Source organism: Siphateles boraxobius, unplaced genomic scaffold, assembly GCF_051911475.1.
Source record: "Siphateles boraxobius isolate OS27281-9 unplaced genomic scaffold, OSU_SipBor_1 164, whole genome shotgun sequence".
In the NCBI taxonomy this organism is placed as follows: domain Eukaryota; kingdom Metazoa; phylum Chordata; class Actinopteri; order Cypriniformes; family Leuciscidae; genus Siphateles; species Siphateles boraxobius.
Window position 1 is genome coordinate 881,233 of NW_027508771.1, and position 144,179 is coordinate 1,025,411.

Genomic DNA, 144,179 nt, shown 5'->3' on the forward strand with positions numbered 1-144,179 from the left:
GACTTTTTAACATCAGAAAGAGTCTATGAGGACATCACGTAAGTGTTAGAACTTCTGGGGATCCACTGAGCAGAAAAAAAGTTCAAAAGGTTCCATATGGACTACTGTATGGCGGACTTGACGACTTTTTAATAATAGAAAGAGTCAATGAGGACATCATGTAGCTTTTAGACCTTCTGGGGACCCTCTGAGCAGAAAAAAAGATCAAAAGCTCCCATATGTACTACTGTCTGGCGGACTTGACTTGACTTTTTAACATCAGAAAGACTCTATGAGGACATCATGTATCTTTTAGACCTTCTGGGGACCCTCTGAAGAGAAAAAAAAAGTTCAAAGGGTCTCATATGGACTACTGTCTGGCGGACTTGGCTTGACTTTTTAACATCAGAAAGAGTCTATGAGGACATTCTGTAGCTTTTAGACCTTCTGTGGACCTTCTGAGCATAAAAAAAGTTCAAAAGGTCCCATATGGACTACTGTCTGGCGGACTTGACTTGACTCTTTAACATCAGAAAGAGTCTATGAGGACATCATGTAGCTTTTAGACCTTCTTTGGACCCTTTGAGCAGAAAAAAAGTTCAAAAGGTCCCATAAGGAAAACTGTCTGGCAGACTTGACTATTTAACATTAGAAAGTGTTTATCAGGACATCACGTAGATTTTAGACCTTCTGTGGACCCTCTGAGCAGAAAAAAACGTTCAAAATGTCCCAGATTGACTACTGTCTGGCAGACTTGACTTGACTTTTTAACATCAGAGATAGTCTTTGAGGACATCATGTAGCTATTAGACCTTGTGGAGACCCTCTGAGCAGAAAAAAGTTCAAAAGATCCCAGTTGGACTACTGTCTGGCTGACTTGACTTGACTTTTAAACATCAGAAAGAGTCTTTAATGATATCATGTAGCTTTTAGACCTTCTGGGGACCATCTGAGGAGAAAAAAAGTTCAAAAGGTCCTATATGGACTACTGTCTGGCTGACTTGACTTGACTTTTTAACATCAGAAAGAGTCTTTAATGATATCATGTAGCTTTTAGACCTTCTGGGGACCCTCTGAGGAAAAAAAAAGTTCAAAAGGTCCCATATGGACTACTGTCTGGCTGACTTGACTTGACTTTTTAACATCAGAAAGAGTATGACGACATCATGTATCTTTTAGACCTTCTGGGGACCCACTGAGGAGAAAAAAAGTTCAAAAGTTCCCATATGGACTAATGTATGGAGGACTTGACGACTTTTTAACATCAGAAAGAGTTTTAAAGGATGTCACATAGCTAGCTATAAGACCTTCTGGGGACCATCTTAGGAGAAAAAAAGTTCAAAAGGTCCCATATGGAATAGTGTCTGGCGGACTTGACTGGAATTTTAAATATCAGAAAGAGTCTATGAGGATATCTGTAGCTTTTAGACCTTCTGGGGACCCTCTGAGGAGAAAAAAAATTCAAAAGGTCCCATATGGACTACTGTGTGGAGCACTTGACTTGACTTTTTAACATCAGAAAGAGTCTATGAGGACTTCATGTAGCTTTTCATGTAGCAGTCTGGCGGACTTGACTTTTTAACATCAGAATGTTTCTATAATGACATCATCATGTAGCTTGTAGACCTTGTGGGGACCCTCTGACCTGATTTTTTAACATGACAAAAAAGACTCTGTAAGGACATCATGTAGCTTTTAGACCTTCGTGGACCCTCTGAGGAGAAAAAAAGTTCAAAAGGTCTCATTAAGATAACTGTCTGGAGGACTTGACTTGACTTTTTAACATCAGAAAGTGTCTATAAGGATATCACATAGCTTTTAGACCTTCTGTGGACCCTCTGAGCAGTAAAAAGTTCAAAAGGTCCCATATGGACTACTGTATGGCGGACTCATTGCACAAAGGAATAAGTTAGTCCTTTTATCTAATGGAATGAAACAACAAAAATTTTATTAAAACAACATTGCCCATCTCTTTAATGCAATACAAAATGAGTTAGTTCTTGAATGCATTGCAATTCAACAATGCCCTTTGACTTTTTAACATCAGAAAAGCATGTAAGGACATCATGTAGCTTTTAGACCTTCTTGGGTACCCTCTGACCAGAATAAAGTGTCTATAAGGACATCATGTAGCTTTTAGATCTTCTGTGGACCCTCTGACCAGAAAAAAAGTTCAAAAGGTCCCATATGGACTACTGTATGGCAGACTTGACGACTTTTTAACATCAGAAAGAGTCTATGAGGACATCATGTAGCTTTTAGACCTTCTGGGGACTCTCTGGGGAGAAAAAAATTCAAAAGGTCACATAAGGACTACTGTCTGGCGGACTTTACTTGATTTTTTAACATCAGAAAGTGCCTATAAGGATATCACATAGCTTTTAGACCTTCTGTGGACCCTCTGAGCAGAAAAAAGTTCAAACGGGTCCCATATGGACTACTGTATGGCGGACTTGACAACTTTTTAATAATAGAAAGAGTCAATGAGGACATCATGTAGCTTTAGACCTTCTGAGGACCCTCTGAGCAGAAAAAAAGTTCAAAAGCTACCATATGGACCACTATATGGCGGACTTGAAGACTTTTTAACATCAGAAAGAGTCTATGAGGACATCACGTAGCTGTTAGACCGTCTGGGGATCCACTGAGCAGAAAAAAAGTTCAAAAGGTTCCATATGGACTATTGTATGGCGGACTTGATGACTTTTTAATAATAGAAAGAGTCAATGAGGACATCATGTAGCTTTTAGACCTTCTGGGGACCCTCTGAGCAGAAAAAAAGATCAAAAGGTCCCATATGTACTGATGTCTGGCGGACTTGACTTGACTTTTTAACATCAGAAAGAGTCTAAAAGGACATCACGTAGCTTTTAGACCTTCTGGGGACCCTCCGAGCAGAAAAAAGTTCAAAAGGTCCAATATGGACTAGTGTCTGGCGGACTTGACTTGTAATTTAAACATCAGAAAGAGTCTATGAGGACATCTGTAGCTTTTAGACCTTCTGGGGACCCTCTGAGGAGAAAAAAAGTTGAAAAGGTTCCATATGGACTACTGTCTGCTGGACTTGACTTGACTTTTTAACATCAGAAAGAGTCTGTAAGGACATCATGTAGCTTTTAGACCTTCTGGGGACCCTCTGAGGAGAAAAAAAGTTCAGTAGGTCCCATAAGGAAAACTGTCTAGCAGACTTGACTTGACTTTTTAACATCAGAAAGAGTCTATGAGGACATCATGTAGCTTTTAGACCTTCTGGGGACTCTCTGAGGAGAAAAAAATTCAAAAGGTCACATAAGGACTACTGTCTACTTTACTTGATTTTTTAACATCAGAAAGTGCCTATAAGGATATCACATAGCTTTTAGACCTTCTGTGGACCCTCTGAGCAGAAAAAAGTTCAAACGGGTCCCATATGGACTACTGTATGGCGGACTTGACAACTTTTTAATAATAGAAAGAGTCAATGAGGACATCATGTAGCTTTAGACCTTCTGAGGACCCTCTGAGCAGAAAAAAAGTTCAAAAACTACCATATGGACCACTATATGGCGGACTTGACGACTTTTTAACATCAGAAAGAGTCTATGAGGACATCACGTAGCTGTTAGACCTTCTGGGGATCCACTGAGCAGAAAAAAAGTTCAAAAGGTTCCATATGGACTATTGTATGGCGGACTTGACGACTTTTTAATAATAGAAAGAGTCAATGAGGACATCATGTAGCTTTTAGACCTTCTGGGGACCCTCTGAGCAGAAAAAAAGATCAAAAGGTCCCATATGTACTGATGTCTGGCGGACTTGACTTGACTTTTTAACATCAGAAAGAGTCTATAAGGACATCACGTAGCTTTTAGACCTTCTGGGGACCCTCCGAGCAGAAAAAAGTTCAAAAGGTCCAATATGGACTAGTGTCTGGTGGACTTGACTTGTAATTTAAACATCAGAAAGAGTCTATGAGGACATCTGTAGCTTTTAGACCTTCTGGGGACCCTCTGAGGAGAAAAAAAGTTGAAAAGGTTCCATATGGACTACTGTCTGCTGGACTTGACTTGACTTTTTAACATCAGAAAGAGTCTGTAAGGACATCATGTAGCTTTTAGACCTTCTGGGGACCCTCTGAGTAGAAAAAAAGATCAAAAGGCTCCATATGGACTACTGTCTGGCCGACTTGACTTGACTTGATTTGCTTTTTAACATCAGAAAGAGTCTGTAAGGACATCATGTAGCATTTAGACTTTCTTAGGGACCCTTTGACCAGAAAAAAAGTTCAAAAGGTACCATATGGACTACTGTCTGGCAGACTTGACTTGACTTTTTAACATCAGAACGAGTCTATGAGGACATCATGTAGCTTTTAGACCTTCTAGGGACCCTGTGAGCAAAAAAAAAGGATCCAAAGCTCCCATATGGACAACTGTCTGGCGATCTTGACTTGACTTTTTAACATCAAAAAGAGTCTATAAGGACATCATGTATCTTTTAGACCTTCTGGGGACCCACTTGTGAGAAAAAAAGTTCAAAAGGTCCCATATGGACTAATGTATGGAGGACTTGACGACTTTTTAACATCAGAAAGTGTCTATAAGGATATCACATAGCTTTTAGACCTTTTGTGGACCCTCTGAGCAGTAAAAAGTTCAAAAGGTCCCATATGGACTACCGTATGGCGGACTTGACTTGACTCTTTAACATCAGAGAGAGTCTTTAAGGACATCATGCAGCCATTAGACCTTCTAGGGACCCTCTGAGCAGAAACATTTTTTGTGGTGGACTTGATTTGACTTTTTAACATAAGAGTCTTTGAGTACATCTTTTAACTTTTAGACCTTCTGGGGAGCCTCTGACGAGAAAAAAAGTTAAAAAGGTCCCATAAGGACTTCTTTTCTGGCGGACTTGACTTGACTTTTTAACATTAGAAAGAGTCAATGAGGACATCATGTAGCTTTTCATGTTAATGTCTGGCGGACTTGACTTTTTAACATGAGAAAGACTCTGTAAGGACATCATGTAGCTTTTAAACCTTCTGGGGACACTCTGTCCAGAAAGAAAGTTCAAAAGGTCCCATATGGACTACTTTCTTGCGGACTTGACTTGACTTTTCAACATAAGAAAGAGTCAATAAGGACATCATGCAACTTTTAGACCTTCTACGGACCCTGTGAGCTAAAAAAAAGGATCAAAAGCTCCCATATGGACAACTGTCTGGCGGTCTTGACTTGACTTTTTAACATCAGAAAGAGTCTATGAGGACATCATGTATCTTTTAGACCTTCTGGGGACCCACTGAGGAGAAAAAAAGTTCAAAAGGTCCCATATGGACTACCGTATGGCGGACTTGACTTGACTTTTTAACATCAGAAAGAGTCTATGAGGACATCATGTATCCTTTAGACCTTCTGGGGACCCTCTGAAGAGAAAAAAAAGTTCAAAAGGTCCCATATGGACTACTCTCTGGCGGACTTGGCTTGACTTTTTAACATCAGAAAGAGTCTATGAGGACATCCTGTAGCTTTTAGACCTTCTGTGGACCTTCTGAGCAGAAAAAAAGTTCAAAAGGTCCCATATGGACTACTGTCTGGCGGACTTGACTTGACTTTTTAACATCAGAAAGAGTCTGTAAGGACATCATGTAGCTTTTAGACCTTCTGGGGACCCTCTGAGGAGAAAAAAAGTTCAGTAGGTCCCATAAGGAAAACTGTCTAGCAGACTTGACTTTACTTTTTAACATCAGAAAGAGTCTATGAGGACATCATGTAGCTTTTAGACCTTCTGGGGACCCTCTGGGGAGAAAAAAAGTTCAGTAGGTCCCATAAGGAAAACTGTCTAACAGACTTCACTTGATTTTTTAACATCAGAAAGTGCCTTTAAGGATATCACATAGCTTTTAGACCTTCTGTGGACCCTCTGAGCAGAAAAAAGTTCAAACGGGTCCCATATGGACTACTGTATGGCGGACTTGACAACTTTTTAATAATAGAAAGAGTCAATGAGGACATCATGTAGCTTTAGACCTTCTGAGGACCCTCCGAGCAGAAAAAAAGTTCAAAAGCTACCATATGGACCACTATATGGCGGACTTGACGACTTTTTAACATCAGAAAGAGTCTATGAGGACATCACGTAGCTGTTAGACCTTCTGGGGATCCTCTGAGCAGAAAAAAAGTTCAAAAGGTTCCATATGGACTATTGTATGGCGGACTTGACGACTTTTTAATAATAGAAAGAGTCAATGAGGACATCATGTAGCTTTTAGACCTTCTGGGGAGCCTCTGAGGAGAAAAAAAGTTAAAAAGGTCCCATAAGGACTTCTTTTCTGGTGGACTTTACTTGACTTTTTAACATTAGAAAGAGTCAATGAGGACATCATGTAGCTTTTCATCTTAATGTCTGGCGGACTTGACTTTTTAACATGAGAAAGACTCTGTAAGGACATCATGTAGCTTTTAAACCTTCTGGGGACACTCTGTCCAGAAAGAAAGTTCAAAAGGTCCCATATTGACTACTTTCTTGCGGACTTGACTTGACTTTTCAACATAAGAAAGAGTCAATAAGGACATCATGCAATTTTTAGACCTTCTAGGGACCCTGTGAGCAAAAAAAAAGGATCAAATGCTCCCATATGGACAACTGTCTGGCGGTCTTGACTTGACTTTTTAACATCAGAAAGAGTCTATGAGGACATCATGAATCTTTTAGACCTTCTGGGGACCCACTGAGGAGAAAAAAAGTTCAAAAGGTCCCATATGGACTACCGTATGGCGGACTTGACTTGACTTTTTAACATCAGAAAGAGTCTATGAGGACATCATGTATCCTTTAGACCTTCTGGGGACCCTCTGAAGAGAAAAAAAAGTTCAAAAGGTCCCAAATGGACTACTCTCTGGCGGACTTGGCTTGACTTTTTAACATCAGAAAGAGTCTATGAGGACATCCTGTAGCTTTTAGACCTTCTGTGGACCTTCTGAGCAGAAAAAAAGTTCAAAAGGTCCCATATGGACTACCGTATGGCGGACTTGACTTGACTTTTTAATATCATAAAGAGTCTATGAGGACATCATGTAGCTTTTAGACCTTCTGGGGACTCTCTGAGGAGAAAAAAATTCAAAAGGTCACATAAGGACTACTGTCTGGCGGACTTTACTTGATTTTTTAACATCAGAAAGTGCCTATAAGGATATCACATAGCTTTTAGACCTTCTGTGGACCCTCTGAGCAGAAAAAAGTTCAAAAGGTCCCATATTGTTACGGCGTCCAGTCTCCCTGAGTCCATTTCTCAACCACGAGCGCCCTCTCCTGAGTTCTAGTGTGTTGCATACTCTCTTATTAGTATGCATCATCTGCGCTGTGACTACCTTCACCTGTTCTGCATTAATCATTGCTCAGCCTTTATCTGCCTCTTTGACTCAGTGTTCTTTGCGAAGTATTGCCTCTCTATGTGTGCATGTCCGAGCCGTTTCTGTGTATCAAGATTACCCGTATTTCTGATCCTCGCTATACTAACCTACTCTGATTGCCTGCAGCCATCCTCTCGACCCTCTGCCTGATCCGGACACTGATTCAAGCCGCCTGCCAAGACCTTTATGCCTGTTCCAGTTTGCTGCATGCACGCCGCCTGCCTCCGACTTCCAGCCTGATTTCACCCTGCTGCCTGCGCAACCTCATCAGTGGCTACCTGAGTTTATTTCTGACTGTGTCTTTGAGTTATCCTCCAAGAATTCCTGAGTTTATTTCTGTCTGCCTTTGAGTTATTAAAGTAGTTGCAAATGGATCTGCCTCAGCCTTCTGACTCGTTACAGAATACTTCGCCACACGAGGATCCAGCAACTATGACCGCATTAGCCGCAGCGTTCAACTCACAATCCTCGCAACTGGCTTCCCATCACCATCAGCTTACACGTCTTACAGCTGTGACGGAGGAACTGGTAAAGGCTGTACAAGCTCTACGTACCTCTTCCTCGGGCGCTTCTTCTGATTCTCCCCTCCTTTCCTCCGGTCCTACTGCCAACTCCATCAGAAGGACTGGAGCCGGTATCTGATGTGGGCAGAATATGCACAAAACTCCATTCAGAAACACTCCACTGGCTTGACTCCGTTCCAGTGTGTTCTCGGATTTCAACCACCCCTGTTTCCCTGGTCTGGTGAGCCCACGAACGTTCCCGCAGTTAATGACTGGCTAAATCGGAGCGAGGAGACCTGGAATCTGGCTCATACACACCTTCAGCGGGCTGTCAACCGTGGTAAGAGGCAGGCTGATCGTCACCGCCGTCCCAACCCAGAGTATCAGCCAGGTCAATGGGTATGGTTATCCACGCGTAATTTGCGTCTAAACCTTCCTTGCAAGAAGCTCAGTCCAAGATTTATGGGGCCTTACAAGATCTTGCGTCAGATAACTCCAGTATCCTTCCGTTTAGCTCTGCCCAGGCATCTGCGAATATCTCCCACTTTCCATGTCTCACTACTCAAACCCGCCACACCTCCCCCTGAGGAAAGGAGGGGAGAATCCGCTGAACAGTCCTCCCAAGCCATCATTGTGGAGGGTGAGGAAGCCTACCGTGTTCATCAGCTACTGGATTCCAGACGTCGGGGGGGATTTCTGCAGTATTTGGTTGACTGGGAGGGCTCCAGTCCAGAGGAACGGTCTTGGGTCAACTCTGGTGACATTCTGGATCCCTCACTCACTCAAGAGTTTCACCGTACTCATCCTGACAAACCTGCACCTCGTGCTCGTGGCAGACCCCGCCGTCGTCAGCATCCTCGCGCCAGGAGTCGCTCGCAGGGAGGGGGCTCTGTTACGGCGTCCAGTCTCCCTGAGTCCATTTCTCAACCACGAGTGCCCTCTCCTGAGTTCTAGTGTGTTGCATACTCTCTTATTAGTATGCATCATCTGCGCTGTGACTACCTTCACCTGTTCTGCATTAATCATTGCTCAGCCTTTATCTGCCTCTTTGACTCAGTGTTCTTTGCGAAGTATTGCCTCTCTATGTGTGCATGTCCGAGCCGTTTCTGTGTATCAAGATCACCCGTATTTCTGATCCTCGCTATACTAACCTACTCTGATTGCCTGCAGCCATCCTCTCGACCCTCTGCCTGATCCGGACACTGATTCAAGCCGCCTGCCAAGACCTTTATGCCTGTTCCAGTTTGCTGCATGCACGCCGCCTGCCTCCGACTTCCAGCCTGATTTCACCCTGCTGCCTGCGCAACCTCATCAGTGGCTACCTGAGTTTATTTCTGACTGTGTCTTTGAGTTATCCTCCAAGAATTCCTGAGTTTATTTCTGTCTGCCTTTGAGTTATTAAAGTAGTTGCAAATGGATCTGCCTCAGCCTTCTGACTCGTTACACATATGGACTACTGTATGGCGGACTTGACAACTTTTTAATAATAGAAAGAGTCAAAGAGGACATCATGTAGCTTTAGAACTTCTGAGGGCCCTTTGAGCAGAAAAAAAGTTCAAAAGCTACCATATGGACCACTATATGGCGGACTTGACGACTTTTTAACATCGGAAAGAGTCTATGAGGACATCACGTAGCTGTTAGACCTTCTGGGGACCCTCTGAGCAGAAAAAAGTTCAAAAGATCCCATATGGACTACTGTCTGGCGGACTTGACTTGACTTTTTAACATCAGAAAGTGTCTATAAAGACATCGTGTAGCTTTTAGACCTTCTGGGGACCCTCTGAGGAGAAATAAAGTTCAAAAGGTCCCATATGGACTACTGTCTGGCGGACTTGACTTGACTTAACATCAGAGAGACTCTTTGAGGACATCATGTAGCTTTTAGACCTTCTGGGGACCCTCTGAGCAGAAAAAAGTTAAAAAGATCCTATAAGGACTACTGTCTGGCGGACTTGACGACTTTTTAACATCAGAAAGAGTCAATGAGGACATCATGTAGCTTTTCATGTAGCTGCCTGGCGGACTTGACTTTTTAACATCAGAATGTTTCTATAAGGACATCATCATGTAGCTTTTAGACCGTGTGGGGACCCTCTGACCTGATTTTTTAACATGACAAAAAAGACTCTGTAAGGACATCATGTAGCTTTTAGACCGTCTGTGGACCCTCTGATCAGAAAAAAAATTCAAAAGGTCCCATATGGAATACTGTCTGGCGGACTTGACGACTTTTTAACATCAAAAATAATCTATGAGGACATCCTGTAGGTTTTAGACCTTCTGTGGACCCTTTGAGCAGAAAAAAAGTTCAAAAGGTCCCATAAGAAAAACTGTCTGGCAGACTTGACTATTTAACACCAGAAAGAGTCTATGAGGACATCCTGTAGCTTTTAGACCTTCGTGGACCTTCTGAGCAGAAAAAAAGTTCAAAAGGTCCCATAAGGAAAACTGTGTGGCAGACTTGACTATTTAACATCAGAAAGTGTTTATCAGGACATCACGTAGCTTTTAGGCCTTCTTGGGGACCCTCTGACCAGAAAAAAAGTTCTAAAAGTCCCATATGGACTACTGTCTGGTGGACTTGACTTGACTTTTTAAGATCAGAAAGAGTCAATTAGGACATCATGTATATTTTCATGTAGCTGCCTGGCAGACTTGACTTTTTAACATCAGAAAGGGTCAATGAGGACATCATGTAGCTTTTCATGTAGCTGCCTGGCAGACTTGACTTTTTAACATCAGAATGTTTCTATAAGGACATCATCATGTAGCTTTTAGACCTTCTGGGGACCCTCTGACCAGAAAAAAGTTCTAAAGGTCCCATATGGACTACTGTCTGGCGGACTTGACTTTACTTTTTAACATCAGAAAGAGTCTATGAGGACATCCTGTAGGTTTTAGACCTTCTGTGGACCTTCTGAGCAGAAAAAAAGTTCAAAAGAAAAGAGTCAATTAGGACATCACATATCTTTTAGACCTTCTGGGGACCCTCTGAAGAGAAAAAAAGTTCAAAAGGTCCCATATGGAGTACTGTCTGGCAGACTTGACTTGACTTTTTGACATCAGAAAGAGTCTATGAGGACATCCTGTAGCTTTTAGAACTTCTGTGGACCTTCTGAGCAGAAAAAAAGTTCAAAAGAAAAGAGTCAATTAGGACATCATGTAGCTTTTAGACCTTCTGGGTACCCTTTGAGCATATGTCCGTATGGCGGACTTGACTTGACTTTTTAACATCAGAAAGAGTCTATGAGGACATCACGTATCTTTTAGAACTTTTGTGGACCTTCTGAGCAGAAAAAAAGTTCAAAAGGTCCCATAAGGAAAACTGTCTGGCAGACTTGACTTTTTAACATCAGAAAGTGTCTATCAGGACATCACGTAGCTTTTAGACTTTCTTGGGGACCCTCTGAGCAGAAAAAAAGTTCAAAAGATCCCATAAGGAAAACTGTCTGGTGGACTTGACTTGACTTTTTCACATCAGAAAGTGTCTATAAGGATATCACATAGCTTTTAGACCTTCTGTGGACCCTCTGAACAGAAAAAAAGTTCAAAAGGTCCCATATGGACTAGTGTCTGGCGGACTTGACGACTTTTTAACATCAGAAAGAGTTTTTAAGGACATCAAGTAGCTGTTAGACCTTCTTGGGACCATCTGAGGAGAAAACAAGTTCAAAAGGTTCCATATGGACTAGTGTCTGGCGGACTTGACTTGACTTTTTAACATCAGAAAGAGTCTATGAGGACATCACGTATCTTTTAGACCTTCTTGGGACCCTCTGAAGAGAAAAAAAGTTCAAAAGCTCCCATATGGAGTACTGTCTGGCAGACTTGACTTGAATTTTTGACATCAGAAAGAGTCTATGAGGACATCCTGTAGCTTTTAGAACTTCTGTGGACCTTCTGAGCAGAAACAAAGTTCAAAAGAAAAGAGTCAATTAGGACATAATGTAGCTTTTAGACCTTCTGGGGACCCTTTGAGCATATGTCCGTATGGCGGACTTGACTTGACTTTTTAACATCAGAAAGAGTCTATGAGGACATCACGTATCTTTTGGAACTTTTGTGGACCTTCTGAGCAGAAAAAAAGTTCAAAAGGTCCCATAAGGAAAACTGTCTGGTGGACTTGACTTGACTTTTTCACATCAGAAAGTGTCTATAAGGATATCACATAGCTTTTAGACCTTCTCTGAACAGAAAAAGAGTTCAAAAGGTCCCATATGGACTAGTGTCTGGCGGACTTGACTTGACTTTTTAACATCAGAAAGAGTCTATGAGAACATCATGTAGCTTTTAGACCTTCTGGGGACCCTCTGAGCAGAAAAAAAGATCAAAAGCTTCCATGTGGACTACTGTCTGGCTGACTTGACTTGACTTTTTGACATCAGAAAGAGTCTATGAGGACATCACGTATCTTTTAGACCTTCTTGGGACCCTCTGAAGAGAAAAAAGTTCAAAAGCTCCCATATGGACTACTGTCTGGCGGACTTGACTTGACTTTTTAACATCAGAAAGAGTCTATAAGGACATCATGTAGCTTTTAGACCTTCTTGGGATCCTCTGAGCAGAAAAAAAGATCAAAAGCTCCCATATGGATTACTGTCTTGCGGACTTGACTTGACTTTTTAACATCAGAAAGAGTCTATAAGGACATCATGTAGCTTTTAGACCTTCTGGGGACCCTCTGAGCAGAAAAAAAGATCAAAAGCTCCCATATGGAATACTGTCTGGCAGACTTGACTTGACTTTTTGACATCAAAAAGAGTCTATGAGGACATCCTGTAGCTTTTAGAACTTCTGTGGACCTTCTGAGCAGAAAAAAAGTTCAAAAGAAAAGAGTCAATTAGGACATCATGTAGCTTTTAGACCTTCTGGGCACCCTTTGAGCATATGTCCGTATGGCGGACTTGACTTGACTTTTTAACATCAGAAAGAGTCTATGAGGACATCACGTATCTTTTAGAACTTTTGTGGACCTTCTGAGTAGAAAAAAAGTTCAAAAGGTCCCATAAGGAAAACTGTCTGGCAGACTTGACTTTTTAACATCAGAAAGAGTCTATAAGGACATCACGTAGCTTTTAGACCTTCTGGGGACCCTCCGAGCAGAAAAAAGTTCAAAAGGTCCAATATGGACTAGTGTCTGGTGGACTTGACTTGTAATTTAAACATCAGAAAGAGTCTATGAGGACATCTGTAGCTTTTAGACCTTCTGGGGACCCTCTGAGGAGAAAAAAAGTTGAAAAGGTTCCATATGGACTACTGTCTGCTGGACTTGACTTGACTTTTTAACATCAGAAAGAGTCTGTAAGGACATCATGTAGCTTTTAGACCTTCTGGGGACCCTCTGAGTAGAAAAAAAGATCAAAAGGCTCCATATGGACTACTGTCTGGCCGACTTGACTTGACTTGATTTGCTTTTTAACATCAGAAAGAGTCTGTAAGGACATCATGTAGCATTTAGACTTTCTTAGGGACCCTTTGACCAGAAAAAAAGTTCAAAAGGTACCATATGGACTACTGTCTGGCAGACTTGACTTGACTTTTTAACATCAGAACGAGTCTATGAGGACATCATGTAGCTTTTAGACCTTCTAGGGACCCTGTGAGCAAAAAAAAAGGATCCAAAGCTCCCATATGGACAACTGTCTGGCGATCTTGACTTGACTTTTTAACATCAAAAAGAGTCTATAAGGACATCATGTATCTTTTAGACCTTCTGGGGACCCACTTGTGAGAAAAAAAGTTCAAAAGGTCCCATATGGACTAATGTATGGAGGACTTGACGACTTTTTAACATCAGAAAGTGTCTATAAGGATATCACATAGCTTTTAGACCTTTTGTGGACCCTCTGAGCAGTAAAAAGTTCAAAAGGTCCCATATGGACTACCGTATGGCGGACTTGACTTGACTCTTTAACATCAGAGAGAGTCTTTAAGGACATCATGCAGCCATTAGACCTTCTAGGGACCCTCTGAGCAGAAACATTTTTTGTGGTGGACTTGATTTGACTTTTTAACATAAGAGTCTTTGAGTACATCTTTTAACTTTTAGACCTTCTGGGGAGCCTCTGACGAGAAAAAAAGTTAAAAAGGTCCCATAAGGACTTCTTTTCTGGCGGACTTGACTTGACTTTTTAACATTAGAAAGAGTCAATGAGGACATCATGTAGCTTTTCATGTTAATGTCTGGCGGACTTGACTTTTTAACATGAGAAAGACTCTGTAAGGACATCATGTAGCTTTTAAACCTTCTGGGGACACTCTGTCCAGAAAGAAAGTTCAAAAGGTCCCATATGGACTACTTTCTTGCGGACTTGACTTGACTTTTCAACATAAGAAAGAGTCAATAAGGACATCATGCAACTTTTAGACCTTCTACGGACCCTGTGAGCTAAAAAAAAGGATCAAAAGCTCCCATATGGACAACTGTCTGGCGGTCTTGACTTGACTTTTTAACATCAGAAAGAGTCTATGAGGACATCATGTATCTTTTAGACCTTCTGGGGACCCACTGAGGAGAAAAAAAGTTCAAAAGGTCCCATATGGACTACCGTATGGCGGACTTGACTTGACTTTTTAACATCAGAAAGAGTCTATGAGGACATCATGTATCCTTTAGACCTTCTGGGGACCCTCTGAAGAGAAAAAAAAGTTCAAAAGGTCCCATATGGACTACTCTCTGGCGGACTTGGCTTGACTTTTTAACATCAGAAAGAGTCTATGAGGACATCCTGTAGCTTTTAGACCTTCTGTGGACCTTCTGAGCAGAAAAAAAGTTCAAAAGGTCCCATATGGACTACTGTCTGGCGGACTTGACTTGACTTTTTAACATCAGAAAGAGTCTGTAAGGACATCATGTAGCTTTTAGACCTTCTGGGGACCCTCTGAGGAGAAAAAAAGTTCAGTAGGTCCCATAAGGAAAACTGTCTAGCAGACTTGACTTTACTTTTTAACATCAGAAAGAGTCTATGAGGACATCATGTAGCTTTTAGACCTTCTGGGGACCCTCTGGGGAGAAAAAAAGTTCAGTAGGTCCCATAAGGAAAACTGTCTAACAGACTTCACTTGATTTTTTAACATCAGAAAGTGCCTTTAAGGATATCACATAGCTTTTAGACCTTCTGTGGACCCTCTGAGCAGAAAAAAGTTCAAACGGGTCCCATATGGACTACTGTATGGCGGACTTGACAACTTTTTAATAATAGAAAGAGTCAATGAGGACATCATGTAGCTTTAGACCTTCTGAGGACCCTCCGAGCAGAAAAAAAGTTCAAAAGCTACCATATGGACCACTATATGGCGGACTTGACGACTTTTTAACATCAGAAAGAGTCTATGAGGACATCACGTAGCTGTTAGACCTTCTGGGGATCCTCTGAGCAGAAAAAAAGTTCAAAAGGTTCCATATGGACTATTGTATGGCGGACTTGACGACTTTTTAATAATAGAAAGAGTCAATGAGGACATCATGTAGCTTTTAGACCTTCTGGGGAGCCTCTGAGGAGAAAAAAAGTTAAAAAGGTCCCATAAGGACTTCTTTTCTGGTGGACTTTACTTGACTTTTTAACATTAGAAAGAGTCAATGAGGACATCATGTAGCTTTTCATCTTAATGTCTGGCGGACTTGACTTTTTAACATGAGAAAGACTCTGTAAGGACATCATGTAGCTTTTAAACCTTCTGGGGACACTCTGTCCAGAAAGAAAGTTCAAAAGGTCCCATATTGACTACTTTCTTGCGGACTTGACTTGACTTTTCAACATAAGAAAGAGTCAATAAGGACATCATGCAATTTTTAGACCTTCTAGGGACCCTGTGAGCAAAAAAAAAGGATCAAATGCTCCCATATGGACAACTGTCTGGCGGTCTTGACTTGACTTTTTAACATCAGAAAGAGTCTATGAGGACATCATGAATCTTTTAGACCTTCTGGGGACCCACTGAGGAGAAAAAAAGTTCAAAAGGTCCCATATGGACTACCGTATGGCGGACTTGACTTGACTTTTTAACATCAGAAAGAGTCTATGAGGACATCATGTATCCTTTAGACCTTCTGGGGACCCTCTGAAGAGAAAAAAAAGTTCAAAAGGTCCCAAATGGACTACTCTCTGGCGGACTTGGCTTGACTTTTTAACATCAGAAAGAGTCTATGAGGACATCCTGTAGCTTTTAGACCTTCTGTGGACCTTCTGAGCAGAAAAAAAGTTCAAAAGGTCCCATATGGACTACCGTATGGCGGACTTGACTTGACTTTTTAATATCATAAAGAGTCTATGAGGACATCATGTAGCTTTTAGACCTTCTGGGGACTCTCTGAGGAGAAAAAAATTCAAAAGGTCACATAAGGACTACTGTCTGGCGGACTTTACTTGATTTTTTAACATCAGAAAGTGCCTATAAGGATATCACATAGCTTTTAGACCTTCTGTGGACCCTCTGAGCAGAAAAAAGTTCAAAAGGTCCCATATTGTTACGGCGTCCAGTCTCCCTGAGTCCATTTCTCAACCACGAGCGCCCTCTCCTGAGTTCTAGTGTGTTGCATACTCTCTTATTAGTATGCATCATCTGCGCTGTGACTACCTTCACCTGTTCTGCATTAATCATTGCTCAGCCTTTATCTGCCTCTTTGACTCAGTGTTCTTTGCGAAGTATTGCCTCTCTATGTGTGCATGTCCGAGCCGTTTCTGTGTATCAAGATTACCCGTATTTCTGATCCTCGCTATACTAACCTACTCTGATTGCCTGCAGCCATCCTCTCGACCCTCTGCCTGATCCGGACACTGATTCAAGCCGCCTGCCAAGACCTTTATGCCTGTTCCAGTTTGCTGCATGCACGCCGCCTGCCTCCGACTTCCAGCCTGATTTCACCCTGCTGCCTGCGCAACCTCATCAGTGGCTACCTGAGTTTATTTCTGACTGTGTCTTTGAGTTATCCTCCAAGAATTCCTGAGTTTATTTCTGTCTGCCTTTGAGTTATTAAAGTAGTTGCAAATGGATCTGCCTCAGCCTTCTGAGTCGTTACACATATGGACTACTGTATGGCGGACTTGACAACTTTTTAATAATAGAAAGAGTCAAAGAGGACATCATGTAGCTTTAGAACTTCTGAGGGCCCTCTGAGCAGAAAAAAAGTTCAAAAGCTACCATATGGACCACTATATGGCGGACTTGACGACTTTTTAACATCGGAAAGAGTCTATGAGGACATCACGTAGCTGTTAGACCTTCTGGGGACCCTCTGAGCAGAAAAAAGTTCAAAAGATCCCATATGGACTACTGTCTGGCGGACTTGACTTGACTTTTTAACATCAGAAAGTGTCTATAAAGACATCGTGTAGCTTTTAGACCTTCTGGGGACCCTCTGAGGAGAAATAAAGTTCAAAAGGTCCCATATGGACTACTGTCTGGCGGACTTGACTTGACTTAACATCAGAGAGACTCTTTGAGGACATCATGTAGCTTTTAGACCTTCTGGGGACCCTCTGAGCAGAAAAAAGTTAAAAAGATCCTATAAGGACTACTGTCTGGCGGACTTGACGACTTTTTAACATCAGAAAGAGTCAATGAGGACATCATGTAGCTTTTCATGTAGCTGCCTGGCGGACTTGACTTTTTAACATCAGAATGTTTCTATAAGGACATCATCATGTAGCTTTTAGACCGTGTGGGGACCCTCTGACCTGATTTTTTAACATGACAAAAAAGACTCTGTAAGGACATCATGTAGCTTTTAGACCGTCTGTGGACCCTCTGATCAGAAAAAAAATTCAAAAGGTCCCATATGGAATACTGTCTGGCGGACTTGACGACTTTTTAACATCAAAAATAATCTATGAGGACATCCTGTAGGTTTTAGACCTTCTGTGGACCCTTTGAGCAGAAAAAAAGTTCAAAAGGTCCCATAAGAAAAACTGTCTGGCAGACTTGACTATTTAACACCAGAAAGAGTCTATGAGGACATCCTGTAGCTTTTAGACCTTCGTGGACCTTCTGAGCAGAAAAAAAGTTCAAAAGGTCCCATAAGGAAAACTGTGTGGCAGACTTGACTATTTAACATCAGAAAGTGTTTATCAGGACATCACGTAGCTTTTAGGCCTTCTTGGGGACCCTCTGACCAGAAAAAAAGTTCTAAAAGTCCCATATGGACTACTGTCTGGTGGACTTGACTTGACTTTTTAAGATCAGAAAGAGTCAATTAGGACATCATGTATATTTTCATGTAGCTGCCTGGCAGACTTGACTTTTTAACATCAGAAAGGGTCAATGAGGACATCATGTAGCTTTTCATGTAGCTGCCTGGCAGACTTGACTTTTTAACATCAGAATGTTTCTATAAGGACATCATCATGTAGCTTTTAGACCTTCTGGGGACCCTCTGACCAGAAAAAAGTTCTAAAGGTCCCATATGGACTACTGTCTGGCGGACTTGACTTTACTTTTTAACATCAGAAAGAGTCTATGAGGACATCCTGTAGGTTTTAGACCTTCTGTGGACCTTCTGAGCAGAAAAAAAGTTCAAAAGAAAAGAGTCAATTAGGACATCACATATCTTTTAGACCTTCTGGGGACCCTCTGAAGAGAAAAAAAGTTCAAAAGGTCCCATATGGAGTACTGTCTGGCAGACTTGACTTGACTTTTTGACATCAGAAAGAGTCTATGAGGACATCCTGTAGCTTTTAGAACTTCTGTGGACCTTCTGAGCAGAAAAAAAGTTCAAAAGAAAAGAGTCAATTAGGACATCATGTAGCTTTTAGACCTTCTGGGTACCCTTTGAGCATATGTCCGTATGGCGGACTTGACTTGACTTTTTAACATCAGAAAGAGTCTATGAGGACATCACGTATCTTTTAGAACTTTTGTGGACCTTCTGAGCAGAAAAAAAGTTCAAAAGGTCCCATAAGGAAAACTGTCTGGCAGACTTGACTTTTTAACATCAGAAAGTGTCTATCAGGACATCACGTAGCTTTTAGACTTTCTTGGGGACCCTCTGAGCAGAAAAAAAGTTCAAAAGATCCCATAAGGAAAACTGTCTGGTGGACTTGACTTGACTTTTTCACATCAGAAAGTGTCTATAAGGATATCACATAGCTTTTAGACCTTCTGTGGACCCTCTGAACAGAAAAAAAGTTCAAAAGGTCCCATATGGACTAGTGTCTGGCGGACTTGACGACTTTTTAACATCAGAAAGAGTTTTTAAGGACATCAAGTAGCTGTTAGACCTTCTTGGGACCATCTGAGGAGAAAACAAGTTCAAAAGGTTCCATATGGACTAGTGTCTGGCGGACTTGACTTGACTTTTTAACATCAGAAAGAGTCTATGAGGACATCACGTATCTTTTAGACCTTCTTGGGACCCTCTGAAGAGAAAAAAAGTTCAAAAGCTCCCATATGGAGTACTGTCTGGCAGACTTGACTTGAATTTTTGACATCAGAAAGAGTCTATGAGGACATCCTGTAGCTTTTAGAACTTCTGTGGACCTTCTGAGCAGAAACAAAGTTCAAAAGAAAAGAGTCAATTAGGACATAATGTAGCTTTTAGACCTTCTGGGGACCCTTTGAGCATATGTCCGTATGGCGGACTTGACTTGACTTTTTAACATCAGAAAGAGTCTATGAGGACATCACGTATCTTTTGGAACTTTTGTGGACCTTCTGAGCAGAAAAAAAGTTCAAAAGGTCCCATAAGGAAAACTGTCTGGTGGACTTGACTTGACTTTTTCACATCAGAAAGTGTCTATAAGGATATCACATAGCTTTTAGACCTTCTCTGAACAGAAAAAGAGTTCAAAAGGTCCCATATGGACTAGTGTCTGGCGGACTTGACTTGACTTTTTAACATCAGAAAGAGTCTATGAGAACATCATGTAGCTTTTAGACCTTCTGGGGACCCTCTGAGCAGAAAAAAAGATCAAAAGCTTCCATGTGGACTACTGTCTGGCTGACTTGACTTGACTTTTTGACATCAGAAAGAGTCTATGAGGACATCACGTATCTTTTAGACCTTCTTGGGACCCTCTGAAGAGAAAAAAGTTCAAAAGCTCCCATATGGACTACTGTCTGGCGGACTTGACTTGACTTTTTAACATCAGAAAGAGTCTATAAGGACATCATGTAGCTTTTAGACCTTCTTGGGATCCTCTGAGCAGAAAAAAAGATCAAAAGCTCCCATATGGATTACTGTCTTGCGGACTTGACTTGACTTTTTAACATCAGAAAGAGTCTATAAGGACATCATGTAGCTTTTAGACCTTCTGGGGACCCTCTGAGCAGAAAAAAAGATCAAAAGCTCCCATATGGAATACTGTCTGGCAGACTTGACTTGACTTTTTGACATCAAAAAGAGTCTATGAGGACATCCTGTAGCTTTTAGAACTTCTGTGGACCTTCTGAGCAGAAAAAAAGTTCAAAAGAAAAGAGTCAATTAGGACATCATGTAGCTTTTAGACCTTCTGGGCACCCTTTGAGCATATGTCCGTATGGCGGACTTGACTTGACTTTTTAACATCAGAAAGAGTCTATGAGGACATCACGTATCTTTTAGAACTTTTGTGGACCTTCTGAGTAGAAAAAAAGTTCAAAAGGTCCCATAAGGAAAACTGTCTGGCAGACTTGACTTTTTAACATCAGAAAGTGTCTATCAGGACATCACGTAGCTTTTAGACTTTCTTGGGGACCCTCTGAGCAGAAAAAAAAGTTCAAAAGATCCCATAAGGAAAACTGTCTGGTGGACTTGACTTGAGTTTTTCACATCAGAAAGTGTCTATAAGGATATCACATAGCTTTTAGACCTTCTGTGGACCCTCTGAACAGAAAAAAAGTTCAAAAGGTCCCATATGGACTAGTGTCTGGCGGACTTGACTTGACTTTTTAACATCAGAAAGAGTCTATGAGGACATCACGTATCTTTTAGACCTTCTTGGGACCCTCTGAAGAGAAAAAAGTTCAAAAGCTCCCATATGGACTACTGTCTGGCGGACTTGACGACTTTGTAACATCAGAAAGAGTCTATAAGGACATCATGTAGCTTTTAGACCTTCTGGGGATCCTCTGAGAAGAAAAAAAGATCAAAAGCTCCCATATGGATTACTGTCTTGCGGACTTGACTTGACTTTTTAACATCAGAAAGAGTCTATAAGGACATCATGTAGCTTTTAGACCTTCTGGGGACCCTCTGAGCAGAAACAAAGATCAAAAGCTCCCATATGGACTACTGTCTGGCGGACTTGACTTGACTTTTTAACATCCGAAAGAGTCTATGAGGACATCCTGTAGCTTTTAGACCTTCTATGGACCTTCTGAGCAGAAAAAAAGTTTAAAAGGTCCCATAAGGAAAACTGTCTGGCAGACTTGACTATTTAACATAAGAAAGTGTCTATCAGGACATCTGTCAGCTTTTAGACTTTCTTGGGGACCCTCTGACCAGAAAAAAAGTTCTAAATGTCCCATATGGGCTGCTGTCTGGTGGACTTGACTTGACTTTTTAACATCAGAAAGAGTCTATGAGGACATCACGTATCTTTTAGACCTTCTTGGGACCCTCTGAAGAGAAAAAAAGTTCAAAAGCTCCCATATGGACTACTGTCTGGCGGACTTGACTTGACTTTTTAACATCAGAAAGAGTCTATAAGGACATCATGTAGCTTTTAGACCTTCTGGGGACCCTTTGAGCAGAAAAAAAGTTCAAAAGGTCCCAAATGGACTAGCGTCTTGGGGACTTGACTTTTCAACATCAGAGAGAGTCTATGAGGACATCATGTGGCTACTATAAGTATGGGGGACCCTCTGAGCAGAAAAAAGTTCAAAAGATCCCATATGGACTACTGTCTGGAGGACTTGACTTGACTTTTTAACATCAGAGAGTCTTTGAGGACATCATGTAGCTTTTAGACCTTCTGGGGACCCTCTGAGCAGAAATAATGTTCAAAAGGTCCCATACGGACTACTGTATGGCGGACTTGACTTGACTTTTTAACATCAGAAAGAGTCAATGAGGACATCATGTAGCTTTTCATATAGCTGTCAGGCGGAGTTGACCTATTAACATCAGAATTTTTCTATAATGACATCATTATGTAGCTTTTAGACCTTGTGGGGACCCTCTGACCTGATTTTTTAACATGAGAAATAATATGTAAGGACATCATTTAGCTTTTAGACCTTCTGGGGACCCTCTGAGCAGAAAAAAAGTTCAAAAAGTCATCATCATGTTACACACATGTATAAATAGTTTTGAAAATGTAATAGAAATAAAGTTTATATTTATGATTGCAAGCATGTGTAGCCTAGCTTAGCCTAGCACTGACTTTTTAACATGAAAAAGAGTCTGTGAGGACATCACGTATCTTTTAGACCTTCTGGGGACCCTCTGAAGAGAAAAAAAGATCAACAGCTCCCATATGGACTACTGTCTGGCGGACTTGACTTGTCTTAAGTTTTTAACACCAGAAAGAGTCTTTAAGGACATATTGTAGCTTTTAGACCTTCTGGGGACCCTCTGAGCAGAAAAAAAGTTCAAAAGGTCCCAAATGAACTAGCGTCTTGCGGACTTGACTTGACTTTTTAACATCAGAAAGTGTCTATGAGGACATCATGTAGCTTTTAGACCTTCTGTGGACCCTCTGAGCAGAAAAAAAGTTCAAAAGGTCCCATATGGACTACTTTATAGTGGACGATTTGACTTTTTAACATCAGAAAGAGTCTATAGGGACATCATGTAGCTTTTAGACCTTCTGTGGACCCTCTGAGCAGAAAAAAAGTTCAAAAGGTCCCATATGGACTACTCTATATATGACGATTTGACTTTTTAACATCAGAAAGAGTCTTTGAGGACATAATGTAGCTTTTAGACCTTCTGGGGACCCTATGAAAAGAAAAAAGTAAAAAATGTCCCATATGGACTATTGTCTGTCAGACGACTTGACTTTTTAACATCATAAAGAGTCTTTGAGGACATAATGTGGCTTTTAGACCTTATGGGGACCATCTGAGGAGAAAAAAGGTCCTATATGGGAGTCCATATGGGAGCGGCGGGTCTGGCGGACTTGACTTTTTAACATCAGAAAGAGTCTAGAAGGACATCACGTACCTTTTAGACCTTCTGGGGACCCTCTGAGCAGAAAAAAAGTTCAAAAGATCCCATATGGACAGCCCATATAAGTCTGGCGGACTCCACTTGACTTTTTAACATCAGAAAGAGTCTGTAAGTACATCACGTAGCTTTTAGAATTTCTTGGGGAACCTCTGAGGAGAAAAAACTTTCAAAAGTTCCCATATGGACTACCGTCTGGCGGACTTGACTTGACTTTTTAACATCAAAAAGAGTCAATAAGGACATCACGTAGCTTTTAGACCTTCTGGGGACCCTCTGAGGAGAAAAAAAAGATCAAAAGTTCCCATATGGACTACTGTCTGGCGGACTTGACTTTTTAACACCTTTTCAACTTTTTAACACCAGGGACTTCTGTGGACTCTCTGAGCAGAAAAAAAGTTCAAAAGGTCCCGTATGGACTACTGTCTGGCGGACTTGACTTGACTTTTAAACATCAGAAAGAGTCAATGAGGACATCATGTAGCTTTTCACATAGCTGTCTGGCGGAGTTGACCTTTTAACATCAGAATGTTTCTATAAGGACATCATCATGTCGCTTTTAGACCTTCTGGGGACCCTCTGAGCAGAAAAAAAAGTTCAAAAGTTCATCATCATGTTACACATGTATAAATAGTTTTTAAAATGTAATAGAAATAAAGTTTATATTTATGAATGTAAGCATGTGTAGCCTACTCATTTCACATGAAAAGAAAGAGACAGAAAGGGGAGAAGCTTGAATCATATTACAGTGAACGTACGTATCAATACTGACTAAATTAGCAGGGCAATAGCAATAATTAAAATCATGTCGGTTTAAGTGTAGGACATAGTCTACCTTAAAAAAATGTTTTTAGTTTTATTATAAAAAATACGAAATGAGTTTTAGTTCTTGAATCTTGAATCAATGCAATGCAACAAGGTGCATACTACTTTTAAATGTTATTCATACCATGCAAAACGATTGTGCAGTGCATTGAGCACGCTGTTGCAATGTAATGAAACGCATTAGTTCTTGAATGCATTGCAATGCAACGGAGTGCATATTACTTTTAAATGTTATTTTCCATGCAAAACGCTTGTGCAATGTAATTAAACGCATTAGTTTTTGAATGCATCTGAATGCGTTTGAATGCATATTACTCTTAAATGTTATTCGTCCATGCAAAACAATTGTGCAATGCAACAGCACGCTGTTGCAACCAGTATTGTGCAAGTTACTCCCAAACTGTAATACATTACATATTACTTATTACTGTTATTTAAAAGTAATTCATTACCTTACAATATTACTGTCTCAGAATTGTAATGCGTTACATTACTCCTGTATTACTTTTGAGTTACTTTCACCAAAATAACTATACAGAAGTAGAACTTAACATTCTAAAATGACTAAGGCTGTAACGATATGCGATATGAAACCGAAATCGCGACACTCAGATCCACGAACCTGCAGAATGGCGACACACCCCTTCCAACTCCAAGAGTTATCTTTCCCGTCCAGATCCAATGCTACCACATCTTTAAATTACTATTAGTATTATTTGGTTAACATAACATTATAAAATACGTAGACCTACACCACAAAACTAGTTGATGATAAATTATTTAAAATTTGGGAATTCCAGCTTTATGGACATGACATTTGCAGTCAAAACTTGAAATATAAATTCTCAGAAAATGCATTAATACCAAAATATTGAAACGTCTGTTTATCCATAGGCTCCTCCCTGAAAGGAGTCCAGACATTAGAAAAATATCAGTCTACACATGCGTTTTATATTTAATATTAGGGAAATAGACAGTCATGCGTGACAAAAAAAAACTTTAACTTTTAGGAGGCAACGATTTTTTTGTTTTTGTTTTTTTGTTGTAATTCTGTGAATTAAACTGCGCAAATCGGATGAAGAAGGGTTGGCTCTCCACAGAACATAAAATATTTATTTTATTTTGTTTTTCGTGTTCTCATTTATGAGGAAAAAACAATATTACAGACGTGACAGTTCTCCGTTATGGACGCGACCGCTCTGAAGCGGCACTAAAAGACTGCTTTAAAACTTTCACAGAGACCTTACACACACAAAGCCTTTCTTTAAAGTGAATTTCGTTTTGTATTAATTGTATCTTAATTTTAATCAATGTTTCATCAACCAATTGCCTGGATTTAAGCGCGTGAACTGGAGCGCTTCTCATAAATGAACCGAAACTCAGCGTATAAGGTAGCCTATTCACGGACTTGAAAAATATATCTATATTGATATGTCTACTTGTAAACAGAACAATTAAAAACGAAAGACTGCTCTCTGCTTATGAAATTAAATTTGCATTTCTCTCTAGTGCATTCACTAGCCTACTGCGAAGATCGCGAGTCAGAATCGTCAACTTCATCTTGATCTTATTAACAAACAATCAACATGTCTCCTTGCTATATTTGACATATTCATAATCATTGCTTTTGCCGGTTCTTTGTGACAGCTTTTAGGTGCTTTATCGGCAGCGCCGCCGCCCTTACATGAACGCGTCAGCACCGCATCAAAAACATGATTGCGTGATGAAAACATGAAAAATACCACATAAACATAGCCTAACTGTTTAGAAAGAAAACACAGAACGAATAGCCTAATTCTCATACGTCCATCTCGCGAATGTATAGTCTTCTTCATGCCATCTTCACCATTAGCTGCTTTTCCACTGGCCAGCGCGAGCACAGAGGCCGAAATCATACCTCACGGCACTCCTGTAAAAAATAAATCGCTATAAAAAATATATCAGACACCACACGCGGCTATTGACTGACCACGAACAGTTAATTTAGCCTATTTGCATTTTTCATTTGTTAATGTCTCCAGGTCTTCCTATTTTTTTTGTTTTGTTTTTTGTTTGTTTTACAATTAAAACTAAAAGTCTGTTGTAACGCAAGCCTAACTGAACATGTACCGAGTAAAATATTACTGAAAACTGAAAATAATTAAAATCATGTCGGTTTAAGAGTAGGACATAGTGTACCTTAAAAAATGTTTTTAGTTTTATTATAAAAAAAATGAAATGAGTTTTAGTTCTTAAATCTTGGATGCATTGCAATGCAACAAGGTGCATACTACTTTTAAATGTTATTCTTCCATGCAAAACGCTTGTGCAATGCAACAGTGCGCTTGTTGCAATGGAACGAAACGCATTAGTTCTTGAATGCATTGCAATGCAACAAAGTGCATATTTCTTTTAAATGTTATACTTCCATACAAAACGTTTGTGCAATGCAACAGCGCGCTGTTGTAATGGAATGAAACGCAATAGTTCTTGAATGAATTGCAATGCAACATAGTGCATATTACTTTTAAATGTTATTCTTCCATGCAAAACGCTTGTGCAATGCAACAGCGCGCTGTTGCAACGGAATGAAACGCATTAGTTCTTGAATGCATTGCAATGCAAGAAAGTGCATGTTACTTTTAAATGTTATTCTTCCATGCAAAACGCTTGTGCAATGCAACAGCACGCTGTTGCAACGGAATGAAACATGCAATACTACAGTTCCTGAATGCATTGCAATACTACAAAGTGCATATGTGACCATGGATGACAAAACCAGTCTTATGGGTCATTTTTTGGAAATTGAGATTTATACATCACATGAAAGCTGAATAAATAAGCTTTCCATTGATGTATGGTTTGTTAGGATAGGACAATATTTGGCCGAGATACAACTTTTTGAAAATCTGGAATCTGAGGATGCAGAAAAATCGAAACATTGAGAAAATTGCATTTAAAGCTGTTCATTTATGTTCGCGATTGTGCTGCATTCACTCACAAAAATAAATATTTTATAAATTTACGGATGGAAATTTACAAAATATCTTCATGGAACATGATCTTTACTTAATATCCTAATGATTTTTGGCATAAAAGAAAAAATTATAATTTTGACACATATAATGTATTGTTGGCTATTCCCACAAATATTCCCGTGCTACTTAAGACTGGTTTTGTGATCCAGGGTCACATATTACTTTATAAATGTTATTCTTCCATGCAAAACGCGTGTGCAGTGCAACAGCACGCTGTTGCAATGGAATGAATCTCATTAGTTATTGAATGCATTGCAATGCAACAAAGTGCATATTACTTTATAAATGTTATTCTTCGATGCAAAACGCTTCTGCAATGCTACAGCGCGCTGTTGCACCGGAATGAAACGCATTAGTAAGTGAATGCATTGCAATGCTATTATTACTTTTTTTTAAATTATTATTATAAGTGCATGTTACTTTATAAATGTTATTCTTCCATGCAAAACGCTTGTGCAATGCAACAGCGCGCTGTTGCAACGGAATTAAACGCATTAGTTTTTGAATGCATTGCAATGCAACAAAGTGCATATTACTTTTAAATGTTATTCTTCCATGCAAAACGCTTGTGCAATGCAACAGCGCGCTGTTGCACCGGAATGAAACGCATTAGTTCGTGAATGCATTGCAATGCTATTATTACTTTTTAAAAAATTATTATTATAAGTGCATGTTACTTTATAAATGTTATTCTTCCATGCAAAACGCTTGTGCAATGCAACAGCGCGGTGTGCAATGGAAAGAAACGCATTAGTTCTTGAATGCATTGCAATGCAACAAAGTGCATATTACTTTTAAATGTTATTCTTCCATGCAAGACGCTTCTGCAATGCAACAGCGCGCTGTGCAATGGAACGAAACGCATTAGTTCTTGAATGCATTGCAATGCAACAAAGTGCATATTACTTTTAAATGTTATTCTTCCATGCAAAACGCTTCTGCAATGCTACAGCGTGCTGTTGCAACGGAATGAAAAGCATTAGTTCTTGAATTCATTGCAATACAACAAAGTGCATATTACTTTTAAATGTTATTCTTCAAAGTTATTTAACAAAGTGCAATGCAACAACGTGCTGTGCAATGGAATGAAACGCATTAGTTATTGAATTCATTGCAATGCAACAAAGTGCAAATTACTTTTAAATGTTAGGCTATTCTTCAAAGTTATTTAACAAAGTGCAATGCAACAGCGTGCTGTACAATGGAATGAAACGCATTAGTTCTTGAATGCATTGCAATGCACAAAGTGCAAATTACTTTTAAATGCTATTCTTCAAAGTTATTTAACAAAGTGCAATGCAACAGCTTGCTGTGCAATGGAATGAAACGCATAAGTTCTTGAATGCATTGCTATGCAACAAAGTGCAAATTACTTTTAAATGTTATTCTTCCATGCAAAACGCTAGTGCAATTCAACAGCGCGCTGTTGCACCGGAATGAAACGCATTAGTTCTTGAATGCATTGCAATGCTATTATTACTTTTTAAAAATTATGATTATAAGTGCATATTACTTTATAAATGTTATTCTTCCATGTAAAACGCTTGTGCAATGCAACAGCGCTCTGTTTGCAACGGAATGAACGCATTAGTTCTTGAATGCATTGCAATGCAACAAAGTGCATATTACTTTATAAATGTTATTATTCCATGCAAAACGCTTGTGCAACGCAACAGCGCGCTGTTGCAACGGAATGAAACGCATTAGATCTTGAATGCATTGCAAAGCAAAAAAGTGCAATTTATAATGTTATTCTTCCATGCAAAACGGTTGTGCAATGAAACAGCGCGCTGTTGCAACGGAATGAAACGCATTAGTTCTTGAATGCATTGCAATGCAAAAAAGCGCATATTACTTTAAAAATGTTATTCTTCCATGCAAAATGGTTGTGCAATGCAACAGCGCTTTATTGCGACGGAGTGAAACGCATTAGTTCTTGAATGCATTGCAATGCAACAATGTGCATATTATTTTTAAATGTTATTCTTCCATGCAAAACGCTTGTGCAATGCAACTGCATTGCACATCTCTTTGTTGAACAATGGAAATAGTTAGTTACTGCATGCATTGGAAAGCGACAGCTTTGTGATGTTTTCTCGTGAGTACACAAATTAATGAGCTGTATGCAATGCGAAAAACAATACGCTGTGAGTTGTCTTTTCAATAGCTGATGCAATGATTTTCCTTCATACACAAATGATTAAGGTTAGTTTGTTCATTGCACGAAGGAACAAGTTAGTTCTTGAATGATTTGCAATGCAAAAAAGTTCATATCGCTTGTGTTGTTCTATCGTTTCATCATATGTGCAAAGCAAAAGCAGTTTTTAAGCGTTAGTTTTTTTCATTGCACAAAGGAATAAGTTAGTCCTTTTATGCAATTAAATGAAACAACAAAAATGTTATTAAAACAACAGATTGCATTGCCCATCTCTTTAATGAAATACAAAATAAGTTAGTTCTTAAATGCATTGCAATTCAACAATGCTTTTTGACTTATTGACATCACAAAGTCTTTGAGGACATCATGTAGCTTTTAGACCTTCTGGAAACCCTCTGACCAGATAACAAGTTCAAAAGGTACCAAATGGACTACTGTCTGGCGGACTTGACTTGACTTGATTTGCATATTAACATCAGTAAGAGTCTGTAAGGACATCATGTAGCTTTTAGAATTTCTTGAGCACCCTCTGACCAGAAAAAAAGTTCAAAAGGTCCCATATGTACTACTGTCTGGTGACTTTACTTTTTAACATCAGAGAGAGTCTTTAAGGACATCATATAGCAATTAGACCTTCTAGGGACCCTCTGAGCAGAAAAATTAAAATCAAAAGGTCCAATATGGACTACTGTCTGGAAGACTTGACTTGACTTTTTAAGATAAAAAAGAGTCTGTAAGGACATAATGTAGCTTTTAGACATTCTTGGGGACCTTCTGACCAGAAAAAAGTTCAAAAGGTCCAATGTGGACTACTGTCTGGCGGACTTGACTTGACTTTTTAACATCAGAGAGAGTCTTTAAGGATATCATGTAGCTTTGAGACCTTCTCTGGACCCTTTGAGCAGAAAAAAAGTTCAAAAGGTCCCATAAGGAAAACTGTCTGGCAGACTTGACTATTTAACATCAGAAAGTGTCTATCAGGACATTGTGTAGCTTTTAGACCTTCTGTGGACCCTCTGAGCAGAAAAAAACGTTCAAAAGCTCCCATATGGACTACTGTCTGGCGGACTTGACTTAACTTTTTAACATCAGAGAGAGTCTTTGAGGACATCATGTAGCTTTAAGATCTTCTGGGGACCCTTTGAGGAGAAAAAAAGTTCAAAAGGTCCCATTACGACTACTGTCTGGCGGACTTGACTTGACTTTTTAACATCAGAAAGAGTCTATGAGGACATCATATAGCTTTTAGACCTTCTGGGGACCCTCTGAGGAAAAAAAAGTTCAAAAGGTCCCATAAGGAAAACTGTCTGTTGGACTTGACTTGACTTTTTAACATCAGAAAGTGTCTATAAGGATATCACATAGTTTTTAGACCTTCGTTGGACCCTCTGAGCAGAAAAAAAGTTCAAAAGGTCCCATATGGACTACTGTATGGCAGACTTGACTTGACCTTTTAACATCACAAAGAGATTTTAAGGACATCACGTAGCTATTAGACCTTCTGGGGACCATCTGAGGAAAAAAAAAGTTCAAAAGGTCCCATATGGACTAGTGTCTGGAGGACTTGACTTAATTTTTTTACATCAAAAAGAGTCTATGAGGACATCATGTAGCTCTTAGACCTTCTGGGGAGCCTCTGAGGAGAAAAAAATTCAAAAGGTCCCATAAGGACTACTGTCTGGCGGACTTGACTTGACTTTTTAACATAAAAAAGAGTCAATGAGGACATCATGTAGCTTTTCATGTAGCTGTCTGGTGAACTTGACTTTTTAACATAAGAATGTTTCTATAAGGACATCATCATGTAGCTTTTAGACCTTGTGGGGACCCTCTGACCTGATTTTTTAACATGACAAAAAAGATTCTTTAAGGACATCATGTAAGCTTTTAGACCTTCTGGGGACCCTCTGACCAGAAAAAAAGTTCAAAAGGTCCCATATGGACTACTGTATGGCGGACTTGACAATTTTTTAACATCAGAAAGAGTCTATGAGGACATCATGAATCTTTTAGACCTTCTAGGGACCCTCTGAAGAGAAAAAAAGTTCAAAAGGTCCCATATGGACAACTGTCTGGCGGACTTGACTTGACTTTTTAACATCAGAGAGAGTCTTTGAGGACATCATGTAGCCTTTAGACCTTCTGGGGACCTTCTGAGCAGAAAAAAAGTTCAAAAGGTCCCATAAGGAAAAGTGTCTGGTGGACTTGGCTTGAATTTTCAACATCAGAAAGTGTCTTTAAGGACATCACATAGCTTTTCGACCTTCTGTGGACCCTATGAGCATAAAAAAAGTTCAAAAGCTCCCATATTGACTACTGTCTGGCGGACTTGACTTGACTTTTTAACATCAGAAAGAGTCTTTAAGGACATCACATAGCTTTTAGACTTTCTGGGGACCCTCTGAGCAGAGAGGGTTCAAAAGGTCCCATAATGAAAACTGTATTGCGGACTTGACTTGACTTTTTAACATCAGAAAGAGTCAATAAGGACATCACGTAGCTTTTAGACCTTCTGGGGACCCTCTGACCAGAAAAAAAGTTCAAAAGCTCCCATAAGTACTACAGTCTGGCGGACTTGACTTTTTTTAACATCAGAAAGAGTCAATAAGGACATCATGTAGATTTTAGACCTTCTGGGGACCCTCTGAGCAGAAAGAAAAGTTAAAAAGCTCCCATATGGACTACTGTCTGGCTGACTTGACTTGACTTTTTAACATCAGAAAGATTCAATAAGGACAACATGTAGACCTTCTGGGGACCCTCTGAGCAGAAAAAAAGTTCAAAAGGTCCCATATGGACTACTGTCTGGCGGACTTGACTTGACTTTTTAACATCAGAGAGAGTCTTTGAGGATATCTTGTAGCTTTTAGACCCTCTGAGGAGAAAAAAAGTTCAAAAGGTCCCATAAGGAAAACTGTCTGGTGGACTTGACTTCACTTTTTAACATCAGAAAGAGTCAACGCGGACATCACATAGCTTTAAGACCTTCTTGGGACCCTCTGAGCAGAAAAAAAGTTCAAAAGGTCCCATAAGGAAAACTGTCTGGTGGACTTGACTTGAATTTTCAACATCAGAAAGTGTCTTTAAGGACATCACATAGCTTTTCGACCTTCTGTGGACCCTCTGAGCAGAAAAAAAGTTCAAATGCTCCCATATTGACTAATTTCTGGCGGACTTGACTTGACTTTTTAACATCAGAAAGAGTCTTTAAGGACATCACATAGCTTTTAGACTTTCTGGGGACCCTCTGAGCAGAGAAAAAGTTCAAAAGCTCCCATATGGATACTGTCTGGCGGACTTGACTTGACTTTTTAACATCAGAAAGAGTCTTTAAGGACATCACATAGCTTTTAGACTTTCTGGGGACCCTCTGAGGAGAAACAAAGTTCAAAATGTACCATATGGACTACTGTCTGGCGGACTTGACTTGACTTTTTAAAAATCAGAAACAGTCTATGAGGACATCATGTAGGTTTTAGACCTTCTGGGGACGCTCTGAGCAAAAAATAAGATCAAAAGCTCCCATATGGACTACTGTCTGGCGGACTTGACTTGACTTTTTAACATCAGAAAGAGTCTTTAGGGACATCATGTAGCTTTTAGACCTTCTGGGGACCCTCTGAGGAGAAAAAAGTTCAAAAGGTCCCATATGGACTACTGTCTGATGGACTTGAATTGACTTTTGAAAAATCAGAGACAGTCTATGAGGACATCATGTAGCTTTTAGACCTGCTGGGGACCCTCTGAGCAGAAAAAAATATCAAAAGCTTCCATATGGACTACTGTCTGGCGGACTTGACTTGACTTTTTAACATCAGAAAGAGTCTATGAGGACATTGTGCAGCTTTTAGACCTTCTGGGGACCTTCTGATGAGAAAAAAAGTTCAAAAGGTCCCATATGGACTACTCTATGGTGGACTTGACTTGACTTTTTAACATCGGAAAGAGTCAATATGGACATCACGTAGCTTTTAGACCTTTTGGGGACCCTCTGAGGAGAAAAAAAGTTCAAAATGTCCCATATGGACTACTGTCTGGCAGACTTGACTTGACCTTTAAAAAATCAGAAACAGTCTATGAGGACATCATGTATTTTTTAGACCTTCTGGGGACCCTCCGAGCAGAAAAAAAAGATCAGAAGCTCCCATATGGACTACTGTATGGCGGTCTTGACTTGGCTTTTTAACATCAGAAAGATTAAATTCGGACATAACGTAGCTTTTAGACCTTCTGGGGACCCTCTGAGCAGAGAAAAAGTTCAAAAGCTCCCATATGTCCCATATGTCTGGCGGACTTGACTTGACTTTTTAAAAATCAGAAACAGTCTATAAGGACATCATGCAGCTTTTAGACCTTCTGTGGACCCTCTGAGCAGAAAAAAAGTTCAAAAGGTCCCATAATGAAAACTGTATTGCGGACTTGACTTGACTTTTTAATATCAGAAAGAGTCAATAAGGACATCACGTAGCTTTTAGACCTTCTGGGGACCCTCTGAGCAGAAAGAAAAGTTAAAAAGCTCCCAGATGGACTACTGTCTGGCTGACTTGACTTGACTTTTTAACATCAGAAAGATTCAATAAGGACAACATGTAGACCTTCTGGGGACCCTCTGAGCAGAAAAAAAGTTCAAAAGGTCCCATATGGACTAATGTCTGGCGGACTTGACTTGACTTTTTAACATCAGAAAGTGTCTTTAAGGATATTATGTAGCTTTTAGACATTCTGGGGACCCTCTGAGCAGAAAAAAGATCAAAAGCTCCCATATGGACTACTGTCTGGCGGACTTGACTTGACTTTTTAAAATCAGACAGAGTCTATGAGGACATCATGTAGCTTTTAGACCTTCTGGGGACCCTCTGAGCAGAAAAATAAAAACCAAAAGGTCCCATATGGACTACTGTCTGGAAGACTTGACTTGACTTTTTAAGATAAGAAAGAGTCTGTAACAACATAATGTAGCTTTTAGACATTCTTGGGGACCCTCTGACCAGAAAATAGTTCAAAAGGTCCAATATGGACTACTGTCTGGCGGACTTGACCTGACTTTTTAACATCAGAGAGAGTCTTTAAGGATATCATGTAGCTTTGAGACCTTCTCTGGACCCTTTGAGCAGAAAAAAAGTTCAAAAGGTCCCATAAGGAAAACTGTCTGGCAGACTTGACTATTCAACATCAGAAAGTTTCTATCAGGACATCGTGTAGCTTTTAGACCTTCTGTGGACCCTCTGAGCACAAAAAACGTTCAAAAGCTCCCATATGGACTACTGTCTGGCGGACTTGACGACTTTTTAACATCAGAGAGAGTCTAAGAGGACATCATGTAGCTTTAAGATCTTCTGGGGACCCTTTGAGGAGAAAAAAAGTTCAAAAGGTCCCATTAGGACTACTGTCTGGCGGACTTGACTTGACTTTTTAACATCAGAAAGAGTCTATGAGGACATCATATAGATTTTAGACCTTCTGGGGACCCTCTGAGGAAAAAAAAAGTTCAAAAGGTCCCATAAGGAAAACTGTCTGGCGGACTTGACTTGACTTTTTAACATCAGAGAGAGTCTTTGAGGATATCTTGTAGCTTTTAGACCCTCTGAGGAGAAAAAAAGTTCAAAAGGTCCCATAAGGAAAACTGTCTGGTGGACTTGACTTCACTTTTTAACATCAGAAAGAGTCAACGCGGACATCACATAGCTTTAAGACCTTCTTGGGACCCTCTGAGCAGAAAAAAAGTTCAAAAGGTCCCATAAGGAAAACTGTCTGGTGGACTTGACTTGAATTTTCAACATCAGAAAGTGTCTTTAAGGACATCACATAGCTTTTCGACCTTCTGTGGACCCTCTGAGCAGAAAAAAAGTTCAAATGCTCCCATATTGACTAATTTCTGGCGGACTTGACTTGACTTTTTAACATCAGAAAGAGTCTTTAAGGACATCACATAGCTTTTAGACTTTCTGGGGACCCTCTGAGCAGAGAAAAAGTTCAAAAGCTCCCATATGGATACTGTCTGGCGGACTTGACTTGACTTTTTAACATCAGAAAGAGTCTTTAAGGACATCACATAGCTTTTAGACTTTCTGGGGACCCTCTGAGGAGAAACAAAGTTCAAAATGTACCATATGGACTACTGTCTGGCGGACTTGACTTGACTTTTTAAAAATCAGAAACAGTCTATGAGGACATCATGTAGGTTTTAGACCTTCTGGGGACGCTCTGAGCAAAAAATAAGATCAAAAGCTCCCATATGGACTACTGTCTGGCGGACTTGACTTGACTTTTTAACATCAGAAAGAGTCTTTAGGGACATCATGTAGCTTTTAGACCTTCTGGGGACCCTCTGAGGAGAAAAAAGTTCAAAAGGTCCCATATGGACTACTGTCTGATGGACTTGAATTGACTTTTGAAAAATCAGAGACAGTCTATGAGGACATCATGTAGCTTTTAGACCTGCTGGGGACCCTCTGAGCAGAAAAAAATATCAAAAGCTTCCATATGGACTACTGTCTGGCGGACTTGACTTGACTTTTTAACATCAGAAAGAGTCTATGAGGACATTGTGCAGCTTTTAGACCTTCTGGGGACCTTCTGATGAGAAAAAAAGTTCAAAAGGTCCCATATGGACTACTCTATGGTGGACTTGACTTGACTTTTTAACATCGGAAAGAGTCAATATGGACATCACGTAGCTTTTAGACCTTTTGGGGACCCTCTGAGGAGAAAAAAAGTTCAAAATGTCCCATATGGACTACTGTCTGGCAGACTTGACTTGACCTTTAAAAAATCAGAAACAGTCTATGAGGACATCATGTATTTTTTAGACCTTCTGGGGACCCTCCGAGCAGAAAAAAAAGATCAGAAGCTCCCATATGGACTACTGTATGGCGGTCTTGACTTGGCTTTTTAACATCAGAAAGATTAAATTCGGACATAACGTAGCTTTTAGACCTTCTGGGGACCCTCTGAGCAGAGAAAAAGTTCAAAAGCTCCCATATGTCCCATATGTCTGGCGGACTTGACTTGACTTTTTAAAAATCAGAAACAGTCTATAAGGACATCATGCAGCTTTTAGACCTTCTGTGGACCCTCTGAGCAGAAAAAAAGTTCAAAAGGTCCCATAATGAAAACTGTATTGCGGACTTGACTTGACTTTTTAATATCAGAAAGAGTCAATAAGGACATCACGTAGCTTTTAGACCTTCTGGGGACCCTCTGAGCAGAAAGAAAAGTTAAAAAGCTCCCAGATGGACTACTGTCTGGCTGACTTGACTTGACTTTTTAACATCAGAAAGATTCAATAAGGACAACATGTAGACCTTCTGGGGACCCTCTGAGCAGAAAAAAAGTTCAAAAGGTCCCATATGGACTAATGTCTGGCGGACTTGACTTGACTTTTTAACATCAGAAAGTGTCTTTAAGGATATTATGTAGCTTTTAGACATTCTGGGGACCCTCTGAGCAGAAAAAAGATCAAAAGCTCCCATATGGACTACTGTCTGGCGGACTTGACTTGACTTTTTAAAATCAGACAGAGTCTATGAGGACATCATGTAGCTTTTAGACCTTCTGGGGACCCTCTGAGCAGAAAAATAAAAACCAAAAGGTCCCATATGGACTACTGTCTGGAAGACTTGACTTGACTTTTTAAGATAAGAAAGAGTCTGTAACAACATAATGTAGCTTTTAGACATTCTTGGGGACCCTCTGACCAGAAAATAGTTCAAAAGGTCCAATATGGACTACTGTCTGGCGGACTTGACCTGACTTTTTAACATCAGAGAGAGTCTTTAAGGATATCATGTAGCTTTGAGACCTTCTCTGGACCCTTTGAGCAGAAAAAAAGTTCAAAAGGTCCCATAAGGAAAACTGTCTGGCAGACTTGACTATTCAACATCAGAAAGTTTCTATCAGGACATCGTGTAGCTTTTAGACCTTCTGTGGACCCTCTGAGCACAAAAAACGTTCAAAAGCTCCCATATGGACTACTGTCTGGCGGACTTGACGACTTTTTAACATCAGAGAGAGTCTAAGAGGACATCATGTAGCTTTAAGATCTTCTGGGGACCCTTTGAGGAGAAAAAAAGTTCAAAAGGTCCCATTAGGACTACTGTCTGGCGGACTTGACTTGACTTTTTAACATCAGAAAGAGTCTATGAGGACATCATATAGATTTTAGACCTTCTGGGGACCCTCTGAGGAAAAAAAAAGTTCAAAAGGTCCCATAAGGAAAACTGTCTGTTGGACTTGACTTGACTTTTTAACATCAGAAAGTGTCTATAAGGATATCACATAGTTTTTAGACCTTCGTTGGACCCTCTGAGCAGAAAAAAAGTTCAAAAGGTCCCATATGGACTACTGTATGGCAGACTTGACTTGACTTTTTAACATCAGAAAGAGATTTTAAGGACATCACGTAGCTATTAGACCTTCTGGGGACCATCTGAGGGAAAAAAAGTTCAAAAGGTCCCATATGGACTAGTGTCTGGAGGACTTGACTTGATTTTTTTACATCAAAAAGAGTCTATGAGGACATCATGTAGCTTTTAGACCTTCTGGGGAGCCTCTGAGGAGAAAAAAAGTTCAAAAGGTCCCATAAGGACTACTGTCTGGCGGACTTGACTTGACTTTTTAACATAAAAAAAAGAGTCAATGAGGACATCATGTAACTTTTCATGTAGCTGTCTGGTGAACTTGACTTTTTAACATCAGAATGTTTCTATAAGGACATCATCATGTAGCTTTTAGACCTTGTGGGGACCCTCTGACCTGATTTTTTAACATGACAAAAAAGATTCTTTAAGGACATCATGTAGCTTTTAGACCTTTTGGGGACCCTCTGACCAGAAAAAAAGTTCAAAAGGTCCCATATGGACCACTGTATGGCGGACTTGACAATTTTTTAACATCAGAAAGAGTCTATGAGGACATCATGAATCTTTTAGACCTTCTAGGGACCCTCTGAAGAGAAAAAAGTTCAAAAGGTCCCATATGGACTACTGTCTGGCGGACTTGACTTGACTTTTTAAGATCAGAGAGAGTCTTTGAGGACATCATGTAGCCTTTAGACCTTCTGGGGACCCTCTGAGCAGAAAAAAAGTTCAAAAGGTCCCATAAGGAAAACTGTCTGGTGGACTTGACTTGAATTTTCAACATCAGAAAGTGTCTTTAAGGACATCACATAGCTTTTCGACCTTCTGTGGACCCTCTGAGCAGAAAAAAAGTTCAAAAGCTCCCATATTGACTACTGTCTGGCGGACTTGACTTGACTTTTTAACATCAGAAAGAGTCTTTAAGGACATCACATAGCTTTTAGACTTTCTGGGGACCCTCTGAGCAGAGAAAAAGTTCAAAAGCTCCCATATAGATACTGTCTGGCGGACTTGACTTGACTTGACTTTTTAACATCAGAAAGAGTCTTTAAGGACATCACATAGCTTTTAGACTTTCTGGGGACCCTCTGAGGAGAAACAAAGTTCAAAATGTCCCATATGGACTACTGTCTGGCGGACTTAACTTGACTTTTTAAAAATCAGAAACAGTCTATGAGGACATCATGTAGGTTTTAGACCTTCTGGGGACCCTCTGAGCAGAAAATAAGATCAAAAGCTCCCATATGGACTACTGTCTGGCGGACATGACTTGACTTTTTAACATCAGAAAGAGTCTTTAGGGACATCATGTAGCTTTTAGACCTTCTGGGGACCCTCTGAGGAGAAAAAAGTTCAAAAGGTCCCATATGGACTACTGTCTGATGGACTTGAATTGACTTCTGAAAAATCAGAGACAGTCTATGAGGACATCATGTAGCTTTTAGACCTGCTGGGGACCCTCTGAGCAGAAAAAAGATCAAAAGCTTCCATATGGACTACTGTCTGGCGGACTTGACTTGACTTTTTAACATCAGAAAGAGTCTATGAGGACATCGTGTAGCTTTTAGACCTTCTGGGGACCCTCTGATGAGAAAAAAAGTTCAAAAGGTCCCATATGGACTACTCTATGGTGGACTTGACTTGACCTTTTAACATCGGAAAGAGTCAATATTGACATCACGTAGCTTTTAGACCTTTTGGGGACCCTCTGAGGAGAAAAAAAGTTCAAAATGTCCCATATGGACTATTGTCTGGCAGACTTGACTGGACTTTTTAAAAATCAGAAACAGTCTATGAGGACATCATGTATTTTTTAGACCTTCTGGGGACCCTCCGAGCAGAAAAAAAGATCAAAAGCTCCCATATGGACTACTGTATGGCGGTCTTGACTTGACTTTTTAACATCAGAAAGATTCAATTCGGACATCACGTAGCTTTTAGACCTTCTGGGGACCCTCTGAGCAGAGAAAAAGTTCAAAAGCTCCCATATGGACTACTGTCTGGCGGACTTGACTTGACTTTTTAACATCAGAAAGAGGGACCCTCTGAGGAGAAAAAAAGTTCAAAATGTCCCATATGTCCCATATGTCTGGCGGACTTGACTTGACTTTTTAAAAATCAGAAACAGTCTATAAGTACATCATGCAGCTTTTAGACCTTCTGTGGACCCTCTGAGCAGAAAAAAAGTTCAAAAGGTCCCATAATGAAAACTGTATTGCGGACTTGACTTGACTTTTTAACATCAGAAAGAGTCAATAAGGACATCACGTAGCTATTAGACCTTCTGGGGACCCTCTGACCAGAAAAAAGTTCAAAAGGACTACTGTCTGGCGGACTTGACTTGACTTTTTAACATCAGAAAGAGTCAATAAGGACATCATGTAGATTTTAGACCTTCTGGGGACCCTCTGAGCAGAAAGAAAAGTTAAAAAGCTCCCATATGGACTACTGTCTGGCTGACTTGACTTGACTTTTTAACATCAGAAAGATTCAATAAGGACAACATGTAGACCTTCTGGGGACCCTCTGAGCAGAAAAAAAAGTTCAAAAGGTCCCATATGGACTACTGTCTGGCGGACTTGACTTGACTTTTTAACATCAGAAAGTGTCTTTAAGGATATTATGTAGCTTTTAGACCTTCTGGGGACCCTCTGAGCAGAAAAAAGATCAAAAGCTCCCATATGGACTACTGTCTGGCGGACTTGACTTGACTTTTTAAAATCAGACAGAGTCTATGAGGACATCATGTAGCTTTTAAACCTTCTGGGGACCCTCTGAGGAGAAAAAAAAGATCAAAAGCTCCCATATGGACTACTGTCTGGCGGACTTGACTTGACTTTTTAACATCAGAAAGTGTCTATAAGGACATCATGTAACTTTTAGACCTGTGGACTCTCTGAGCAGAAAAAAAGTTCAAAACGTCACATATGGTCAGGTATTCTTCACTGCTCAACGCTTGATCGTAAGTGCAATGCATTGCAATAGCAGATTGCATTGCACATCTCTTTAATGCACTACGGAGTGAGTTAGTTCTTGAATGCATTGCAATGCAACAAAGGGCATAATGCTTATATGTCATTATTCAATGCACAACGCTTGTTTGTAAGTGCAATGCAATGCAACAGCAGATTGCATTGCACATCTCTTTAATGCACTACGGAATGAGTTAGTTCTTGAATGCATTGCAATGCAACAAAGTAAATAATGCTTTTATGTCATTCTTCAATGCACAATGCTTGATTATAAGTGCAATGCAATGCAACAGCAGATTGTATTGCACATCTCTTTAATGCACTACGGAATGAGTTAATTCTTGAATGCATTGCAATGCAACAAAGTAAATAATGCTTACATGTCATTCCTCAATGCACAACTTTTGATCGTTAGTGAAATGCAATGCAAAAGCAGATTGCATTGCACATCTCTTTAATGCACTACGGAGTGTGTTAGTTCTTGAATGCATTGCAATGCAACAATTCTTCTTAATGCTTATTCTTCAATGCACAACGCTTGATCGTATGTGCAATGAAATGCAACAGCAGATTGCATTGCACATCTCTTTAATGCACTATGGAATGAGTTAGTTCTTGAATGTATTGCAATGCAACAAAGTGCTTAATGCTCATACTGCAAAAGCACTGCAACAGCAAAAAGGTTATCTCTTTAACGTTCTTGAATGCATTGTGATGCAAAAAAGGGCATAATAATTTTATTTTAATCTTCAATGCACAACACTTGATCGTATGTGCAATGCATTGCAATAGCAGATTGCATTGCACATCTTTTTAATGCACTTCGGAATGAGTTAGTTGTTGAATGCATTGCAATGCAACAAAGTGCATATTGCTCGATGTTCTTCAATGCAATGCACAACGCTTGATCGTATACACAAATCATTGCAACAGCAGATTGCATTGCACTTATCTTAATTCACTAAGGAATGAGTTCATTATTGAATGGATTGCAAATGGGGCCCTGGGCACCAGGGGCGGAGTGGCAATCGGGAGGGTCGGGAGTTTCCCCGGTGGGCCGGTAGTGTTTCGAGGCCGCGAGGGCCGGTCTGATAAAATGTATTCATTGCAAGTTCGCCATGCGCACTTGTGGCCCAAGCGAGGGGAAGAAAACAAATATTTTAGATAACGGAGCGTATATTTGCACAAAGTGCCTGTGTTTTTAGCAAAAAGACGCACTTCACGGAATAGTGGCGCAGGTCGTAGCGCGTAAAATGCTAGAAAGAAGCTTTTGATGCGCTCGACCCGAGTTCGAATCCGCTTTTTGCCGAACTCTCTCTTCTCCCTTTTCCCAACACATATGAGATGTAAAATATATAACCTTACCTAACATAAAGGTCTCTAGCGTTATATTTTGCCAACGAACTAAAATTGAAACCATGATATGGCTTTGTGCCTTTATAAAACAGCACAAGACTTTAAGAATAGGCATCCTGTTTGTGCTGCGTTATTTAAAGAAAAGTGCACTCTATGCTCACGCGATCAGCATGGTTATCTGGTGTTTTCTCCTAAATAAAAGCTCAAGGGTTTATTTCTTGCAAGTGAAGAAATTAAGTATTTTAATTTTCCTGTATTATAGTGTAATGTAGACTAAAATATACTTTTGAAATATTCATTTTCATTTATATAGTAGATTTATAGGCTATATGGATTTTACTCATAGGATAATTATATAAATCATTATTACATTATTATAATAATTGTTTGGCATCCTAAAACACCATTGATAATGTAATGTAGACTGAGACTCTCATAACTAAAAAGATGCTTGAGCCCTCTTTATTTTTTAGCCCTTTTAAAGAACGACCATTTATGAACTTTACTCTAGCATAGTACAACAAGGTTCCTTTTAAGTCAGTAAAATGGTAAATGCCATATTAAAATGGGGGGGTGGGGGTGGGGGGGGGGGGGGGGGGGGGGGTACAAGACATTGTGCCCAGGGGCCTCTGAACTCTTAATCCGGCCCTGCCCCTTAGATGTCGTTGGCCCCTGGGCAAGTGCCCAGTTACCCTAATGGTTAATCCGGCCCTGATTGCAATGCAACAAAGTGCATATTGCTTATTTATCCTTCAATGCAAAACGCTCGATCGTATGTGTAATGCAATGCAACAGCAGATTGGATTGCAATCTCTTCAATGCATTTCGGAATAAGTTAGTTATTGAATGTTCAAAAATGAGAACTCCAGTAATATAAATTCAGAGGGTCACATATGGACACCTGATTTAGCTGTTATATCATCAGAGGAAGTATATGAGTATTTATAAAGTTGACTTTAGAGGACCATTTGGCCAGAAACATTTTCAATTCATCATTTATGGACCTATGCATTGCTGATTTAATATCTGGAGTCCATGAGTATGTGTGGAAATATCAAGATCGAGGACTTCTCCAGTAATATGTTCAGTAGCTGAAATATGGACTTCTGTATGGCAGATTTAACATCAGAAGGAGTCTATAAATTTATAATAGCGAAAAAAAATTTGAGGACTCAAAATGCAACAACACATGTTATCTCTTTAATGTAAATGCAAATTAGTTAGTTATGGTTATGCAATGCAAAGCAATAAGTGCATAGCTTATATTTCAAAGCACGTTAGATCGTTTGTGAAATGCAATGCAAACACATATGTTATCTCTTTAATGCACATGAGAATTAGTTAGCTCTTCCTTTTAGTAATGCAACAAGCGCATAGCTTGTATGATATTCTTCAATGGACATCGTTAGATCGTCTGTTTAATGCAATACAACAGCACTTGTTATCATGTTATCTCTTTAATGCACAAAGGAATTAGATATGGTATGCTGTGCAAAAAGTGCATAGCTTATATGTTCTTTTTCAATGCACAAAGCTAGATCGTTGTGCAATGCAGTGCATTGAACTGACGCGCTACAGCGATCTATCACATTTAAAAGCGCCAAACCGCACATCAGACAGCTGAGAATTTGTTCCATATCAAAAGTAACCTTCTCTGTCTAGTCTATCTAAACAACTATCTAAACTTTTTTAGACCTAAAAGAGTTTTTGTAGGCCCATATATGTCACCCTTAAATGTCAGAGAAAAGAACAGAATCAGATATAGGCTAAATTTTTTTAAAAGAAAATTGAACTTTGCATATTATACTGTAAAAACAAAACATAATTATAGTTGATTTTGTAGTGCATCTTAACTAGAGATGAATTGGCATGGAAATTTCATTTCATGATTATGTGACCAAAATGATCACGGTTATCACAGAATCCTGTTCAAAAAGTACTAATACTACACGATAAAATCAATTTACCAAGTTTTATGTCGAAAACCAGCAAATAACAAATATAATTAGCATTAATATGCACTTTTTGTTTACATAAACATTAAAATAAAAACACTAAAAATGATGGCCAGATTTTAAAGGAGTACTGGTGTTACAAGCAGCTGAAGCAGAGGCAAAAGCAGGATCCATGTGCAGCAGTGTTTTATTTAAATGAACTAGAAACTAAACAGACTTGGTAACCAGACTCAGGAACAGGACAGCGTGCATACAGCATTACAACAATACAAGAACTTACAAAAGACTGGACTGAAACACAGGGCTTAAATACAGGGGCAAACGATCTAAACAGGATAACAAGGGGGCGTGGTTAACGGGAAACACCCGGGAAGACTTAAACAATCAACCAATGACACAACAGACAGGGGAACACAAGGCAAGATCACATGACTAGAACAGGGGATCACATGACAGACAAGAACCAGGAACAAGAAACAAAACCCAAACCGTGACATAGCCCCCCCTCTATGGGCGGCTCCCGACGCCTATCAAAACAAAAAAACACAAGTTCAGGAGGGTGGTGAGTGGAGGCGGTCTTGGGGGAGGGACGGAGGGTCAAGTCTGTGCAGGGGGCAAGGCAGTTCAGGCGGCCAGGGTGGACCAGGCAGTGAAGACCCCTCGGGTGGCCACGGCGGTGAAGACCCCTCGGGCGGCCACGGCGGTGAAGACCCTTCGGGCGGCCAGGGCGGTGAAGACCCCTCGGGCAGCCACGGCGGTGAAGACCCTTCGGGCGGCCACGGCGGAGAAGACCCTTCGGGCGGCCACGGCGGAGAAGACCCTTCGGGCGGCCATGGCGGTGCGGCCTTCATAGTCCCATCCAGGGTCCTACTGCCCCCCCCCCAAAATTTTCCTAGGGGCAGCCATGGGGTCATCAGGCGCAGGATCAGCGGGCTCTGGCGCAGGATCAGCGGGCTCTGGCGCAGGATCAGCGGGCTCTGGCGCAGGATCGGACGGGACCAGGCCATCATGGGACTCGGAATTGGGCTCATGGGCCATCATTGATGTGTGTGTAGCCCACACACACAGAATCGCCGCAGACATCACAATCAGCGCTGTATCTTGAGTGGACTCACGTGCGGTGTGCTCAGGCTCTGGCGGGCAGGCGACGGGCTCTGGCTGGACGTGGCTGGCGTGAAGCTCCGGCTGGACGTGGCTGGCGTGAAACTCCGGCTGGACGTGGCTGGCGTGAAGCTCCGGCTGGACGTGGCTGGCGTGAAGCTCCGGCTGGACGTGGCTGGCGTGAAGCTCCGGCTGGACGTGGCTGGCGTGAAGCTCCGGCTGGACGGTCTCTGGCTGGACGGTCTCTGGCTGGACGGTCTCTGGCTGGACGGTCTCTGGCTGGACGGTCTCTGGCTGGACGGTCTCTGGCTGGACGGTCTCTGGCTGGACGGTCTCTGGAAGACTGGCCCCTTGAACGACGGTCTTCTTGGCCCTCAACACTGACATCAGCGGTGGCTGTGCCACGGTGGACATCAGTCCTGGACGCCCATAGACTGATGCCATGGCTAGCTCAATGGCTGAAGTGATGAGAAGAACAGGCTGAGGGGGTACTACGGGCTCACGGAGCTCCTTTTCCTCCACGCCCACAGTAAACGGAGAACCGCTCAGCAAAAGGGCCAGGTCGATATATTCTTCCAACGAGCCGTGTGGATCATGGGCAGGCATCAAAGACCGGAGTGGTTCTGATAATCCTCCACGGAAAAAGATCATCAGGCATTCGGTGCTCATTTGCACGAGATGTGCCAGTTCGACAAAATCTGCCACGTAGTCCTCAATGGATCGATCACCCTGACAGAGACGCAAGATTTGGATATCTGGGCACAGGGTTGGCATGGCTGCTGCTGGATCTCGGTGTGGTGAGTTCTTCTGTTACAAGCAGCTGAAGCAGAGGCAAAAGCAGGATCCACGTGTAGCAGTGTTTTATTTAAATGAACTAGAAACTAAACAGACTTCGTAACCAGACTCAGGAACAGGACAGCGTGCATACAGCATTACAACAATACAAGAACTCACAAAAGACTGGACTGAAACACAGGGCTTAAATACAGGGGCAAACGATCTAAACAGGATAACAAGGGGGCGTGGTTAACGGGAAACACCCGGGAAGACTTAAACAATCAACCAATGACACAACAGACAGGGGAACACAAGGCAAGATCACATGACTAGAACAGGGGATCACATGACAGACAAGAACCAGGAACAAGAAACAAAACCCAAACCGTGACAACTGGACATGTTATCTACTAGTATGTAGCCTACAAGTTCAAATAAACTTTTGACAAAAAAGATTTATAAAAAGAAACCTTGCATATTTCAGCCTTTTAATCATTTTTATAAAAAGAATGAGTCAAAAAAGATAAATTACTGACGTTTACAATGCACATTAGCTTATCTTTTATTATTAATAGTAAAATTCGGTCCGATTTTCCCGTGGCGTCTGTCGTTGCTATGCAACCATGCACTGCGCTCTCCACAATGACAAAGAAGTTTTAGTAGCTAATGGATTTTTTCATCTCACTGCGCCTGGAAAAAATGAGCGCTTAGCTTCAATTATGAGCTTCCTACATCTGAAAAACGAACTTGAGCGCGCAAAAGACGCGATATGTGAACTATGGAACGCAAAGAGGGCCAAAAACACGCGAATTTTTACGCGTATTTCACGCGTATTTCACGTGTATTTTACACGTAAAATACGCGTGAAATATGTTAAAAATCAGTATGAACGGGTTGGTGTCATTGGCTGCTGAAGACTTGGGTCTAACCATTTCTGTGAGCTTAGAGGGGTGTACCTTTGATAGACTAGGCTACCACCAGTTTACATTCAATAGATCAGCTTATTCAGGTTTTTTGTATAACCTAGGCTATATGAATAATATATTTAAATAGCAGATTTATGACAATTTAGATAAATTTAAAATTAACTTGTTTTTCTTCACTCATGCCTTTTTGTAAATAAACACATTAGTGGACATTCTAGCTTTAACATCAAAGCATTAAGGTGTGTGGGGAAATCAGTTACAGTGGAGGTAACAAATGCAGGTTTATGATCACTGCAGGTTTAAGATACAGACCACTGAAATCAATATCTATCTTTGGAAAACAACGTGAGCTTTTGTTGTGCTTACATTTACAGCTATAGCAAGCAGGGGTCGCATTTTCAAACCTTTTTGTTCTGAAATTGGGCACTCAGACAAACTGTAATTAGGTATACAGGTGATTTTATCAATTTAAAGGAATTTAATGACTTAAAGTATTTAAATATGTTATTTAAGGCTTTCAGGATTAGAATGGGAGCTTGTGCTCAGGTCAGGACAGGTATAAGAACTTGATTTGGCTTTCCTGACAGCAGAAGTATTTTACTGCTACCACAATTAAATATCCTCCTATTTCTTTTTTTCTTCTTTTACTTCGTTTTCTTGGGTAGCCCAAAGAAAATATATAGATTGCATTTTTATGAACAAATATTTTTACCAAGATTGCCCCCTTTTGCATATTAGTACATTTACATATTATTATTATTATTATAACAGGGACAATGGACAGTAAAGAACTGTCCCAGAATTAGCTACAGAGCTCAATTTCATCTGCAGTCCCTGGCATTTGACAGATGCTTTTATCCAAAGTGCCTTACATTGCATTTCAATGTACACATTTACATTCTTATCAGTTCTTGCTTTCCCTGGGAATCGAACCCATGACCTTAGTTTTGCAAGCGCCAACATTCCACTGTTTGAGCTACAGGAAAAGTAGGAATTTATCTGTAAAACCAATCAACCCAACTCAAGATTTCTAATATTAAAAGTTAACATTTGATTGTGGAAAAGTTTACAGATGTGGTTCTTGATCAATGCAATTGTAATGAATATCTGTTAAAACAACAAAACCTTGCTTCACAGGGACCAAATTACAGAAACGTCCTATCTTAAAGGTATTGTTCACTCAATTTAAAATTCTGTCTTCATTAACTCACCCTCATGTTGTTTCAAACATGCATGAGCCTCTTTCAATGTTTGGTTACTAATATTTGAAGATTATTGGTAACCAAACATTGCTGGTCCCCATTGACTTCCATAATATTGTTTTCCATAGTATGGAAGTTCCACACAAGAAAGAAACTTTGGAACAACATAAGGGTGAGTAAATGGGTGAACTATCCCTTTAAGCCCCAAGTTATAATCTGACAAGTTCAGTGTTTTAAATTGGTTCCAAAATGAAATCACAGTGGTTACTTAAGACAAGATATTACTCTGACTGAAGTTGTTTCTGCAATACAGCCTCAGGAAACCATTCCTCATGTATGCAGCCATATATCAAGGTGGACCTTACACAGCAGGGGCACACTCACAGTGTCATTACATGGACATTTATCAACTTTATCATAGAAGGCTTTAATAAAATAAAGCTAACAGACATAGGCGTCGATTTCGGGGATGCGGTGATTTCATACCACCAGATTTCGTCATGAGTCATTTTGTACCCACCACTTTTAACTTCCGTCCATATTAATTTGACTTTTGGTTCGATTTTTTGGACCGTTTTCAGTGGTTATAAGGAGCAATATGAGAGAGAAATTTGGCAATCATTGTCTGACCCAGCAAAAAAAAAAAACTATAATATATTTTTTATTGATTTTTCTGTTCGCATTTATGAGGGAAAAAAACAACGTGTCAGTTCTCGTTTACTGACGTGAGCGTTCTGAAAGCGGCACTAAAAGACTTCTTTAAAACTTTAACAGAGACCTCAAACAGAACAGATGCCTTTACATTTATTTTCGTTTTGTATTAATTATATCTTAATTTTAATCAATGTTTCATGAACCAATTGTCTGGACTTATTTAATAAATAAGAAGTAAATATAGCAGAATCACGACATGGAGGCGCCGGCGAGTGAATTGGAGTTCGTCTCATAAATTAACCGAAACTCGGCGTATAATGCACATTCACATTCACAGCGTATTTAGACACATTTAGATGCATTTATAATCATTACTTTTACCGGTTCTTTGTGGTAAGCTTTATGCGTGCGGTCGTGCGCTTGAGCACAAATTATGAGCTTTTGGCAATTTTTTTTATAATTATTGACAAAATTAGAATATAGTAAAAGGGTTTTTTTTTGTGTGAAAGTTTTGGGTGGGCCTGTTGAAAAGTGGGGCCGTGCCTGAGCTACAGGACATCGTCTTTGAAAACATAACCTGCGCGAAATAGAGAAAAAAAATTAATATGTCATTGTACCCAGCACTTCTGAAAATGCACTTCCGAATGCGTCTCTGTCCCCAGCACATTTCAAACCAAACTGACGCCCATGATAACAAAGATAGATTGACAGGTGACACTGCAATGACTACCCTTTTAAATTGCTAATTTAACCCTTTACACCCTTTTTTTTTTTTTTTTTTTTTTTACATCAGCAGGGTTCACTTGGAACGCTCCGAATGCAATGGGCAAACACGGTCCTCAAGGGTCAATGCCCTCTGCCCTGCAGAGTTCAGCTTCATTTCATTTTTTCTAAATGTAATACATTTTCAGTGAAATCAATTCTGATTTAAAATAGTAATGCATATGTTAACAAACTGACCCACTGTACCTTATATCATGCAGATGATTTGTATGAATTTATGATCACAAGCTTGGATGTGTTCTGTCAGTGCTTGAGGAAGGTAAAGTAAGTGGGGAACTGAAAAAAAAAACGAGTTGGCTTTATAGCACAGTCTCATTTCAGTAAACTGCTGGTTAAGTATGAAATATGCCACATGGTGTCCGGTAAGAGACTTGGTGAAAATATGTTGGAAATTTGAGAGTAACCTAAACAGGTTTAGGTTTTTTGTCACCACAACAACTCTGTTATTAACAAGGATTGAATGGTTGTACTTAGTTGTGGGTGTATTAGTTTGTGGTTTTCTATAGAAAGAGAAAATGCAGAGTAAATATTCTAACATTAAATATTAGAGACAACACGGCACTGACAACATACATTATTCTTAATCTCATTAAACGACAAATTAAACCCCATGTAGCCTACTATTTAAATCGATTGCTGGACGTCGTAATGTTATTGTAGCCTACATAAATCTGATTTAGCATTTTATGAGCAACCCCCACCCCACCTGTTCCACCCACTTTTTAAAACAAAGTTACGTCACTGATTTTTATGTTTATATGTTTACTTAAATGTTACATGGTGTTTTACCAAAGTGTCTAATGATTTTTACAGATAAATTGCTTTAATACCAATTACCAAGGTGACCTGTAAAATACTTCTGTTGTCAGGAAAGCCAAATCAAGTTCTTATACCTGTCCTGACCTGAGCACAAGCTCTAATCCTGAAAGCCTTAAATAACATATTTAAATACTTTAAGTCATTAAATTCCTTTAAATTGATAATATCACCTGTATATCACCAAACAAAAAGGTTTGAAAAAGCGCCCCCTGCTTGCTATAGCTGTAAATGTAAGCACAACAAAAGCTCACGTTGTTTTCCAAAGACAGATATTGATTACAGTGGTCTGTATCTTAAACCTGCAGTGATCATAAACCTGCATTGGTTACCTCCACTGTAACTGATTTCCCCACACACCTTAATGCTTTGATGTTAAAGCTAGAATGTCCACTAATGTGTTTATTTACAAAAAGGCATGAGTGGAGAAAAACAAGTTAATTTTATTTTTATCTAAATTGTCATAAAACTGCTATTTAAATATATTATTCATATAGCCTAGGTTATACAAAAAACCTGAATAAGCTGATCTATAGAATGTAAACTGGTGGTAGCCTAGTCTATGAAAGGTACACCCCTCTAAGCTCACAGAAATGGTTAGACCCAAGTCTTCAGCAGCCAATGACACCGACCCGTTCATACTGATTTTTAACGTATTTCACGCTTATTTTACGTGTAAAATACACGTGAAATACATGCGAAATACATGAAATACACGTGACATAATCAACGCGTATTTCACGTGTAAAATACACGTGAAATACGCGTGAAATACGCGTGACATAATCAACGCATATTTCACGTGTAAAATACACGTGAAATACACGTGAAATACGCGTGACATAATCAACGCGAATTTTTACGTGTATTTTACGCGTATTTTACACGTGAAATACGCGTGAAATACGCTTAAAAATTCGCGTAAAAATTCGCGTGTTTTTGGACCTCTTGGCTTTCCATATGCATTGAAATGCAACGTGCTTAGTTTATATGTTATTTTTCAATGCACTACGTTAGATCGTTTGCGCAATGCAATGCAACAACACTCGTTAATCACATTGGGAATTAGTTAGTTCTGGAATCAATGCAAGCAACAAAGTGCATAGTTTATATGTTAGTTTTCAATGCACAATGTTAGATCGTTTCTGCAATGCAATGCAACAACACATTTATATCTTTAATGCACATGAGAATTAGTTAGTTCTTATATGCATTGCTATGCAACAAGCGCATAGCTTGTATGATATTCTTCAATGCATATTGTTAGATCGTCTGTGCAATGCAATGCAACAGCAATGTTATCTATTTAATGCACAAAGGAATTAGATAGCTTGGTTATGCATTGAAATGCAACATATGCTTAGTTTATGTTTTTTTTTTCAATACACAATGTTAGGTAATTTGTGCAGTGCAATGCAACAACACGGTTTTCTCTTTAAAGCACATGGAAATTAGTTAGTTCTGGTATGCAATGCAATGCAAAGTGCATAGTTTATATGTTAGCATAGCATATAATTTAATTTTTCAATGCACAACGTTAGATCATTTGTGCAATGCAGTGCAACAGCACTCATGTTATCTCTTTAACGGACATGGGAATGAGTTAGTTCTCATATGCAATGCAATGCAATGCAACAAGTGCATAGCTTATATGTTTTTTTTAAAGGCACAACATTAGATCGTTTGTGCAATGCAGTGCAACAGCATTATGTTATCTCTTCTTACACACAACGGAATGAGTCATGTCTGGTATGCATTGAAATGCAATAAGTGCTTATTCAGGTCCAACATACCTTCCTGGACATTTCTAGATATTCTGAAGACCTTGCATAGCTGGTTCAAGTGTGTTTAACTAGCCTAGCTAAACTTTGCAGGACATTTGCCCTGACATTAGCTTGTTACATTAATTGAATGTGATTTATCAACAGCTAGTACATCTTAAAATATAAAGCTCATGACAAATAAAAGTTCCAGATTGTCAAACATTAAATGCAAAAACCAGTGTGAATAACTATCTTAAAATAAACCAGAGTGTGGCAAACTTTGAAGAAGGGTTCAAGTTTTAATTAGTTGTACAGCTTGAAGTGTAAAGCTTGTTCTCATACACAGATATGGCCTATTTATGAATGAAATTCATGCATTTATTTGTCATTTAAACTGATGAAATAAGGGAAAGAGAGTAGAAAATACTTATTATCCTGTCGCCCCCTCTAGTGGACAGCGTTAAGTATTTTTTGGGACAGTAAATCTGACCAGGGCTGCGTTTCCGAAAAGCATCGTAAGCCTAGAAGATCGTAAAAACGATCGTACGAATGATCTTAATATTACGGTCTGTTTCCCAAAAGCATCGTAACTTAAATAGCACTTGAAAATCATCGTAGATCTACGAGTGCTCTGGAGTAATCGTAAATCCCCAAGTGCATCGTACGAAGGCAGAGTTATGAGGTCACCTGCAGGACAACCGGCACATTACCCATTTAACTTAAGTGCAATTTGATTATAATATAAGGTTTTGATTGTACTTTATTTCCTGGGAGGGTTGTTTGGAGGACTGGGAGATGGTAGATGCTGGGAGATGGCAGATGAAACTGATGGTTCCTCTGAGCATGAAGGACCTAAGCAGGTTCAGGTTGAGTTACCCCTACTCCTCCATGGATGTCAATACCACCACAAATGCCATCTGAAGCACTTGTGCCAAGTATTGACAAGGCCTTTTCTTCCTCTGCTGTGAGAAGGGGGAATCATTGGTCCCACCACCTGTTTTATTAAATTTTGTCCTTGTGGGTTTTTTTCAACCATGGTGAAACAATAAGATGATTTTATTTTTGTTTAATTTATATACTTTTAATTGAACAGCATGGTTTTTCAACTTGAGTCAGTGTCAAATATTTGTGAATGACTAAATGTAAATTTTATAATCATTTCATTTAAATGAACATAATGCTTTTTCAACTTCTGTGTGAGATAAACTTCCAAGGTCCTCAGCAATGCAGAGGGAGGGGAATTCCTGCTTTAACACACACACACACACACACACACACACACACACACACACACACACACACACACACACACACACACACACACACACACACACACACACACACACACACACACACACACACACACACACACACACATAGACGCTCGCTCGCTATCTTTCTGAGACAGTGCAAGGTCATTCATACATTGGATTGTTTGCAATATTTTTGTGGCTCCATTTTATTCAAACTTTTTGTGTGAGATTTTATTGTATATTCTTTTAAAGAACAGATAAACTTTCACCATTTTATTTAAACTGAAATGCTTGGTTCAGTGAATAGTTCTACATTTTATTCAAACTTTTTGTGTGAGATTTTATTTTATATTCTTTTAAAGAACAGATAAACTTTCACCATTTTATTTAAACTGAAATGCTTGGTTCAGTGTATAGTTCTACATTTATTTTAAACTTTTTGTGTGAGGTTATTTTACAGTATATTCTTTTACAGAACAGATAAACTTCCACCATTTTTTCTTATCACTTTCACGGCTGACCCATTTATACATGCTGCTGCTCAGGAATGCAGGGGACGGTAACAAAACACCAACTTCAAACGATCAAATTAACTGTCACCATCAAAGCCAATACATCTCAAACTAACTGTCACCATCAAAGTCAATACATCTCAAACTAACTGTCACATCACTTTGTAACTGTAACATCAAAGCTTATGTTAACATCAAAGGCCAATACCTCCCCTTTTCTTGATCAAACGAACTTCAAACGATCAAACTAACTGTCACCCTTGTCGGCAGTATCCAGCTCTGTGTTTACAGGATGCTGGAGACACCCGCCCAAGGCTTCTGAAAAATTAAAGAGGAAAATACCCCTAGAGTCTGCGAGAGCAGGGGCGGAAGATGACTCAATGGTGGACAACATGGTTAACGACTTTGGAATGGAAATGGATATGAGTATGGAGAGTACTTCACAAAAGACTAGTTCAGGTTCTGCAGTTAGCAAAGCCATTGAACTCCAAGCTTGTGTCTGTGGCTGGAGCAAGGCGACAACTGTCAGGGGTTTGAAGATTCATCGAGGGAAAATGAAATGCTTGAGGGAGAAGGGAAAAGGGCCTCGCATTGATCAGTACTTCTTACGAAGTCAGTCAAGTCAGTCGAATGAAATCCAGCGACAGGAAGCAAACCACAGTTCGCAGGGTATCAGCACCCCTGTCATAGAGGAGAGGAGGGTTTGCACAGTTAGTGATAAACACATTGATTCTTGTGAACCCGGTCAGACTAACCAGCATAAGAGAGAAAGAACCTCAATGGGCATAGGCCTGGAGTTAGATGGCCAAGAGCTTGTGAGAAAACTGCATGGGACACGGTAAACACAGATCTATGCTTTGCATTGGAAAGATTAACTGGTACAGTTGAAAAGAAGCTGGATAAATTTGGGGACATCATTTACGCATATGGAAGTGAGAGGTTTGTGTGGAAAAAAGGAAGGAAAAAGTACAAACTACTCCTGGATTGTATAGACGGCAGCAGAAAATTGAAGGGTTAGTTAGAGAAAGGAGACAGCTGAGGAAGCAATGGAAAAGAGCGGAACAAAGTCAGAAGGAGGGACTCAAAAACAAAGGGCCATAAAAGATAAGCTTGCAACATTACGCAGAGCTGAGCGCCTACGGAAACCCAACAAAAAGAAGGAGCATGCGAGGGCTAATTTCTATAAAGATCCATTCAAATTCGTAAAGATGTTATTCACCAGTGAGAAGAATGGCACTTTAAAAGCATCTAGGGTTGAGCTAGAGAGATATTTGGAGGAAACGCATACAGATGCAAAAAGGCATGAGCCTATGTCAATTCCGTCAGACATCCCACCTGTCAATCCACCAGAATACCAAATGGAGGTCTGTGCACCTAAGTGGAAAGAGATAGAACGGGTTGTGAAAAAGGCAAGGGCTTCATCATCTGCAGGGCCTAATGGAGTTCCGTACAGAGTGTACAAGAGTGCTTCAGGAGTTCTAAGAATTCTGTGGAAATTGATAAAAGTGGCTTGGGAAAAGCAGGTTGTACCTAGAGCATGGTGCCGAGCGGGGGGAGTCTTTATACCCAAAGAAAAAGATGCTACAAGCATCAGTCAGTTTCGCATTATTTCACTATTAAACCTCAAAGGCAAAATTTTCTTCAGCATTATTACTCAGAGACTGTCAACCTACCTATGAAAGAATGGCTTCATTGACACTTCAGTTCAAAAAGCGGGCATTCCAGGAATCTCAGGATGCTTAGAACATATCAGTGTTATCTGGCAACAAATTCAATCAGCTAAAAAGGAGAGGAAGGAGCTCCACGTGACATTCCTGGATTTGGCTAATGCATAAGGTTCAGTGCCACATGAGCTTCTTTGGGCATCATTTGATTTTTTCAGGGTACCGATGTCGATAACAAATTTAGTGAAAGCCTATTTTGGAGATTTGCAATTTAGTTTCTCAACTCCAGAATTCAGCACTACATGGCAATGCTTAGAGGTTGAAATAATGGCAGGATGCACCATTTCTCCACTGGCTTTTGCCATGGCAATGGAAGTAATCATTAGGGCATCAAAATGGGTAGTAGGAGGAGAGCGCTTGGCTTCTTGGATGCGACTACCACCAATCAGAGCATACATGGATGACATGACCACCATGACAACAACGATAGCCTGCACTAATCGGTTATTGGGGAAGTTAACAGATAATATTGAATAGGCACGAATGCAATTTAAGCCCTCTAAATCAAGGAGCATCTCAATAGTTAAAGGCAAGGTAGTAGATAAAATATTCTTCATTAATGGTGAGGCAATACCAACAGTTTCTCAGAAGCCAGTGAAGAGTCTAGGGAGATGGTACGATGGGGATCTAAAGGACACAGTTCGAGTGGGAGAAGTTAGACGACAAGCAGTGGAAGGGTTGAAGAGCATAAACAGCTGTGCTCTACCAGGCAAACTAAAACTCTGGTGCTTTCAGTTTGGTCTACTGCCAAGGTTGCTGTGGCCACTGACTGTGTACGAGGTTTCTTTGACAACAGTGGATAAGCTGGAAGCGTTAATAAGTTCATACATCAGGAAATGGTTGGGAGTTCCACGCTGCCTCAGCGGAGTGGGACTTTATAGTAAAGGAGTATTGCAGCTGCCAGTCTCTGCTTTAACCGAGGAGTTTAAGTGTAATAAGGTCAGACTGGAAATGACTTTAGCAGAGTCACGCGACAAATGTGTAAGGGAGGCAGCACCTGTGGTAAAAACTGGTAGAAAGTGGTCAGAAAAGAAATCTGTAGTAGAGGCAAAGGCTGACCATCAAATTGGGGATATCGTGGGACAGGTACAGCATGGAAGAGGGGGTTTTGGGCTCAGTTTAGCTCTTCCTAAATGGCACAAGGCAGGCCCAGCTCAAAGGAGGAAGCTGGTAGTCAACGAGGTGCGAAAGCAGGAGGAGAGGATGAGATGTATAAAGGCCATTTCCCAGGCCAAGCAGGGAGAGTGGATGAGATGGGAGAGTGTGGAACAACGCAAAATGGGCTGGCAAGACGTTTGGTCAATGGAAGAGAGTAGGATCAGTTTCCTTATTAGGTCAACATATGATGTTCTCCCATCACCGCAGAACCTAAACCTCTGGGTAGGAGAGTATCCCTCTTGTCCTTTGTGTTCATCACCTGCCACATTAAGGCACATTTTGACAGGATGTAAGGTGGCTCTTAGCCAAGCTTGGTTTACTTGGCGCCATGACCAAGTATTGCGATGTTTGGCTTTAGCTTTGGAAGGCAAGCGTATTATGACCAATAAGTTGCCGCCTGTTCTAGCAAAACATTACACGAAGAAGACAATATTCCTCCTCCCAGGCGAGCAACCACCAAGAAAAGGTGCTAACACCAATTCTCGCCCAGGACAACTGGAAGATGCTAGGGACTGGATTGGAAGATGCTGGCTGATCTTGATCAACGGCTTATTTTTCCACCTGAGATTGCCACCACTAACCTACGACCAGATATTGTTTTGTGGTCTGGATCAGCACGCATTGTTCAACTGATAGAGTTAACAGTGCCATGGGAGGATGCTGTAGATGAGGCATATGAGAGGAAGAAATTGCGGTATGCTCATCTGGCCACTGAAGCAGAACAGCGAGAATGGAGAGTCCAGGTTTATCCAGTGGAAGTGGGTTGTCGAGGTTTTGTGGCACACTCTACAACCCGGTTCCTCAGAGACGTCGGATACAGTGGTCAGGAGTTGCATCGCACAGTAAAGAACTTATCTGAAGCAGCAGAAAGGAGCAGCAACTGGCTGTGGTTGAGACGGAAAGATTCTAGCTGGCTGTGTACAGGCCGCCATGCTACGGTTTCGTAGAATTCTTGAAGAGTCTGTTGGTTTATTTGTATAGGTTGTATAGTATTTACAGTCATTACGTTCCTGTGTATATTGCGTGAATGACGGGTGGTTGAGCAGATATTGTGTTTTGCGGTAGGTGGTATGCCATACGGAACCGTTGCCACTGAAACTGCACATTAACGCACCAGTGGGGCTCGACAGCCTTAGTCAAACGGGTTGGCGCGTATGGTTGGGTTGCGGAGAGATTGTGAGATTGTGGTTAGGTCTCAGCAGCAAGAGGGAAGTAGAGGTCAGTAAGCTGGGCTGAGTTGAGTGGGGGACGGAGGGGGGTGACTCTGGGACGCCAGAGTCACTGTCGAGCCCTCTTGAGGTGTCGTGGGCTAGTCGACGAAACACTGAGGACGGAAGGTGCCCACTTGAAGACCCTAGAGATGTTCCCTACTCCGCTCAATCCAGAGGGTTGTTATGGGGGGACCGCACTGTTGTTGCAGCCGTTGTGTGTGCTGACGCGCAAATACACAGCTATTAACACCAGACAGAAGGAGATTCACGTCACCAGATGGAAAGAAGCGTAAATGGATGGAGAAGCATAGGTTACTGTAAAGCTACGTCTTAGTTGGTGCTTATCTTGGCGAAAGCCGAGTACAAATCAGCATGAAGTTTTAACATCTACTCTCGTGTAATGGAAATCACACATCCATCGTTTTGACAGAAAGTTTAACCGGAAGGGGCGGAACTAGGTCAAAGGTAACAGGAAGGGGCGGGACAGGAAGGGGAGGAACCGGAAGTGGCAGGGAAGATCAAAGGATAGCCACGCCCACCTGTCAATCAATCTTTTTGACAGTTAGTGTCTCATATTAACTACTCAGCTGCTTTACTCCAGTTTCTCTCAATGAACTTGGACTGTGTGTGAGACCTTTTGGATGTGTAAAGAACACAGGACATTAGTTAATATTGATCCCGATCGATCCTGTCAGCTGTGAGGAGATTTTAATAATCAGTGAAGTTACGCTGCTGTTCCTCGTGCGCAAATGCGCACAGTGTCATAGTAATGCGCCCCTAAAATAACAAAAACATTGTAAGCCTAACAAGACCATATATCAGGTGTGATGAATCTTTAAACAAGCATGATCAATGCATGATCTGTAAAATGGCTCAAAGTTGCCAAGTGTAAAATACACTCCAATCATTTGTGTCTTTTTAGCTGACCCAAGGGGATTCACAATCTCAAAGGCATCCTCGCACAAGATAAATTGGATTGTAATCTCAGGCTGCTTAAACAAGTCATTGCATTTGAATACAGAGCAAACACAGATGTCAGAGAACACAGAAGAGTGTATGCTGATGTTTGGCACACTGCTCCCACACCACTGGGTTTATTAACATTGTTTTTTAAGTGTTCTTCAATGGAATATACTGTGCATAACGTTGGTTTCAGTTCTCATCACGACCAAGACACATACTTTGTGGATGCACGTACGAATTTTTTTTTCTGATAATACTGTCTTTGGTATTTTGTGGAAAGTAATGAATTAAAAGCTGAATGTAAATCTTGGTGTGGCGAGTGGGACTTTTTTCCCTCTTCTTCTGCCTCACCCTTGGGGGCGTGGAACACCTTTTAACCTGTTCAACGTCTTAAATTTTGATGAAAACACCGACTACGCCACCCAGGGAGTTTCACGCAGGGAAATAGAATTAGACTAGTTCAATAATTAACCCTCCAAATTTACAGGAAGCACACAAGTTCGGTTCATGCACGAAGCCAGAGACGTAGTTCCAGTAAAACAACAATCATTTTATTTATATTAAAATAAACATAAAATATAGAGTAACATTCACACTAAAATGAAGAAAATAAAGAAAAAAAAGAAAAAAAAGGGAGTGCGGAGGCCTTACCAGTGGAGGAAACCGGGTCAAAAGGTGTGGGATCTCAGTGGTTAAGGACTCCCTAATCACAGGTACACACAAAAATAACCCAAACTCAAAATACACCAAAAAAAAAAAGGGAAAACAGCACACGGGAGGAGACACCACCACCGAGGACACCGACGCCCCACTTCCGGCACTCAGCACTAAAAGAAGAACATTCAGTTAATGAAGACAGGAAATCGAACAATAACCCATAAAATCAATGAAAACAAACAAAAAGGGAATCTTCTTTATACACACTTAAACCAAAGAAATATAAACAAATCAAAAATCACTTAATCATAATCAAAAAAAAAAAAGAATCACACACACTAATAAACACAAGACGGGCCAGAAAAAGGCAAAGTTATAGTCTGTCACAGTCACTGAAATACAGACTGGTCAAACGCCCAATTGCGCGACTAATCCCGCACTGTAAAGCATCAAGGCGTCCAGAACCCGGAGCTCATATAGCTTTCCCCCAATAACAGTCTGTCGTTGAACAGAAATCAGTTGAGACAAACAACAATCCGTAGAGACAAAACAGCAGCGTGGCGGGAAGGGAGAGACTCGCGCAGAAACCGGCAGTAGCCCCTCAATGCAGTACATGAGATCCACGGTGAGGAGTCGGATCAAGATCCAAGGGGTGGAGATGGGTAGGATTAGGGTTGGGTTTAGGGATTAGGGGTGTGTTTAGGGATCAGGGGGCGAAGTTGGCTAGGTTTAGATGTATGTAAGGTGGGAGGAGTTGGATCTGGATCCGACTTCTCCCCGTGGATTTCATGTTCCGCAGTGAGAACCATCTCGAAACCGGTGCAAGCGCTTCACAGTCCTGACGTACATAAATCACATTCAATAACGGTGCCTAATTAAATATACACACAATGCCGACTGGCATACATACATACCCGTCAGGGAGCTTCACATCTATATACTAATCGTGTCGTTAGTACAGCTACACGAAGCCTACAATAAAACGGCCCATTACTTTACACTCAGTCACGAAGATGTTTAAAGAGGAAACAGATTCAACCTACCAGCAGCACAACGCAACCCGGTTCCGTTACAGGAAAGATCGGGTTTGTGACAGGAGAAACACTGCAAAAGACATCGCACAGACGCACACTGTAATGCCCATTGCAACACTAACGAGGCTTCTAGGAAATTAAAAAGTTAGCTACGCTATATTATCTGTCCGATAACCGCGACTTCACCACGAACGCGAGAGGGCCCACAGCGGAAGTGCCTCTGATGACAAAAACGTAAAGTGTCACGAGGGCCCACCCTCTGCCCATATAGCATGCAGTTTCGTCCTGATTGGTCCAGAAAGTGTGAATAACACCGCTGCAATCAATCAACCGGCTACATTGGCCTTGCAAAATCTGCACCACAGATTCAATATCACATTGTGAAAAGGCCGTTTTTGACTTGGGTATTTCCCTGAACATCTTCTGTGTACTGGTGACAGATATAATTTAAACCATTGAATTCCTCCACAATCATCTGAATGGTTGACGATGGCACCAGATATTTGGCTTGTAGCTGCATATAAAACAGGCAAAGATTTTTCATGTACAATGACTTTGCGTTACATTTCGTCAGTGAGTCTGTGAATTCACTTTCATCAACCTCATCCTCAGTAACATCAAAAACTGCTGAAGAAGGTTGCTCAGATAAAGTATCCATAATCCGTAATTGTGCAAATGTAGAAGTCCTGTGCTTTCGTGAAACATGGGCAGTGAAACTTGATCTTTAACTGAAATTTTTTCAGAAGGACAACACACTCCCTTGGCTAAATGTGCTAAATGACCTGAGATGAGAAAGGACATTGTTCATGTCTGTAAATTGTTGTTGGCAGTCTGTATTGTTGCAAACAAACGTGTCCGTCGAATCATCAAAATGAGCATGTGGTCTTTTGTGATGGCGATAAACATGAGCTTTGGAGCATTGTTTTTTTGAGAATTTACATTTGCATTCGCCAGGCATAGGCATATCTTGTCAGTCAGTCCTCGATTTCCCTGCTGTGCTGAATTATGAATAATATGAAGTAACAGCGCATGGTTCGTGGTCAAAATGAACACAGATTGACATGAAAATGTAGAAATCTCACTATCTCACTGAAATTGCAGAGCTCTTTAATTCAATTAGAGAACTCATCAGAGGAGTGAGGATACATTTGAGGTTACATACTCGTTACATTTGCAGATTCAAGGTTGATGATGACAGGTGCATGTGAATTGAATGAGACGAGGGATGACAGAAGTTTTGCAGTTTATGATATGTCCAGATAACTTGGATGTCCAGGGTGTAGGTGGTCCAGTTGCTACTTAAGTTTAATTTTGAATTCAAGATACTGTATGGTTGTGTGTGCTTTATTAAAATTATTCATGGTGGTGTAATGAAATATTTGCTTGTGGTTACTTTTTATGTTTTGTAGGTCAGCCTGCTGGAAGAAGGGTGAGGCCGACATGGCATGTGAGTATTTTTCTGCTTCCAGGACCTGACATCTCCAGACTACCGTGCTCCACTATAATCACAAAATGGATTAGGTAACTTTAATTATTACTACTCGCTTGTTGTATGTTTTTTTTAGCAATATAGTATATGTCTGGAGCAGTCAGTTTACGTATTTATGTATAATATTTGAGCTGTAGCTTTTAAATTACTTTTAATAATGTGACTTTTAAATTACAAATTTAATGTTGCCTGAGACTTATTCCTAAACTGCCAGTATTTATAAATTCAAGAGGGTTGGCTAGTGGTTTGGTTTAGCCTCAGGAAGTGCAGTCTTTTTCATGAATGTTCTTTTTTTCAATAGGGAGGCCGCTTCATGAAACGCAGCAAAATCAGTTCTCCAAAGTTAATCTAAATGCAGTCTATCTGAATTTAATCAATACATTTGCCAGAGTTACCCACAAGTAAGCCTAAAGTTGGTAGGCTTTGAGTTGGCCAGGGCAGACAGATGCAAGAAACTCCAAAAAATTCTAGTTGCCTCTGTCAGGGAGCTGAAGGTAGCCATTGGTAAAAGTAGACTGTATATCATACCTTTGGCTGAGGTATATCAGGTATTTCAAGCAAGTTGTGTTGGTACTGTAGTCTCTAACATAGGATTTGTTCCTATGAACGGTTCAATATTGACAATGTTTCTTAAGGAATTGGGATCTGATGACATTGCATCCTTTTTTTTTTTTATGATTTATTTATGCATTTTAAGATACATTACAAAACAGTGGGAGACAAAAAAGGCACTAAAATATGTAACAGTAAACAGATACGACGTTGCATCTTCTGAACAAATTGAAGAAACAAGACAACACGCATGCATCACTGAGGTAACTAAAATAAATGTATTTATAATTAATAAGCAGTTGACAAGGTAATTTTGGATAACATGAGTTACTTTAAAAATGAAGTACCGGTATTCCTTTCTAAACTAAATTTATTTTTATTTTTAGACCATTGAGGAATGTAGGGCTATGTGCGAGAAACAGGATCGTGAATTTAACGCATCATTATTGGCAGACAGAGAAAAGGTATGTTTTTACATAGTACATTTAAATAAATTAATTTAAAAGAACGCATTATAAACTAAATTTCCTACATTAGGAGATGAGACAGCAAAATTTAAAGTCTTAAACTTTAATTCTTAAAGCTGTCAAATATAATAATTGATTTGTTGAAGGTAATTGACGAAAGACGACAGAGGATGGTATTGTTCCCAGAGCCTTCTGATGGTGTGCCTCTTCGGTTAAAATTCCCAAATGGACTTATGAAAACCAGGCAATCTATGATGTCAGAATCAATTAAGGTAATGTGTCATAGTATGATGTTTTGTTTATGGTACTTAAACATCCCTGCAAACTTGTCATCTTTAGGCAAAATTCACCAATCTGAAACTGAAATTAAATAAAACTACTGATTTCAGCACATTTTTAGAAGAATTCAAAGACTTTTATTATTACAGTTGATCTCCCTGTCCTTCTCAGAACCTGCTTGACAATGTTAAATCCTTAGCACCCATCCATTTATTAAAAAAGTTGTAGCAGGGTTGGAAATATTACTGTTTTTGATTGCATATATTCAAATTGCCATTTTAATAAAAACAATAGCATTCCATAAAAATAACTATCCATTTTGATTTCATATTTCTTTTTTTTTCTATTTCAATTTATTTTCCCCAAGACACTGTTTGATTTTGTGGGGCAAGAATACTCATCCACTGAACATTTTAGCATAAGAGCTAAAATCAACTGATAATCCCCTTTGATTCTAAATGTCAACTTGAAACTTGCATAAACCAATCATAAACTGAACAATTACATTTTAGATGGGTAAATCGTCTGTGAGCAGCACAGCAAAAATAGACAGTGTGAAATTGCCCCTTAACTGTTTTGATGTTGTCATTTCTTTGTGTATTGTAAACCAGCCTTTACCTTCTATTACCCATCACCAGGTACCAACGGAGTTGCAGATGGCCTGAACTATTTCACCTCCGTGCACGTCTGCCCCTTCACCTCCACGCACGTCTGCCCCATCACCTCTGCGCACGTCTGCCCCTTCACCTTCACATTCTTTCTCACCTATTTCCTCACCTACCCATGCACACCTGCATGCACAGTGGTCTCCTGGAACTTCACCTCCTGGATCTCCTGACATCTCAGGTTCTCGCTGGTCTCCTACACCTCCAAACTGGTCCCCTTTATCTATTTCCTCTGAATCAATTGAGGAAACTGAATCTGTGTATCTGTTTCATGACATTGGCTTTTGTAGTATTGCTACAACATTTTATGTCATTAATGAAATGTTTATTTTTTTATTTTTTTATACAGAGCTAATCTACAGGCCATTTTAATGAAGCTGGTTAACAAAGTGGATTCGGTGTATTCATAATTTGGTGTGAGAGACCCGGGTTCGAATCCACTGTGAGACACCAATGTGTCCCTGAGCAAGACACTTAACCCCTAGTTGCTCCAGAGGCGTGCGATCTCTGACATATATAGCAATTGTAAGTCGCTTTGGATAAAAGCGTCAGCTAAATGAATAAATGTAAAAATGTAAATGTAAATGCAATACAGCATGCTAAAATCTTTGAGGGGCCTGAACAGTGTAGGCAGTTAACGCTTGATACACATGGTAAGTATTTAAAACATCTGTTACTAGGGATGTAGGATATTGGAAAGCTGACGTTGTAATATGTTTTTTGTTAAGGGACACCTGAAGGTATGTTGATTTTTATATATTGAGATAAGAACTTCAAGAGATTACTTTTATAGCTCTTTATGTAAAGAATTAATAATTCTAGAACAATCAGGATGAATATTGACACACAAAGACATAAGCAACTACGATTACAAGGATACCTTCTGAGACTGGCATTTTGACATTTGTGTGTATGTCGCTCTGGCACAAATAGGCGCAGAAGAGAACACTTTCACTGTGTTATAATGGTTAGACTCTGCAATTGTTCCATACAGATAAACAATCCCCGTTCTAGACATCGCACATCCTGTAATGTGACTGTTGTGGATACGCATATCACTATATCAATGCTTAAATATATCATGGAGACCTAATTGTAACTCTTGTTCCCTGATGAAGGGAACGGTGATGTTGCTTGTAAGGTGATGAGGCTTGTAAAACTTAGAGCCACTGCACAAACTGATTGGTACATGACAAGCACCGCAAGAGTATACAGAGCTGTCTGCTCTAATCGCTCTTGTGGTACTTTGAAAATAAATGGCTAGTGGAATTAGCTTAGCAAGCCACTCCCACAGACAAATGGGTATATTAGATGGCAGACTATTATACAAGATGGCAGCCTGCATCTGCTCAGTTAGCTCTATGCTGAGGAGCTGAGACCGTGTCCTGGTCAGCAAGAGAGATGATTATTTGTTTGTGTGCAACCTGTGTGCTCTGAGCAAAGCAAAGATCTGAATGAGTGGATGCAGGCCGCCATCTTGTATTCCCCCATATGTCTGGGGAAGTGGCTTGTCATGCAAATTCCATTGGTCATTTCTTTACTACTCGGAGGTAATTGGGCTTCCAAGTGAGACCCCAATATGTCAGTATCAACATGACGTCAAACATTACTGACAGAAAGGGAACTTTTAATTGATTAACTTTTTATCCTAAAATATGCACATCTGTTTTTTGATTTCAGCTCTGACACCAGGCTTTATGCATTAATTGGCATGATGATTTCAGTGTGTGTCATTCATGGTGGTGTTGACCACACTTTTTTTCCAAATGACTGTTCCTGCAGCTTTGTGGGAAAAATACAGAACGTGCTGTCTTTGATGAAGTTGGAGACCAGTCCTTCAAAGAAAAACTACTCAAGGTAATCTTTTAAGACCATAATCTCACCTACAGCATCTATTTTAAAACATCGAAAAAGTCAGCTGTTTTAGTGACTGCTTGTTTTAGATAAAGGAGGCAGAGAACGTAGAACTGGCAAACAATGCCATAAGTAAGGCAGAGGACAGCCTGAGCATAATGGGAGCACTTCGAACTGTCAGATCGTTGCAAGAAAGAGATTTCTTGGTCCAGTCGGCCTTGGGTTTCTACACCAATGGACGTACTCGTGCTGCATTGGCACAGTAAGTTATTACCCCTTGACATCCAGTATGCCGACTTTTATGCTGTCCTCTAAGAGATGCTCTAGGCACATGTTTTCTTTTCTTTTTTTTTCCTGAAGAGATATACACAGTTTTTAAAAACGTAATGACACATATTTGCTACATTTTATCTGTGAAATGAGTTCAGTCCCTTTAATAAAATCAACACATGATTTATCTCATCCATCCGTGATGTATAAAATATTTTATTATTTGGTCTGCCTGACCCACGGATATAGTCAAGTCACCTTTATTTATATAGCGTTTTTAACAATATGGACTGTTTCAAAGCAGCTTTACAGTGATAATAGGAAATTAAAGTAACAGAGATTGTTTTGTCTTTACAGCATCTCTAGAATAAAGTTATTGTCTAGCTAAAGTTAGTTGTGATGGATTCACTTTCGTCGCAACTATCAATATTTAACTTAGGGGCCGCTAACACGACACCGTTCTAACAGAAAACCTTTAATGCTCATTTGCATAAAAAGGTGCCTGGTGGGTCTGAGAAATCTTTTCTTGCTTCCGCGTAGCCACGCGAATCGGAATTGTCCCGATACTGTTTTATCAGTACAGAGGGAAGGAGGCCTTCACTAGAGAGAGACTAGTGACACTTCAGGACTGCGTTGTCGTTTTGTCCAGGCACAGGTCCTTCATCAGATCCGGATACGGCCTGGAATTTTTGAGATCGCAATAGACGTGACGGACTATAATGTGTTAAGAGCTCGCTCAAGTACCGGGGAGCTAAACCATTTAGTGCTTTGTAAGTAATCAGCACTATTTAAAAATGTATATAATGTTTAATAGGGAGCCAATGCTGTCTTGACAGAACCGGGTTTTTTTTTTCATTGAGGGTATATGACGTAATTTAGATATATTTTTAAGATGAAAAAATGCGGTTTTACAGATACTAGACACGTGTGCGTATATATAACATGTATAATGTATATGTATATAACCGCGTTTCGCTCATTACAAATGTACACACATGCCAGGTACATTAGCATCGGCTAAACTTCACTTCGGACAAATCGGCATGATTAAAAAAACATATGTGATCATATTTTTCCTTTAGATAACAAGTAAATAGACTTAAAAGGGTACTATTAAAGGGTGTTGTAAACCTCTTTCTTCTTAAGTGTAGGAGACTTAGAAGCGAAGACCAGGAGACTCGGGGTTGTATCTTTTAAGCAGGATTCTTTAATTGCTGTAGTTTGCCTTGTCCAAAATCTTACCCAAGTCTAACTAAGGGAAACGTTCCCTTGCAATTTATACACATTTAGGGGCAGGGCTTAACATTGTGATGAACAGAGCATGTAAATGATGAATGAATGAATTAAACACTTGATACTGTGGACGCATAGATAGTATGCCAGTAGAACAAATCACAACATAATTGCTATTTCCTTTATCCACAGCCAGGGTTTACCAATCAAGTTACCGAACCATGAAGAATTATCTTCAGTCATCAGGTGTACTTTTGCTGAAAGATCAAGAATGTCTTGTTGGATTTTGTTCAAGTTCTCTGTTGGATCCGTTAAACCAGTGCAGCACTCAGGCAACAGGACGGCGAACAGGACGGCCGAGGGACGTGAGAGAACGGCGCGAGGCCGATGGTGTGATTGCTAATGAGCAACACCTGTGAAGCAAACCGGTCTCGCATCTCTCACGGAGGAGCGGAAGCATAAAGGAGGAGCGACGACGTTGATGATCGAGAGAGGAACAGGCCTGTATTTTAGTTGTGTTTTGTTTTTGTATTTTATTTTAGCCAGCAGTCGTCCGTGAGGGGCTGCTGGCAGTTATATTTATTTTCGGTAGCCAGCAGTCGTCCGCGAGTAGCTGCTGGCTGTATTTTGGTTTGTTTGTTTTATTTTAAATAAAGTTTATTTAATTGTTCGCCGGTTCCCGCCTCCTTCTTCCCTGAACATTGCTACAACACCATAAGATGGTATTAATGCTCCAAGAGTTCTTGACCACCATGTTTATGCACAAGAGAGTCCTGGAATGCAGCCATCTGCTTCGTTGGTGGTAGGAGCTTAATTTTGTAGCTGTGGGGAGCTTGGGGTGGAGTGTGTATTTTCTCTGATAGCTGGTAGAACATAAACAAGGGTGCACCTTCCGTTGAATTGGCTGGGGAGGATGCTGTAGACAGAAGTTCCACATAACCAAAAAGTGTCAGTTGGTGGAGAGATCATACACAACTGATTTATTGCAAATAAATTGGGAAGGGAGGGGTTTCTGGAGAAACACTCTGCTAAGTCATTTTCCTCTTTCTTATCTGTTGTAGTAACGTACACATGGGATTCTGTTCCTCTTTCAATCACAAAGCTGCAACGTTCACAAGGAATTTCACCCAGCGGAGTCCATGCTGGAGCATTATATCCATGCACCAATAGAACATTATTGGCAGGAGTAGGTCTGTCATGATGGGAGTAGCTGATGTTAGTTTGCAGGATGGTAGTCCTGGAATGCAAAACGGAGAAGCTGGAGGAATTGTTGTGTTGTGACATGTATCCTTGTTGTATAATCCACTGGTATGATGATTGAATAAGGTACACGTGTCAGATTTTGAGATCGGGTGTGCCACCCAGGGGATTCCTGTTCCTACTGAAGGTGTGTGTGGCATGCAAACGTTTTTTTCAGCAAACAGGGCATTTCTTGACATATTCATCAGCTCTAAGAATATGTTGCTTCTGGAGTCCACACTTTGCGCGATGTCCATGATGCTTAGTAGGACACAGAGATGTATAAAGTACTAGAGTCCCAGACTCGAGTAAAAGTACAAGTGCTCTATCAAACAAGTGACTTGAGTAGAAGTTGAAGTGCTCTTTAAGCACCATACTTAAGTGGAAGTACTAAAGTATTCAACAATTTTTGTACTTAAGTATTGCAAGTAGTTTATTTTAAAATGTACTACTCAAGTACTGAAAGTAAAAGTACAAGTATTGTTTTATGTAGTTATTAAAGAAAGCAGTCAAAAGTTTGAACATCATATTGTTTATTCAAAAGGTTTAGCCAGTAGGCCAAAGTGGCCACATTCAAGTATTTCTTATGTAAAAACAAAAGTGATTAGAGCACCTAAAAACACTGAGCTTAACTCTTTGTATACAAAAACAGACCAAGTATGCCCTTCCCCCTTTAAAGCATCCCTCCCCTCTCTTCCCTGCTTGTGCTTTATTTTATCCACAGCTTATTCCCTTCTTAAACTAGTGTGCATAAAGCAATCATTTTTTGGAAGTTACACATTTACTTTTCATCCTCAACTTGTTAGGGGAACTAAAGATCTCAAAGGCCAGTAGGCCACATTCAAGTATTTCTTATGTAAAAACAAAAGTGATTAGAGCACCTAACACTGAGATTAACTCTTTGTAAACAAAAACAGATTAAGTATGCCCTTCCCCCTTTAAAGCATCCCGCCCCTCTCTTCCCTGCTTGTGTTTTTTTATGCACAGCTTATTCCCTTCTTAAACTGGTATGCATAAAGCAGTCATATTTAGGAAGTTAGAAACCTTTTGTCTATCCTCAAAAGTAGTTGGTTTTCCAAATTGAATGTATTCAGTCTCGCTCTTCTAGGGCTAAAGACTAGTCCTGCGATACTAAAAAGCCTCTCGCAGGCTGCTGATGCTGGAAGGGGTGTGTTTAACTTAACAGACAATTTGCACACAGCTGGAAAAGACTTGAGCAAGTCCATGTTATCTGCTGAACAGGACAAGTACGCATCTAGCTGTTTGATGGCGTCTTGTGCCTTCGAACCCTGCATGCCAGAAAAGAAGTCGTCCTCTTCGAATGAGCTGGACCTGTTGACCTCACCGGACTGCAACGAGGGGTCTTCAATGCGTCGTTTGATATAGTCCATTCCTGAAATATAAGAGTGTTCTATAAACAATAATAGTTTCAACCCATCATGACAGTAACCACAGATTTGACATGATGACATTGTCAGTAAGAGAATGATTTTAATGGAAATGACGACTCTATACTTTAAATAATTCCCTTAAACAAAAATTCACCTTTTGCAGAATTTACAGCCTGGCAGACCTTAGACAGGAAGGCTTGGCCTTCATACTACTAGTGAGTCTCTGCGTTGTGTATTTTTTTCTTTCATGATAGTTGGTTCGACAGTGGGTCTAGTTGTTTTCTGGAGGTTGTGGCTTCATACGCAGGTGAGGAGGTTGGTGCGTATGGGTCTCGGGACAGTCATCAAGATGTGTCTGCACAGAGTAAGAAAGAAAAACAAAAGACAGTAGATCAGTATTTGTTCAAACACTAGGATTGTGAACTTTTTCTAAGTCTGCTAAACAGTAGAGCAGTATTTGTTCAAACACTAGGGTTGTAAACTTTTCTGAGTCTGCTATTGTTGTTCCCTCTTTCCCTATTTCTTAAACCCTTTGACACCTAAGGAACAGTGAGGTAAGGATGGACTAGGATAGGGAAGGCCTATGAGGGAAGTCTTCACCCCAGGGTTAACCTCCGACGCCTGCTGCATTCGGTTCTTCCCGGGGCTCCTCACTGGTTCCGTGTCCTAACCTATCGTAGGTGGGGGAACAACTTTACAGTGTGACACGTGAGACCAGGTTTTCCTTCCCTGACACAATACTGCAGCTGCTGTAATCAACATCACTTGATGTGGTCCATGCCACTTAGGCTCTAATGGCTTGTTTCTGAATTACTTTATCATGAACCATTGACCTTGGATGATTGTGTGTCCACCTTCTGGTGGAGTCTGCCAACATGACTCAACTCTCTCTCTGGCACTCTGTACCGCCTTTGTTATGTTTTCACAGTAAGCAATCAGGGCATCTGAGGCAATGTGTACATCAGCATTTCTAAGATCAATCAGACCTGGCATCTGCATGGGGCGTCCAGTAATAATCTCATGAGGGCTCAGTCCTACTGTTCTGTTAGGTGATGCTCTCATACTACACAGTGCTGCTGGCAGCGCTTCGACCCATGGTACTTCTTCCTGATGCATTTTGCTTAGCCTGGTTTTGATTGTTCTGTTCGATCGTTCAACCTGTCCTGATGCTTGTGGCCTGTATGGGCAGTGAAGATTCCACTTAATCTTCAAAATTCTCGACACTTCCTTGACTACCTGTCCTGTGAAGTGTGTACCTTGATCTGAGTCAATGCAATCTGGTAATCCCCATCTGGGAAAGAAATCAGTGACAAGACATTTAGCAGTATGTGCAGCTGTAGCACTCCCTGTTGGATAAGCTTCTATCCATCTTGAGAAATTATCTATTACTACCAAAACATCAGTTTTTCCCTTACAACGAGGCAATGATATGTAATCAACTTGCAGGTGATGGTCCTGGTGGGGCTGGGGTATGTGCTGCTGGTGTAGTGGCTGCTGGTACATCATTATTTTTCTGACATGTAACACACCTCTAGGCTGTTTCTGTGGCTACATTTCATTTGAGAACCTGTGATTCATCGTTGCTGGACCACTGTGACCCAAATTGTGTATTTGTTGAGCCAAATATGGCAACAGTGATTCGGGAGCGACATACTTTCCCCCTTTGGTCCAGCAACCGGATGAATCCACTGTGGCTCCTTTGTCTAACCATGTCCATGCTTCATACAGAGGAACGTCTTTGTACAGATCAATTATTGATTCAGGAGGCAGAATTGTCTTCTGTGCTGTACTACCTGAACACACTTGTATAGTCGCATAGAAACAAGGCTGTTTAGCCGCTACATTAGCAAGAGAGTTACCTTTAGCTTCTGTAGTATTAGTTGTGAGATGTGCTTTGTGGGGCAGTCATGGCCTAATGGTAGCAGAGTTGGACTGGTGACCCAAAGGTTGCTGGTTCAATTCCAGTACCGGCAGGAATATGACTGAGGTGTCCTTGAGCAAGGCACCTAACCCCCAATCGCTCCCCGGGCGCCACTCAAGGCTGCCCGCTGCTCCGGGTGTGTGTATCCACGTTTGCAGTGTGTGTGTGTACACTACTCACTACTCTGCTCCTAATGTGTGTGCACTTACTTGGATGGGTTAAATGCAGAGGTCAAATTCCAAGTATGGGTTACCATACTTGGCCATCACGTGTCACTTTCACTTTCACTTTCACTTTGATCACTGCAAATTTCTTTGGAAGTTTCATGGCAAACATTAGATCTTTCACTAATCCAGCATGCTTAATGGGGGATCCAGCAGAAGTTAGAAACTGTCTGGTTTGCCAAATGACACCAAAATCATGAATTACCCCAAAAGCATACCTGGAATCTGTATAGATATTTGCAACCGATCCTGAAGTTAGCGTACATGCTCTTGTTAGGGCTACTAGTTCTGCAGCTTGAGCTGAAAAGTGATCTGGAAGACGTCCGGAAGCTAACTCTTCCGTGGTGGACATTACTGCATAACCTGCTCGTCTGTTACCTTCAATTACTGGAGCTGAATCGTCAACAAACAACTCAAATTCTGAATTCTCTATGAGAATTTCTTTTACTTCACTCGTAGGTGTATATAAGCGTAACACAATCGTGAGTCATTTCTCCCAAACTGGAGGAGGTTACAGAAGTGACCTTTGCTTGATTCTTTAGTGTGGACACTGCATGAGGGCATTTTACATTTACAGTCTGACCTAACACCATTATTGTTGAAGCCTGAAGAGCCAGATGAACTGCCTGCAATGCTCTAAGACATGGGCCCATACCTTGAGTGACTATGTCAAGTTTACCAGAATAGTAATGAATTGGGTGTAAACTGCCCCCATGATCTTGCATTAGACATGCAGTCATAAAGCCCAAGTGTTCATGGTCATAAAGCACAAAGGGTCTATCAGATTGGGCAATTCCTAATGCTGATGCTTGACATAGTGCTCTCTTTAAATCATTGAATGCTTTGAGGTGAAGTTCTTCCATACAAACAGTATCTGAATCTTTACCATGGCCTTTCAACAAGTCATAGAGAGGCTGAACAATCAAGGCATATTCTTCAATCCACCGTCTACAGTAACCTGCTGTTCCTAAAAATGAGCAGAGTGTTTTAATGGTAGTAGGCGGAGGTATGGTTTTGACTGAAGCTGCTCGATCCTGTGTATTGGATCTATTTCCTGCACCAATTGTTTGACACAGAAATGTGACTTGCTTTTTAGCAATTTGAGCTTTGTGAAAGCTGCATTTGTGTCCTTCTTTATGCAAATAGTCCAACAATGCTGCCAATTCAGTTTGATGCACCTTGTGATCTGTTTAGGTTATCAAAATATCATCGAAATATTGGATCATAGTGGACTGTTTTACCGGACATTCTGGGTCACACAAATCTCGTCTGACAGCCTGATGGTATATGGTTGGGGAGTTTTGAAATACCTGTGGCAAACGTGTCCACTGGTATTGCTCATAGTCAGTGTTAGGGGTAACGATTTACAAAGTAACGGATTACAGTAACGATATTACTTTTTTGGGTAATGAAGTAAAGTAACACATTAAACTAAAAATATCGGTAACTACACTACTTTATTATTCTATAGGAACACGCTTTCCTGCGTTACCCAAGCCGTGTTTGCCTGTGTGTTAAGTTCTGTCTAGTGGTGCATGCGCACCGTTGCCATAGAGATCGATTTGAGACATAGCTGCCGGTGGCGAAGGAGAGAGGGAAATGGAGACGGAGTCAGGGGGTTTCGGCCAGTGGCGATATTCACATTACTTTCAGTTTATTGCTCGAAAGGACAAAAATATTTGTGTGAAATGCACTCTAGTAAACCTTAAGATTATTAATTGTGACATTAGAACAAAATATGTGGATATAAAAACATTTATGTAGGCTATAGAACTAAATTAACGATCTCTTAAATATTTTCTAATTTCACTAAACATTTCATTAAGTTTCGTGGACATTTTTTTAAAACATGGATTTTAGGCTCATTGTGTAAACATAAGCAACTGATTTAGACACGCAAACTGGGTGCCGGTGCGGTGAGACTGGGTGCGCGCTGCACGCGCTGTTACAAAAATGCCGCGCACACCGCCAAGAGAAATGGGGTCTTGAGCACCCAACGCGCAAGATCGCCCACACCACAATGACATAATTTTTGCCGCGCGCACCTTCGCGCTCGTGCGGACGCATCGAGTATAAACAAGGCTCGCTTTCTCAAGTCTTGGGTAACACAAAACGAAATGAACAGGCTTGTTGCAGGGTTCATTGTAGAAGACATACTTCCCCTGTCGACCATTAATCGCCCAGGTTTAGAAAAATGCATTTTAAATTAAGATTAAGAATTTTATGGGATAAAGTGACCTTTATTTTATTATTTTTCATTGCCCACTTAATTTTTTGTTTTTATTGCCATGATTCGTATAAAAAGCTGGTTTTGTTCTCAGGAGAAGAGTTTTATTCTCATGTTTCCCAAAGCCTGTGTTTTGAAACTTGTGTGTGTTGACCCCATTTTAAAATGATCGCACCATAGCCTCCTTTATCCTGTTGTTTGTGGATTTTACAGTGAGACATATGTCTTTGTGCAGACAGGGATATTGTTCTTTCATGCCATTTTGTATAAATTTGTACAATAAACACTATGCAGACAGGCTAAGTGATGATAGGGCTATGATGTTTGTCCATGTATCTACACGGTAAATTAAGAAACGGGAAAGTAAAGTAATAAGTAGTGAAGTTACTTTTCAAACGCAGTAACTAGTAAAGTAATCTCATTACAATTTACAGAAGTAATTGGTAACTAGTAACTAATTACTTTTTTTGAGTAACTACCCCAACACTGCTCATAGTCAACTGTGAAAGCTAACCATGGCTGGCTGTCAGAGTGCAATGGTACAGAAAATAATCCATTAGACATCAATTACTGAAAAAATCTGACACTCTAATGGTAAGCCATTACAAATTGTGGACGGATCTGCCACTAGGGGGGTGATTTTATCAATATGTTTATTTGCTACTCTGTAGTCTGTGGTGAGTCTCCATGTCCCATTGGATTTCTTGATGGGCCATATGGTTGAATTACATGGACTGTTGGTTTTAACTAGCACTCCTTGCGTCAGCAATTTTTCTAAAATAGGCTTGATCCCATGTATAGCTTCCTTATTGATCGGATATTTTTTGGTGACCGGAGGTGGAGTTCCTGTCAATTTGACTGGTTCTACACCTGTCAATAATCCACAATCATCCTTGTCTTTAGCCCAAATTGGATGATTCTGTAAGAAAGCATACTCTAGAGGGATTGCATTATTGGTAGAAACTTGTGCAGAGGAAATTTTGAGGCTAGCAGATTCTGAGGACATGTCTAAAGTTAGATGTACTTGTCTCAGGAGATTTAATGGTTCACATAGCAGTTTTTTAGTCAGAGTTTTCGGGCCAAATTGTACCTCTATGTGCGAGGTTTCATACAAAACAGAATCTTCACCTATCACGCCAGTTAAACAAAGTTTGGTTTTCTTGTATGGGATAAACCCGGTTTAAACCTTTAGTTTAAACCGGTACGGTTTAAACCTATAGCCAATTTTGTAGGAATTACTGTAATTTCTGCACCTGTATCAAGCAAAAACTCAATCTCTTTCTCTTGTATGCTACCTTTCACAAAAAATATTTTGTCATTATGATGGATCAAAGCCTGAGATTGGAGCCTACCTAGAGATTGGCATGGGGTACTTTCCATAAGATCATCTTTCAATGCAAATCAAACCAGCTATTAGGCTAACTGAAATAAAACCATGACAATCTCTAGGTATGGTGAAGGGTGTGTGATGATGTGGGTCTATTTTAATTCCAAAGGCCAAGGGATCCTTTATCAGGATGCATATTATCCTGGATCCATGAAATAACTGGCCTTTAAAAATAAAAATCTGCCTGTCTCTATGGGAATTTAACATAGGGGTGTCCTGACTTATGCACCCTGTATTTTAAGGAAGAACATTTATTTATTTATGATACATTATTCATTCACAAAGAAAATTGGTGTCCTTAAAGGTTGGATTTTTCCTCATTTTTTAAATTAAGGCATTAAGATCAATTTCCAAAAGATGATTTTTTTATTCCTCTTTTTAGGCAACTTTAGCATGGGTGTCCTAACTTATTCACATCACTGTATATCTAGAAATGGCAAAGCTCTTCTGTATTCGGCCACAAGGCCATCTGACCAGATACGAATCAGTGGTCCTTTGTCATCGAGCACACTTTCAGAGTCATCCACTATTCCACTGTACGTTACGGCTGACTGGTAAAATCTCTCAGTATATTCGCTCACATTTTCTTCTTTCTTTTGTACACAGCTAGTAATTCTAGACCAATCTATTGGTCCTAGATATTCTTTAGGATTTTCAAAACACATTCTCTCATATCACTTCTACTGGCATGTTGTACGGAGAACGGGTACTGGCTCTGCCTCAGGCTCTGGAACTGCAGACACTGGCTCCGGCCCTGGAACAGGAGACACTGGTTCCGGCTCTGGAACAGGAGACACTGGCTCCGGCTCTGGAACAGGAGACACTGGTTCCGGCTCTGGAACAGGAGACACTGGCTCCGGCTCTGGAACAGGAGACACGGGCATGTCCAGGATCCGAGCCAGATGCTCCAGATAGTCCAGGTCCATGAAGGCAGACGGCACTGGCTCTGCCTCCGGCTCTGGAACGGGTACTGGCTCTGCCTCCGGCTCTGGAACGGGTACTGGCTCTGCCTCCGGCTCTGGAACGGGTACTGGCTCTGCCTCCGGCTCTGGAACGGGTACTGGCTCTGCCTCCGGGGGTACTGGTTCCGCCTCCGGCTCTGGAACGGGTACTGGCTTCGCCTCCGGCTCTGGAACGGGTACTGGCTCCGCCTCCGGTTCTGGAACGGGTACTGGCCCCGCCTCCGGTTCTGGAACGGGTACTGGCTCCGCCTCCGGCTCTGGAACGGGCACTGGCTCTGCCTCCGGCTCTGGAACGGGCACTGGCTCTGCCTCCGGCTCTGGAACGGGCATTGGCTCTGCCTCAGGCTCATGAACGGGCACTGGCTCTGCCTCAAGCTCTGGAACTGCAGACACTGGCTCCGGCCCTGGAACAGGAGACACTGGTTCCGGCTCTGGAACAGGAGACACGGGCATGTCCAGGATCCGAGCCAGATGCTCCAGACAGTCCAGGTCCATGAAGGCAGACGGCACTGGCTCTGCCTCCGGCTCTGGAACGGGTACTGGCTCTGCCTCCGGCTCTGGAACGGGCATTGGCTCTGCCTCAGGCTCATGAACGGGCACTGGCTCTGCCTCAGGCTCTGGAACTGCAGACACTGGCTCCGGCCCTGGAACAGGAGACACTGGTTCCGGCTCTGGAACAGGAGACACGGGCATGTCCAGGATCCGAGCCAGATGCTCCAGACAGTCCAGGTCCATGAAGGCAGACAGCACTGGCTCTGCCACCGCAGGGAACTACACTAACATTTTCCACTGGTGGCACTTGCGCTACTAACTTTTTCAGTTACTAGCTTAAAACATGATTTGGTCGCACAAATTATTTATATAGTAAGCCGCTCTGGATAATAATGACCAATAGTGAAACTGTATTGCATACAGATGTGCTTTTTATTTTACTCTCCATCTTTTAAAACACATGCCTTCTTGTTTTCTTTAAAAATGGTTGGGGATAGATTTACTGCAATAGAAAATACAGTAGCCTACACAATAAAGTGCTAAATTAATTTCTTTTGGATTTCACCATGCTATGGTTGGCACAGATGGGCAGACTTCTGAACTCTTAAGGAAAAGTAAAATAAATATAATATGTCATTGTGAAGCTTCAATGATTCGTGTTTGAATTGTTTTGACGCAGTTACAAATTTGGACAGTCCTGCAATTGAAGGCCCACAGAATTTACAGTAGGGCTGCACGATATTGGTAAAAAAATGACATTGCGATATTTGATTTTTCTGCAATATATATTGCGATATAAAAACAATTTCACCAGATGACTTGAATAGCTCTACTTGGAAAGAATGAATCATTCTAGAATGACTCTTGAGTTCAGTGTTGGACAGATCAGTTGTTATTTTAACCATTCATTAAAGTGAATCGGTTCAAAGGAGTCAGTTCGCGAATCGGACGTGTCATTAACGGACCACGGCACACGTTGTGTGATTATCCAGGCAGTTTAGGACATCGCACAAGATTTGTCTCAACACAGAAAACATTTCATCACCAGATAGATTTTTTGTTTTGTTTATTGAAAGAGTGGTTTATGCCATCTGAATGTGTGGAAAGCTTTTCAGAGAAGATGAGGCAACGTTATTTTAGCACAATTCACAACCAGTGGTAGTTCAGAAAAAAAAAAACTTCGGTCTTCCGACCTTTTACCATCGTGTATTCTCAAAGATATTCAGTCAACTCAATTCATTATTATGAGCGAGGGAGGGAGAGAGAGCGCGCGCGCGACTGGGGCTTTCACTCTCTCTGCTCGTTCTCTCAGTTAAACAAGCGCGAAGCCAACTTGATGTGTTGAATGCTCAGAGCGCGTTATAAAACGTATTCTTAAAATACACATTTCTGTTTTAATAAATGCTCATAGTAAATCATAGCATATTGCCTAAAACATTAGGTAGGTACAAAAATAATCAAACGGTGATACATTTGCGACCCATTAAAAATTAGGGTCGCAATGGCATTTCAAAAGGTCGCATATGCGACCATTTTGGTCGCAGTGTAGTTCCCTGCTCCGGCTCTGGAACGGGTACTGGCTCTGCCTACGGCTCTGGAACGGATACTGGCTCCGCCTCCGGCTCTGGAACGGGTACTGGCTCCGCCTCCGGCTCTGGAACGGGTACTGGCTCCGCCTCCGGCTCCGGAACGGGTACTGGCTCCGCCTCCGGCTCTGGAACGGGCACTGGCTCCGCCTCCGGCTCTGGAACGGGCATTGGCTCTGCCTCCGGTTCTGGAACGGGCACTGGCTCTGCCTCCGGCTCTGGAACGGGCACAGGCTCTGCCTCCGGCTCTGGAACAGCAGACACTGGCTCCGGCTCTGGAACAGGAGACACTGGCTCCGGCTCTGGAACAGGAGACACTGGCTCCGGCTCTGGAACAGGAGACACGGGCATGTCCAGGATCCGAGCCAGACGCTCCAGATAGTCCAGGTCCATGAAGGCAGACGGCACTGGCTCTGCCTCCGGCTCTGGAACGGGTACTGGCTCCGCCTCCGGCTCTGGAACGGGCACTGGCTCCGCCTCCGGCTCTGGAACGGGCATTGGCTCTGCCTCCGGTTCTGGAACGGGCACTGGCTCTGCCTCCGGCTCTGGAACGGGCACTGGCTCTGCCTCCGGCTCTGGAACAGCAGACACTGGCTCCGGCTCTGGAACAGGAGACACTGGCTCCGGCTCTGGAACAGGAGACACTGGCTCCGGCTCTGGAACAGGAGACACTGGCTCCGGCTCTGGAACAGGAGACACGGGCATGTCCAGGATCCGAGCCAGACGCTCCAGATAGTCCAGGTCCATGAAGGCAGACGGCACTGGCTCTGCCTCCGGCTCTGGAACGGGTACTGGCTCTGCCTCCGGCTCTGGAATGGGTACTGGCTCTGCCTCCGGCTCTGGAACGGATACTGGCTCTGCCTCCGGCTCTGGAACGGGCATTGGCTCTGCCTCAGGCTCATGAACGGGCACTGGCTCTGCCTCAGGCTCTGGAACTGCAGACACTGGCTCCGGCCCTGGAACAGGAGACACTGGTTCCGGCTCTGGAACAGGAGACACGGGCATGTCCAGGATCCGAGCCAGATGCTCCAGACAGTCCAGGTCCATGAAGGCAGACGGCACTGGCTCTGCCTCCGGCTCTGGAACGGGTACTGGCTCTGCCTCCGGCTCTGGAACGGGTACTGGCTCCGCCTCCGGCTCTGGAACGGGTACTGGCTCCGCCTCCGGCTCTGGAACGGGTACTGGCTCCGCCTCCGGCTCTGGAACGGGTACTGGCTCCGCCTCCGGCTCTGGAACGGGCACTGGCTCCGCCTCCGGCTCTGGAACGGGCACTGGCTCCGCCTCCGGCTCTGGAACGGGCATTGGCTCTGCCTCCGGTTCTGGAACGGGCACTGGCTCTGCCTCCGGCTCTGGAACGGGCACTGGCTCTGCCTCCGGCTCTGGAACAGCAGACACTGGCTCCGGCTCTGGAACAGGAGACACTGGCTCCGGCTCTGGAACAGGAGACACTGGCTCCGGCTCTGGAACAGGAGACACGGGCATGTCCAGGATCCGAGCCAGACGCTCCAGATAGTCCAGGTCCATGAAGGCAGACGGCACTGGCTCTGCCTCCGGCTCTGGAACGGGTACTGGCTCCGCCTCCGGCTCTGGAACGGGTACTGGCTCCGCCTCCGGCTCTGGAATGGGCACTGGCTCCGCCTCCGGCTCTGGAACGGGTACTGGCTCCGCCTCCGGCTCTGGAACGGGCACTGGCTCCGCCTCCGGCTCTGGAACGGGCATTGGCTCTGCCTCCGGCTCTGGAACAGGCACTGGCTCTGCCTCCGGCTCTGGAACAGCAGACACTGGCTCCGGCTCTGGAACAGGAGACACTGGCTCCTGCTCTGGAACAGGAGACACTGGCTCCGGCTCTGGAACAGGAGACACGGGCATGTCCAGGATCCGAGCCAGACGCTCCAGATAGTCCAGGTCCATGAAGGCAGACGGCACTGGCTCTGCCTCCGGCTCTGGAACGGGTACTGGCTCTGCCTCCGGCTCTGGAATGGGTACTGGCTCTGCCTCCGGCTCTGGAACGGGTACTGGCTCTGCCTCCGGCTCTGGAACGGATACTGGCTCTGCCTCCGGCTCTGGAACGGGCATTGGCTCTGCCTCAGGCTCATGAACGGGCACTGGCTCTGCCTCAGGCTCTGGAACTGCAGACACTGGCTCCGGCCCTGGAACAGGAGACACTGGTTCCGGCTCTGGAACAGGAGACACTGGCTCCGGCTCTGGAACAGGAGACACGGGCATGTCCAGGATCCGAGCCAGATGCTCCAGATAGTCCAGGTCCATGAAGGCAGACGGCACTGGCTCTGCCTCCGGCTCTGGAACGGGTACTGGCTCCACCTCCGGCTCTGGAACGGGTACTGGCTCCGCCTCCGGCTCTGGAACGGGCACTGGCTCCGCCTCCGGCTCTGGAACGGGTACTGGCTCCGCCTCCGGCTCTGGAACGGGCACTGGCTCCGCCTCCGGCTCTGGAACGGGCATTGGCTCTGCCTCCGGTTCTGGAACGGGCACTGGTTCTGCCTCCGGCTCTGGAACGGGCATTGGCTCTGCCTCCGGCTCTGGAACAGCAGACACTGGCTCCGGCTCTGGAACAGGAGACACTGGCTCCGGCTCTGGAACAGGAGACACTGGCTCCGGCTCTGGAACAGGAGACACGGGCATGTCCAGGATTCGAGCCAGACGCTCCAGATAGTCCAGGTCCATGAAGGCAGACGGCACTGGCTCTGCCTCCGGCTCTGGAACGGGTACTGGCTCTGCCTCCGGCTCTGGAATGGGTACTGGCTCTGCCTCCGGCTCTGGAACGGCTACTGGCTCTGCCTCCGGCTCTGGAACGGGTACTGGCTCTGCCTCCGGCTCTGGAACGGATACTGGCTCTGCCTCCGGCTCTGGAACGGGCATTGGCTCTGCCTCAGGCTCATGAACGGGCACTGGCTCTGCCTCAGGCTCTGGAACTGCAGACACTGGCTCCGGCCCTGGAACAGGAGACACTGGTTCCGGCTCTGGAACAGGAGACACTGGCTCCGGCTCTGGAACAGGAGACACGGGCATGTCCAGGATCCGAGCCAGATGCTCCAGATAGTCCAGGTCCATGAAGGCAGACGGCACTGGCTCTGCCTCCGGCTCTGGAACGGGTACTGGCTCTGCCTCCGGCTCTGGAAAGGGTACTGGCTCTGCCTCCGGCTCTGGAACGGGTACTGGCTCTGCCTCCGGCTCTGGAAAGGGTACTGGCTCTGCCATCCGGCTCTGGAACGGGTACTGGCTCTGCGTCCGGCTCTGGAACGGGTACTGGCTCCGCCTCCGGCTGTGGAACGGGTACTGGCTCCGCCTCCGGCTCTGGAACGGGTACTGGCTCCGCCTCCGGTTCTGGAACGGTTACTGGCTCCGCCTCCGGCTCTGGAACGGGTACTGGCTCCGCCTCCGGCTCTGGAACGGGCACTGGCTTCGCCTCCGGCTCTGGAACGGGTACTGGCTCCGCCTCCGGCTCTGGAACGGGCACTGGCTCTGCCTCCGGCTCTGGAACGGGCATTGGCTCTGCCTCAGGCTCATGAACGGGCACTGGCTCTGCCTCAGGCTCTGGAACTGCAGACACTGGCTCCGGCCCTGGAACAGGAGACACTGGCTCCGGCCCTGGAACAGGAGACACTGGTTCCGGATCTGGAACAGGAGACACGGGCATGTCCAGGATCCGAGCCAGATGCTCCAGACATTCCAGGTCCATGAAGGCAGACGGCACTGGCTCTGCCTCCGGCTCTGGAACGGGTACTGGCTCTGCCTCCGGTTCTGGAACGGGTACTGGCTCTGCCTCCGGCTCTGGAACGGGTACTGGCTCTGCCTCCGGCTCTGGAACGGGTACTGGCTCTGCCTCCGGCTCTGGAACGGGTACTGGCTCCGCCTCCGGCTCCGGAACGGGTACTGGTTCCGCCTCCGGCTCTGGAACGGGTACTGGCTCCGCCTCCGGCTCTGGAACGGGCACTGGCTACGGCTCTGGAACAGGAGACACGGGCATGTCCAGGATCCGAGCCAGACGCTCCAGATAGTCCAGGTCCATGAAGGCAGACGGCACTGGCTCTGCCTCCGGCTCTGGAACGGGTACTGGCTCTGCCTCCGGCTCTGGAACGGGTACTGGCTCTGCCTCCGGCTCTGGAACGGGTACTGGCTCCGCCTCCGGCTCTGGAACGGGTACTGGCTCCGCCTCCGGCTCTGGAACGGGTACTGGCTCCGCCTCCGGCTCTGGAACGGGTACTGGCTCCGCCTCCGGCTCTGGAACGGGCACTGACTCTGCCTCCGGCTCTGGAACAGGCATTGGCTCTCTCCTCTGGTTCTGGAACGGGCACTGGCTCTGCCTCCGGCTCTGGAACGGGCACTGGCTCTGCCTCCGGCTCTGGAACAGCAGACACTGGCTCCGGCTCTGGAACAGGAGAAACTGGCTCCGGCTCTGGAACAGGAGACACGGGCATGTCCAGGATCCGAGCCAGACGCTCCAGATAGTCCAGGTCCATGAAGGCAGACGGAACGTGAACAGTCTCTGACTGGGCAGACGGAACGTGAACAGTCTCTGACTGGGCAGACGGAACGTGAACAGTCTCTTACTGGGCAGACGGAACGTGAACAGTCTCTGACTGGGCAAACGGAACGTGAACAGTCTCTGACTGGGAAGACGGAACGTGAACAGACTCTGACTGGGCAGACGGGACGTGAACAGTCTCTGACTGGGCAGACGGAACGTGAACAGTCTCTGACTGGGCAGACGGGACGTGAACAGTCTCTGACTGGGCAGACGTGACGTGAACAGTCTCTGACTGGGCAGACGGAACGTGAACAGTCTCTGACTGGGCAGACGGAACGTGAACAGTCTCTGACTGGGCAGACGGAACGTGAACAGTCTCTGACTGGGCAGACGGAACGTGAACAGTCTCTGACTGGGCAGACGGAACGTGAACAGTCTCTGACTGGGAAGACGGAACGTGAACAGTCTCTGACTGGGCAGACGGAACGTGAACAGACTCTGACTGGGCAGACGGAACGTGAACAGTCTCTGACTGGGCAGACGGAACGTGAACAGTCTCTGACTGGGCAGACGGGACGTGAACAGTCTCTGACTGGGCAGACGTGACGTGGAAAATCTCTGACTGGGTAGACGCAGGTCTCCTTCTCCTCCTCCGTCTTTTCTGACGGATTTGTGCAGACTCGAGGCTGGCCAAAACCATCGACGGAATCCCAACGCTGGACGGGTCCAACGACGATGATCCCATTCCAGGAGAGACCAGTTAAGAAGACTCCCTCATTCCTCTGGGCACACAGAGAGAAATATTTAAAAAGAGAAATCCCATTCTCTCTCTCAGCCAGACAAAGTTCGCTCCGCTGAATCCACATGTGGCTCGTTCGTTCTGTCACGGTGCGTAGTGGGAATAAATCCGTGAACTCAGGTGCGAAGTGAATGAGTTCTTTTAATAAAGACAAAACATAAAATAAACAAATCAACAAAAGAAAACCATGATCATACTAACTAAATCCAGAACAAACAAGGCAGGGCAAGACAGGCACGGAACTTAACGCAACAAGATCTGAAACAAATACGACGAACAAGCACAGAACAGCAAACACAGGAAGACTAAATAGGAAGGCAAATAAGGAGGGTAACGAGGATAACTGGTGGGACAAATAAACCAATAATCAGATAACAAGGGGGAGGGACCAGACAATAACAAGAGCACATGGCCCAACATAACAAAACACTCATGTGCATAACCAAGACAGGACAGACATGTGACAAGCATACAGTATAATATCTTAAGATTATTCATCATTATGTTGTCTCTGCCTTTTCTGTTTTAATGATATTCAGAACAGAAAAACTAAATGTTCCTTAAATTTAATTAACACTAACTTTATTCTCATCTGAATTATAAATAATTGATTTCCGTATAAAATGATTTCTGCGCCTCTCTCTCTCTCTCTCTCTCTCTCTCTCTCTCTCTCTCTCTCTCTCTCTCTCTCACACACACACACACACACACACAGGGCCGGCGCTAGCCATTTGGGTGCCCTAGGCACAAATGCTTGGTGGTGCCCCAATATTTAAAGGTATATATAATATAAATTATATATAAATATATACAGTATATACATGCAAATATTTTTTAAATATATACGTGCATATGTGTGTGTATTTATACAAAATAATTATACACAGTACACACACATATATCAAGTAGACACAAACTTTTATTTTGGATGCGATTAATCTTTTCCCAGCCCTAATAATTTGACAACTCTGTGAATATGAAAATATACAAACACTGAGATTGTGGTTTTTTTTTTCCTAATTGCAGTTTCACCAACAGATGTCACCCTTGTGTGGAGTAATGGGTTTTATTATGAAAGGGGGGTTTTATTTTGAAGCGTCTCAGAGGAAGCACCGGAACTACTGGGTGCTCGGGGAGGGGTCAAAGAAAGATGTGAGTTGGAAAATGACGATAAATAAATGCTGTTCAGTTACTCTACAATGTGTCGCTTGAATCTATGCCTAACAATACGACATGGTGTCAGAAGTCGGGCGGCAGTAAGAGCTTAATTGCCGGAGAGTGAAAGTAAGCTGTTCTGGGAGTGAAAAAGAAGACGTTATCGGAAGAAAATAATGTCGGATGCAGAGGAAGCGGGAGCAAGCGCACCGCATACGCAGCCTCGCAGGCTACCGCCCCAGCTACAGGTAAACAGCGGCAACAATGGTAACGCAAATCCACCCCTGAACGCCACATTCACCATTCAGCCTCCCGAAGCGTTTGATTTTTCTAAGCCTCAGCAATGGGAAAAGTGGATACGGAGATTTGAAAGATGCCGTCTAGCCAGCAATCTGCATCTTAGCTCTGAGGCTAACCAGGTGAACACGCTCATCTACTGTATGGGGGATGAAGCGGACGACATTCTTCGAGGTCAAGCTTTATCGGATGAGCAGAGACAACAGTACCAAGCGGTAAGAGACACTTTGGACATATATTTTGTGCCCAGGAAAAACATTATCTACGAAAGAGCCCGGTTTAATCAAAGAGTGCAGCTAGCTAATGAGACTGTTGACTCGTTTGTCACCGCGCTTTATGCTTTGGCGGAAAACTGCAACTACGGGGCACTGCACGATGAGTTAATAAGAGATCGCCTCGCGTGGGACTCAGAGACACTAGCTTAGCTGAGAGATTACAAATGGACAAGGATTTGACGCTGGAGAAAGCAGTAAATCAAGCTCGGCAGTCAGAAGTCATAAAAAGGCAACAAACTGACATCAGGGGCGAAGGCAACATGGAAATAGATGCTGTGGCAGTGAAATATAGAAAACAACAGCATCCAAAACAACAGTATCCAAAATACAAGTCTCCAAGCCAACCAAAGTACTCAACAAAGTCCAAAACACCAAATGAGAGATCCTGCTACAGATGTGGTAAAACACCTGCACATGCTAAAGTTCAATGTCCAGCAAGAGATGTGACCTGTCACACTTGTGGTAAAAGAGGACATTACAGTAAGGTGTGTAAGTCTGTTAAATCTGTGCATGTGATAGAAACAGAGGATTATAACGACACACCCATGTTCCTTGGTTCTGTGGACGCAGGTTCAGATCCTTGGTATGCAGATCTTACCATCAGAAACCACAAAGTCAGATTTAAGATAGACACTGGAGCGGATGTTTCAGTTATCCCAGCCCAGATGTACTACAGTATAAACCACAATGTGGCAGAGTTATGCAAATCAGACAGACCATTGTTTGGACCTGGGGGCACTCCTCTCAATGTATTGGGTATGTGCAGAGAAACATTGTGCAAAGGTGAAGAAGAAATTGAAGAAAACGTATATGTTGTCAAAGATTTGCACATAGCGCTGTTGAGCAGGCCAGCAAGTGTCAAGCTAAACCTTGTGTCTAGGGCAGATAGCATAGACATGAAAGTGTTAAATGAGAAATACCCAAAGCTGTGTCAGGGTTTGGGGTTAATGCAGCAACCTTATACTATTAAGCTAAAACCTGACGCTGTTCCTTTTTCCCTGGCCACACCAAGACGTGTCCCCATCCCTTTGTTGGGAAAAGTGAAACAGGAACTGGAAAAAATGGAGTCCATGGGAGTAATCAGCAGAGTTGAAGAGCCAACTGAATGGTGCTCAGGTATGGTCCCAGTGCCAACTAAAAATGACTCAGTGCGCATTTGTGTGGACCTCACTCACCTCAATAATGCAGTGTGCAGAGAGAAGTACATCTTACCTTCAGTGGAACAGACACTTGGATCTCTGGCTGGAGCAATCGTCTTCAGTAAGTTAGATGCAAACAGAGGGTTTTGGCAGGTCCCATTGTCACCTGAGTCGGCACACTATACAACATTCATTACCCCTTTTGGACGTTACCATTTTAACAGACTTCCTTTTGGAATAGCCTCAGCCCCAGAACATTTTCAGCGGAGAATGTCAGTGATTCTCAACGGGCTGCCAGGCGTGGTTTGTCACATGGACGACATACTCATTTGGGGAAAAGACCAGCAGGAACATAATGTCAGACTTCACACAGTGCTTCACAAACTGCAAGAGGCTGGTGTCACACTAAATATGGAGAAATGTGACTTAAGCAAACATGAGGTAAAGTTCCTTGGACACATTTTGTCTGCGGAGGGAGTCCAACCTGACCCGGATAAAATCAGGGCAGTCAAAGCGATGAAAGAGCCGTCAAATGTCAGCGAAGTTCGCAGCTTCCTTGGGATGGTCAACCAGTTAGGCAAATTTATTCCAGGACTGGCTGAAAAAGATAAGCCCCTAAGAGATCTGCTTTCAAAGGAAAACCAGTGGGTTTGGTGCTATGCACAACAAAAAGCATTTGATCAGCTGAAAAGTGAACTGACATCACCACCTGTTCTCACACTCTATGATCCAAACAAAGATCTGAAGCTGTCTGCTGATGCCTCATCCTACGGACTCGGAGCAGTCCTATTTCGGAAAGAAGGCGAGCAGTGGAGACCGGTAGCATACGCCTCACGCTCTTTAACAGAGACAGAGCAGAGGTACGCACAGGTGGAGAAGGAGGCACTTGGATTAACGTGGGGATGTGAAAGATTTAAAGACTTCCTCATCGGGAGACACTTCTCCTTGGAAACTGACCACAAGCCACTTGTCAGTCTGCTGGGACAACAAGACCTAACCGAGCTTCCACCCAGGATCCAGCGGTTCCGACTCAGGCTCATGAGGTACAGTTACTCCATCTCACACACTCCAGGCAAAGCACTCTTCACAGCGGACACCCTTTCACGTGCACCCGTCGTGCAAGATTCCGATTCTAAAGCTGCAGCAGATTTGATGGCTGACACAAACATCTACGTCGATAAAATAGTCAGAAGCCTACCTGCTAGCTCAACATACATCACACAACTGAAAGAACAATTAAAGACAGAGAACACATGTTGTGAAGTCATGTCTTTGTGTCAGAGAGGCTGGCCAGATTACAGCCATCTCACAGGTCCAATCAAAGCATATTGGCCACACAGAGACACTCTAACTGTACATGACGAACTGTTACTGAAAGGCACCAGACTTGTGATTCCTACTACTATGCGCAACTCTGTTCTCATAGCTTTACACGAGGGACATCAGGGAATGTCTAGGTGCAGAGAGAGAGCTAGAGAGACAGTGTGGTGGCCTGGTCTGAGTGGCCAAATCAACGAGCTTGTCAAAAACTGCACCACATGCATTAAGGAACGTCCCAATTCAGTGGAGCCTTTAATGCCCAGTGAGCTCCCTGAAAGACCATGGCAAAAAGTTGGAGCTGATCTTTTTACTCTTAACAACAGTAACTATGTTCTGGTGGTGGACTACTATTCCAGATTTGTGGAGATAGCTAAATTGATGCCCACAAGATCAGAGGATGTTATAGTTCACCTAAAGTCAATCTTTTCCAGACATGGCATTCCAGAGCTTTTCTACAGTGACAATGGACCTCAGTTTTCAAGCCAGCTGTTTAAAGACTTTGCTGCACCATATGGTTTCAGACATGTAACCAGCAGTCCAAAGTTTGCTCAAAGCAATGGGGAGGCTGAGCGTCATGTCCAGACTGTGAAAAGACTACTAAAGAAAGCAAAAGACCCATATCTTGCGCTTTTAGCCTACAGAGCTACCCCATTGGCTAATGGATACAGCCCAGCGCAACTATTAATGGGACGGAGACTTCGTACGCCAGTTCCTCAGCTTCCCTCGTTGCTCATTCCCAGCCTGCCAAATGAGGCTACAGTGGTGAAGAGAGAGAGAGAGAGGAGACTAAAGGACAGTTCAGTGTTTAACAAAAGACATCGTGTGAGAGTTCTTCCTCAGCTCTCACCAGGACAACCTGTGTGGATCACAGACACCAAGAGTGAAGGGACTGTCGTCTCACCTCATTTTACACCCCGCTCATACATCGTGGAGAGCCCGTCAGGAGTCATCAGGAGGAATAGGCATCATCTGTTGCCATTGCCTGAAATCACACCAAAGGTTCAAATTCCAAGTACACCAGTCTGTCCAACAGAGGGCGCCAGGCTCACACCTAACTGTTCAGAGCCTGCGGTTAAGACTCTAAAGGCAGCTTCCCCAGGTCCTGTCAGAACCAGGTCTGGTAGAAGTGTTATAAAACCTCAAAGACTGGACTTGTGAATACAAAAGAGTTATATCAAAAAGAAAGTGTTTATTTAGTCGTAAAATGAAAAAGAGAGAGAAAAAAAAATGTTTTCATTTATGCAGTAAATGTTCCTTTGAGTCTGCATTCATCTCCTAGAAAGGGGGATGTGGAGTAATGGGTTTTATTATGAAAGGGGGGTTTTATTTTGAAGCGTCTCAGAGGAAGCACCGGAACTACTGGGTGCTCGGGGAGGGGTCAAAGAAAGATGTGAGTTGGAAAATGACGATAAATAAATGCTGTTCAGTTGCTCTACAATGTGTCGCTTGAATCTATGCCTAACAATACGACACCTTGGGCCTTGGCCTATGAACCTCTTGAAAATGACCGCATTATCCGCATAGAACAACAACGAAAAAACGTATCTAAGCGGTCTTCCTTTTCTTCACAAACAAACTAACTGCATCTTAAACAGCCCAAGTTTCAAAATTTACCGGGGGAGAAACCCCCGGACCCCCGTTAAAATAAAAGATTCAACATGCAGGGCTAAAAAAGCCTTCCCCGGATCATTTGCACTACTAGCGACGCCCGTCTGGACATGCATACACGACGCAAGGGCGCCCGCACTACAAAACTAACATTTTTATTTAAAACGTTGTCTTACCAGCAAGTGAGGCGCGAATATCATCCCGCTGTCTCTTCTTTTTCCTTTTTCCGCCCCCGACTCTTGGTGCCGTTTCGAGGCCATGTCTGAGGACGGTGTCTGCCAAATTTGACATTGATTGAGGCATGAACAGACCACTGGGAGGTGGGGAAGGGGGGGGGCACCAGAGGGAGACTGGCACAGGAGATTCACCTTTTTCCTGACTAATTTGGTCTAGGCCTATATTACTTTTGTATTGCTTTTGTATATTAACATGCTTTAGACATTTTATTTGTTATTTGTAGGCTTACTGGTAGCCTATTGTGATGATTTTTCACGACCCAGATTTTTTGGTGCCCCCCCAAGCACTTGGTGCCCTACGCGCAGTGCGTGATGTGCGTTTGCGGAGCGCCGGCCCTGATTATATCATAATACTTTTGCGCAATGAAAGATTATTAATAGCGTTTTTTGTTCTGTTCTGTCCTATCTATCATATGTTGCTGCCTCGTTAAACAGCTGTGCTATGCATTTAAAAATGTCTTAATTTTATAGTAGACTATATATATATATAATTGATCTTTCTGATTTTTTTCTTGTTTTTCATGAATGTATTTTACAACAATACAAAGAGCAATGTGTAACGTTTTACCAGATTAAGTGCTACACTTATTGTCTCTTTGATCTCCACTAAATAATGTTTTTTCCACTAAATGTTCATATTTTATACAATTATTGTTTTTCTAGACTACATTTTACTGAGTTTTCCACTAATCTAGTTTATAATGTAATTTTTGTCATAGGTTATGATCATATATTTTTTTTTATTTGTTATTTTTATTTATAATGAAGTTGTCTATATTAAGTAGATTGTGTTTAACACACAAAAGAGCGATTATCAGTTCAACACACAGAGTTATAGAAATTCTACTTGATTTACAAAAAAACTGCGCTGGTATCGGATCGGTATCGGTCGATACTCAAAATTTTTGGTATCGGATTGGATCGGTTCAGAAAAAATGCTATCGGGACATCCCTAATATTTTCTGGTATGCTATATCTAAGTTACCCAGGAGCTCTGTTGACAGGCTTAGCTTGATGAATTGAGCCGTTGAACACAGCAGGAGAGAACGCAACGTGAGCCAGCTAGCTAAAGCTCCGGTGGAAAATTATTAGCTAACGCTACGGAGGCCATAATATTTTTGACTCATGGCTGAAGTTAAGTTTCTCCAGCTCTCCGCAGGTTGGCAAAAATGCATCTCAAAATGCATCAGATTGATGCTTTAAAATATGGAATATTCAAAATTTTCTTCCGGGGGAGCATGCCCCAGGACCCCCCTACAGGGGGAATATCCTTCTCACCTTTTTCACCCCTGACCCGTTTTCATGCCTGCTACAGTTCCTTTTCCAGACTTATACAAGCAGACTGTTGGAGTGATTTATGTGTGTGTGTGTGTGTGTGTGTGTGTGTGTGTGTGTGTGTGTGTGTGTGTATAAATAGATAAATGGATATAGATAAATATATATAGATAAATATCTATATACACAGTATATATATATATATATATATATATATATATATTAGGGCTGTCAGTTAAACGCGTTATTAACGGCGTTAACGCAAACCCATTTTAACGGCGTTAATTTTTTTATCGCGCGATTAACGGTCTTTTTGGCCAAGCAAACTTTGTAGTTTTTTTTTCACATGCTTTTGCAATAGGACGCGGCATGGACGTTTTGAAAGCGCAAGCGGATCTAGCTAGACCGGAAACAAAATAACAGGCACGCCGCACACACTTGTTTGGGCTTGCGAGCCGGATGCGCGAGCGCGAATCTCTCTGCTTGCGCGTGGAATATAATGTGCCGAGCACGAATCTCTCTGCTCGAGTAGCGCGCTCTCAGATACACGCTGCTCTTGTTAGAATTTTCTCTGGGCTCGCTCAAACAATATGTGCCTGCACTTAAAACGTGTTCAGTGCAATCGCGAATCTCTCCTCTTCCCCAGCTAACAATTTTAGGTTATAAGAACGTTTTCATAACGTTCCCATTAAGTTATAAAAACGTTATTTCTGAATGTTATAGGAACGTTCAAAACGTCCAGTTTTGAGTGGATGACGAGCGCGAGACACCGAAATGGATGCCAATAAGATTCTGAATGGAACGTTTACTTTTAAAAAGTTGCCAAATGGTTCCATTGACGAGACCAAAGTGATCTGTGTGTTTTGTCGTTGTGAACTGAGCTATCATCATCGCAGCACGTCCAGTCTGAAATACCACTTGATGATGGCCAAACACACACACATACACACACAGCTGATGCGAATTCTCCGCCCCCTCGTCAATATCAGGACCTCGTCAGTATTTCTTTCACCCTTTTATTGATGGACAGTGTTATATTGTGTGAGAGATTATTTGCTCCAAGTAAGAATGTTTTAGTGTGAAATTGAACACAATATATGCCAATGTTGTTTTCAATAAAAAACATTTGCACAAAGCAAGCCGATCCACTTTTCCATGTTGATAAGAGCATTAAAATGAGAAAAATAATGGGACAAAAAGAAATCAAGAGACATTTAGAATAGATAAAAATGTGCGATTAAATGCGATTAATCGCGAGTTAACTATGACATTAATGCGATTAATCGCGATTAAATATTTTAATCGTTTGACAGCACTAATATATATATATATATATATATATATATATTTTAAATGATACAGAACTATATATATATTTTATTTTATATATATATATATATATATATATATATATATATGTTTTATATTCATTTTTTAAAATATTATTTAATATTCATGTATTATTTATTTGTGTTTCTGTGAATAGCTGTTACAGTTCTACAAATAAAGCATTGTATCTTTTTACCTATCATTTAAAATGCTACAAAAAATGCACCTGAATGCAGGAAATGAAGTGTTTAATGCCCAACGTTCCCGGGGGGAGGTCCCCCAGACCCCCCATTTATATTATTATTGCTTATTATTATGTGCCTCTGAGTAGAAGTAGTAGTTACCAAAAGCGGGGGTGGGTGGGTGGTGGGGACTGGGCTAAGCCCCCAATGCAGACCCGTTGCTATGGGCGGGCCATAGGGGGCTGGGCCCGCCCCAACAAATGCTTGTGCCCCCCCACTTGAGGCACAGATAATTTTATTTTAATTTAATTTAAATATTATCATAGTTGCTAATTTTGTCTTGCATTCATGTTGCATTCTTTATCATTAAAATATTAAAAATATAAAAAATATAAAGAAACAACGGTGTGATTTAGTTTGATTGATGGGAATCTACACTGCAACAGCCTATCACGGCCTTACAAAAGAACGTTAGGCTACGTACGTGACATACAACTAAGCCGCTCAACACTTACCGCGCATTTTTGAAAGCTGTTTCAAAACGAGTTTTCGCCGGCTTACTCGCTTCAGTTCCTTCTGAGTGGAATGATACTTTGATGAGGAGGTTCTGCTCGGAGAAACGCTTCCTCCCGCTGTACTGGGACTGGAGAGAGGACAGCGCTGCCTCCACTCAAAGTATCTGTGCGAGTGTATTTGCGTGCGTATATATGTGTGTGTGTGTGTGTGTGTGTGTGTGTGTGTGTGTGTGTGTGTGTGTGTGTGTGTGTCATGGCAATGCATATCCCTCTGTTGACTGCTTTAAAATGCAATGTTTGAGAGATGCTTCTAGTGTTACATCTAATATGTTGTGTAGTCAAGTGTTTTATGGATATTCATAACATTGCTTCTGTGTAATGTGGTGTAGGCTAGGCTACCTGGTCATTGGCCTATTGCTGTTGGTTATATGTTTAACGTGATGATTACTTGCTGCGCGACTAGAGTTATATATTATATAATAATATTTATTATTATAAATATACATACTGTAGGCTAATAATAATTGTGCCCCCCCATACATTTCATATGCCCCCCTTAAGACTGAGGTCTGGCGACGGGTCTGCCCCAATGTATCAAGACCCTAGCAAAGGGTCTTGATACATAAATATAGGAGGTAAATATAGGAGGACTATGTCAAAGGATTTGTATTTGCACACTTCCTTCTACCAGCAGGTGGCGCTATTGCTATAACCAAATATGAGCATGGTTATGTGTTCAGGACAGGACTCTTTTCAAACATGTGAAGTTTGGGGCAGATCGGACATTGTATGCCTGAGTTACTGCAGGCTGTGTGTGGTTGCCTAGCAACATCGGAACTGCAAGCAATATTGAACTATATGACATATTCATGCACAAATCACCAAAAGGCTGAAATTGGGTGACCATTTGTCAGGCCGCCAAGGGCACAACCTTCGACAAAAACTCAAGATCTTCGCAATTTAACATCGCAAAGGCCTTAAGATTACACTCACCAAATTTGAAGAGAATCAGATCAAAACCGTAGGAGGAGTTCGTTAAAGTACAACATCAGGAAATTACGAAAAATGCACAAAATCTAGGAGGAAGTTCAAAATAGCTGACTTCCTGTTGAGTTTAGGGCTATGCTCCAAGAGACTTTTTTGTAGGTATTGGGTCATTACATGTATGAACCAAATTTCATACCTGTACGGAAACGTAGAGCCGGGGCAAAATGTGGGGGCAATAATTTACAGAATTTGCCACACCCAATTTTGAAAACCATATCACATGTAAATTTTCACCACTTCTGAAGCGTGTGCAAAGTTTCATGAGTTTTCGAGCACGTTTAGGCCCTCTAAAAAGCGATTCATTTAGGAGAAGAAGAAGAAGAAGCGGAATAATAATAAACGGAGCAAAAACAATAGGGTCCTCTCACCATCGGTGCTCGGGCCCTAATTACATGCAGGTATTTTTAAAATATAATTACAATGTAAAAACATGTATTTACCAGGGTGGGAATTATACCGCGGCCACGCGGCCATGGCCGCCGTTGCCCTACACTTTGGCCTTCATGCCCCGTGAAAAAAAAATCATCGTACGGCCACAGTGGCCTGTGTGCCCTGGCCCTGTCCAAGTTCCATATATAAAGCGCCAGTGTGGCATAGTGCGCCACCCAAGTAGTCTCTGAACTTCAATTAGTTCGTGGATTCGCGCAGGTGCAGTGTCATAACCAGTGCGTCGGCGCACTGAAGCGTTTGTTTTTTCCCATCGCGTTCCCATTCATAAAAAACTCATGTGCTGTCGTCATGACAGCGATTCACAAAACTACGTCACTCACGGCTTTTAGCTCAGAAGTGTGCAGATTTGGAGAAATATTTATATATTCTCAGTTTACATCAGATTTCTATTAACAGGAATAATATTTTATTGAATTGAATAGAATGGTATACTATATGAAGCCATACTATAGTAGCCTATGATGTGAAATGAAAGTCATTAAATTCAAGTTCACGAAAACTTTTCCCTCCGCTGCGACTGTGAGTCATTCTCCATTCAGCATTCAAACAGCGCGTCGCGTTTGGTTACAGATGAAACCCTCTCCAAGATGATTCAATGTTAATATTATTATACTTGATCTGTAGATAAAGCTCTATGGTTTCGCATAAAATGACTATCTTGCTGGACTGTATTGCTGTACCTAAATCATGTTACTTTCTATCGTGTGTCTGTTAGATCACAACACTGGAGCACTATAATTGTTCTTCACGCTGAAATAACTGAAATTTAAAACTGTTAAAAGAAAAGGCTCAATAAACTATTGCATAGATAGATACTGTATAATACACTACGCATCGATATGTCTTTCCTTTGTGCTTTGAACTTTTCAATGAGGACGCGCTGCACGCTGTGACTCTGTGTTGCTTCAAGCGCATCATTCTGCGCTCGGGATGCGCATAAGCGCTTTGAGCCGCACTGTGTTGGATCCTTTCATAATCATATAATACTTTTGCGCAATGAAAGATTCTTAATAGCCTTTTTTGTTCCGTCCTATCTATCATATGTTGCTGCCTCATCAAACAGCAGTGATATACATTTAAAAAAATGTCTTAATTTTATAGTAGCCTAGACTATATATAAAATAATTGATCTTTCTGATTTTTATCTTGTTTTTTTATTTTCTTACATGGGAGCATACCCCCCGGACCCCCCTAGAGGGGTAATATCCTTCTCACATTTTTCACCCCTGAACCGTTTTCATGCCTGATTATACATAAAATATCATATTTTCTGTCTGATTTTTTTTTTATCTGAAGCCAAATCAGATCACAGAAGGTAAAATTTTTATTTTTTATTAAAAAAAGTCATAATCCATGTCTTATTCCAAATTAGGATGTTATGATATCAATCTGAATGGGAAAACCATCGAATTGTACTCAATGGCCTTTGTGCCCTGTCATATGGCCTTGGTGCCCCTAAAAAAAAAGAAAAGGTGGAGGCCAAATGGCCTTGCCCCTAAAATTACATAATTCCCACCCTGGTATTTACACAATAAGTCCATTGTATGATAATATGTGCGAGTGTATTTGCGTGCGTATGTATGTGTGTGTGTGTGTGTGTGTGTGTGTGTGTGTGTGTGTGTGTGTGTGTGTGTGTGTGTGTGTGTGTCATGGCAATGCATATCCCTCTGTTGACTGCTTTAAAATGCAATGTTTGAGAGATGCTTCTAGTGTTACATCTAATATGTTGTGTAGTCAAGTGTTTTATGGATATTCATAACATTGCTTCTGTGTAATGTGGTGTAGGCTAGGCTACCTGGTCATTGGCCTATTGCTGTTGGTTATATGTTTAACGTGATGATTACTTGCTGCGCGACTAGAGTTATATATTATATAATAATATTTATTATTATAAATATACATACTGTAGGCTAATATTAATTGTGCCCCCCCATACATTTCATATGCCCCCCTTAAGACTGAGGTCTGGCGACGGGTCTGCCCCAATGTATCAAGACCCTAGCAAAGGGTCTTGATACATAAATATAGGAGGTAAATATAGGAGGACTATGTCAAAGGATTTGTATTTGCACACTTCCTTCTACCAGCAGGTGGCGCTATTGCTATAACCAAATATGAGCATGGTTATGTGTTCAGGACAGGACTCTTATCAAACATGTGAAGTTTGGGGCAGATCGGACATTGTATGCCTGAGTTACTGCAGGCTGTGTGTGGTTGCCTAGCAACATCGGAACTGCAAGCAATATTGAACTATATGACATATTCATGCACAAATCACCAAAAGGCTGAAATTGGGTGACCATTTGTCAGGCCGCCAAGGGTACAACCTTCGACAAAAACTCAAGATCTTCGCAATTTAACATCGCAAAGGCCTTAAGATTACACTCACCAAATTTGAAGAGAATCAGATCAAAACCGTAGGAGGAGTTCGTTAAAGTACAACATCAGGAAATTACGAAAAATGCACAAAATCTAGGAGGAAGTTCAAAATAGCTGACTTCCTGTTGAGTTTAGGGCTATGCTCCAAGAGACTTTTTTGTAGGTATTGGGTCATTACAAGTATGTACCAAATTTCATACCTGTACGGAAATGTAGAGCCGGGGCAAAATGTGGGGGCAATAATTTACAGAATTTGCCACACCCAATTTTGAAAACCATATCACATGTAAATTTTCACCACTTCTGAAGCGTGTGCAAAGTTTCATGAGTTTTCGAGCACGTTTAGGCCCTCTAAAAAGCGATTCATTTAGGAGAAGAAGAAGAAGCGGAATAATAATAAACGGAGCAAAAACAATAGGGTCCTCTCACCATCGGTGCTCGGGCCCTAATTACATGCAGGTATTTTAAAAATATAATTACAATGTAAAAACATGTATTTACCAGGGTGGGAATTATACCGCGGCCACGCGGCCATGGCCGCCGTTGCCCTACACTTTGGCCTTCATGCCCCGTGAAAAAAAAATCATCGTACGGCCACAGTGGCCTGTGTGCCCTGGCCCTGTCCAAGTTCCATATATAAAGCGCCAGTGTGGCATAGTGCGCCACCCAAGTAGTCTCTGAACTTCAATTAGTTCGTGGATTCGCGCAGTTGCAGTGTCATAACCAGTGCGTCGGCGCACTGAAGCGTTTGTTTTTTCCCATCGCGTTCCCATTCATAAAAAACTCATGTGCTGTCGTCATGACAGCGATTCACAAAACTACGTCACTCACGGCTTTTAGCTCAGAAGTGTGCAGATTTGGAGAAATATTTATATATTCTCAGTTTACATCAGATTTCTATTAACAGGAATAATATTTTATTGAATTGAATAGAATGGTATACTATATGAAGCCATACTATAGTAGCCTATGATGTGAAATGAAAGTCATTAAATTCAAGTTCACGAAAACTTTTCCCTCCGCTGCGACTGTGAGTCATTCTCCATTCAGCATTCAAACAGCGCGTCGCGTTTGGTTACAGATGAAACCCTCTCCAAGATGATTCAATGTTAATATTATTATACTTGATCTGTAGATAAAGCTCTATGGTTTCGCATAAAATGACTATCTTGCTGGACTGTATTGCTGTACCTAAATCATGTTACTTTCTATCGTGTGTCTGTTAGATCACAACACTGGAGCACTATAATTGTTCTTCACGCTGAAATAACTGAAATTTAAAACTGTTAAAAGAAAAGGCTCAATAAACTATTGCATAGATCGATACTGTATAATACACTACGCATCGATATGTCTTTCCTTTGTGCTTTGAACTTTTCAATGAGGACGCGCTGCACGCTGTGACTCTGTGTTGCTTCAAGCGCATCATTCTGCGCTCGGGATGCGCATAAGCGCTTTGAGCCGCACTGTGTTGGATCCTTTCAAAATCATATGCAAACTTTTGCGCAGTGAAAGATTCTTAATAGCCTTTTTTGTTCCGTCCTATCTATCATATGTTGCTGCCTCATCAAACAGCTGTGATATACATTTAAAAAAATGTCTTAATTTTATAGTAGCCTAGACTATATATAAAATAATTGATCTTTCTGATTTTTATCTTGTTTTTCATTCATGCATTTTACAACAATACAAAGAGCAATGTGTAACGTTTGACCAGATTTAGTGCTACACTTATTGTCTCTTATTTGTTCCCCAGTAAATAATGTTTTTTTTCACTAAATGTTCAGATTTGATAAAATTTTTGTACATTTGTGATTTTTCTAGACTAAATTTTACCGCTGAGTTATCCACTAATCTAGTTTATAATAGAATTTTTGTCATGATTGGTTATGATCATATTTTTTTTTATTTGTTGTTTTTCTTTATAATGAAGTTGTCTGTATTAAGTAGATTGTGTTTAACACACAAAAGAGTGATTATCAGTTCAACACAGTTATAGAAATTCTAATTGATTTTTTTTAACTGCGCTGGTATGCAAAAAAATGCATCGAAAAATGCATCAGATAATTGCTTTAAAATATGGTATATATAAAATTTTCTTACATGGGAGCATACCCCCCGGACCCCCCTAGAGGGGTAATATCCTTCTCACCTTTTTCACCCCTGAACCGTTTTCATGCCTGATTATACATAAAATATTATATTTTCTGTCTGATTTTTTTTTTATCTGAAGCCAAATCAGATCACAGAAGGTACATTTTTTATTTTTTATTAAAAAAAGTCATAATCCATGTCTTATTCCAAATTAGGATGTTATGGTATCAATCTGAATGGGAAAACCATCGAATTGTACTCAATGGCCTTTGTGCCTTGTCATATGGCCTTGGTGCCCCTAAAAAAAAAGAAAAGGTGGAGGCCAAATGGCCTTGCCCCTAAAATTACATAATTCCCACCCTGGTATTTACACAATAAGTCCATTGTATCAAAATATTAGTTTCAATGTAAGTACATAGTACTTAAAGCCACTTAATATAAAGTGGGACCCAGAAAACTGTTTGCGTGCTAAGGGGAGGCTCCGGGACAGTCTCTCTATATCTTTAGGTCCAAGTGCTTTTGCAACAGTTTGGATTTGGACAACAGAAGAGTTGGGAGGAACACTTTCAGTTCCCTCAATTCCCTGCGATCTCTTTCTAGCACAAAACACATTGACTGAATTTACAGGCACATCAGTTAATGGGCGGAGAGCCGCATCTGTTTCAAAGAATGCTTATAAGTTAGGGTAAATGTTATCTGGCTGACTAACTTCTACTACATAATTTTTTCCTATAGGTTTGTTGCGGTTCAATTTCTTGGTCAAAGAAGAAATTCTAGCACGTAGCTCTTTGTTCTCTTTCTCTAGTTCTGAGTTATGCTGAGACTGTTGTGTAGCTAGTGCTAAACCAAATTCTCTATGGCAGCATAATATGCCTTTCACATTTTTTTGCGGATACTTGCTCCAAGCACCTTTTTACACTCATCTACCTACCAAGTCTTGTCTGGATGAATCTCATATTTCTGTGTTAGTTCTTGTCTAACTTTTTCTGTGATTATAAGGGTCATTTGTTCTCCTAACAGTGTTTTGAATTCACTATCTGACCACACCGGAGTCGCAAGACCACCTTTTTCAGTTGTTGGAATCAACCTAGCATTCCTTCTGACCATTTTGTGAGTTTCTTTTTTACCACACAAACAAACACTAAAACTTCTCTGATCAAACAGAGGATACACTTGTTAACTCCGATTAATTCTTGTTAACCTTCTAAATTACCAACACTTAACACTTAACTCCCCTGCATACAAGAACAGAGGATAAACAATATTAACACGTAATGCTAATCTTCCCTGTCTGCACAGAGGGTAAAACAAAATATTAACACGTAATGCTAATCTTCCCTGCCTGGACAGAGGATAAACAAATATTAACACGTAATGATAATCTACCCTGCTTGGACAGAGGATAAACAATATTAACACGTAATGCTAATCTCCCCTACCTAACAGAGGATAACTTTTATCTCTAACAGAAAACTTTAGAGGATAAACTTAGTTAGGGAATATCAAGGAATATCAAATTTGTACTGGTCTTCAGTGGTTCTTTGAATAGAGTGAAAACTCACCAAATCGTTGGTTGTACGGAAAGATTCCGTCTGGAACAAAAACTCAGTCAGAAAGGTTAATTCTTTGTTGAGATTCAGTTCTGGAACTCAGTCAGCTTTGTTGAGATCTTTGTGTTGTAAATCACACGCATCACACACATGACCAGCGTCGGCCAATAGTGAGCCTACGTGTGACGTAGCACTACGCAATCACACTACGTTAACTGACTAGAGGCCCACAGAGAAGGAAATGAATAGTTGAAATAAAGTCGTTATTTTTATTTTTTTTACCAAATAAATTCAGCTGCTGAACTAATGAGACTTTCAAAACTATTAATGTTTTCAAAGTTTTGACCAGTATAAAACAGTTTGGTCTGGTTCTTGACCAGCCTTTTCCAGCCATGAGATTTTCTAACATGTAATATCAGCACTGGAACAGTTTCACTGTTTGTCACTCCACTTGCGGTGACTGTCATGATGGTCAAGCAAATCCACCAAATAAAAAATTGTGTTGTAGCTCGTTGTCTGGGTTACTGTGATTGTAAATAGGTGTCATTTGTGTTTTAACAGTGTTTATCTCACGAATATTGATCCGGGAAGGTCAAAATTGTGAGTATATTGCCAACTTCACTGAATCCCTTGAGTTAAGCATTCACTGAGCGCATTTCTTTATATTTGAGTCCAAGTTCAAACACCATGAAACACTTCATTAACTTACGGAGCTCTGAAACTCTGCCAGCGGGACATTAAACATGAAGTGTCTGTCTGAGCTCACAACAGGTTTTGCAGGAACGCAAAAGTTTTGCCTGGGAATGCAAAATATATATATTTTTTAAAATTCTCCCATCCCAAATTATTTCCACCACCACGTACCTTTACTGGCTCCGTAGTTTAGTTGACTTGAGCCCCATTACATTTCATGGGTAAGGTGGGGTTTATGACCTATACTGCTTCCAGCCACCTGGGGGCGATGACGCGAGATGCTTTAGCTTCACTTTTCAGGACTTGTGTGGCAGGCGTGGTCTAAACCCTGAATATAAGACTCACCTGTGTTTTCAGGTGTATTTCTAAGAAAAAAACATTGTCTTATATTTTGAACAATATGGTATTATTGCTTTATTGTTTATTGCTTTTGTATACGTACATGCACAGTACTGGTCAAAAGTTTGGAAACGTTACTATTTTTGATGTTTCTGAAATAAGTCTCTTATACTCAAACCTGCATTTATTTGATCAATAATACAGAAGAAAACAATATTGTGAAATATTATTACAATTTAAAGTAATTGTTTTCTATTTTAATATATTTTAACATATAATTTATGGTCCCACCTTATATTAAGTGGCTTTAAGTACTATGTACTTACATTGAAAATAATAATTTGATTCAATGGACTTATTTTGTGCATACATGTTATTACATTGTACTTATATTTTGAAAATACCTGCATGTAATTACAGCTGTAATTAATTTATGTAATTACATTTGTAATTACACAGTTGACCCTTCCCTTACTCTTTAACCCACCCTTAAACCGACCCATACCACCACACCTGTCCCTAACCTTACCCGTATCACATCTCAATAGCAGCACAAGTGTTTTACAATACAACATCAACACAATAAGTACATTGTACTTATTTGTCGATGTAAGTACATTATACTTAAAGCCACTTAATATAAAGTGGGACCTAATTTATTTCTGTGATGCACAGCAGAATTTTCATGCGCCATTACTTCAGTTTTCGGTGTCACATGAAATCATTGTAATAAGATTAAGCAATTTTTGAAAAATGGTGGAAAAAAGTTGTAACAATTTTAATCGGTTCAATGTTACATTTATCAGCTTGGAAAATACATCAATTTGATTAGAAACGCCGGAATGCTTTTTATGGTATAAATTTATTTTACTGTAATATCCATGATCCTGTCTTTTGACTTTTTATTGAAATTTTTTTTTACCTGTTTGTAGAAGGAGAATGCAGTCCTCTAACAATGGAGATGTTGTGGCAAAAATCCTGTTAAACATCATCACTGCGTAACTCAGACACTCAGAGTAAAATTAATAAAAGGAAAGTATTTATTCTTGCAAGAATAGGTTCAGTCTAGTACACCGAAGTTAAGCTGTGCAAGAGAGTGACACCCCACAGGAAGATATGAGACAGCCTTTATACTCTTTTCAAGGTTCCTCCTCGCCCGCTGTACCTTTCACCCACCCAGATAAGGTCCTTACTGCTATTCAGTTTCTACTTAAAGACACAAACTGGTATTGAAATAAACTGGCCAAAACTGACCGTCCCAAAGGTCAGAGGTCCTGTCCCATATGTTCCTGAAACGTCACACACAAGCACGTACACACATATATTTTTTATACATTGAATAGGTTCTCTCTCTTACCTGTTTGGGATCAATGACTATTAAAATTTCTACTACAGAGATTATCCTTGAATTTGCTTCAGGAGCATCAACCGTGCCTCCACTTGGGTTTACTCAACCTCCCCAAATCCAGTTTCTACATTGAACTTCAGACTACAAACCAATACACTCACCTAAAGGATTATTAGGAACACCATACTAATACTGTGTTTGACCCCCTTTCGCCTTCAGAACTGCCTTAATTCTACGTGGCATTGATTCAACAAGGTGCTGAAAGCATTCTTTAGAAATGTTGGCCCATTTTGATAGGATAGCATCTTGCAGTTGATGGAGATTTGTGGGATGCACATCCAGGGCAAAGATGCTCTATTGGGTTGAGATCTGGTGACTGTGGGGGCCATTTTAGTACAGTGAACTCATTGTGATGTTCAAGAAACCAATTTGAAATTATTCGAGCTTTGTGACATGGTATATTATCCTGCTGGAAGTAGCCATCAGAGAATGGGTACATGGTGGCCATAAAGGGATGGACATGGTCAGAAACAATGCTCAGGTAGGCCGTGGCATTTAAAAGATTCCCAATTGGCACTAAGGGGCCTAAAGTGTGCCAAGAAGACATCCCCCACACCATTACACCACGACCACCAGCCTGCACAGTGGTAACAAGGCATGATGGATCCATGTTCTCATTCTGTTTACGCCAAATTCTGACTCTACCATGTGAATGTCTCAACAGAAATCGAGACTCATCAGACCAGGCAACATTTTTCCAGTCTTCAAGTGTCCAATTTTGGTGAGCTCTTGCAAATTGTAGCCTCTTTTTCCTATTTGTAGTGGAGATGAGTGGTACCCGGTGGGGTCTTCTGCTGTTGTAGCCCATCCACCTCAAGGTTGTGTGTGTTGTGGCTTCACAAATGCTTTGCTGCATACCTCGGTTCTAACAAGTGGTTATTTCAGTCAAAGTTGCTCTTCTATCAGCTTGAATCAGTCGCCCCATTCTCCTCTGACCTCTAGCATCAACAAGGCATTTTCACCCACAGGACTGCCGCATACTGGATGTTTTTCCCTTTTCCACCATTCTTAGTAAACCCTAGAAATGGTTGTGCGTGAAAATCCCAGTAACTGAGCAGATTGTGAAATACTCAGACCGGTCCGTCTGTCACCAACTGTCACGGTATAGTTGGACACAGGATCCAGTGTCTCTCTCTAGTCTCGTGCTTTGTTGTTTACATGCGTGTGAGTGTGTGAGTGGGTGTGTCCGGATCGTCACAGTTAATCAGCATCCAGCTGCGATCACTCACCAGTACCAGCTGCCACTCATCTCATCTCCTATAAATACTTACCATTTTCTCACTCCCATTGTCAGATCGTTGCATGAAGTCTTCGTGTTACCTGTTCCTGTTCCCGTGCTTCGTGTCCCGTCTCGAGTTCCTGTGTTCCTGTTTTCTTCGTGTTGGATTTCGTTTCGTGTATGGATTACGTCGTCACCCTTCAGAGCACCCTGCACTTCATCCATCACTCAGTGTCTAACTATCTAAGTCCGTGCGCCACCGCCTGCATCACCTGAAATAATCATCATCATCATCTTTATTTACACTCAATAAAGAGTTTGTACTTGCATCTTGTGTCCTCGTTTTCTAACGTAACACCAACAACCATGCCACACTCGAAATTGGGAATTTCTTTCCCATTCTGACATTCAGTTTGGAGTTCAGGAGATTGTCTTGACCAGGACCACACCCCTAAATGCATTGAAGCAACTGCCATGTGATTGGTTGATTAGATAATTGCATTAATGAGAAATTGAACAGGTGTTCCTAATAATCCTTTAGGTGAGTATAAAAGAGGAGACAGGATACAACACCTGCCCAACACCTGTCCATCATCGTCCGTTGATATCTCTGACCTCCTGTGAGTTCCCGAGCTGGTTCGCACCTCTATGAAGTCCCTGAATGCCGAAAATGCTCTGCTGTCTGAACGGAGGATTTAAGTTGTTTTTTACTCATCCTGTTTCTCTGGAGGACTTTCGTTGTTTCTTTATTTTGTACTGAAGATTTCTTTTTTAACCTCTGGACAGCATTTTCTGTTCATTAAAGACTGTAGTGCTGCATCTCGCTTTTGGGTCATCCTTCTCTCACCATCACAGAATAATCTGGCCAGTATGGACCCAGTGAGCGGCAATCACTTTCAGTCTGCTGTCGAACTCCAGGGTGCTATGCTCGGTCGGCATGAAGAGGAGCTTTCTGCCGCAAGGCAATCCGTCGAGTCGTTAGCCTCCCAGGTATCTAATCTCACTACACGGCTTCATCATCTGCATTACGAACAGTGTTGGGAAGGATACTTTTAAAACGTATTTCGTTGCAGAATACAGAATACATGCCCAAAAATGTAATTTGTAACGTATTCCGTTACGTTACTCAATCTGAGAAACGTATTCTGAATACTTGGATTACTTCCACATTGAATTGCATTTTATAATATAGGAATGCGGCCATCAAATCCTGCTTACTAAATCCTGCTTCTGTTCCAACTGGCTGAATGTGTTAGGCCCATGTCTCCCTGAAAGTGCAATATGCTATATTATAATTTGCTATAGAAGAACAAAGACTATAAGTGTATGTTGCGGTCACCGGTGCGGTCGTGAGGCGTTCATGTAACATGTAAGGGTGGCGCTGCCAATAAAGCACCTAAAAGCTGTCACAAAGAACCGGCAAAAGTAATGATTGAATATGTTAGTGTCGGCTGCAAAGATGAAGTTGACGATGCTGACCGCATTGTTCTGTTTAAAGTAATTTAAACAATTCTGTAATTGTTCTGTTTCATTTTAAAGAAAGTTTTAAAGCAGTCTTTTAGTGCCACTTTTAGAGTGGTCACGTCCGTAACATTGTTTTTTCCTCATAAATGTGTACAAGAAAAATAAAATAAAATGAATATTTTATGTTCTGTGGAGAGCCAACCCTTCTTCATCCGGTGGGTAAAGTATTACTTTTGGTTTGCGCAGTGTAGCCTAATTCACAGAAGTACTAAAAATATATTTGGCCTAAAAGTAAAAAAAAATAAAATAAAAAATAAGATGCTTCTTCAGGTTGGAGGTGGAGTCTTTGGATGCTGAAAGGAGGATGGTTGCTTGCAAGCAGAGGTTGCACTGCACAGTTATATTTGTTCTCCCTTCTCTTTCTTTAATGTGAAATTCTGTTTGAATTTCCAAGATAGAAACGCATTCTTGCCCTGGCTCTGTTGTTCCGGCTCCATCTCTACCTCTAGCTCTAGCTGCTCCTCTTCCGACTCCATTGTGACTGATCACGCAAACCGCGCATTTTTTCGTTTTCATATTGGGGCTTCTGGGAAATGCATGGAGTTGCCTAAATTTATTTAGAGAGTGAATAAACTCATGAAACAGAGTATTCTCATGTGATCCATTGATTTCAACAATGTAACTGTATTCTAAATACCAACTATTTAAATTGTAACTGTAACGGAATACAGTTACTCATAATTTGTATTCTGAATACGTAATGCCGGTACATGTATTCCGTTACTCCCCAACACTGATTACGAAGCACCTGTGACTCAGGATCACCGCGAGACACCAGAACCACAAATCAACAACCCTCCGTGCTTCTCGGGTGAGCCCACTCAATGTCGCGCCTTCTTAACTCAGTGTGAGGTTGTCTTCTCTCTCCAGCCCTCGACCTATGCTTCGGATCGAGCCAGAGTCGTGTTCGTAATATCTCTCCTTGCTGGACGAGCCCGTGAATGGGGAGCAGCCAACTGGGTGGCTGAGACAGACTGTGTGTTTAATTTTTCCCAGTTTAAGGCCGAGATGATCCGTGTCTTTGACCGCTCGGCCTTCGGGGAAGAAGCTTCTCGCATACTCTCCTCGCTTCGCCAGGGTAAGCGCTCTGCTGCGGATTTCTCAATCGAGTTTCGCACTCTAGCTACCTCTAGTGGCTGTAACGAACTGACCTTAGTGGTCCGCCTCCTGGAGGGGCTTAATCCCGAACTCAAAGATGAGATCTACGTTCGAGAGGCGCCGACTCGTCTTGACGCTCTCATCGACCTGGCTATCTGGATTGAGAAACGCTTCAACCTGCGCCGACGGGCACGGAGCCTGGAATCTTCTCTGCTCTCTTCTCCACCTGTCGCCTCTTCTTCGCCTCCTACTGGTCCGGAGCCGGAGGCGATGCAGGGGAACGGGAGCGGAGAGTGACCATCCGCCTCTGCATGTACTGTGCTTCGCCTAACCATTTTGTCAATGTGTGTCCGGTAAAAGCCAGGGCTCGCCAGTAAACGGAGGGCTACTGTTATATCCATCGATTACTGGAGAATCGACTCTTTGTTAAGACTGACAAGTGCTCTTTTCACGTTCCCTCTGTTACGTTTCTCGGTTCGGTCGTTTCTGCGGAGGGGATCAGTATGGATCTTACTAAGGTCCAGGCCGTTACTGATTGGCCAGTCCCCGACTCTCTTGTCGCGCTTCAGCGATTTCTCGGTTTCGTTAATTTTTATCGCCGCTTTATACGCAACTTTAATCAGGTGGCCGCCCCTCTCACCGCCTTGACCTCAGTCAAGTCTAAGTTCGTGTGGTCAGTTCCTGCTCAGCGCGCTTTCGATCTTCTTAAGGCCCATTTCACTACCGCTCCCATTTTGCTCACTCCCGACGTCGCGAGGCAGTTTATCGTCGAGGTCGACGCCTCTGAGGTGGGGGTCGGGGCTGTTCTTTCCCAGCGCTCGCCTGCTGATGAGAAAGTACACCCCTGTGCCTTCTTTTCGCATCGTCTCTCTCCCGTGGAACGCAACTATGACGTCGGTAACCGTGAATTACTCGCCATACGCTTGGCAGTGGGAAAGTGGCGTCAATGGTTAGAGGGAGCTCCGGTTCCTTTCATAGTTTGGACGGATCACAGAAACCTTGAAAATATGCATTCCGCCAAAAGATTAAATGCTCACCAGGACCGCTGGGCTCTGTTTTTCACGCATTTCGATTTTACCATCTACTATCGTCCTGGATCTAAGAAGGTTAAGCCAGATGCACTCTCCCGCCTCTTCGACACCTCGACTCCCACCACTTCCCAGGAGGAGATTATTCCCTCCAACACTGCGTAGTGGGGGCGGCTGTCTGGGGAGTCAAGACGTTGGTAAAGCGCGCTCTCGCTCGCGCCACCGTTCCGCGCGCCTGTCCGAAACACCTTCTGTTTGTTCCTGTCTCTGCGCGCTTGGCTACCCTCCAGTGGGGACACTCCTCCACATTGTCAGCCCATCCCGGCGTGCGGGGCATTCTCGCCTCCATCCGCCAACGTTTTTGGTGGCCTATTTTGGAAAGTGAAAGCGGATGTAGCGCATCTACTCCGCGCAGAAATAGACAAACTGCTGTGCAAAGGGGCCATAGAACCAGTACCTTCTTCTCTGAGCGAGTCAGGCTTTTAAAGCCGCTATTTTCTCGTACCCAAGAAGGACGGAGCTCTAAGACCTATCTTAGATCTGAGATATTTGAACAAAGCTCTCATGAGAAGACCGTTAAAAATGCTCACGACCAGACAAATCCTTGTGCAAGTTCGCCCGAAGGACTGGTTTATCTCTCTTGATCTGAAAGATGCATACTTTCAGATTCCGATTCTGTCACAGGCCATTCTTGAGATTCGCCTTCAACGGTCGGGTATATCAATACACCGTCCTCCCGTTCGGCCTTTCTTTGGCACCCTGTACATTTACGAAGACTGAAATTATGCTTGTGGATCATTTTCCAGTGTAATAAAACCTGTTGATGAAACACTGATAACTTAGCAGGGTGTTTTTTAAGGTCAATCACATCTAAGGAAACTTCTAATTTCAAAAAGATTTGACTGGGGATATGAAACCAAAAACTATTTTTCAAAAAGGATCTTAGCCTATTCGTTTTAATATTAGGCCTATCATTAATACATTCAAAGTCGATTACGGAAGTTTACAGTTGCTTGAAACGCTCGGAGACTACAATGATGAAAAGTTTAAACTTTTGAAACTATGTACACATCTCACCCTCGATCAAGGTCAGAGCAAGCTTGCTTGCTTGTCCATAAAAAAAAAGAAGTTTTTGCTAATTTGACAGTTTATTTAACAGGAAACCAAAGATTTATACAGGACCACCATGTTCTAGTCCGCTCGGACAACATGTCTGTAGTGTCCTACGTGAACCGCCAGGGCGGTGTTAGATCCAGAAATCTCTGCAATCTGGCAGAACGCCTCCTCGTTTGGTCTCAGCACCATCTGCGCTTGCTGAGAGCTGCGCAGGTGCCAGGCCACCTGAACGACGGCCCAGACAGACCGTCCAGGAACAATGTTCCCCCGGGGGAATGGTCCCTGCACCCCCAAACAGTCCAGTTGCTATGGCGCCTTTTTGGCAAAGCGGAAGTCGACCTATTTGCGTCACAGGACAACACTCACTCCCCAAAGTTCTTTTCAAAGAACTAGGACCCGCTGGCCCAGACCTGGCCCAGCCGCCCACTATATGCTTTCCCTCCGGTCTCTCTGTTACCACAGGTGATCAAGAGAATCAGGAAAACGTGCCAATCAGTGCTCCTCATAGCCCCGCGTTGTGAGAACCAGACTTGGTTCCCAGAGCTTACGCTGCTGTGACAGACAGCCACGTGGCCAATCCCGGTGAGAGCAGATCTCCTCTCTCAAGCTCGCGGCTCGATATGGTATCCCCATCCAGAGCGCTGGTCTCTGCACGTATGGTTGACCAACGGTTACCCGTTGCCCTGCCAGACGCAGTAATGAACACAATCACTCAGTCTAGAGCTCCTTCTACCAGAAGGCTCTACGCGTCTAAATGGTCTGTGTTCTCTAAATGGTGCGCTGACAAAAATCTGGACCCACGGACGTGTGGGATTCCGCAGTTGCTTAGTTTCCTTCAAGAGCTGTTGGAAAAGGGAAGGTCCCCATCCACGCTCAAAGTCTATGTGGCAGCCGTCGTAGCGTTCTCAGAATCGACGCGCGGCCAGTCAATAGGCAGGACGAGCTCATCATCCGCTTCCTCAGAGGAGCCAGGAGGATGAATCCCCCGCGCCCCCCTTCAGTTCCTATGTGGGATCTTTCTTTGGTCCTCGAGGCCCTGAATGCATACCCCTTTGAACCTTTAACCTCTGCGGATCTAAAATACTAATCACTTAACCCTTTAGGCGCCAGAGGTTTTTTCCTAAAACGTTCGATTTTGACATCTTAATTTCAAAAGGCTATATCTTAAAAGTGATAAAAGATAGAGACTTTCTGTAAATTAGAGAAATATTAACGATGACCCAAATTTTATCTAGGGATTACATTTTCCCATCTAATTTGCATATTATGACGTCATATGGTGGTGGCAATCTTGGATTATAGAATTTTCATGAAAAGTCACATGTTTAAATGATAAAATGCAGCACTTCTTTCCCCCAAATGTCCATCACCTTCTGTATGCTATATTGCACAATACTGAATGCTCAGGTATATAGTAAGTAGTAAACAAACTGTGTAAATCATTACTAATAAATGTTAGAAACAAACCGAATGCATATAGTGGTTGGCCTTTTGCTGTAGAGATTTTCCATTTACTAAATACAGTAGGCACTCTGATTCCATGTATGGGGCACATATATATTATTCATATGACATACAAACACAAGTAGACAAGACCTGTTTAGTTCAAACGCTCACTCGCCACGGCAAGGCACAGATCATGAGTGAGATGATACGAGCAGCGCGGCCAGATCTGCCTCGCGCGCGCGCAGAGTGTGCACAGCTCGGACTACTGTCATTGTCATTGCGACTCCTCACCCTTCCTCCACGTTGTCTCCTAACTGTCCTATGAATACTTCGACTTTGTCTAACATACCCAGTGGTATTAGACTAAGTCTCCACCACAATACTGTCGCCGCGATTGCGGAGAGGATCTGATAAAATGGCTCACTCGCACACTAGCTCCGCTTTTGATCGCACTGATTCAATGCGCTCTAACTCGAACATTTTGTATAGAAACATGACGTATTTTTGATTCGGGGATGAAGTATGACATGTCTGCCATCCAGTGGAGGGGAGGTCGAACGAAATTTGACACCCAATTTGACAAAATCGGCCGTTTTATTCAGTGCCGCATCTTGTCGAGTAAACTCGACCGTGGCGCCTAGAGGGTTAAAACCTGTTTTTCTGATTGCTCTGTCATCAGTCAAACGCGTGGGGGACTTACACGCGCTGTCTGTTAGCGCCGTGTGTCTTGAGTTTGGCCCGAATGACTCAAAAGTCATCCTCAAACCTAGACATGGCTATGTTCCTAAAGTGATTGGCACACCGTTCAGAGCACTGGTCATTTCGCTATTGGCTATGCCAGCATCCGATAGTGAGAGTGATATTAATCTCCTCTGCCCGGTGAGGGCGCTGAGAGTTTACATTACGCGCTCCGCCCCTTTCAGGCGCTCTGAGCAGCTTTTTGTTTCGTTTGGTGGGCGCACCAAAGGTCTCACCAAAGGACACCAACGGAGTCTATCCAGATTGATAATAGACACGATTGCAGCTGCTTATACAGCAAAAGGTCTGCAATGCCCCTTGGGCGTCAGGGCTCATTCCACCAGAGGCGTGCCCTCTTCGTGGGCATGGTCCAGTGGAATTTCTATTCATGACATATGTGTAGCGGCGGGCTGGGCCTCCCCTTCCACCTTTGTCAGATTCTATAATCTGGAAGTTCCCGCCCTGCAGGCGAAACTACTATCAGTTTAAGTGAGAGGTAAGTTCTGCACAGGTACTATCGTGCGCAAACTACTCTCATATGACTTAGCTCTTCTGGTTGAGCTGCACTGTATCAGGTTATGTGCTATATGCTTATAGATTGAACGGCGTCGCCGCTCTGTATTCCCTGTGAGTGCTTATTTACATGCGCTTATTCCCGCTGATCTGGGATCCCGGATTTTTCTGGGACTCATAAGTTGATTCTGGCGCGCAGAGCATTGACAAGGGGTTCCCGTAGCGTAAGCTATACTTATGCAATACGAGAAAACCTCTCGTAAGAGAATGTACTCGGTTACCTAACGTAACCTCGGTTCTCTCTAGAAGAGGGAACGAGTATTGCGTAACCTGCCGTGCTCGCGCCACGAGCGGTTTTCGCTTCAGTCGATGAAAACCAGAGAATCAGCCTACGAACCCTGCTTATATATGCTAAGCCACGCCCATATTGCCGGGCTTTGACGCTGTGAAGGCGACCTTCATTTGAAGTGACGTCACGTCGGGTTCAGTGGTAGGCTGCTGCAGTTCCCGCAGGGCAGCCTATGAGCACGCTAGACAGCCTACTCTAGGTCTGCTAGCTGCTGCACTGCGTTGACAATGGATACAAAATTAAGGATAATTTTTTGGCTTCAATATCTCGAAAAGATGAATCTTTCCCGTAGTGTAAGCTATACTTACGCAATACTCGTTCCCTCTTCTAGAGAGAACCGAGGTTACGTTTGGTAACCGAGTAGTACGTTTTAATTTATCATAGCTGTCCATATGTGGACATATCTGGCATGTATGCCAGAGTGCATTTGGGCCAGCGCAAGTGTACCAGCGTCTTCTCAACAGCTCCTTCGTTGAAATTCCACACCTTGAGGATCAACAAGTTTAATAATCTGTCCTATGGTATCCTGGGAAACCACGAAACCCTGATGAATCGCGCGTAGGTGAAGCCATCGATAACCTTGCATTTGTCCACTGGTTGTCATTTCATGTTGGACAAAAGCGAGTACATCGCACCAATTGGACTGATTTTTTTTTTCTAAAAAGAGCTAGCCGCTTGCAAATTCCCTTTAAAGTTTGTATGCTAATTATTATTCTGTCATAATTAGCTAAAGTTGATAGTATTTCTATGTTACTGAAAGAAAGTCTAAAATATAGCTTGACTAAGTGATCCAACTCTGCCATGTCCTCTATCAGTAGGGTAGACTGTGTACAGTTGAGACATGAGTACAGTTGAGACACCTTAAATAACTTGCGTTTGCAGCATGCACAAGTTGTGATTTTTGCTGTGCACATGTGTATTAGTGTCCTCTTTAATCATGGGAAATTTTAACAACGTAAACATATCCGATCCGAAGATATCAGCAAAAGTTTTTTTTCTAAGATAAGACTTTCACTTTACCATGCACACTCCACAATGAATAGCTTATTATCCTTATGTGACTGTTAAACGTAACTGGTATCATCACAAATGTTATTCTTGTGCAAGGTCATTGCAAAATCTAGAGGAATGTGCGAGGTGACCAGCGGGGTATGGTTGAGACACACGTGTCTCAACTGTACCCCGATAGATTTTATTAGTAAACACTGTTTAGTTGTTCAGTGTTATGATAACAGGTTAAACGTCGTAATTAGCCAGCATAGGACGCAAATGAAAATAAAATTTGATATTTGTGATATTTAAACTGTGTATTATTAATAAAGATATTAAATATATTGTTCCTGTTTTATATATTTTAACCAGTGCTAATTTAAATAAAATGAATGAATTTGGATGAATAAATAAACATGTTGCCCAATTGTTTTTTTTTTATTTGTCTTTATTTATTATATTTGCTATGAACATTTAGTTACCTTTACATCATTAAAAATGGGTGTCTCAACTGTACCATGGTACTGTCTCAACTGTACCACATATGGGTACAGTTGAGACAAAGTTGAGACAAAAGCACCTTATTTTTATGAGCTAATTGTGGAAAATATAAACTACTTATGGGTATTATTGATTGATAATATCTTAGTCTACAAGCTAATGAAATGTCATGTGGCATGTCATGTAGAAATTCACTTCTTTTCAGTATCTATTTTTTCTGTGAAAAATCAAAACGCAAAAAGTGTCTCAACTGTACTCAGTCTGCTATGCCATTTAGACTGATCGAATGCGTTATTCCCTACATTTCATTTTGACTTTTTTTCTTGAAACACAATGACTTTATTCTCGAAACTTAATGAGTTTATTCTCAAGATTGTATTTCGAGTTTTTTTCTCGAAATTTAACAAGTTTTTTCTCGAAACAAAATGACTTTATTCTTGAAATGTAATGAGTTTATTCTCAAGATTGTATTTCGACTTTTTTCTTAAAATTTAACAAGTTTTTTCTCGAATCACAACAACTTTATTCTCGATATTTAATGAGTTTATTCTCAAGATAATTTTTCGAGTTAATTTCTCGAAATTTAACGAGTTTAATTTCGCATTATGATGACTTTAATCTCGAGATGGTTTTATTTTTTTATTATAGCTTGGCCCTAATCCTCTTCCGTATTTATTGCCCCTTACTAGCAATACATTGATCAGGGCTGAAACCTGAACCCATGTCATTCCAATTTCAATCAATATCATACATCATTTGTTTTCTTTCTATAATTTCTCCTCTATATGTGTGATATACAGTTCTATCAGAAAGACCCGGGAGAATAAATACTGTAACAATAAATACATTTATTGATAGCCCAGCAAGCAATAAAGTTCTTTGGCGTAGGCCAAATACGCCATTTATACTATGGAGGTCCATAGCTCACAATCCGAGGGTCCGGACTCTGCATTTCCTGCCTGAAGACGAAGGCGGGGCGCAGCCGACCCCCTGGGAGGTATAGGAAGGGACCATCTTGGTGGTGGTGGGGAGGATGGACGGGAAGGAACCATCTTGTAGGTGGAGGTGGAGGTGAATGGAAGCGTCAACATCTGCGAACTCAGACATGTGTAAGTACCGGTCTTTTATACCGCAAGTATTAGACATGATTGGATAGATGGGAAGGTAATAAGTGACGTAGCAATTGAGTCTTCCTGGCAGAACTTAACGCTAAAACTTCCATTGCATTTCAAAATGATTAACAAATTGATATTTTCTACCTATAAAACACTTTTAACATATTAATCCTCTGATGTTAAAAGTGTTTTCTAGGTAGAAAAGCTCTCTAGCTGTGATCACAATGCATTTCATATTTTTGCCAGAGAATCAGTTTGATGATCATGAATCCATCATGAAATACTGAAAAGGAAAAGTTAGGTCCGGCACTGTTTCTGTCTGCTACAACAATAACCCAGGCCAGGATAGTTAGCCAAATTAATCCATGACCATTATTTTATTTGATGTGTTCTGCCTAAACTTCAGTCCTCAAACAGTCGGGAGCTTCCTCATGACTCATGATCAATCAACACTCATCAATGTTAGAGCTACTCTTGAAATTTATTTAAACAAAAAGAAAACATTCAAAACAGGCAAAATAAACTTGAAAAATAAAGTCCATGAGTTTGTGGCTTGTTTGAGTGTGCGAGCAGTCAAGGGGTGCATCTCAATCACCCTCCTCATTTCTTTGCTCCTCCGTCCTCCATCCTATGACCCGGAAACCGATCGAGCTCAGCCATCTTGGACAACTCAACTCTCTAATTGAACCACAAGGAGGTGAGGATCAAGGGCTGCGTCCGAAAACTGATAAATGCTGCCTACGGAGGACACATTCCAAGGTCGGAAAGCACCAAGACACGTCCGGATGCAATGTAAGTTTCACTTCCTGTCTCCTGAGATTCCTTCATCTAATCGATTTTTGAAGGCTATAAGATGTATCCTTCCCTACCTTTGATATCCCACAATGCTGTGCTTTCCATTCTTTGACAGTTGAGCTAGAAAAATATGGCGTCTGAAAATTGCGGCTGGTCATCAGTTTGTGTGTAAATGTACATTTTTGATCAATGTTTTCCACTTATGATGTAATTTCTAGCAAGAAATTACTATTGTAGTCATTAAATATTTACTTAGTTTTCACTAAAGCTCACTCTATTTTAATGTATATCATTAAACCAGATGGCGACAAAGGCAAAAAAAAGGTGACAGTGGCGAGGAACCAAAACTCCATCAGGTGACAGAATGGAGAAAAAAACCTTGGGAGAAACCAGGCTCAGTCAAGGGGCCAGTCCTCCTCTGGCCAACGAATGAACAGGGCATGATTATGATTCAGGCAGCATTACAGAAGTCAGATTGGATCGGAACATTATATTATGCAGTTCATCTGGTTGAAGATCAGTCTCATCACGCGCGTATGGGGACAACTTTGTTGAAGATCAGCGCCGATGGCTGTCGCGTCGATGAGGCCTTCACAGGGGAGAGTCTAGTTGACACAATCTCTGCTGACATTTCAGGGATGCGTTGTGGTCGTGTCCAGACACAGGTCCACCATCTGATCGGGATACAGTCCGGCTGATTACAGTTAACTTCGGAATAAACAGAAAGGAAGACTGTTCCAAAGTTTAAGTGCTAAAAAGGAAAAGGATCTACCGCCAGCAGTCGATTTTGATATTCTAGGTATTATCAACTGGCCGGAATTTTGAGATTGCAATAGACGTGAAGGACTATAATACCTTAAGAGCTCACTCAAGTACTGAGGAGCTAAACCATTTAGTGCTTTGTAAGTAATCAGCAATATTTTTTTAATTTATACGATGTTTAATAGGGAGCCAATGTCTGCAATGCAATGCAAATGCAATTTTTAATTCATAAAAGAGAACTCTTACATATGCTTATCAGTTTTACATGAAGCTGTCTTGAGAGCAGTGTAAACTCTCTCTCTATACTTAAAAGCATCACCAATTATCAAATTAAAAGTTTACCCCTAGTTAGTATGTAATATGAATGGTGCAGTAGACTGTCACAAATCAGAATGACACAAACATGTAAAGTTAACAAGAGGTTTATTTGAATGCACTCGGGGACAGATACGGCAGGTGAGAAGCAGGTTTGAAGACAGATGAACATATGGATGGTAGCGTTATGGTTGATTAAGTCTCTTATCTGATGCAGGTTGTAGAAGATCTGGTTGATAGGCTGATGGAGGACTGGCTAAAGAAGGACCAGACTGGAGAGGAAGACGGGATCGAGGTAGCAGACGGGTAAGTATCACAGCAGGTAGGTAAACAGCAGGTTGGAAGGGTTTCTTGATAGAGAGTCAGGTTTGTCGTGTGGATAGACGAGACCAGACAACAGGGAAGGTGAACTGGTGTGGCTTTTAAGCAGTGGGTGAAGTGAATGTGGCTTGCAGGCAGGTGGTGATGACAGGTGCGGATGGTTAGAATTCAGGTGAGGCAGAACGAGTGGGCAGAATGTAGAAATCTGGCGCTGAAACTGGTGTATCCGTGACAGTACCCCCCATCTCCACGGCCAGCTCCTGATGGCGGAAGGGTCCGACCACGGGGACGACCACGACCTCTATGCGCAGGACGATTGGGATGTTCAGAGTGGAATTCCTGTAGGAGAGTGGGGTCCCGAATATCCTCTCCTTGAACTCAGCACCTTTCTTCAGGACTGAATCCCTCCCAATGAACGAGGTATTCCAGGTGGCCGCCCCATCGTCGGGAGTCTAGGATGTCATGGACCCGGTAGATGTTTACGTCCTCAGGGTCCACGGGAGGAGGAGGAGGTACGTTCTCAGCACCAGACCCTGGGGCAGAAGGAGTGAGAGGATTAGTGTAGGGTTTGAGTAGGGACACGTGAAATGAAGGTGAGATACGGTAGTGAGCAGGGAGTGACAACCGGTAGGTGACCTCGTTGATCTGCCTCTGTATGGCGATCGGACCGATGTACCTGGGACTCATCTTATGACAGGGCTGTCGGAGACGGATGTCCCTGGTGGAGAGCCAGACCATTTGTCCCGGTTGGTATAGGGGCGTAGCAGATCGTCTTGCGTCGGCCTGGCTCTTGTGTCTCCGAACAGCCCTTTGCAGATGGACATGTCTGTGTCCCAGACCCTCTCGCTCACCTGGAACCAGTGGTGGACTGCTGGAACGTCGGAAGGCTCTCCTGACCAGGGAAACAGGGGCGGCTGGAAGCCGAGTATGCACTGGAAGGGCTTGAGTCCTGTGGTGGATTGCTGGAGAGAGTTTTGTGCATACTCTGCCCAGGGAAGGTAACGGCTCCAGCAGTCCTGATGATCATGACTGTGGATGGTAACCAGAGGTTAAACTGACTGAAACCCCCAAAAGGTTGAAGAAGGCCTTCCAGACACGGGAAATGAACTGAGGTCCATGATCAGACACAATATCTTCAGGTATGCCGAAGTGACGGAATATTTGATTGAAGAGTGATTCAGCGGTTTCGAAGGCAGTGGATAGACCAGGTAGAGGGATGAGTTTACAGGCTTTGGAGAATCGACCAATAACAACCAGGATTCATGTATGGGAATCTGAAGAAGGTAAGTCGGTTACGAAGTCCACGCCGAGATGAGACAAAGGCATTGTGGGCACTGGAAGTGGTACTAGTTTTCCATTCGGTAGGCGTAGAGGAACCTTGGCCATGGCACAGACTGAGCAGCCCCTTACGTACCGGGAGACATCCTGGGTCATATCGGGCCACCAGTAGCGTTGTTGGATGAGCGAGAGTGTTTGTTGGCTGCCTGGGTGTCCAGAGCCCGGAGATGTATGGACTGAGTCCATGAGGGACAGACGCAGACGAGTGGGAACGTAGGTCCGTCCCTCAGGACCTCCCGGCGGAGCAGGTTCTGATCGTGTGGCATCGGCGATGTGGTCATCTAGACTCCACTGTATGGGACTGACAACCAAGGCTGGAGGGAGTATGGGTTCCGTCTTGGAGGTGATGGTATCAGGTTGGTATAGGCGGGAAAGAGAGTTGGCCTTGGTGTTCTTGTCTCCTGGGCGGTAGGTAACCTTGAAATTGAATCGGGTGAAGAATACTGACCAGCGGGCTTGACGGGTGTTGAGTCTCTTTGCATCTCGGAGGTATTCTAGATCGAGGTGATCGGTGATGACGTCGACTGGATGTTTTGCTCCCTCCAGCCAGTGTCTCCACTCCTCCAGGGCGAGTTTAATAGCCAGCAGTTCTAGGTTGCCGATGTCATAGTTCTGCTCCGTTGGGGACAGCTTTTTGGAGAAGAAGGCACATGGATGGAGTCCGAGTGGTGTCCCCTGCCGCTGCGAGAGAACCGCTCCTACCCCGGTGGTGGAGGCGTCCACCTCGACGAGAAACGGTAGATCAGGATTGGGATGGACTAGGGTAGGAGCGGAAGTGAAGGAGCTTTGAGCTTCTCGAAGGCGAGGGTGGCTTCAGTGGTCAAGGACAGAGACTCTCGTATTGCGTAAGTTTAGCTTACGCTACGGAAAAAAGATTCATCTTCTCGAGATATTGAAGCCCAAAAATTATCCTTAATTTTGTATTCATTGTCAACGCAGTGCAGCAGCTAGCAGATCTAGAGCAGGCCATCTCGCGTGCTCATTGGCTGCCCTGCGGCAACTGCTGCAGCCTACCAGTGAGCCCGGCGTGACGTCACGTCCAATGAAGGGCGCCGGCGCCTTCATAGCGTCACAGCCCGCCAGAATGGCTTAGCGTATAAAAGTAGGGGCTGTAGGCTGATTTTTCTTCTCTTCAGCGAGCTCTTCGAATTGCTGGATCTGAGAGAAGCCACCGCCGGCGTCGAACAAGCGAAACAGCCAGCTTAGGACAGCGCTGAGAAAGCCGGCCGTCTTCGCCACCTTCAGCCATCCGTGCGAGCTACGCTATCCGGCGACATATCCTTTTATCTCTGTATTCTGTTTTCTACACTTCCTAAAAGAGCAGTGAGACGTCTTTTTCAAGATCTTTTTCAAGTCTCGCACTTCCTATGGCTCATGCAGAGCCGCTCAGCGTTACGATACAAGAGAGTTTCCCGGCCCTCGCGCCCCCGTTTCGCGCATCATGCAGAGCCCTCTCGAGCTCTCTGCATGACCCGGACGGGCATCATCTGTGTCACATGTAGGTCCCGTGCCCACTACTAGTGCGTGCGCCCACATACAAACACTGTTCCCAGTTCTGCTCGACCAACGAGCACGCGGCTAGCTCTCTTTACGTTACAAGAGAGCTACCCCGCCCTTGCATCGCTGTTCGCGCGTCATGCAGAGCCCTCTCGAGCCCTCTGCATGACCCGGACGGGCATCAACATACGCGACGTACTGGATGCGTGGTAAGAGCAGAAATTTTTATACAGTTCTGCTCGACCAACGAGCACACGGCTAGCTCTCTTTAGGTTACAAAAGAGCTACCCCGCCCTCACGTCGCCGTTCGCACGTCATGCAGAGCCCTCTCGAGCTCTCTGCATGACCCGGACGGGCATCAACATACGCGACGCGACGTACTGGATGCGTGGTAAGAGCAGAAATTTTTATACAGTTCTGCTTGACCAACGATCACGCGGCTAGCTCTCTTTACGTTACAAGAGAGCTACCCCGCCCTCGCGTCCCTGTTCGCGCGTCATGCAGAGCCCTCTCGAGCTCTCTGCATGACCCGGACGGGCTTGCGCGCTGCCGTCGAAAGGTCTCGCCCTGTCAGTCCCCTTAGATAAGGCTACTGCAGCGGTGTATTTGGCAGCCAACGAGCCAGTAATGCAACCCGCTCGCCTGCACACATCCGCCGTTCTCGCAGTGACCCAGAGAAATCTCAAAAAGAGCATAATGTCTGGTCCGGCTCACGCCGTCTGTGTTTTAAGTGTAGTAAAAGTGCCCACATCTCGGTGTTCACCCCTACACACAAGCACTTCGAATCTCGTGTCACTCACAGAGCACACTCTCATAAAGCGCAGAAAAGCCGCTCGAGTGTTGAATGTAAGAAATGTGCCCACAGGTCTGTGCCCACTATCTGCCAGCTCTGTTACACAATCCAAAAAGCAGGTTATGAATGTAAGTCTCGTGCCCGCCAGAGAGCATTCACGCTTGCTAACACAAACCTCCCCCCGGGCTCCGCCCGCGCGTTTAAGTGTTATCACAAAACGCAGGGCATAATAAGACGCTCCCCATCCATTATGATCGAGAAAAAAAAGTGAAAAAAAGAATGTTCCCCATCCCTTATGATTGGGACATCTCACATAAATCAGCCGGTTTCGGCTTTCAGCGAGCAGCCATTGCCCAGAACCGAGAGCGCGCGCGCCGCGCTTTCGGCTCCGGTTCAGTTTCACAAGCCCGCAAATGGCGGCGATCTGAACACGTAGGCTATTCGCCCCCTAGCGGCTCACATAGCTGCGTGGGAAACTATCCCAGGGATTTCAGAATGGGTGCTGAGCACAATAAAGCAGGGCTATACACTTCAATTAATTCGACGTCCCCCACGCTTTCAAGCCCGGACCGCGACGATAGTGAATGCGGAAGTAGCACACCTACTTCACGCAGAAATAGCAAGCTGCTGTGCAAAGGGGCTATAGAAAAGGTACCGCCTTCTCTGAGCGAGTCAGGTTTTTACAGCCGATATTTTCTCGTACCCAAGAAGGACGGAGCCTTCAGACCTATCCTAGATCTGAGACATTTGAACAAAGTGCTTGCGAAAAGACCGTTCAAAATGCTTACGACCAGGAAAATCCTCGCGCACGTTCACCCGAGGGACTGGTTTATTTCTCTAGATCTGAAGGATGCCTATTTTCAGTTTCAGATAATACCCCGTCACAGGCAATTTTGGAGATTCGCCTTCGACGGTCAGGTATATCAATACACCGTTGTAAGGATAATGAAAGGTTATCCGGCCAGATGTTCTGAATTAGCGAATCATGACTTTCAAACACAGCCCTTTTGTCAGAGGAGAAGACAAGAGCTTCTGTTTGACCGCCTTAGGGTTTATCTCCCTAGTGCCACGTTGGCTGAAGTCTCCCGAAGCGCCGCGTGACTTTATAACAAGGCAACATTGTGTAACCTGTCCACCACTCGTAAAGCGCTGATGAACTTTTCACCGCTGACACTCACACACACATACACATTGAACACACAAAGACCAGCCATGGCACTTTTCAGATAAAAAGTGCCTGTAAATATTTTTAAATGTATTCCTTTTGTGCGTCGATGTCTTCACATGCCACACGAGAACTACTGACAATTTTATTGTGTTAATCAAACTTTAAAATGCTTGTAATTCTGCATATGAATGTCACTTTGGTTTTCTTTCATATTTCATGTTTGGTAGCCTCATGATCGTCGTGCTTTGACTGAACTAGTCATACATGGAAAAATTACAGTAAAATGTATTAGTCTATGTGTACAGCCTGTCTAATTAGAAATGACGGAAGTTTATACCATCATAAACTATGCAAATAAGTTCTCCTGACGAAACAAAGAAGAACTTCTCCCGTTCAAAGTGCTCCAAGATGATTTGCCCTCCCCGCAAAAAGGGGCGGGGATGGGATTCCCTCAAAAGAGGAACTCGCCCGTTTCTCACTTTCTTCTCTTCGGTCAAAAATGGGGAAACACCAGCTTCGGACAGGCTTCGGCCACCGTCTCGGACGCGCACCTCCGCGTCACACCCGATCTTTCTTTTCTTTTCTTTACTAAGTGTTATTTTCATATTCGCCTCTCCCTCTACGAGGGAGATGAACTCTGAATCATTTCTTTGGTAACTTCACGCCGTTGAACCTTTAAAGTTTAAACTTCCCACGAGTCTGCTTGCCCGGAAAAGACACGAAAGAACACGTCGCTCCGAAAAAGGACCCACGCACACGACTGCGTTCCTCAGCAACACAACGAGAACCATATGCAAGTATTGGTTATGACCTGACATGATTTCTTGTTGTCTCTCTTAAGGTTACATTGTCTGTGATTTTTGCCATGCTGAGATAATCTAGGTGATCTCTCTCTCTCTAATCCTGACCTTTAGTTTCACTTTCTCATCCTCTTACTCTCTCTCTCTCTCTCTCTCTCTCCCTCTCACTCAATCTCTCTCTCTCTCACTCCCGTTGTTATTCGTTTGTCTCGTTAGTTTTACTGTTTACTGTACATACATGTATCCCGGGTTTAAATGTAGAATTCTGTATCCGTAGTTTCATTTTATTAAAACCATATTCTTGATTGCTTTCTGTCTAAAGTGCTCATTTTTACAAAGTCAATGAAATGTTCGATCCTTTAGCTACAAAAAGCTTTATTATTTACTACGTTGAGTAGTTTAATTTTATAAACACAGGAAAATTAATGTTCACGGCCAGAAAATTAATATTTCTTGGAGTTTATAAGAAGTGATAACTTTTGTTGGGAAGTTGATGAGTTAATCTTACGGCCGTTTGCTGGACAAACAGATTGTTCGATAACTAAATTAATTCCATTTAAGATTATCTCATATAATCGATCTGTAATAAGACTATTGATATATTAATGACGAACCATAACCCATTATGGTGATCATTCATATATACAATCGATCTATTTTCAGCTTCGATAATTTAACTGTAATGTGCAATATATTAATCATTCATGATTAATTATTAAATTCCCTATATATAATTTGAGCTAATTTAATGTAAGACTCATTGTCGCTACACAGTCCTGCCGTTCGGCCTGTCCCTAGCACCCCGTACATTTACGAAGTGCATGGACGCGGCGCTCGCCCTCCTGAGAAGTCAGGGGTTGCGAATAATGAACTATCTGGACGATAGCTGAAGCACTAGCTGGGCCTACTGCGCATGCTCCAACACTGGTTGAATGCCTGCGCGTCCCGCCGAGCCTGGGTTTCTGGCGGCCAGAAAATCAGAGTGACTCAGACCTGCATAGCGGCTCTACAGCCCTGGTTAGTAGCCGACTGGTACCAGCAGGGAGTGATGATGGGAACCATCTCTTATCGGAAAGTCATTTCGACAGACACGTCCAACTCGGGTGGGGCGCGCTGTTGGAAGGCAGACCAGTCTTCGGCCAGTGGTCAGACCAAGAGAAGTGTTTTCACATAAACTGTCTGGAAATGATAGCGGTCGAGAACGCGCTGAAGCACATCCTCCCGTTCATACAGGACCAACATGTTCTTGTCCGCTCGGACAACATGTCTGTGGTATCCTATGTAAACCGTCAGGGCGGTGTCAGATCCAGAAATCTCTGCAATCTGACGGAACGCCTCCTTATTTGGTCTCAGATGCACCTGCGTTCGCTGAGGGCGGCGCATGTGCCTGTCCATTTGAACGACGGCCCAGACAACTGTCCAGGGACAATTTTCCCCCAGGGGAATGGTCCCTGCACCCCCAAACGGTCCAGAAGCTGTGGCGCCTATTCGGCAGAGCGGAAGTCGACCTATTTGCGTCAAAAGACAACGCTCAATGCCCGACGTTCTTCTCGAAGGACGAGGACGCGCTGGCCCAGGTTTGGCCCAGCCTCCCGCTATATGCTTTCCCTCCGGTCTCTCAATTGCCACAGGTGATCAAGAGAATCAGGGAAACGTGCCACTCGGTGCTCCTCATAGCCCCGTATTGGGAGAATCAGATTTGGTTCCCGGAACTAGGACGGCTGTCACTTACAGCTCCGTGGCCGATTCCGGTGAGGGCTCCTCTCTTAGGCTCGCGGCGCGATCTGGCATCCCCATCCAGAGTGCTGGTCTCTGTACGCATGGTTGATCAATGGGTACTCGTTGCCCTGCCAGAAGGAGTGATGAACACGATCACGCAGCCTAGAGCTCCTTCCACAAGAAGCCTATACGCGTATAAATGGTCGGTGTTCTCCGGATGGTGCACCGACAGAGGTCTGGACCCACGGACATGCGGGGTGGGGCATCTGCTTACCTTTCTACAAGAGCTGTTGGATAAGGGGAGGTCCCCACCCACGCTCAATGTATACGTGGCGGCCGTGGCAGCGTTAGCAGAATCGACGCACGACCAGTCACTGGGAAGACATGAGTTGGTCATCCGCTTCCTTAGAGGAGCTAGAAGGATGAACCCGCCGCGCCCCCCTTCGGTTCCTATGTGGGATCTTTCATTGGTCCCGGCGCGCTGCTCTGTATTCCCTATGTGTGCTTATGTACAAGTGATGGCCCGCGTGGCTGGCCACCTCATTTTTTCCACTTATGGGGTTCCCCTGAAAGTTCGGGGTCTCATGGTGGATGCTTGGCGCGCACGGCGTTGACAAAGTGTCCCCGTAGCGTTAGCTAAACTTACGCAATACGAGAGAATCTCTCGCATCAGGAAACGATACTCGGTTACTAACGTAACCTCGGTTCTCTGTAGAGAGGGAACGAGTATTGCGTAACCGGCCGTGCTCGCGCCACGAGCGACTTCGCTTCAGTAGACGAAAAACCAGGGAAGTCAGCCTATAGCCCCTACTTTTATACGCTAAGCCACGGCCATTGTGGCGGGCTGTGACGCTATGAAGGCGCGGGCGCCCTTCATCGGGCATGACGTCACGCCGGGCTCACTGGTAGGCTGCAGCAGTTGCCGCAGGGCAGCCAATGAGCACGCGAGATGGCCTGCTCTAGGTCTGCTAGCTGCTGCACTGCGTTGACAATGAATACAAAATTAAGGATACTTTTTTGGCTTCAATATCAAGAGAAGATGAATCTTTCCGTAGCGTAAGCTAAACTTACACAATACTCGTTCCCTCTCTAGAGAGAACCGAGGTTAAGTAACCGAGTATCGTTTCCTGATGAAACTCACACTTCTCTAACTTCAGATAGAGTTGATGATCTCGTAGACGCTGGAGAACAAATGGTGGTGGTGCTCGGATAGGTTGGCTGAGTATATGAAAATATCTGCAAGTTGCAGTTTTGTGACTATAAAATTACACTTTTTGTTATGAGTAAGCAGGGAGCGGCCACTTAAAGGTAAAAAGTTCACCCTGCATCATCTGACTTAGATCAGAACTGACAAGTTTGTGTCCGTGAGGTGAAATGAAGGTTCATTTCCGGAGGTCATTTCCGGCTTGTGTCTGAAAATGACGCATATTGCGTCTTAAGGTTGTCCGTATGTCCAGACGCTAACCGTGCGTCGCCGTTTACATCTGGATATTGCAATTCCATGTATACAAGAGAAACTCTCTCTGCTCACGCATGTAAACGGGTTATTCCTAATGTTTCACAAACCCGAATAGTGACCTTAACCCGACCATAACCCGAAAATTGTCTGCATGTAAACGTTGTCAATGAGCTGGGGCGAGGTGTGTGGTTATATAGCTGAAGTGATTGAGGGTGCAGATGAGGTGCAGGTGTGTTTGATTAGAACTCAGGAGACTGAGTGCGCTGTGATTGGCTGGTGCGCTGTGATGGGTTGGTGCAGGAACCTAGCAGATCTGTGGTTGTGGACGCAAGTTCTTCTTTGTAGAAAAAGAGCGAACGATTTCTTCTTTGCAGAATGGAGCACACTATAATTCAATAATCCTCACAAATACATCAGCATAATGTACTTTGTTTATAAATTCAGCCTTCAATCTCAATCAAGTAATAGTAAATAACCGCTGTTCCCTCAGGAAAATGATTGTGCGTGCTCTGAGCCCAAACAATAAACGCACAAGTTGTGTGTCATCAAGTATCTTAGACAAGGATGCACACACTTCCTGAAGCGTTTTCACGAGCCATGATTACCTTTTTGAAGTTTTCTGGTTGAAGCGTACAAACAAAACAGTCCCTGAAGATGAAAAGATGTTGACATGTTCTGGCGCCCGAACAGGGACATCCTGGTAAAGAGTAAGAGCAAGGTTAAAATTATGGACGCATCTCATGACGAGGCTGATGTGGGTACGGACCCAGACTTCACTGCTGAACCTTTTACAACTCGCCGTGAAACAATTCAAGAAATGATTCGGTCCTTTAGTAGTTTGTACTTGGAGTCTGAAGAGGAGGCCATCGTACAGGAAGAGGAAGAAGAGGTTGGTTTGACTAATTTTCCACCACCTCCACCAGTAGAGGAAGAGGAAGACGAAAGTCTCATCAGTCTTACCTGAAGAGGATCTCCCGAGTCCTATTGCAATATGTCATGCACAGGATGTGGGTAAGGATTTGTCTGTGGACTGGGAAGAATTAAAAAAATCACAGAAGGACGACCAAGCACTGCGGGATCTATGGGACAAAGCCAAATATCCCCCACAAGGCCCAGATCATATTCACTACGTTGTACAGAATCAGTTTTTGTTCTATGCATTCCTGACCCACTGAAAGGTAGCAGTTTGCAAGTGGTTATTCCCACAGATATTCGTCAGAAATTCCTTGAATTCGCCCATGATAACCCACTGAGCGTACATTTGGGGCGTGTGAAGACGTTACGTCGGTTACTCAATGTAGTATACTGGCCAGAAATTCGACGGGATGATTGGAATCATTGCAAGCAGTGTCAGGTTTGCCAAAAGTATAAACCACGCATTCACAAGCTTTCTGGACAGCTACATTCTACACCTTTGTTGATTACCCGAACTGGTGCTTGGTTATGAATTGAAACACTTTTTGTTGGACTTCTACTCCGGGACTTCTAATGAACTTTTGGAATATTGGAAACGCTCGCTTCTAACCTGAGCTACTTGTGGTGTAGTGAGAAACTGACTATATTTCTGCCTGGACTTAAACATGTGATGAACTGAAATTTTCTAACATAATGAAGTTATGTTTTTCTTTTTCTTTGGATGTGATGATTTGCTGAAAATATTGCTGTTGTGTATATATCTATATAGTTTGGGTTATCTCACAAAAACATAAATACACTTAACTCTACTCTTGGATGAATGGATCCCCTTCATTTAGTATGTGACCAAAACAAGAGTGTTACATATAATGGCTGACATGTTCAGGCGCCTCTTACAGTATATACTTCCGGGTAGCACTAGTAGTGACGTCATAGGCAGTCTCCGGCCAGTAGGATTGCAGTGATTAAATAAGCGTTTCAGACACCGGTTCACATGGAAGCGTTCCCCATCAACGCAGTGCTAGTTCCCTTTCGAAAGCAAACATTTGACAACCAACGTCAAAGACGTTCTTTTTCTTTTTTCTCTTTATGATGTGCTCAACTTCCATGTGCTCAGTCACCCAATCTTGTCTCATTCAACACAATGCATGAGTTATTTTAATTAGCACATACCAAAATCTCGAAATCTCTGCAATGGATGTCTTACATTTGTTATGGCATGATGTTTTGCCATTACAATTTTTCTTTTTTAAATTTCCTGTGGATAGAAATTTTTAATGAGAGGCTATAAAACATTGTTATAAAGTTGTATATCTCGCTTATGTTCCCAGGTAAAATAATTAAGTTTCACATTCATCACACTTCACTCCTCTGCTGAAAATGACCAAATTCCTATATGGTTATCATAACATCTGCTACTTTGTCTTGCACGGGCCAACAAAATCGTGCAACTTTTGTCGACTGGTTGTAAGTACAACTTCCCAGGGTCATATAATCAGATATATAACATTTCTCAAATGTTTTTCCAGACATTTCTTCTTTCTCACGATTATTTTGTTTGGTTTCAAGGTTGCTCTGACAATATAGATGCAATATAGATGGGCCCCCTGGGTTTACAATTACATTTTATGCATTTGGCGGACACTTCAATTTTTTTAATTGCATTGCTAGTGCCATGCTATACTGAGGCTACAGGTATGCTTTATGAGATACAGGAATGCTTCTTACTAATAATACTAAAATCGTTTGGCTGGTTGCTAGAGTACGCTTGCTGTATGTTAGCCATGTTAAGATCTTCTGGTTGGTTACTGGGCATTCTAGGGTATTCGAGCTAAAAACTATTTTAGCGCCTTTAAAAATCTTTTAAGATTTTGCAAGTTCCTGGGCCTTATTAATCTTATAGCCGGTTGCTAGGCATTTTGAGGGCTCTCTAACTGGTTACTAGGCATTTGTTTTTTGCCTGATTGCTGTTGGGTTTTATGCACTGACATTTACATAGATTAATAATGAATATATGAAGAGTTCAGATGCAAAAGCCTCTAAGTGCCATCTGAAAATTTCTTCTAGAATGATCATTTTTATCAAGCCTGTATATTTAAGTTCATTAATTTCAATTAAATGTCTATGAAAATGACCTATTAATTGTCATTTAAGTGAAATTACTGAACTTAAATGTAAGAGCTTGACAAAAATGATCATTTTAGAAGAAAATTTCAGATGACACTTAGAGGCTTTTGCATCTAAGCTCTTCATTGTAAAAACTAAAATAAAAAAACATCTTTAAACTTGTGTTGTAAACTCACTTTGATAGCCAATAATGATCCACTTGATATGTGCTTATAGCTGATTAAAAACAATAACATTTTGGTTACTGAGATTTTTAATGCATGGCTCTAATAACAACTATGAATTATGTTCATCATCTTTCTCACAGTTTGTGCAATAAATCTATGATTATAGTAGTAATCTTGTAAATTATTACAGTGGAGAAAATAATTATTTGATTATTTTTAAGTTTGCCAACTTACAAAGATATGAAGGGTAAATAATTTTTATGGTAGATTTATTTTAACGGATAGAGACAGAATATCAAAATCCAGAAAAAAAAACATTATATAAAGGTTATACATTGATCTGCATTTCAGTGAGTGAAATAAGTATTTGCTTCCCAAGCAAAAAATAATTTAGTACTTGGTGGAGAAACCCTTGTTGCCAAGCACAGAGGTAAGACGTTTCTTGTAGTTGGTCACCAGGTTTGCACACATCTCAGGAGGGGTTTTGGTCCATTCCTCTTTACAGATCCTCTCTAAATCCTTAAGGTTTCTTGGTTGTCATTTTTTGGCCACAGATTTTCTATAGTATTAAGATTTGGAGACTGGCTAGGCCACTCCAAGACCTTAATGTGCTTCTTCCTGAGCCACTCCTTTGTTGCTTTGGCGGAATGTTTTGGGTTATTGTCATGCTGGAAGACCCATGCACGACCCATCTTCAGTGTTCTGGCTGAGGTTCTCGTCCAAGATTTTAAGGTACATGGCCCCCGTCCATCGGCCCCTCAATACGCCGACGTCGTCCTGTACCCTTACCACAGAAACAGCCCCAGAGCATCATGGACGTGACGTCACGCGCAAGGCTCAGTGGTAGGTTGCAGCAGTTGCCGCAGGGGAGCCAATGAGCACGCAATATGGCCTGCTCTAGGTCTGCTAGCTGCTGCACTGCGTTGACAATAAATACAAAATTAAGGATAATTTTTGGCATCAATATCTTGAGCAAAGATGACTTTACCCGTAGCGTAAGCTAGCTTACGCAATACGAGAGAACCTCTCCTAAGAAAACTCAAGGGTCATGAGCCCAACTAAAGCAAACACTGATCTCAATCATGGTGACATCAAATTTATGTTAAAGTTTATTGCACTTTATTTAAATTAGCATATTTTACTTTAATTTTATGGTTTTTGTTTGGCAGCCATAGCTGCCAGTCATTTGACCCTTTTTTTACGATTTTTTTACAATGAAGGTATTTGATCATAATAATGCAGGAAATATGGGGGTGGCTTAGCGTATAAAAGCCAGGCTCATAAGTTACCTCACTGATTTCATCATCTTCAGCGAAGCTCTCCGCATCGCTGGACTCTGAGAGAAGCCGCCGCCGTTGAAACCAGCGACCACCAAGCAGAGGAAAGAGCCTGAGGAAGCCGGCCATCTTCAGCCTTCCGTGTCTGCTACGCCATCCGGCGACGAATATCCTTTAATGCTATAGCGTTCTGTGTTCTTACTAAAAGAGCGCGAGGCGTTTTTCTAAAAATGCCTTGCATTTCCTGTGGCTCGAACAGAGCCCCGCCCAGCGCCGGAGACCGCCATGTGCTCGGCGCTCTCTTCCTGGGCACGGAACATGGGAAGCGATTCCGCAGTCGACCCTGCGGAATGACTCGAGGCCTTCGCTGCAAATACTGTCACCCCGGAGCTCGCAGGATTACGTTACATCCCGCCAGCTTCTCTCTCTCCTTCTCCGCCCCTCCCGGACGCACAGCTGCCGCCTTTGGCCCGCACTGCCGCCGCCTCAGGGGACGAAGCTGAAAGAACGGACCTAGGTGACAGCTGTAAGAACGGACCTAGGTGACAGCTGTTTAAGGTATATTCGGCAGCCAACGAGCCGGTAAAACCCGCTCGCCTGCACACACTGCCGTTGCTATGGCAACCCAGACGAACCTCTCAAAAGATGGTTGAGTCCCGCCGTGGCCGGACCACCATTGAAACATCTCGCTCTGTCAGTCCCCTAAGAAAAGGCTACTGCAGCAATGTATTCGGCAGCCAATGAGCCGGTAATGCTACCCGCTCGCCTGCAAAATCTCAAGAGTGTAACGTCTGGCTATCCGGCTCTTGCCGTGGTGCTCTAAGTGTAGTATTGTGCCCACATCTCAGTGTTCACCCCTACACGCAAGCAGGTTACCCCCGTGTCTCTCACACTCACAGAGCCCACTCTCATAAAGCTGGCAATTGCCGCTCGAGTGTTAGATGTAGAGAATGTGCCCACAAATCTGTGCTCACACGTACTCGCTGCCCGCTCTGTTACACGGGAACAGCCTCACAGCGGCCATGCTGTGAATATAAGTCACATGCCCGCCCATGAGCGCTCACGCTTACTGACAAACACTTCGCCCCAGGCTCCGCTCGCGATAAATATAGGCACGAAATGTTCCCCATTCCCAGTAATCGGGTCATATCAAGTGGTTCAGGCAGTTACAGCTGTCAGCGAGCTGCCGTTACTGAGATCAGAGAGCGTGCGCACCCCGCTCACGCCTCAGGTACAGTTTCCCGAGCCCGCGCTGCGCGGCCAACGGAACCCGGAGTCCATTCTGCCCCTAACCATACATGTAGAAGCATGGAAGGCTATTCCAGATGTGACAGATTGGGTGCTAAGCACGATAAGTCAGGGCTAGTCGCTTCAGTTCGCTCGCCGTCCCCCTCGCTTTCGAGCTCGGGCCGAGACGAAAGTGAAAGCGGATGTAGCTCATCTACTCCGCGCAGAAATAGCCAAACTGCTGTGCAAAGGGGCCATAGTACCTCCTTCTCAGAGCGAGTCAGGCTTCTACAGCCGTTATTTTCTCTTACCCAAGAAGGACACACCTATCTTAGATATAAGACATTTGAACAAAGCTCTCATGAGACGGCCGTTCAAAATGATTACGACCAGACAAATCCTCGCGCACATTTGCCTGGGAGACTGGTTCGTTTCTCTCGATCTGAAAGATGCATACTTTAGATTCGCCTTCGACGGTCGGCATATCAATACACCTTCCTCCCGTTCGGCCTATCCTTAGCACCCCGTTCATTTACGAAATGCATGGATACGGCTCTCGCCCCTTTGAGAGTGAAAAGGCTGCAAATTCTGAACTATTTGGACGATTGGATGATTTTAGCCCAGTCAGAGATGGAACTGATATCTCACAGAGCTGCGCTTCTCAGCCATCTGGAAAGCTTGGGTCTCACGGTCAACTGGACCAAGAGCTCATTACTGCCCAGTCAGTCAGTTTCCTTCCTAGGAATAGAACTGGACTCGGTGGCTATGATGGCCCACTTACCGACACAGCAAGTGCGCCGTGTTCGACAGCTAGCCGCGTCTTTCCAGAGAAGCAGTATTATACCTCTGAAGACATTCCAGAGGATGCTAGGCTGTATGGCATCAGCTGCGGCTGTGCTTCAGCTGGGCCTGCTGCGCATGCGCCCGCTACAATGCTGGCTGAACTCCCAAGTGCCTCACAGGGCTTGGGTTTCAGGCTACAGGCGAATAAGAGTGACTCAGAGCTGCGTTTCGGCTCTGCAGCCCTGGTTAGCGGCCGACTGGTACCAACGGGGAGTGACGATGGGGGCTGTTTCACATCGATTGCTCATCTCGACGGACGCCTCCAACCTGGGTTGGGGCGCCGTCTTCGACGTCAGACCAAGAGAAACACTTCAACATAAACTGTCTGGAAATGATAGTGGTCGAGAACGCGCTTAAACGCTTCCTCCCTTTCATAAAGGACCACCATGTACTGGTCCGCTCGGACAACATGTCGGTGGTGTCCTACATAAACCGTCACGGCGGTGTCAGATCCAGAAACCTCTGCCATCTGACGGAACGCCTTCTTATGTGGTCTCAGGGCCGCCTGCACTCGCTGAGAGCCGCGCACGTGTCAGGCCATTTGAACGACGGTCCAGACACACTGTCCAAGAACCACATCCCCCCGGGGGAATGCTCCTTGCACCCCCAAACAGTCCAGTTACTATGGCCTTTTCGGCAAAGCGAAAGTCGGCCTGTTTGCGTCAAAAGACAACGCTCATTGCCAGCTGTTCTTTTCAAAGAACGAGGATGCGCTGGCCCAAATCTGGCCCAGCCTCCCACTTTATGCCTTCCCTCCGGTCTCTCTGTTACCACAGGTAATCAAGAGAATCAGGGAAACGCGCCACTCGGTGCTCTTTATAGCCCCGCGCTGGGAGAATCAAACTTGGTTCCCGGAGCTGATGCGGCTGTCCCACACAGCCCCTTGGCCGATTCCGGTGAGCAGAGACCTCCTCCCTCAAGCCCACAGGCTCAATCTGGCATCCCCATCCAGAGCGCTGGTATCTACATGCATGGTTGATCAACGGATACCCGTTGACCACCCGGAGTGATGAACACGATCACGCAATCCAGAGCCCCCTCTACGAGGCGGCTTTACTTGTCTAAATGGTCGGCGTTCTCCAAATGGTGTGCTGATAGAGATCTAGACCCACGAATGTGCGGGGTCCCGGGGTTGCTTAGCTTCCTTCAGGAGCTGTTGGATAAGGGCAGGCCCCAATCCACGCTTAAAGTCTATGTGGCTGCCGTTGCAGCGTTCGCTGAGTCGACGCGCGGCCAGTCAATAGGAAGGAACGAGCTCGTCATTCGCTTCCTTAGAGTAGCTAGACGGGTGGACCCCCCGCGACCCCCCTCGGTTCCCCTCTGGGTTCTTTCACTGGTCCTAGAGGCCCTGAAAGCTTTCCCCTTTGAACCGTTAGACTCCGTGGACCTAAAGTATCTCTTGCTCAAAACCGTTTTTCTGACAGCTCTGTCATCAGTTAAACGTGTGGGGGATCTAAACGCTCTGTTAGTGCTACGTGTCTTGAGTTCAGGCCAAATGACTCTAAAGTTATCCTCAAGCCAAGACATGGTTATGTCCCTAAAATATTGGGCACCCCATTCAGAGCGCAGGTCATTTCTCTCTCGGTTCTGCCTGCATCCGACAGTGAGGGTGATGTGAATCTCCTCTGCCCCGTTAGGGCGCTCAGGATTTACATTACGCGCTCCGCCTCTTTCAGGCGTTTGGAACAACTGCCCGCAGGGCAGCCAATGAGCACGCAATATGGCCTGCTCTAGGTCTGCTAGCTGCTGCACTGCGTTGAAAATAAATACAAAATTAAGGATAATTTTTGGCTTCAATATCTCGAACAAAGATGACTTTACCCGTAGCGTAAGCTAGCTCACGCAATACTCGTTCCCTCTTCTAGAGAGAACCGAGGTTACGTTAGTAACCGAGTATCGTTTTTAACATTAGTGTCACAGTAAGTCACATATAGTCACAGTAAATCATACATGTAGTTAACTACATGTTTTTTTAGTAAATAATCAGGAAATATATGTAAATAAGTGTTTCTGTTAAAAAGCTTAATGAAGATTTCTGTAATAGTCTTTTGCACTTATTTAAATTAGGATATTTTACATTCATTTTATGGCACCCATTGCTGACAGTCATTGACTGTTTTTTTATGGGATTTCTTTTACAGTTAGGGTGTTTGATTGTAATAATCCAGATAATGTCACGACAAAAGGTTAGGATCCAAGTGCAGTATTTATTTGGGACAATCCAAAATCGTAGTCAGCCAGGCAAAGGTTCAAAATCCATACAAAGCAGTCCAAAAACAAGAAACAAAAACAGGAACAGATCTCCAAAGTGCCAGTGACATTAAACAAGGACTCCATGACAATCACAGAAACAAACACACAGATACTAACTAGGTGAGATGACGGAAACAGATGTGTGCAATGATTAATGAGTGACAAAACAGGATGATGGGAAATGTAGTCTGAGTGAAGGACACCATGGTGGAAGAGGACCTCTGGTGGATACCCAGGGAAACACAAACCCGACACTGTGACAGATAATAGCTGTAAAATAACAGTGTTTTTCTGTAAAACATTTAAAGAAAATATTTGTAAAAGTTTTTTGCACTTAATTTAAATTAGGATATTTTACTTTATTTTTACGGTTTTTGTTTGGCAGCCGTAGCTGCCAGTCATTTGACCCTTTTTTTAACGATTATATTTTTTACAGTGTGGGCTGATCCCTCACCTTTCTCATGATCATCCTTACCCCATGAGGCGAGATATTGCATGGAGCTCCAGACCGAGGGAGATTGATGGTTATTTTGTATTTCTTCCATTTCCGAATAATGGCTCCAACAGCTGTCTCCTTCTAACCAAGCTTCTTGCTTATGATCTTGTAGCCCATTCCAGCCTTGTGCAGGTCTACAATATTGTCCCTGATGTCCTTTGACAGCTCTTTGGTTTTGCCCATGGTGGTGGAGAGGTTGGAATGGAAGATACAGATTCTGTGGACAGGTGTCTTTTATACACATAACAACCTGAGTACTTTCTAAAAGTGACAGGACTAATCTCTGTTCCACATGGGCACATAACCAATCTGTGGGAGGCAGAATTCTTGCTGGACAAATGTACCCAGTTCGGTTTAAAATAGCTAAAGCCAGATTTACTTATTTAGGAATTGTTGTAACTAGGAAGTTTAGCTCTCTACGAGAAACCAATTATGTCCCCCTTTTGTTGAAATTGAAAAGAAATATTCAGTTCTGGAGAACTCTTCCTATCTCGTTAATAGGTAGAATAAATGCCATCAAGATGGTTTTTCTCCCGCAACTATTATATCTGTTGCAAAACACCCCTTTATTTCTCCCCAAATCCTTTTGTAAGCAACTCGATTCAACTATCTTACCCTTTATTTGGAATTATAAAAATAGTAGAATTAAGCAAATACATCTTTCTAAACCCAGAAAGGCAGGGGGTCTTGCTTTTCCGGACTTACGCTGCTATTACTGGGTAGCTAACCTCAGAATTATATCAATAATATTAAATGACAAAAGTGGACAACTGGACTGGCTCAGACTAGAACAGGATGAATGTACCCCCTACGATCTTGGTGCTGTGATTCTTTCACCAACGAGCTGTAAAAAATAAATCTACAGGTGCAGCCCTGTCATTAGTAGTATGATCCGTATTTGGAAACAAATTAGAATTAATTTTGGGGTGGAGACGTTACCTTTATCAATTCCCATAGCTGACAATCCCTCTTTTATACCCTCCAGATTGGATAAAGGTTTTCAGCAATGGAGAGAATCAGGAATTCACGCAGTAAGGGATCTGTATCAAGACGGTACATTCGTCTCCTTTGAAAAATTTCGGGAGAAATACAAACTTCATAGAAGTAATTTTTTTAGGTTCTTGCAAGTCAGGCACTATGTACAATCTTACTTAAACAGGCTCTCTATAATTAGCCCTTCTTGTCTGGATACCTGCCTTAATTATTATTTTGGCAAAGGGAAAATGATTTCCTACATTTATAACACCCTCCAGGCCTCCCAATTGCCTGTTACATCTTCAATCAAGAGTCTATGGGAGGAAGAATTAAAGTCAGAGATTTTTGATGAGTTATGGGCTGGTAGCCTGGAAGAGATTAATAGATGTTCTATAAACTCCAGAAATTGCCCCATTCAGTTCAAAATCTTGCATAGACTACACTATTCTAAAACAAAATTATCCAGAATATTTCCAGCTGTCTCCCCAAAGTGTGATAAATGCAAGACGGCGGATGCGACCCTGCTTCACAGTTATGTAGTTTGTCCTAATCCTCCAAACTTCTGGTGCAAGATTTTCAATGTCATCTCTGAAATCACAAATCAATATATTGAACCAGAGGAGTTTTTAATTGTGTTTGGGGTTTCAAGACATGGGCTCTGCTTGTCCAAGTCTCAACAACAATTTCTTTCCTATGGGCTTTTAACAGCCAAAAAGCTTATTTTAACTTTCTGGAAAAGTGAATTGCCGCCATCTTTCCAGCTATGGCTCGACGAACTCACAAATACTCTTCATCTGGAACGTATACGGCTCCATATAAGGAATAAAAGACAACAGTTTGCTAAAATTTGGGAACCCTTCATAAGGTATTTAGGTGGAGAAGACATGGAGGAAAGAGATGCTGACTCAACTTGAGTTGGACATAAGACCACTCCATTGTTGGTAGCGGTTTTATTGTTTATTTATTTTGTTTTTTATTTACTATATTATCCTGTTAGATTTTTTGTATATATAAGGAAAAGACGGAGAATCTTTGGATATATTTCCTGTGAAACTTATTTGTACTCTTTATATTTCTCCAATAAAAAAAAATAAAAATAAAAATAAAAAAAATAATTCTTGCTGGTTGCTTGGGGATCAAAAACGTAATAATCAAACAATAAATATTTTGTGACATTTGAGCCACATTTAATGCATGAATGTCATTTCATTACACTTTTCAAAAAAAACATTTTTGATGGCTGCTCTGTTAAGTCTTCGCCGTCAGTTAGGAACCTGGGTGTGCTCTTTGATACCAATCTTTCATTTGAAAGTCATGTGTCTAGTGTCTGTAAAACCGCATTTTTCCATCTTAAAAATATATCTAAATTACGTCATATGCTCTCATTGACAAATGCGGAACAACTAGTTCATGCGTTCATGACATCAAGGCTAGATTATTGTAATGCTCTACTGGGTGGTTGCCCTGCACGCTTAATAAACAAACTACAGCTAGTCCAAAACGCAGCCGCTAGAGTTCTTACCAGAACCAGGAAGTACGACCATATTAGCCCGGTTCTGTCAACACTGCATTGGCTCCCTATTAAACATCGTATAAATTTTAAAATATTGCTGATTACTTACAAAGCACTAAATGGTTTAGCTCTGCAGTACTTGAGCGAGCTCTTAACGAATTATAGTCCTTCACGTCTATTGCGATCTCAAAACTCCGGCCAGTTGATAATACCTAGAATATCTAAATCGACTGCTGGCGGTAGATCCTTTTCCTATTTAGCACCAAAACTTTGGAACAATCTTCCTAACATTGTCCGGGAAGCAGACACAGTCTGTCAGTTCAAAGCTAGACTAAAAACACATCTCTTTGACCTAGCATTCACATAACACTCTATAGACTTCTATAATTTAATATTAGGCTGCTTAGATTAGGTCAGCCGGAACTGGGAACACTTCCCTCAAATCCTGATGTACTCGTTACATCATAAGAAGAATGGCATCTACGCTAATTTTAGTGTCTTTGTTTATCCCGAGGTTTTCCCGCAGCCTGCCGGATCCAGGCCGTTTCCAGATCTGACGAAGGACTTTCGCCTGGACCCGATGACAATGCAGTGCTGAAGTGCCAACTAGCCTCTCCCTATGGAGGATCCCTATACCACTCTACAGATAAAGAGTTGTGGAATTTTTCGGTTCGCGTACCTACCTAAAGTGATAAGATAAAATAAAAATTCTGCATCAAAATTTATAGACAAGTAGTTTGTTTAGGCATGGTTTGTAAGGAATTATAAACCTGCGCACATATATTCAAACGCACATAACTATAGAATCAATTCTTAATGCGCATGTGAACGCCATCAGCGTCTATCACAGGTTCACGTTTAAAGTCTGTTTAGAGAGAACGGTGTCGTCTTAGCGGCCCCTAATTTAATAACAAACAATCATTTAGATGGAAGTGAATCAATCAAAACTAACTTTAGCTGGAAAAAACATTTTTCAAGAGCCACTATAAAAACCAAACCAATCTCTGTTACCTTAAATTATATCTTTATCTCTGTAAAGCTGCTTTGAAACAATCTACATTGTTAAAAGCGCTATATAAATGAGGATGACTTGACTTGACTTGACATTTCACAAAAGACGTTTGTTGGGTTATAAATTATAAAACAATAGAAAAACTAAACAAAATTTAGGAAGTATTTGGATACTTTAGTTGTCATACATTTACTAAAGGTATGTTTCACTAATTATATGGGCTGCGTTTCCCGAAATCTTAACGCTACGTCGTTCTTAAGCTGTACCACATTGTTAATACGTGTTTCCCGAAACGTCCTTAGTTAAGTATACCTGAGGGAAGGAAGTCATACTAAGTCATGTAAGTCATACTTTCGGAAGGTTGGTCTGGACCACTCTAAGCTTTGCCTTATCACTGTTAACAGGTAGCCACCACTGCAAAAAAAAAAAAAAAAAACGTCTTTAAACATTTGTAGTGGGTGGTGATGGCGGAAAACTTCCTAAGGTATGGTAGGGAACACGCCTAGAAATGGTATAAATTTAGTTCAGTTGTATAACTTCGTAGCGTGCTAAGAGACAAAGTTATCGGGAAACGCAGCCATGAACTACACCTGTATGAATGTGACTTCATTTAGAATATCCCTTATAAAATCATTTTGGAACCACCTGGGTAAGCAATTAAAAAAAAACAAAAAGGCTAAGAAGAAATGTAAAGTTAGCTCTGAGAAAATGATCCCATCAATGATTCTAAACATTTCACCAACATGTCCTTATCAGATATCTAGGGAAATACGATTACTACCAAGAGATGCCTATAAAGAACATGCTATTATTATTTGAGATTTGAAGTTAATCAAACTAATAAAGAAAAAGAAAAATCTAATGAAATTCAGTTATGTAAACCTAGAATGCTTCTCACAGTACTGCTAGAGCAATCAAACAAATAAATTAGATATTTTTTTTTGTCTTCGAGTCTTTCTTGTTTTCATTGTGTAAAGAGGGCAAACTTGGATTAGAAAAAATTTGGGTTGTGATTGAAAAAAGCCCTTCATGTTAAGTGATGGCTGATTGTAAAAATATAGATCACCTCTTTTACATACATAGTACAATGTAATGTACATCTGATTTAGACCTGACACCTCCGAACCATATGTTCTTTAAAACTAGGGATGCACCAATACCACTTTTTCCATAACTAGGCCGATACCAATACTTTCATTTTTGGTACTCACCGATACCATGACCTGTATTTTCATTTTTGTAATTTGTAAATATATTAGGTAGAGAAACCAAAAGAATATGAATTTTATTAATTGGTTTAATTTTGTTTAGAAAGCATATATTTACTCCTGTTATTTTCATGCTTAATTATACCTGTTAAAATATATTGTACGAGCTTCTGTTGCTTTCACTGTTCATTCTATTCCTTATATCATATTTTATAAACAGGAAAGGGGCCGCACTATGCATAAATTGTTTTATTTGCAAATAAAACAATTTATGCATAGTGCGCCTCTTTCCTGCTTATATATTCTAATCATCAGGCCAGCATTCTTAAAGTTTAAGTTTAATCATTGAGTGAAGGCTGTTCCTATCTCCATTCATTTATATCATATTTTACCTTTCATTTAAAGGTGCTCTAAGCGATGTTGGGTGACGTCACTTCTTGTTGACGTTTAAAGTATTGTCAAACAAAACGGAGGCTAGCTAGACCCTCCCTCCTCCTCATACGCACTAACCCCCCAAACCCCACCCCCATATTGTCGGTTTTGGCATTGACATCGCTTAGAGCCCCTTTAATAGCACAGACAGAGATTATTTAGAGCTGCTTCAGCAGGCCTCAGTGCTAAGGATTTTTTTCTACTTGCGTGGTTGGGTCAGTGGTTCAAATGTTTAGATACCAGTGAAAAAACAGGAAAAACTACGAGCCTATTTAATGTAAAATTAAAACATTATTAAAGACAAGTAAACCGTCAGTAATAAAATAAGAACAAATAAGTAAATTACAAATAAAATAGAACAAGGATACAACTGAAATAAACAGTAATTTCAGGGGTTCAGTAGTTTTCAGGTACAGAATTTGAATAAAGTAATCACATATAAAATAACACTGCATAGTCATCACTGCATAAATTAAATATAGATTATTTTTCATTAAAGTTACAAAAGTCATTCAGTCAAGAGCAATTAGTGAATTTTTTTTTTGTCCTTTGTTTGATTAACATCAGTAGCAGGTTTATTAAGCTGTGATGTCCCTTTAAGACCGAATGCAGGGTTCAAATATACTGTTACACATGCGTTTTATTTCTCAACTGTTTACGTTCAGTTAGGATATTACCAACTATGTTTACTAGGATACTCGCCAGTACAGGTATTTTTACATAATTTCGTGTGAATTCAGTTCAAGTGCAAGAAGACTTCAAGAATTTAATTCAGTATTCAAGAACTGTCTAAATGCGGCTTACTAGGCACGAGCTTCGGATGTTTGCACACAGTAAACTTCTTGTCCTGTAATCAGGGCCGTACCCACCATTGAGGTCCGAAGTGTGTAATTTTTGAACTGTATAAAATGAAGGTTGTGAAATAATTGCCTAATATTAACCGCTTCAGCGGTCTAACAACACTGCTCATCGATGTCAAAATGTTTGAGATGACCAATCAAATCCAAAGTAGACGGGTTTTATGAGAAAAAGAGCAGATATCTTGTTCTTTGCTATTACAGTGGAAACTATATGCTCAATTTAACAGCACAAGCACCTATTAAATGTATTTCCATAATAGTATTATTGTATAAATATATATTTCTGTACCTCAAATGTGTTTGAATATTTCACAAGTATCAGCACTGGGACTTTTCACCGTTTGTATCACTCCGCTTGTCTGTGTTTGCACAACTTGCATCATAAGCCAGTAGAGGGCGACAGGTGACTTTCTTTATGAGTGAGCAATTGAAACATTAATTGAACTGATTAGTCCAAAAATATTGATTAATTTAGCAACAGAACCCCCTAGAAACATCAATTTTGGGACCTCTGTATTTATAAAATCCTGCGTATGGCCCTGCCTGTAATAATAATATAATAATAACATAAATCACGTAACAGTTCAAGTATTTACTTACATTTACGATTTAGTTTTAATCCAAATGTGTGCTTAGTAAATGTGATCAGTAATCAAGAGCATGCAACAGAAGTGCACTTTCTCTCTCTTTAACGTCAGTTAATGTTAGTAATATGTGCCTTGTTTTACTTTATTTGCTACTGACATATCCGACCGAACTGCAAACTTTCCAGCAATTTCTTGGAAAAGGGAAGCGCTCAACAAGCTTTCGGGTCTGCGCCGCTGAGCACTCAATCTACTCCGCGTTTCGCTTATCAGCTCGTGCAAACAAGCTATATAGGCGTAAATATTTGTTCACGTTTTTAAACATTTACTTCATAGACATCCTTCTCTGATATATCCATTCTGTTCTCTGTTGTCTGTTTCTTTGTCACAAGCTGTGTGGTATCGGAGCATTTCAATGAGTAGGAGTACACAAGCGCAGTATTGGGCCCAATACTGATACCAGTATCGTGCATCCCTGTTTAAAACCGTGTATTGGCTGTGGAACACTGGAAAGAAAAGTGAGGAATAATCAAATATCCTTCTGTTTTTTTTTACATCTCACCACAATTGAACATTCTGCAGTTCCACGTCACCCAGAATCTCCAGCTGATCAATGGAGGTCAAGTCCTGCACTCTGTGCTTGTAATCCAGCAGGTGGGATCCATTAACTGCTATCTTAAACTGATGAAGCTGACATAGGATGATCATCTGACAAGATAAAAAAAGAAAAAAGTTTATTGTTATTCACAAATACACAATTCTTGCTTCTGAAGACAAATAACGTAACTCAAATGTCTGATAGAACATGGTAGAAATGGAATGCTACATTAGAAACATGCTAGCAATGTGCTAAACCATTGCTGAAAAATCCAGTATAAACCAGCATGTTGGTCCAAACAGGTTCATGCTGGTTCAAGCTGTTAAAGTGCTGAAGCTGGTCAAGCAAAACTGAGCACTTCCGCTTCCCAAGCTGGGGACCAGCAACCAGCATCCCATGCTGGTCCCAGCATGCAAAACATTCCTTATGCTGGTGACAGCAATGCTGGGCAATGTTTCAGCAGGGAGATGTTGGACCTACTATTCAGGCTCATTATTATTCTTCCGATTCTTATTCTCAGACCAAAGTTTCTAAAATTAATCTTGGGTAACACTTTATTTATAAGATAGGTACTGTTACATATCTTACATGTACTTACTATAGTAATAACAGTAAATTATGCATTATACTAATTATATAGTAAGTACATGTTGTTAATTTCTATTACTTCCTGATTCTCTGAAGTTTTCCTTTTCTTGGTGTAGTAATCCCTCAACTAAAAATACAGCTCTTGATTTATTTGTCCAAAATATACTATACATCGAATTTCCCTTTCAGTCGCTCACATTCGATGTAGTCGAATGATTGGGATCAAGCTTAGGGAGCCTGTCGAGTACTGTTAAAACGAACCTGCATCTCACACTCAGCCCCGCGGGTATAAATACGAAAGTGGATGCACACACCAGTTGTCTTTCGCTTCGGAGCCGATCGACGTGTGTTGTTATATTACAACGAGCGAATGTGTCGACACTTCTTCAGGAAGTCTCTCCCGGTGCTGGTGGTTCTACAGCGCGAGTGCAGCGGTGGTCACGAGCCTTCTGAACACTCAACTGCTGTTTTAACAGCATAACAATTCTGTGTTTGTTTGTCTGACCGCCGGTTGAGGGCGAAGAAAGTGAGTGCTTCACTGGTACAGGCTGCACCATCCCTGTCAGTGTTGCCGCGATCGTTCCCCTGTGTGCTCCAGCACTGGTGAGAGTTTTTCATTTTCTGAAAGAGCAACACGGGTGCGTTTCTGGATGCGGTCGTTCCCTGTCCCCCTCTGACGGTCACAATTGTTGCATCATGTGTTTGGGCTTACAGCACGCTGAAGCAGCTTTTGTGGATAGTTAATGTTCCTATTGCGGGAATATGACTATCTCGGTGTTGAGATCAAGACACGCCTTTGTCCGCGAAGGTGTAGTCCCCATTACCATGCCCCAGCCCCAGGTGCCGTATGGGATGGGTGATCGGAGGATAGTGATAGAATACCTGCCCGGTAACCATTCCCTGTCAGTCCTTCATCACACCGCAGCCGGTGGAGTCCCCCGTTGAGCGTGCTGGTCCCTCTGTAATGACCTAGCCATTTCATTCGGGGTCCCTCCAGAGGATGCCGATTGCAGCATCGGAGGGTGAGCTGGCCTCTGGAGATGATGACTCGGCTGCGTTACCTCTGGGAGTGTAACGTTGCCCGAGCCAGATCCAGAATTGTCAGCTATGCTGAAAAGGGGCTGTCGGGCTCGAATGGAATCCTCCACCATGTCCTGCTCAGTCTCGGTTGGATGATTGGTTTCTTGGGATGGGCCGTGCTGGTTCTCAACCCCAGTGCCCCAGTGCCTTTCTTTCCCGTGCATGGAGGGCATCCAGTGCATGAAGAGCTTACTAGGTCGTGGATGTCAAAATCCTTAACGTGTTAAAATAATTTAATGCAAATAACTCAATGAAGTAATTTACGTCACACAGTTAGATTGTCTTGGGAGTCGGGAGTTTATCACTACAATGGTGCGATCAGATAATTTTAAGCTGCCAAACTCTGGGAAAGTTTCCAGTCCAGTAAGCGAATGCATTCAAACAATCAGTCCAAAATGGTGCTAATGTAAAGAAAAACAGGCTTATTACATCAGAGATGACAGTGACTCGCGGACGGTTTTCAGTTAA

The 144,179-nt window shown here is 42.4% G+C and overlaps 1 protein-coding gene and 3 long non-coding RNA genes across 4 annotated transcripts in view; 2 read left to right on the forward strand and 2 right to left on the reverse strand.

Moving 5' to 3' along the window:
• Window positions 1-61,833: 61,833 nt before the first annotated feature.
• LOC143740053 (uncharacterized) lies at window positions 61,834-62,641 on the forward strand. Its single transcript, XR_013204720.1, has 3 exons — window positions 61,834-62,172; window positions 62,322-62,439; window positions 62,563-62,641. It is a non-coding gene; the product is annotated as an uncharacterized LOC143740053 (long non-coding RNA).
• A 2,253-nt stretch (window positions 62,642-64,894) lies between these two features.
• LOC143740077 (uncharacterized) lies at window positions 64,895-102,508 on the forward strand. Its single transcript, XR_013204735.1, has 3 exons — window positions 64,895-65,444; window positions 65,531-65,703; window positions 102,480-102,508. It is a non-coding gene; the product is annotated as an uncharacterized LOC143740077 (long non-coding RNA).
• A 31,794-nt stretch (window positions 102,509-134,302) lies between these two features.
• Window positions 134,303-135,751, reverse strand: LOC143740075 (uncharacterized). The gene is made up of 2 exons (XR_013204733.1): window positions 134,841-135,751; window positions 134,303-134,635 (listed from the first exon to the last, which is right to left on the reverse strand). It is a non-coding gene; the product is annotated as an uncharacterized LOC143740075 (long non-coding RNA).
• A 2,707-nt stretch (window positions 135,752-138,458) lies between these two features.
• The window catches only part of LOC143740070 (galectin-8-like), a 15,502-nt gene continuing 9,781 nt past the window's right edge, over window positions 138,459-144,179 (reverse strand). The window contains exons 8-9 of the mRNA XM_077232148.1: window positions 142,008-142,153; window positions 138,459-138,775 (exon numbers count right to left, since the gene is read on the reverse strand). Of these exons, the coding sequence (XP_077088263.1) occupies window positions 138,688-138,775; window positions 142,008-142,153 (234 nt within the window). The 3' untranslated portion in view covers window positions 138,459-138,687. The remainder of the gene's footprint in view (window positions 138,776-142,007; window positions 142,154-144,179) is intronic.